The 144,179-nt window shown below is 42.7% G+C and overlaps 2 protein-coding genes and 1 non-coding gene across 8 annotated transcripts in view; 1 reads left to right on the top strand and 2 right to left on the bottom strand.

The window, feature by feature from the left end:
• The window catches only part of Metap1d (methionyl aminopeptidase type 1D, mitochondrial), a 78,527-nt gene extending 15,432 nt beyond the window's left edge, over positions 1–63,095 (bottom strand). Inside the window, exons 1-3 of one of the 5 annotated variants that reach the window (XM_028885735.2) lie at positions 62,854–63,095; positions 3,149–3,306; positions 408–557 (exon numbers count right to left, since the gene is read on the bottom strand). In XM_028885735.2, coding sequence (XP_028741568.1) covers positions 408–557; positions 3,149–3,306; positions 62,854–62,893 — 348 coding nt within the window. In that variant the 5' untranslated portion in view covers positions 62,894–63,095. Of the gene's footprint in view, positions 1–407; positions 558–3,148; positions 3,307–49,046; positions 49,165–62,677; positions 62,834–62,853 lie in introns of those variants that run through there. The other 4 variants (XM_028885737.2, XM_037204870.1, XM_028885736.2 and 1 more) reach the window with 4 other exon arrangements.
• A 3,393-nt stretch (positions 63,096–66,488) lies between these two features.
• On the top strand, positions 66,489–66,593 carry LOC114704494. Its single transcript, XR_003736277.1, has one exon. It is a non-coding gene; the product is annotated as a U6 spliceosomal RNA (small nuclear RNA).
• A 15,152-nt stretch (positions 66,594–81,745) lies between these two features.
• On the bottom strand, positions 81,746–139,739 carry Hat1 (histone acetyltransferase 1). Of its 2 annotated transcripts, none has more exons than XM_037204869.1 (11): positions 139,721–139,739; positions 136,510–136,614; positions 116,415–116,490; positions 112,484–112,604; positions 104,459–104,638; positions 104,077–104,198; positions 103,472–103,576; positions 103,051–103,157; positions 91,302–91,453; positions 87,346–87,462; positions 81,746–82,095 (listed from the first exon to the last, which is right to left on the bottom strand). In XM_037204869.1, the coding sequence occupies exons 2-11, from the start codon at positions 136,601–136,603 to the stop codon at positions 81,928–81,930; spliced, it is 1,242 nt and encodes a 413-aa protein (XP_037060764.1). In that variant the 5' UTR covers positions 136,604–136,614; positions 139,721–139,739; the 3' UTR covers positions 81,746–81,927. The 2 variants fall into 2 exon arrangements, with proteins under 2 accessions (XP_037060764.1, XP_028741566.1); XM_028885733.2 differs by lacking the exon at positions 139,721–139,739 and adding an exon at positions 138,963–139,217.
• Positions 139,740–144,179: the final 4,440 nt, after the last annotated feature.

The following is a 144,179-nucleotide window of genomic DNA, read 5'->3' as shown; positions in this document are numbered from 1 at the left end:
GTTACTGTGGTTCCTGTGTATTGGGCCTACCCTCTCTTTGCAGGGCACATTCAAGAAAAGAAGGGGCAGACTTCAAGGCAGGACCAACACTTTCAACACAGGGAGGGGAGGTGGGAAATATAAGCAGGGCACAGGCAGAGGGAAGGTGGCAAAGCCCAAGTCCTCTGCCACAGAGCACCTTGGATAGCTGAGTCGGCTGAGCATCTCTAGAACTCTGCCAGTTACAATCAAACAAAGAAGTTTACATTATTCCTTGAACGAACACATAAAATAGTAAAATCCCCTTTTCCCATCTTAAGGCTTTACTTTAAAAAACCTAATTGTTAATAGATGAGTGAAAGGAGAGTTAAGCAGGAAGGGGGAGGCAGCCCGTCTGCAGGGCGCGCTGAGGCTTGGTAAGACACCACCTTCAAGCTCTTCCCGGCCAGGAGGAGGACGTGCCGGGCCAGCTGACAGGCCTCACGGAGCCCTTGGATCTGATCTTCATTCTTAACTTCTATGCTCTCTCCCCAGTCCGGCACAATGCCTGTCGTCACATAGTCTGGCTTCTTTATGTGCTTCAGGAAAAAGGATTGAAAACGGAGATCAGAACCCAGCACGCGACAATGGCATCCTTTTTTTTCGGACACAGCCTCCTGCTTCATGGAGATCTGCCCTTCCTGCCGAAGCACCGACCTCCAAAGCCAGCACAACAGACCTCCAGGCTACCCCCGGTTCCTTCCCCTGCCCTTTTGAACTTAACATGGCCTGGTAACACGGCTCTGGATGGGCTGTCAACCTCACCAGGCTTTGACTCGGGTTCTGCTGAAGGAGACTTCTGGGCAAAACAAACGGCGGGTTTCTGTTCTTCACTCCACCCAAGCCCGTCAGCAGCACAGCCCATGCATGAAAAAGCACTATGTTTCCAATCTGCACAATGCTTGATTAAGAAACATTCTCATCTTCTTCAAGCAATGATAAAATGTATGCAAAGGACAGTTCTCAACACCCTCTCCCAATGAGTCCATGTAAAAGGGTGTCAAGTTCATGGGGCCCTGCCACACGCACATGCTTATACTAGGTGACCCGATCACTGAGCACTAGACAAAACAAAACAGCTGATTTCCTTGATGTCTTCTCCAAGGACAATAAAATTACCTAGAAGGCTTCCATCATTCATCAGGGAGAAACAAAGAGCCCGCTCCTAACCCAAAGTCAGACATCCAACCTGATGCCCCGTGTCTGGTTCTCCAGCAGTGAAACCCACTGGCGGTTTTCAGGAAGTAACATTATCTTACACACAGCTTCTGTCCACCCTGGGGTCTGCAGGGCCCTTCCTGAGCATTTAGAGCAATGGACTGCCGACCATAACACAGTGAGCCTACACAGAGGTTTGGGCCAGGAATCACACTCGAAGCTCGGAGGGCTGAGAGGCTGGGGCTCTTGTGATTGTGAAGAGCGCCGGGCCAGACCTTAGGATCTTCTCTTATTCCACTGTCCAGAAAGGCTTTTCTCTTTTCCCTCTTTGTTTGCTTTTGAGACAGGGTCTCTCATGGAACCTGGAGCTCATGGCTAGCCAACAGCTCCAGGGATCTACCTGTGTCCACATCCCCTCTCCTCAGCACTAGAATTACAAGCATACACCACCATGCCAGGGTTTTATGTGGTTGCTGGGCTCTGAGCTCACGTTCTTACACTTATGCGGCAAACACTAAACCATCTCTCCAGCCTGAGGGGCTTTTGCTATTCGGGTAACAGAATGGCCTGGCTCGTCACAGCTGAGCCCTGAAGAAACATCTCTTCTCCTATAGTCACCCCTCCAACTCCCACAGCTAACCAGGTCTCCCCTCAACAAGCCTATGTTCTTATTTCTGCTCTGTGATCTGTCTTGGTTATAACTATAGCTGAGGACAGCTGGGCTGTCTCTGAAACTGGCTAAAATGCATAATACAACACATTTTTTTTTATATCTAGGTGTGTGTGTGTGTGTGTGTGTGTGTGTGTGTGTGTGTGTGTGTGTGGTGTCTGTACATCTGTGTCTGTGCATGTATGGATACAAACATGCATTTATATGGCTACAAATACACATGTGTGCAGAGGCGTGGAGACCACAGGATGATACCTGATGTCTTCCTTAATTGTTCTCCGCCTTATTTTTTTGAGACAGGGTCTCTCACTGAATCTGGAGCTCACTGACCTGACTATACTGGCTGGCCCGTGAACCCCAGGGAGCTCCCTGTCGCTGCCTCTGTCGCTGCCTCGCCTCCCCAGCTCTGGGATTAGAGGCACTGCTACAGTCCTGGTTTGTTTTGTGTGGGTGCTGGGCCCCCTGTTTACAGAGCACGTGCTTTACTGACTGCCCCGTCTCCCCGGCACCTAGAGATTTCTTTTTGTTTTTACTGAAGAAAAAGAATGTCAGTTTAATGACTAATACCAAATGCTATCTCTCTCTACGATGGCCAGACCAAAGCCAAGATAGGGCTTCGGGCTCTTTTGTCTCTCAGGCCTTGTTATAAAAATGGACTACTCACCTTTGGGGGTATGCTCAAGGTGATTCACAATAAAGAAAAAGAGTGTAAAAGGAAGAAAGCAGGTGATTTTTGTGACAAGTCTATATTTCTCTTAGCTATTTTTCTTTTTTCTAAATGACCCCTTACACCTCCTTTGCATTTTCAAAGGCAGAGAGATTCTTTCCACAATACTGAAACCTTTGGTGGGGGGAAATCAAGAATGCTCTGGCTTTTATTAGTTAACTCTAAAAAATTATTCAAAAGACAGTAGTACTAGTAACACACAAAGTTTAAGGTCTTAACAACATCCAGTGTATTAATTTCCATGACTCTCTCTTGAATCGATCCAATTTTACAGTCATTTTCTCTTATAAAAAAAAGGAAGTCATGAACTATATACACGCAGTTTTAGTTCCAGTTTTTATAACATAAAAAATTTTCATGATTAAAAGTTGAAATTCCAAATAAGCTAAGCAGTGTTTGTCCATTCCTTTCTTTTTGTTTGAATATATATTCTCAAACAGCAGGATGTTAAAATAAAATGTTCTCCTATCACAATTTGAAATCACAAACCAAGTTTTAAATTCACGATTGATTGTGCTCATGAAGGCCACCTTTGCCCGCCAGAGAGAGAGTGTCAGCCTGGAGCAGTGCAGTACCTTGGGGACAGGATGTGCGGGAGAAACTGCGGCCGGCGAAACTATACTGTGCGAGATATCCCTTTGTCTCCAGAAAAAGAAATTTCTTCTTTGTTGACTGCCTGACCGCTTGTGTAAGTAGAGAGGACTGAGTGGAGAAGAGAAAATTCTCTGACAACCTGTGAGCAGAAATAGATGTATTTCAGGTTAAAAAGAAAGAAAGGAAAGACATTAACAGTGTTGCCCTAGGAGGCGTCGTACCTATTAAACCATTAGTCTTTTTCTTTATTGACTCAAAAAAGAAAGCCCCAGAAAGGGGGCAGTCGTATTCTGGTACAACAGTAGCACACCATATTGACTGACTAGCACTGTGTACGTAAATTTCTGATGATAGAAAGCTTTACTCTAATAGGAAATAAACATACATACGGAAAGAGCTGCCCTGCAGCAGGTGTGGAAAAGAATTTCTGCTTCAGTACCTTGTGTGACGATGTCCAGATAACCCTAGAATTCAGGGCGCCACTTTGGTGGCTCTATACTCTTTAAAACCATTTTCCCTTCAAAAGCCACAGACAAATTGCCAGCTGCACTTCTGGCCTCCATAGGATTACAACTGTGTGTTAAGTTCTTGTGCATGAAGACATTATACCAAAATTCATTGTGATGAATGCTCGTGTTGGACCAAATAGCAAAAATGTAGGTATAAAACAAACATAGGAATTTAGAGATATTCATTAAAATATTAAAAGCACATCTTTTGACTCAGCAATTTATCTCTTCAGACTTTATCCCATGGATAATATGCAATGATGGATGTATGGAGCCACACCCTTACTTAGGTATTATTTGGGTAGAAAACCACAAAACAGCCTGATTTCAAATGGGAATTATCAACAGAGGATGGGCTAAACATTTAATATGGTCTATCTACACAACAGGAAATTCTGAAGCCATTAAGAAGAATAAAGCTAACTATGGCAGTATACATCCATAATCCTAGCACTTAGGAAGCAGAGACAGGCAGGAGGCCCAGCTCAGGGTTGTCCTCAGATGCTCAGTGAGTTTGAGGTCATCTTGGGCTACACAGGACACTTTCTCAGAAGAGGAAAAGGAGGAAAGGAGCTGAGCGGTCTCTGTGCATTGGTAGGCAGAGACCATAAGGCACTGTTATGGAAAAGCACACACTGAGCACCGTACATAAGAAGAAGCCCGTTAGGTGGGAGTGGACATGGTCAAAACACATTGTGTACATGTAAGAAATTCATAAAGAATAAATTAAAAACCATGTGCAAAAAGAAACCCATTAATATAAAAGAAGCTTACGTGTTTATTTATATAAGCTTGCATATGCCTATACATTGCCAGAATTAATATTCATCAATAGTGGGAATTTCTAGAGTATGTGATTAGGGCAGGAAGTGAGAAGACTTTGATTCATTTTATTTTCTTCTATACTGTTAGCTTTTAAAAACCATCTACTTCTCAAAAAAAAAAAAATCCACTTCCATCACTATTACAATAAAAGTAATCGTTTAGAAAAATCCCCCACAGGTCACAACTATATGATGAGCTGGCAAACTCCAGCTAAGAGCCAAATCTGGCCTGCTGCCTGTCTCTATACAGCTTAACATCAAAAAATGGGTTTTTATATTTATAAGTGGTTGGGGAAAAAAATCAGAAGAAATAGTATCTTGTAGGGTGGAATTCAGACTTTGGCGTCCGTACCTACCCTGAGTTATTTACAACCGGTCATGACTGTTCCTGAGCTAAGGCAGAGGTGACGAGCTGTGACAGAGACATATTTACCTCTCAGCCCTTCACAGCTGCGGCTGCTTCACATGCTATTCACGCTGCGAGGCTCCCAGGCCACACAGGAAAAGAGATTCTCGGTGACCCCTCCTCCAGGGAATGAGAGGAGCTGGGCTTATAGGAGCTCTGTCACCCCCAAGCACTCCGTGCTGGAGAACTGCTGGCCCCAGAGTCACATCTCAGCCTCGGAAACTGATGAGGATTGATCCCCAAGGTCAGCGTTGCTCATGAATTGGGAAAAGGCATGAGATTCAACATCCAAAGTTTCATTCAGTTATGTTTTTCTATCAGCTAGAACTGTTAAATCAGACACACGGGAATTTTGGGTACTATGTTGACTACTGTATGACATATATAATATTGAGTAGAACATATTCATACATGTTATTTATGCTCATACTTTTCTCCCCTGCTGGGGACCGAAGCCAGAGCCTTGAACATGGCAGGTTACACCCTCACAGAGCTACATCCCCAGCCCCACTGGGCCCTAGTGTTATTGTAGACAATTCCAAACACCGGGCAAAAGACAGAAAACCTTTCCTTTTCTTTCTTTAACAGTTTGTTGTTTTTATTTTTGAAACAGGACTTCTGTCTGTTGACCAGGATGGTCCTGAACTCAATGTATTTTTCTGTCTCAGCCTTCTGAGAAGTTGAGAGTACATTCACAAGCACCACCTTCAGCTCTAAAAGGGCTTGACACAGACAGGTATATTTTTCCTAGTTTTTAAAGTATAATAGTTTTCTAATGAGTAGATGGGATAGGCAAACATAAAAACCTGAGTTTGACCTCCAAAACCAACATAAAAAGTCATGTGTAAGCCAGGCGGTGGCGGTGGCGGCGGGCGCATGCCTTTAATCCCAGCACTTGGGAGGCAGAGGCAGGCGGATCTTTGTGAGTTCGAGGCCAGCCTAGTCTACAAAGTGAGAGCCAGGATAGCCAGGGATACATGGAGAAATCCTGTTTCAGACTCCGCTCCCCCCACCCCCAGGCAAAAAAGTCACGTATAGAATTGAACACGTTATCCGTCACTGAGGAGACAAGTGGACTCCTGGGGCTCTCTGGACAGCTAGCCTGGCCATCTTGGTAAGCTTTAGGCCAGTAGGAGACCTTGTCTCACCAAGGGGTGAGGGACACAGTAAATGAGGAACAATAACAAAAGTTGTCCTCCAGCCTCCACACATAACCACACCCAGGTATTTCCCTAACGCAATACCTCCAGCTCTGGGGCTGCTAGGTGAGAGTTGTGGGATTTTGGGTTTTACAGTCCTGTGGGGTTTGAACCCAGGGCCTTGCACCTGCCAGTGTTCTACGACTGAGCCAAGTGCCCAGGTTCAGCCGTAAGATTGTCAACTGAAGCCGGGCGGTGGCGCACACCTTTTATCCCAGCACTCTGGAGGCAGAGGCAGGCAGAACCCTAAGTTAGAGGCTAGCCTGGTCTATGAAAGGAGTTTCAGGACAGCCAGGGCTACACAGAGAAATCCTGTCTGTCTTAGTCAGGGTTTCTATGTGAAGACACACATGACCACAGCAACTATTTTTTTTTTAATTTAGCTTTTTTATTGATTCTTTGGGAGTTTCACACCATGCACCCCAATTCCACTCACCTCCTAGTCCCCCATATCCTCCTCACCCCTGCAGTGCCACCCCCCACCAAAGGAAACGAAATACAGTATGCCAGAAAGCACACAAAAACAAGAACAAAACAAACAAACAAAAACCCAAAACAACAACAAAAAAATCTTCTTTCCTGCCTCTCCAACACCTCTGCCTTGGTGCTGGTGGCACTGGGAGCTGCGGTGTGTCACACAGTGGACCCTTTTGTCCTCCCAGCTTTACTAGCAAATGTTCACTGCAGTGAGTCACTGTCTGGTTCAAGGCCTCTGGTTTCTGGTACAGCATCACGGCTGGATCCTCACCGGAAGTCCTCTGGGATATCCTGTGGCCACCCCAGTCATGGAGATCCTGAGGGTACTATTCCCCAGGACCAGTCCCTTCACGAGCTCCAGCGGGTCCTAGATGGGTAGATGTTAGGGTGGGCCAACCCAAGGCCCGGCTGTGGGCCTGGGTGGTAACTGAGTCTGGTGGTCAGTACCGGCCACTGGGGCCACCCACCTCAGGTGAGGGCAGAGTCAGCTCCCCTGTGTCCAAGCCCTCCGGATAGGTTCACCCTCACCTGTGGTGAGGGACGGTTTCTTCGGAGTGCAGAGGCCAGCTCTCCTGCTGCAGTGTCAGCGAGAAGCAAGGCCAGCATTCCCAGGGCCTGCGAGGGGGCCATGGCAACTCGTATAAACGAAAACATTCAACTGGGATGGCTCGCTTACAGTTCAGAGGGGTTCAGTCCATTATCATCACGGTGGACCATGGCGGAGGGCAAGCAGACTCGTGCTGGAGCTGAGAGTCCTACATCTGGTGGGCAACAGGAAGTGGACTGAGTGTCACACTGAGGGAAGTTTGAACAAAAGAGACCTCAAAGCCCGCCCCCACAGGGACACACTTCCTCCAACAAAGCCACACCTACTTCAACAAGGCCACATCTAATAGTGCCACTCCCTCTGGGCGTCATTTTCTTTCAAACCACCACAGTATCTCAAAACAAAAACAAAACAAACAAACAAACAAACAACAACAACAAAGATTGTCAATTGACACCTGGGGGTAGAGTGTCCTAGGGAAAGCAGAGGTTTAGAACCCAGACGCCTGGAAATCTATTCCACTCTACTATTTGCTCTATGTACCTGAACATGTTTCTCCTCTAGAGTCTCAGGTGAGAATTAACCGGAATAAAGAATGTGAAAGTATGTTGTGTTTAGTAGATGCCTAGTAAACAACAGCCTCTTCAAGGACATTTGAAAATTAAAATGTGAAATGAAATTTAAGCTCCACTAAATGACTTTTAATACTGAACACTTTTTGTGTCAGTTACTGAACAAGGTACTTTACATATGCTAGCTCGTTTTTCCTCACAAGAGCCCCGCAAGTTCAGAGCTATACCATATTCATTTTTAGTATTTTTTAAAAAAATTTCTTTACAACTTTTATGTATATGGATGGTTTGCTTGAATCACATGGTGCAGTACCTGCTGACGTCAGAAGACGATTTTGGATCCCTAAAAACTGGAGTTACAGACGGTTGTGAGCTGCCATGTGGGTACTGGGAATTGAACCCAGGTCCTCTGGAAGAGCAGCCAGTGCTCTCAACTGCTGAGCCGTCTCTCCAGCTCCCCGTTACTATATGGGAAATGCAGTAAGAACCAAAGCTCTTTACCCAAAGTGCATTACCTCTCTCTGAAGCATTTCAGTAAAATTAGCTAATACATGGAAACATCCAGAAAATAGAGAGAGATCACAGAATTGCTGTTCACTAGTATTATTTTTCCCAGAATGTGTCAATGGGCTGACCAAACCCCTTTCTCTGACCACACACGCTTCAGTGGCCAGTTGGGCAGTCTGTCATATGGGATAGAAATTTTGGAGCCTCAGGTGGAACCAGGCTTTCACTCTAGCCCTCGTCACATCCTTAGGCAGGCTCACGCATAAGGGGCAGTGTTCCATCCTGAGGAAAGTGTATACTAGGATTACAACTAATAACATCAATACCGACAAGACTGTAGTGGTATTCCGACAGGTGTGGTGGCGCACACCTTTGATCCCAGCACTGGGGAGGCAGAGGCAGGCGGATCTCTGTGAGTTCGAGGCCTGTCGGGTCTATATATCAAGCTTCAGAACTACATAGAGAGACCCTGTCTCAAACACAAACAAATAAGTAAATAGTGTAGTGACTCACTTTTTGATAACACTCACTGCTAGATGTTCATTTCATCACATATTGCCTCTTACCAAGTGTTAGGTAGGCAGCAGCTGGTCATGCCACTGTTTAAAGACGAGGAAACACACTCCCCGCCCCCAAGGCCATGCCACTCTGATGCACCGAACCTTATCACAAAGGTTTATTTTTTACTTTTTTGTTTGTTTGTTTTACAAGTCAGGGTTTCCCTGTACAGCCCTGGCTATCCTGGATCTCACTCTGTAGACCAGGCTGCCCTTGAACTCACAGAGATCTGCCTGGCTCTGCCTCTCAAGTGCTGGGATTAAAGGTGTGTGCTGCTGCTGCTGCCGCTACCCTACTTTTTTTTTTTTTTTTTAATAAAGGTTTATTCTAACCAGGTGGTGGTGACACACTTTTTTTTTTTTACATTATTCTATTATCACTCTTTTTTTCATTTTTATTTATTTATTTTTCTATTATCAACTTGATACAGTATAAATTCTTATCCTAATAGTGAAATGTTTCATTGAGGCTTGCCCAGTAATTGAGTAAAACCAAAACTTAGTATAAGCCACAGTCATCCTAGGGTGCCCCCCCCCCGCCCCCATATATATAGCCTCCTGGTTCTGTAGTTTGCAGTCCATTATTTTTTGCTTTCTATCTAGTATCCACTTATGAGTGAGTACATACCATGTTTGTCTTTCTGGGTTTGAGTTACCTCACTCAGGATGATATTTTCTAGTTCCATCCATTTGCCTGCAAATTTCATGTTGTCATTGTTTTTCTCTGCTGTGTAGTACTCCATTGTGTATATGTACCACATTTTCTTAATCCATTCTTCAGTTGACAGGCATCTAGATTGTTTCCAGGTTCTAGCTATTAGGAATAGTGCTACTATGAACATAGTTGAACATGTATCTTTGGGAAACATACTCTCCCACTCTCATAGTCATCAATCAGCCTCCCTCCCCAGCTCTCCATTTCCAAGCCTAGGGCTGAGACCAACACATTGCCCTCTCTAACAGTGTTCAGGAGCTTTGTTAGTCCAAAACTGCAACGTTCACAGGGTTTGGACTTTGAAGAAAGTTCTGTTTGTTTGTTTGCTTGTTTGTTTAATCTTGAAAAACATGTCCTGTGTGCTCAACTAACATTGGGAGTCAAGACTTTTTTTCATGGAAATTCTTAGAGAAATTTCCCTCTAATTGGGAGGCATATGGTAATGGGAAATAGCATACCTTGAAGTAAGCCAGATCTGAGTTACTCAAACATTTGAAGTTGCCCCACATTCACAGCATTAAGGGGAATAAGTGTTCTCCTCCTGTCAGGTGAGGTGGTAGGTAAGACAACAGGTGTGGAAACTAACTCCAGAGAACAGCTGCTCCGTAAATGATCTCTCCCCACCCCCACCCCCCCCACCCCCGCTCCCCGCTCCCACCCTTTAACATGCTTATTTGTGGGACATCCAACTTTATTCTTCTGCTCAACACTGTGTTTCCTGTTTCTACTCCTATGTGCTACATCCGAGATCCAGGAAATCCAATGGTCCCAGCTTCCAAAGAACGTACGTAAGTCCCTGGGGGGAGGGCAAACGTCAACCAAATCAACAAAAAGGAAGGAGGGATGAAACCCGGCTGGGGAGACAGCGGTGGACGGTACCCGCCGGGGGACGCATGACCGTTGCCTAGTGAGTGCAGTCACAGTGAACTCTGCCCACAGAGTTTCCTGGTGCCAAGGCGCTGTTGAGCGCTTCCCAGGTGTCTCAGAGACCGGAGGGTTAGCACTGGCCTTCATTCAGCAACACTTAACTGTCCTGCTACAGCCAGACCTCCGGGGCTACAGAGTCAGATCAATTTTATCACACAGGATTATCCTCCGTGTGGCTGATTACGTGAAAGAGTGGCCATCTTTATCAGCGTTATCAAGTTCAAGTACGTAGGCATTACAGGGGAATCTTTTTTATGTACTTAAACTTGAATTATGAAACCATCAGGTCTCCGCTGGGATGCCTGGGAAAGGCTTGTAAGTTAGTCACTTTCTGGTTGAACAGTGTGGCTAATGTATCTGTCCCGCCAAATGACAGGCTCGCTGACAGAAAGATGCAGGCATGTTCCCCCACCCCACCCCGCCCCAGTCTACAGGCAAACACTAAACATTTGACAACAATGGCTCTAATCAAATCCACTTCACCTTTATATTTGAAGTCAAGTATTTTCTTTCAATTTAATAAAAGGTACCCTATACATGTTATCATAAAGTAACATGATATTCACCTACCATTATTTGTTTTTCCACTAACTATTTACTATTGACCAGAAAAAAAAAAATAGTGTTTTCACAGATGAAATGAACAGATGGGTTTAAGTCCTGGTACCTTGGAAGATATTGGTCTTCCGATCACCCTGTAAATGGTAGCCAGGGAGGGGGTCATTAGCTATGCTAATCATATCATAATTTTTAAATTTTTTTATTTTTTTTGGTGTGTGTTATAGATGCTCATCTGTGTGTGTGTGTGTGTGTGTGTGTGTGTGTGTGTGTGTGTGTGTGTGTGTAGGTCTGGGGAGGACTCTGGGGTCCTGTTCTACTCATCTCTGCCTTATTCCTTTGAAACAAGATCTCTTACTAAATCTGGACTAGACTGGCAATCCTCAGCAATCTCCCTCTTCCAGTTCTGGGGTTACAATGTAAGCAGTACCATGCCCAGCTTTTAAATACGGGGCTCAGATTTTGAAACCAGGTCCCCATGGTTGCCCAGCAAGCATTCTTACCCGAAGAGCCACCTCCCCAGCTCCATCATATTTTAATCAATTAGTAACAGTCAAAATCCCAAAAGCAGAAAGCCAGGCAGTGGTGGTGCACACCTTAAATCCAGGCTTTCGGGAGGCAGAGGTGGGCGGATCTCTGAGTTCCAGGACTACAGAGCAAGTTCCAGGACAGCCAGGGCTACACAGAGGAACCCTGTTAAAAAAAACCAACCAACCAACCAAACAAACAAATTCAAAATCAGAGAGGGCAAAATTAAAATCCCAGTGTTTAACATAATCAGGGTTCTAGAAACATACTCAACTGTAGTATCTGATATAAAAGAAGTCTGTTGAGTTTTCTATGTAGTTCTCTGTCTCATGATACCTATGACTACATCTGTCTCCCAATTTGCTACTAATGTGGTGCTCAGTGTCCACCCTCAGAGACAAGAACACTGCCTGGTCCTCTCTGCAGTGCGGTTCACCTGACACACAGCACATGCTCTTTTGGTACAACTGCTTGGGGAAGGAGATGCAGGAGTATGCTAATTACTGCAGGGCCAAGTGGACCTATGTGATGTTCAGGGTGCACCAGCAGAAACTATCAAAAACCTCAGAACAGGGAGCCCAGAGCAGCAAGGAGTCCCTTGTTAATTTGATCAGAGTATCGTTACTGCTGACCCCCAGCAGAAAAGCTACAAGGTTTCCACAGGCAGTAAATCCACACATCATTGTAAACAGAATATTTACTGTTCTCAAAGGCAATAATGCAAATTACTTTCAGTGTCACAGAATTCCTCTCAGAGTCTAGAGCTGAACTCTGAAGTTTACAGACACCTGCTTCTTTCCCTCCACGGAGTCAGTAGCACACTGTGTGGGCTCAATGTCTCCTGAAATCGTTCCCGCTCCTCTGTTTCCTGCTGCACTTGCTTCGTATTTTAAATTTATACATGGAATATAGTAAGTCCAGAGTATGGGTTTAAATATTTTCATATTTGGTAATAACATCAATTTCTAAACCCTGCTTTTTTATTTCCCTTCATAAATTAAGTCTGAAAGGTGGGGCTATGAACCCTGCTCGCTGGAGGGAGGGCTGTGTTTTCCATAACTAATGTCACTGCACACAGCCTGCCCCGTGTTTACTGGCCTTTTAACTCCGGGTCCATTTTAATTGTTATCTGCCCGTGCATTCTATACCACATAATGAAATGCTTCCATTTCACCCACCGTGCCCTGGGGTTTTATGTGTACCTTTACTAATGACCCTTTATTAAGTCAATTTTACCCTTGAAACTGTGAGTTTTCTTTTGGTCAACAAGTATTTTTAAGGGTGAGGTCTGAATGAACTTTCAAAGGGACCTATAAAGTGCTGATTATTTGAAACAGTTGTAAAACTGAACAAAGTCCCCCTGTGCTCTAGCGTGGCTACCAACACCTCTATCTTTCATTATATACTTTCACCCAGCGGCAGCGGCAGGCCACCAATCCTCACTTACACTACATTCAGAAGGACCAAACATCTGGGTAGAAAACAGCACAATAAAGTAGCCTGGTATGACTTTACATTAGCTAACAATGTCAACCAGAGATAATAGGGAATTGAAAAGACACCCTGTAAAATGTCTTACTGAATATATTTCTTCATAATGATCAGCAAATGCCAAAGTCTAGTAACAAAACTATTATTTATAGCATATTAACATCTAATTGATTTTACAAATGGAGGCAATTATTTTGGATGAAGGGAGGACTGTCTGCCAGATTTAAATGATTTATGATTACCAAGAGAGAAAACAACAATGTTTTACTAATTCATTTTCAACTGGGGCTCTTCTAGTCATTGATAATTTTAATTTTAACCAAATGATTTGCTTAAATAATACATTAACTCCAACTTTAAAAAAAAGGCGACTTATTTTGTGTCAGCAATCTGATAGGGTTTGGTTTTATTTTACTGTTCAAAAATGTTGCTTCCTCCAGTAGGCTTAGAAAAGACCATACCCTAGGAGCACAGTTTTGAAGCGCAGATTTAGAACCACAGAGAGACCACACTTTCATGAACTCCAACCAATTACTTGGGGCAGGAGCTGCGGCTCTCACAGAGCATGGTGTGCATGGAGCCCCAGAGCACAGCAAATGCATCTGTCTCCGATCTCTTGACCCAACACATTGACTGGCTGCTTAAAAGGTTTCATAACTCACACAAATGTTGCAAAAGAAAAATCAAACAGTCTGAGACACTCACCACGATGCTTTTGCAATCTAGGACTAGGATGTACATGTTTGAAAAAAGTGAGGAAAGTGGTGGGTTCCTTCCCATTTCAAGGCAACTCTAAAGCAGAGGAGAAGCTCATGTTTCACAAGAAATAACCTGTGCGTTTGTGGAAGGAAAAACACATCCACACACGGAGGGATTGCCCCGGGCTGAAGCAGAAACTGATTGGGCAAAGCTGAAGGACAAGGGCTCTTGAAACTAAACAAAAGCAAATTCATCCTGTTGACAGATGTTGCTTACATCAAAGCAATAACGAACTCCCCCGACTCCCAATTTTTAAAAACAATTAGTACCCTTCTACAATCCACACATTGAGGACAAAGTTAAGTTTTTTAATCAGCCATAATAAACATTATTAAATCTGTTCCCAGAGAATTTCAGTTCGGTTAGAGACTGTTCTTGTGTTTTTAGCTGTGGGCCTTGCCAAACAGTGGTTTATTCATTCCCATGGACATGTCTGGGAAGGCAAGCTGGGCATGCCATCAGCCCCTTCCTTTCAGGGGTTAACTGCTCTGGCTGCCAAATAAAATACAGAGCGAGCCATGTAATTATGGAGACAGTCAAAGGGCAGGCTCTATTTTGAAATCTATTTGCACAGACAAGGTCTTCCAATTGAACTTACAGGAAACAAGCTGGTAAAGAGCCCCCTTTCCCCAGATGCCGTCCACACTTTTGCTCCATTTCAGGAAGTCATGGATATGGACACCATCCACCACCGCTTCCTGGATTTCAAGCTAAGATGCCCTTGCAGAGGGAAGAGTGGATCTGTTTCACAAACCTAGAAGGATCATTGGGGGGTGGGGGGCCTAATTAGCAGCATTTGGAAACAGCCTCTGAATGGCAAAGCCACAGCGTTGGTTAACTGTTCCTGAAGAGGACACAGGCCCAGTTGGTATGCAGGTGTTGGGAAACAGCTCATTTTCTTCAGTGTCCAAAAGAAAGCACGTAGTTGAGGGTAACAGACTGCTACAAGTACTTGTCTGAAATAAAGATTCTGACTGACGTCCAACAGGGTTGTCCCTGCAGTTATTTATAGCTAAAACCATGACTACAGTCGTGAAGATCCCACAGAATGAAGAGAAAATGCACCAAATACTACGTGACAAAAATGTGGAAACTCACCTTTAAAAACGATTGTATTTCTGTGTGTTCTGCCTGCATGTCTGTCTGTGCACCATGTGCGCACCTCATACTCATGGAAGAAAGAAGAGGGCCTCGGATCCCCTGGAACTGGAGTTACAGACAGTTGTGAGCTGCCATGTGGGTGCTGGGAATTGAACTCCGGTCCTCTGGAAGAGCAGCCTTAATTGCTGAGCCATCTCTCCAGCCCCAGAAACTCACTTTTATAGTGAAATTAAGTGTTCATCCTGGTTGCTCACACTCTAAGTTGACCACTTCTGTGAAGAGGCGTGGTTTGAACACTAAAATAGGATTGGCTACTACAAATAATAAAGTAAGTGGCCGATGAAGTGAGACAGACCCTAGTCTGTGGATGTCGGAGCCATCACTCAAAGTCTGGGAGCAGACCAACTAGAGAGTCTGTCACACAGAGAGACCTTCTGAGGAAAGCAGTGGCAGCCTGGGGCCCCCTCGTTCAATAGTAAAGGTCAAGAATGGCTCCCGGGTCAAAGCAAAGCAGGACCCTCCCCAAGGCTCCCTCAGGAAGTTAGCTCTACGTGATATCCTGCCTCCTTTTTAAAAAATGTATTAACAGCAATAACACCACTGACAGACTCAGAAACTGTTTAGGAAAAGACTTCAATTTGCTTCTTTAGAAAAATCAAGTTTAAGAATGGCAAGATGGGGGCTGGAGAGATGGCTCAGCGGTTAAGAGCACTAGCTGCTCTTCCAGAGGTCCTGAGTTCAATTCCCAGCAACCACATGGCGGCTCACGACCACCTACAATGGGATCAGATGCCCTCCTCTTCTCTCTGAGGCTCTCTTCTCTCATGCAGGCACTACATCCCAGTAGAGCACTCATATACATGAATAAATAAATCTTAAAAAAAAAAAAAAAAAGAATGGCAAGATGTTGAGAGCACTGGCTGCTCTTCCTAAGAACCTGGGTTCGATTCCCAACACCCACATGGTGACTCACAACCATCTGTAGCTCCAGTCCCAGGCTATCTGACACCCTCTTCTGGCCTCTGTGGGCATCCAGTACTTACGTCGTGCACATACGAGCAAACAGAGCACTCTAAGCATAAAAGAAATCAATGTGGTAATGGGATTATTTACCAGTAGCTACCACCAGAACCTAAGGATCTATATAATTCAACAAGAAGCATTCTCCTCCTCTTGGGAAACAGACACCCCACCCCCACCCATATTACAAATACAGATCAATAAACACTCACATTTACTAATGGAGACCCATGTTGGTGGGCCTGTATGTGTGTGTGTGTGGGGGGCTCTTTTAGGCTAGCTCAACCACAGTTGAGGGAAGGATACCAAAGTTTTGGCAAGAATTAAAAGTCCATCATTTGGCAGATCAGGGGAAGTTACCTAGAAATGATTCACTTCTACAGGGAAATATGACTATTGCATGAAATGTCTTTCACTTAAGATAAAAAATATTTACTTCAAGTTAAACTCTAAGTCCATCTTATACAGATCAGAAAACACTGAGTCACAAGGAAACAGTACTCACTGAGCAAAGCCATTGTCTCTCAGCTGAAGTCTAGAGAAAAGGAGCTTTTTCGAAGTTCGACAATACATACACTCAGGCAACTTGTTGGACAAAGAAATACTGTGCCCTTCTAGGGAGAAATAAAGGAGCTGTTTATTAGAGCCTTGTTAAAATGTAATAATTCATTCCAGTTGAGCCCTGTGAAAAATGTCATCAAAATATCATTTTCTTTGCCAGATTTTCTGGATGCCGTAGTATCATTTAAATACAGATTAAAAAAAAAAAGAAAGAAAGAAAGAAAGAAAGAGCTCCGACCAGAGTAAAAGCACAGAGAAAGAGAAACCAAACCAAGTACCCTGTCAAAACAGCAGGAAGGAATTTCACCCAGGCCTGGGACCCAGGGAGCGCACACTGCTGAGCTAGCAAGAACATCTGGTAACTTTCAACTCTCCAAAGTCCAGAGGAACATTCTGGTTACCTCGCACACCTCAACTAAACAAGACAGAGATAGAACAACTTTACACTAAAACATACAAATAGGAACCAGAGAGGACAATTCCACAGAAATCACACATGGAATTCGATTTTAGAGAATGGCCATACAAAAGCATCATGAGTGTTTTGTTGTTGTTTTGTTTTGTTTTGTTTTTTAAATGAGATAATAAGAAAGTCCTTTAATTAAAAAAAAAGACTTCATAAATACAGCTGTCATGTAAAATACTATTTAAAGTGCTAGTCATTTTGGAACAAAATACCTAATGACGGAAGATGTGAGGACACAGTCTATGTTCAAAAGTACAGCTTTGATAAGACTATTTTAAATTGTATTATAACATTTGAAGAGAGCATCATTTTAGTTTTCATTTTATAACAATGTCAACTGCATTCCACCTTTAGACCCTTCCTTTCTTTCTTCTTTCCTTCCTTCCTTCTTGATAACTATGTAAAGATTTTGTTGCACAATCAAATAATTGTTCTAAAACAGCTTGGACCTTTGGTTAAAACTACAGTAACAATATCAACACACATACAAAAAAAAAAATGCCCCCAGTCTCCATCTTAATAATGTTTGATGATGTCTCCACTGTACAACACCAAATGAAAGAAAACATTGAAATGGAAATCTTTGACAGTCTTGGGAACTGTCTCTACAGCATCCCATGGCAGTAGGGATGGAGGGAAGGGATGTCGATAATCACAACCTAAAATGGAAAAGCCAAACCCTGAGGAAAACAATGGATCTTCAGCTTCCACAGCTGAGATTACACAGGCTCAAGACTACAGAAGCCAAGTTCACTCATCAAGGAGTTAGTTTCAACAGGAGAAATAAATAGAAACTATATAGAAGTATTTTTAGTAGAAGAAAAAATACTCAGTTTTTCTCCAGATGGCTTTGAATTTGGTATAGCTTTGTTGCCACACATGGTAGCTTGAATGTAATTGGCCCCCATAAGCTCAGAGAGAGTGGCATTATTGGGAGGTGTGGCTTCATTGAGGTAGGTGTGGCCTTGTTGGAGAAAGTGTGTCACTGTGGGGGTGGACTTTGAAGTTTCCTATGCTCAAGCCATGCCTAGTTCGTATCACTTCCTGTTGCCTGCCGATCAAGAGGTATTAACTCAAGCACCATGTCTGCCTGCACACTGCCATGTCCCACCATGATGATAATGGACTAAACCTCTGAAAATGTAAGCCACCCAATTAAATGTTTTCCTTTATAAAATTTGCTGTGGTCATGGTGTCTCTTCACAGCAACTGAAACCCTAACTAAGACACCACAGATAGTTTTTATCTTTAGTTCAACTGGGTAGATTCAGCTGACCATTTAAATAAAGAAGCACTTGACAGTTTTAGGCACTAATATAAAAAATTCAATTCCAAACTAGTGCTGCCGCTAATGCTGCTGCTGTTGCTGCTGCTCCTCCCCCTCCTCCCCCTCCTTCTCCTCCTCCTCCTTCTCCTCGTTCTAATTCTAATTCTTCTTCCTTCCCTCCCCAAGACAGGGTTTCTTTGTGTAGCCCTGGCTTTCCTGGAATCTGCTCTGTAAACCAGGCAGCCCTAAACTCACAGAGACCCACCTGCCTCTGCCTCCAGAGTGCTGAGATTAAAGGCGTGCACCACCACCGCCCGGCCCTTCTTCTTCTTTTAAAAGATGCTTAACAATGTTGTGTTGAATACTTTTTGAGGTTTAATTCTGCCAGAATGTCACAAAAGGAAAGCCAACTCCCAAATACCCAGTATAAAGTATGATTTGTGCCTCAAAAGAGGGAAATAATGTAGACATTAAGATATTTTATGGATGTGTCCTGGATGGTCTTCTAAAATAAGTGTCTTTCTAATTCTATAGGAGTTCTTTCTCTTTCTGTGGAAACACCTCACAAATTTTTGTGTCACCCTTGTGCAGTGGCCATACTAACCTGTTTGTTCCAGTTTCACTATGCTTGCAGCTGAAGTGAGCACTAGCTTTGGATTCTTGTTTAAAACTGACTCTTTTTCTCTGAGTACTCATTGGTTTACTTGGACAGGCTAAATTCCCTAACCCCTGAGTTTCCTCCTTTAATCGGAGTGAATCTTCCTCAGCAGGTTGCTATGGTAACTGTGATGACAGATAGAAAGAAGTGTAGGATAAACCCTCAATTTGAAAAATGCGTTTTGGGAAGAGCAAGTGATTCACAAAGGACTCTGAGCTCCTAGAGGGGCCCCAGAGCTGCTGCTTAAAGCAAGAGCCTAAAGCACCCAGCCTCTCCTGACGTCATCAAGGGGCCACCTTGGCCACCAAACCTGACTGCAGATGTACCAAGACCCCAAGGCAGCATGACTGGACTGAAGGAAGGCTTGAACTCACAAGGATGAGTTGTGCAGTCTACCGCTGATGTTTTTCTGGGGGATCCTTGCTAGCTTGGTAGTTCATGGCAGGGTCTATGGAAAATCTCTTCTTCCATGTACAGGTGGAAAAGATCCTCCCTCTTCTCAAGTTTCAGATCCTTCTAAACATAGTATACAGAACCACTCTTACGTTGTGCCCAGGGTGGGAGAAGAGAGTTTCTGCTATGGAAATCTCCCACCTGCGGGGAACAGTTCCCTGGAAAGGTCAGCATCGCAGTTTTAACACTTACTTCAGAATGCTATTTCAAATTTGTATTTGTTTAATTAAAATTTCTTTCTTCCTTATGCTGAGGATTGAACCTTGCGCTCCGCCCTGCACAGCACCCCAGTCTAGAACACTGCTCTTTTTAGCCCATTACTAAACTGTATCCAGTCAAGGTAGTGCTTAGCCATAAGCCTTTATGTTGCCCTTGGTAACCTAGTCTGTTAGAATTCAAATATTTTTGTATTGGTGTACAGTCTGCTTAACAAAAACACCTAGATGTCTCCAGCCCTATTGTTTAAAATGTACCAAGAAGTCTTCTTTGCATAAAAATTCCTGTTTATTAAACAGTGATACAGGAAGAACTTATTTACATTTCAAGGACTAGCAACATACATCATTTATGACAAAAAAGGCAAGCACTCCATAAGAAATGCTCAATCACTGTCAATCACGAACACTAAAATATACATAAACCAAAGCACGCTGTGTGAAACTGTATTAAGTTCAGCTAAACACAGAATTACCAACAGAACAAACAAAACAACAAATAATTATCAGTGACTCACAGACCTATTTACACAACACACAAAATAACTTGGAAAAGTGTAACCATGGAAACCTGATAGCCTAAATTTGGTGCCTTTAAATTTTGCATTTACTTAAAACAGTGTGCAAAGGATGCCCTTACAAAATGTAAATGTTTCAAGGGCTGTCAAAGCTGATCTTTGTTATCAGATCATTCATCTAAATAGTTTCCACAGTAAATTAGTTGTCTTTAAAATTATTCAAATACCAGTTTAATAAAACTATGATAAAAATGTCAACCAATTTTTTTTTCAAAAATTTCAGAAGCGTTATTTCCATAATCACTGATTAGCAACTGAAAACCCTCAACTATTTGCAATAAATCCCATAATAGTCAAGTAATATTAGAACACGCTTTGACAGCCTTTTCTTAAACTCACACTGTTGCATGTAACCACCCTTCACTTCTTCTTGTGAATGACTAGAGAAGGAACGCTATTAGTTTTGGTTAGTAATTGCCATTCGCTAACTATTACTGTTTGGATACCAGCGTTTGATGCTCTAATCATTCCCAATGTCTTATGTTGGTGTTTCCTGATCTAATGACTTAAAGCATTACTTCATAGTTCACTAGTTCCCACACTGAAGATGCCATGTGCAGGGCGATGTCATCATGTAGATAAGCAATGGTGTTGTTTGACAGGATTTAATGGGTCAACAGTACTATCCTAGTCACATTAATCATCCAGACAGCTAGAAGGGGGTGGGGTTAGAGAATCTATTCACACAAACGACACTCACTATTGGCGGGTTATCTGGGATGTGGTTAAGGAGAAGGAAGAGTTACAGACTTTGAACACATGTTTCATTATTTATTCAGAAACCCTAGCTCTATTTCCAGAACTCAAGTGAACACCCACAGGGACAGACTGCTGAGACACCGAATTGTAATTTAAAGAAATAGCATTTGATGAAATCTGTGTAAACCTTTTCCATTCAAGAAGAACAAATACATTTTAAGGGGCCAAGTTCCCAGTGAGACTGAGCCCTGAGGGTGAGGTGGGGCTCCCAGAGTCTAGAGAGGGGACCAGGTGGAGGCACACAGTCACAGAGCCCTCACCATGGATGAGAACCCCACCTTCACCGGCTGAGGGGTCCTAGGAAGTGAAGAAGAGAAGAGACAGGGCGGGGGTGGGGGGTGGGGTATGAAGGTATCCTAGGATCATCTGAGGTATGAATTTTCACTTAGCAAACCTATTCTCTTCTTTCCACCTCATGGCTGACCTTGGCATTGGCTGGTGAAGTGTGGTTTGGCCCACAAAGCTAGTGACCGTGCCAGAACACTCTCGAAGACTATCACACTACCACCCTGTTCCATAGGAAGGAGGTACTTTGTAACAGCAAGTATGTCCCACAGCCATTTCTCCCGACAAAGGCCTTTGGTAGGGGTTGTGACATCTCTAAAGAAAACAGTGTCTACTGACTATTTCATTCTTTGTGTTTGCTTTTCTTTCCTTTCTTTTTAGTTATTTATTTTATTTTATTTTCTGGGCATTGCTGCTGTGTCTGTGTGAGGGTGTTGGATCCCCTGGAATTGGAGTTACAGACAGTTGTGAGCTGTCATGTGGGTGCTGGGAATTGAACCCAGGTCCTCTGGAAGAGCAGACAGTGCTCTTAACTACTGAGACATCTCTCCAGTCTCTGTTTTCCTTTCCTACTTAATCCAAGTTGGGTTTAAATTTGCCATCCTCCTCTCACATTTTATATTTTATGTGCTTATAATTTTATTAAGCAGCTATTTTGAAAGTAGTGCATCTCGGGGCTGGAGAGATGGCTCAGTGGTTAAGAGCACTGGCTGCTCTTCCAGAGGACCCAGGTTCAATTCCCAGCACCCACATGGCAGTTCACAACTGTCGTAACCCCAGTTCCAGGGGATCCGGCACCTTCACACAGACATACATGCAGGCAAAACACCAATGCACTTAAAAAAGAAGGAGGAGAGGAAGACAATAGTGTATCTCTTTAATCCCAGCCCTCAAGAGGCAGAGTTCGAGGCCAGCCAAGGCTACACAGAGAACTTACTCTGTCTTGAAAAAAAAAAAGAAAAAAAAAGGAATGTATAGAAATGTCTTCTAATGTATACAAGACAACTGTCTAAGAAAAAATGTAGATCTTTGTGATCCTTTCTTCTGGGATTTCATATATGTCTACATAAGCATTTCCTTATATAGATGGATCCTACTGCACATTAGCCAATGATGAATATTATGGTAGGTACTTTTTTTTGACTTTGCATAATATGCCAGCACAACTGAACACATGACTCTTCTTTTAGTTTCATTTGTAGGATTTTTGAGTTAAGAAATGTGTAAAATTAGCTAGGTAGTGATGGTGCATGCCTTTATTGTACTTTATTATAGTACTTCGGGAGGCAGAGGCAGATGGCTCTCTGAATTCAAGGCCAGTCAGGTCTACAGAGTGAGTTCCAGGACTGCCAGGGGTTACACAGAGAAACCCTGTCTCAAAAAACAAAAAACAAAAAGAAAAACCTTGTTCCCCACAAAAGCAGCAATTTGCCTTCTCAGCGGTCCTGTTTTTCTGTACCCAGTCAATTGTTTGGTTTTGTTTTTTTGAGACAGGGTCTCTCTATGCAGTCCTAGCTGACCTGGAATTCAGTCTGTGGGCCAGGCTGGCCTTGAACTTAGACAGATCCTGCTGCCTCCAACTCCGTGCTGGCATGCGCCGCTGCTGTGGGATATCCGTACACTGTGTGAAGGTGTACTGCTGTGATTGGTGTAATAAAAAGCTGAACGACCAATAGCTAGGCAGGAGAGATAGGTGGGACTTCCGGTCAGAGAGAGGAAGTAAGAGGAGTAACCTGGGCATGTGAGCAAGATACAAGGAGACAGGGAGGAAGCAGGATGGGCAGTACGTGACAGAATGTAGATGAACAGAAATGGGCTAATGTAACATGAATCTTAAAAGGCCTTATTAATAAAAACAAACCTGGGGCCAGGTATTGGGGTGAATTCTGAAAGATCAGAGAAGCAGAACAAGCCACAGCCATCTCACCTCACCAATTCCTCAGCTGATCTCATTTCCTCAGACTGGAAGCCTCTGTGTCCTCATCCAAATGGATCTCAGCTGGACTGCTGCTCAAAAGCCTAAAAGCTTAACCAGCTCTAGTTCCTGGTCCTCACTCCTTAAATACCTTTCTGCTTCCTGCCATCTCTTTCTGGGATTAAGGGCCTGTGTCACCATGCCTGGATGTTTCCAGTGTGGCTTTGAACTCACAGAGATCCGGATGGATCTCTGCCTCCAGAAGGCTAGGATTAAAGGTGTATGTGCCACCATTTTCTGGCCTCTATGTCTATCTAGTGGCTGTTCTGTTCTCTGACCCCAGATCAGTTTATTAAGGTACACAGTGTATTGGGGGACACAATATCACCACAAGTTAATTTAAGTTATAGGAGCTAGTTAAAAACAAGCCTAGGCTAAGGCCAAGCTTTCATAATTAATAAGTCTCTCTGTGTTGTTATTTGTGAGCTGGAGACCCAAAGAAAAATCTGACTACACAACACCACTCTGAGTTTACCCTCACTCATACCATTACTACTATTTTATTTACTTAGAGTTTTTAGAGATAGGGTCTCATGTATCCCATGCTGGCCTCAAACTTGCTCTGTAGCTGAAGATGACCCTGAAGGGTTTTGTGTGTGTGTGTAAGATGTGTGTATGCGTATTCATATATACATTTATGAGTGTAAGTATGGGTGTGTTTGCCACAAATGCACTTGTGGAGGGCAGAGGACAACCTCGGTGCCATCGACAATGCTCCAAGGGAAGGGTGGTGTCCTGGCTAGCTTTATGTCAACTTGACACAACCTAGAGTCACCTGAGAGGAGGAAACCTCAAATAAGAATATGTCTCCATAAGGCTGGGCTGCAAACAAGCCTGCAGAGCATTTTCTTAATCAGGGATTGCTGGGGGAGGGCCCAGCCCACTGCGGTTATTTCCACTCCTGGGCTGCTGGTCCTGGGTTCTATAAGAAAGCAGGCTGAGCAAGCCATGGAGAACAAGCCAGCAAGCAGAACCACTCCATGGCCTTTGTACATCAGCTCCTACCTCCAGGCAGAGGTGGGCAGATCTCTCTGTTAGTTCAAGGCCATTCTGGTCTACACTCGGAGTTCCAGTCCAGCCAGGGCTACAAGAAGTAGCTAAGTTCTGTTACTATTGTGTTACTTGGCACCATCTGAAAAGAAACCATTCTAGAGTGAGGTAACAAGAAACAGCATCAATAAAGAAAGTATGGTCACTGACTATCAGAAGCAAGTACAAGATAGTTCACATTCACAGAAGTGTGATACAGGGCTGCCTTCCGGAGAGGATTCTCTTGGAAATGTTTTATATGTAAAATTCCCCCTCCCTGGCAAAGGCATGCACATGTGTAATCCCTGCCTGGAAGGTGGACAGAGAGGATGCCTGGGGAAAACTAGCCAAATTGGCAAGCTCAGGGTTCAGAAAGACTTTGCAGGAATGTGTGGACGCCAAAGGTTCCCACTAGTTGTCTTCCTTAATCAGTATCCATTTTATTTGCTGTGCCGACACACACTCAAATACACCAACAGCAGATACACCCTCCCCCCGTTATTTCTACAGTAAACTGGGTGTGGTGTTGCACATCTGTAATCCCAGAACTCAGAAAATGGAGGTGAAGAGGACCAGAGGTTCAAAATCAATCTCTTCTACATAGATGGTTTGAGGTTAATTTGACTCACATAACATGCACACACCACGGATAATAGCATGGAGGAGTTTGGTATCCCTTTTTCTCTTTTCTTACCTATATTTGAAATCTGCAGTAGTATGAAGTTTAAAAGACTTGCCCCAGCAGGCCTCCAGCCCAAATCTCTCTCCTAGAGACTTCTAGGAAGTGAAGGAAACGTGAGAGTTGTTTTCAACCTGGGATGTATTGTTTATATGTGGGGAAGTAAAGCATTTAAAATTGGCATTGGTCTGCGGAGGTTCCTGGGCTGCCAGAGCAGCCCCAGGACTGTTCTTGAGGGTGGAAAATTGCACAGCTGTCCACACCTTCCTGACCTGTGCTTCACAGCTGTACGCGCTTCCTGGGAACAATTCTGAGGCCCAGGTTTGTAGCTGTTCATGGCATTAGTTGAATTCCTTTTTCTTTTTCTTAAATGAAGGGTTTTACTGCATAGCCCAGGGTGACTTTGAACTCTATCCTCCTGCCCCTACCTCCGGAGTGCTGGGATTAGAGGCTCGAGGTATTCTGTCCAGCTCAAACTTCTCTAGTACAGTAGAGCCTAAAGAGAGGTCTAGACACGAGTTTCTGGATGTAGTGTGCTCTGAGGGGCTGGCTGGGACCGGAAAGCGTTTGGGTCCGGGCCACTGTGATGATACAGTCAGGAAGTCTCCATTCCAGCTAAGACTAGACAGGGCCAGAGAAGCCTCACAGAGTCACTGAAGCTCTATTTCCCCTTCTGTGCTATAAACCCTACTGGACAAGTGCAGAGGACTCAGCGGTTGAGAGCTCACACTGCTCTTCCAGAGGGGAGGAGCCAAGTTCAGTTCCTAGTACCCACTGGAGGCAGCCCACAACTGCCTATAACTCAAGTTCCAGAGGATCTCATGCCCTCTCCTGGCTTCTGCAGGCAAACAATCTCACACACACACACACACACACACACACACACACACACACACACACACACACACACAAATACAAAACAAAACAAAACAACCGTAAGTGCAAGCAGCTCTTGTGGCTGGGCTAGTCTCTCAGGAAACCTAGAAATCCTAGGAAGGAGAGTGCTGTGGGATGATGCTCTTGTACACCGGTTTAATAAAACACTGATTGGCCAGTAGCCAGGCAGGAAGTATAAGCGGGGTGAGCAGACTAGGAGAATTCTGGGACAAGGAAGGCTGAGTCAGGAGTTGCCAGCCAGACACAGAGGAAGCAAGATGACAAGGCAGAACTGAGAAAAGGTACCAAGCCAAGTGACTAAACATAAATAAGAATTATAGGTTAATTTAAGTGTAAGAGCTAGTCAGTAATAAGCCTGAGCTAATGGCCAAGCAGTTATAATTAATATAAGCTTCTGAGTCATTATTTTATAAGCAGACCATGGGACTGTGGGGACCTGGTGGGACCGGAGAAACTTTCAGACTACAGGAGAGTCAGAGTCAGAGATGATGTGGACCTGCAACTAACATCTTGTGATTAACACATCCAGCCTACTCTCAGCTCCACTGCCATGACTACAGGCTGATCACCCTCAAGACAAATCTGAAAGGCTGACAGTTGACTTTGGTGACTATCCTAGTTAGGTTTTCTATTGCTGTGAAGAGACATCATGAACATGGCAACTCATAATGAAAACATTTAACTGAGGTGGCGGCTTACAGTTTCGGCGGTTCAGTCCATTATCATCACAGCAGAAAGCATGGAGGCATGGAGGCAGACATGGTGCTGGAGAAGTAGCTGAGTCCTACATCTTGCAGGCAACAGGAAGTCAACTGAGACACTGGGTGGTATCCTGAGTATAGGATACCTCAAAACCCACCCCCACAGTGACACACTTCCTCCAACAAGGCCACACCTCCTAATAGTGCCACTCCCTATGAGATTATGGGGGCCAATTACATTCAAACTACCACAATGATGCTAACTTCAGTTCCCATAAACATTATGTAATCCTGGTCTTCTTGACTCTAGCCCAGCAGCCTAACTTACACAACTGGCAAATAGACACTGAGATCTCATGAACCCTGAATATCAGCAATGCATGATATTCTCTCTCTCACCCTGTAGCTTTGGAATGATTCTGGTGTTTTGTTTGTTTTTTTGTTTTGTTTTGTTTTGTTTTTTTTTTGTTTTTCGAGGCAGAATTTCTCTGTGTACCTTTGCGCCTTTCCTGGAACTCACTCTGTAGTCCAGGCTGGCCTCGAATTCACAGAGATCCACCTGTCTCTGCCTTCCAAGTGCTGGAATTAAAGACGTGCACCACCACCACACAGCAAAATTATTCTAGTTTTAGCTGGAAGTAGATCTCAGTGATCACCCCCTTTCCCACACAAATCTGAAGGTTGGCTTGTAGTTTATGTAGCTACATTAGCAGGCTTCAATGTTTTAAGAAGACTGATAAATAAAAGGATGAACAAGGTCAAGTCAACACTAAGATAAATATGTGGTCTTACCTGTGCTCGGGTGATTATCCACACATGAATAATGTGGCTACATTCTCAGGTTAGCCTGTTAATCCAGAAAACAGCTGAAATTCTACACCTTTGCAATGACACACAAAGGTAGGAGACACTTCATTCAGCAGCAAGCTCATGTTTTAGTAGGATTTTGATTTTGATTGGGGATACTGCTGCCTTTTCAAGCCGGTTTCTAAAGAGAAACACATTCCACTTTGTTGGCCAATGAGAGAACGGGAGCTCTGCAGTCTGCTGCTTCTACTTCCCTGCTCCACCTCTTCCTCCCAAGCTCATGTGGAGAAGGAGGGTGGCTGAACGTCCCCAGAAACTAGAGAGAAGACCAAGTCTTGCCCCTTCCTGTACTTCTGGAACAGACCTCAGAACCAGGATTCTAATGTTGCTTTATATTTTTTAAACAAGGTCTCACTCTGAAGACTTGACTGGGGTTGGGGATTTAGCTCAGCGGTAGAGCACTTGCCTAGCGAGTGCAAGGCCCTGGGTTCGACATCAGCTCCAGAAAAAATAAAAATAAAAAGGACTTGACTGGCCTATGTAGGAGAAAATGCAGGCATGAGCTGGCAGCTAGCCTTCCTGGCACACCGCACTTCCAAACATGAGCATGCCCGCAAGTCAGAACACTGAACTCTGCAGTGGCGTGAGTAGCCAGTAGCTGGCCTGCAGAGGAGCCTGCACTCTCCTCATCTTTTATGTGCTTCTTCTGCATAGAGACCCTGGTGTTATGAATGCTCAGCATCCAATCTGAGGCAATATGCTAACCAATCATAGTCCACAGGCTTCCACTATAGAGTAGCTGCTAACCAATCACGGTCCACAGGCTTCCACTATAGAGTAGCTGCTAACCAATCACGGTCCACAGGCTTCCACTATAGAGTAGCTGCTAACCAATCACGGTCCACAGACTTCCACTATAGAGTAGCTGCTAACCAATCACAATCCACAGGCTTCCACCATAGAGTAGCTGCTAACCAATCACGGTCCACAGACTTCCACTATAGAGTAGCTGCTAACCAATCACGGTCCACAGGCTTCCACTATAGAGTAGCTGCTAACCAATCACAATCCACAGGCTTCCACCATAGAGTAGCTGCTAACCAATCATGGTCCACAGGTCTCCACCATAGAGTAGCTGCTCACATGCAATGACGCAGACGCTGTTCCCTGAAACTGTCTCTGGAGTGGTTCATCTCCATGACTTTATGGGGGAGGGGGGGTGCCCCAGGAACAATGGCCTGGAACTCACTCTGTAGACAAGGCTGGTCTCAAACTCAGGTATTCCCCAGCCTCTGGCTCTCAAGTCCTGAGATTAAAGGGGTGCGCCAGCACACCCGGCCAAAGTTGCCTTTTGTCTTTTCCAGCTTCCGCAGAGGGAGCGAGAGGAAGCAAGTTCAGGCAGTCCTATTCACCTAACTCCTAGCACCACGAAGAACATGGCAAGCCCCGGTGCAGTCACCTCAGATGAAGCACGGTGTCTCTGATGACGGAGTCCCTGGCACGGCTGCAGCTATAGATGTTAAGTGTGGGTAACTGACCGGAGCAGGTGGGACTGGGCTGCCTTCACTTCTGGTTTATGCTACCTTCAGCAAGTCACTCGACTACTTCTTCCCCTACCTTCTTCCTCTCCAAAAAAAAAAAGGGGGGGGGTAGGGGGTCAGGCCTGTAACATGCTTGTAACCCAAGCATCAGGAGGCAGGGCAATGCAGAAGCCAAAGCCTGTACCTTACCTTTAAAAAAGTTACAGGATAAAATAAGCTTTTACTCACTCTGTGCTCACCTGCAGAGACCTGGCTAGCACAGGGCAGTCAATAAACTGAGTTAGCATACACTATAGGTTGAATACCACAACGAATAAAAACTCAGAACTATCCAGAAAGAGTTTGTGTCTCTGACTCACTCAGCCACCCACACATACACATTCATTCTAAGTGTAAGTAGCAGATAACAGTGGCCTATTCGTCTGTGTCATTTTCCTGATACTATTTTAAAAGACAGCATTAGAAGTCTAATAATGCCAAATATGGGTGAGGTTGTGCGGGCAACCAGAATGTAAAGAGGGGCTGCCCAGTGGCTCAGCAGGTACAGGCGCTGCCACGCCTGACAACCTGAGTGCCACACCCAGGTCTTTTTTTTTTTTTTTTTTTTTTTTTTTGGTTTTTTTCAAGACAGGGTTTCTCTGTGTAGCTTTGCGCCTTTCCTGGGACTCACTTGGTAGCCCAGGCTGGCCTCGAACTCACAGAGATCCGCCTGGCTCTGCCTCCGGAGTGCTGGGATTAAAGGCGTGTGCCGCCACCGCCCGGCCCATACCCAGGTCTTAACTGGCTCAGCAGTTAAGAGCACTTGCTTTCCTTGCGGAGGAGCTGAGTTCGGTTCCCAGCATCCACACGGTGGCTCACAGCCATCTACAATCATGCACATGGTGAACATACAAACATGCAGGCAAAACACTCATATACTTAAAAAAAAATATTAAATCTAAAACTTAAAAACATTCAAAGCGGCTTTAACGCCATGTCCATCAACAATAGGATGGATTATTATGGTAAATTCCTAAAATGAGAACCCTCAAAGGACCCAAATGAAGGAACTACAGTTATAGACAATGGAATGAACACATTATAAAAATAGAAAGCCACAGTTTGGTGTCTATAGGTGTATGAGATAATTATAAAGGAAAGCAATAAACAAATTACTATTCATCACAAGGACGCTCAGTGGGTAAAGGCACTTGCTGCCCAACTATGACAATCTGAGTTCAGTCCCCAAACCCAAAACATAAAGGGGGAGGAAAGAGCCAACTCCACAGAGTTGTCCTCTGACCTTCACCATGCACAAGACCACATACACACATTGTACCCCCCCACACACGCATGAGCACACAAGCACGTATGCATGCATGCACACACAATAATTAATAATTTAAAAAGTAAAGCCTGTAATCCATCACTAAAGAAACAGAAGCGGCCGGGCGGTGGTGGCGCACGCCTTTAATCCCAGCACTCGGGAGGCAGAGGCAGGCGGATCTCTGTGAGTTCGAGGCCAGCCTGGGCTACCAAGTGAGTCCCAGGAAAGGCGCAAAGCTACACAGAGAAACCCTGTCTCGAAAAACCAAAAAAAAAAAAAAAAAAAAAAAAAAAAAGAAACAGAAGCAGGAGGACCACTCCAAGTTCGAGGCCAGCCTCAGCTACATAGTGGGCTCCAGAACACCAGAGCTACACAGTGAGACTCTACATCAAAAAGAATTGAACATTTCTAATTCTGTAAAATTCAGGATATGAGCCGGGCGGTGGTGGCATATGCCTTTAATTCCAGCACTCGGGAGGCAGAGCCAGGCAGATCTCTGTGAGTTCGAGGCCAGCCTGGTCTCCAAAGCGAGTTCCAGGAAAGGCGCAAAGCTACACAGAGAAACCCTGTCTTGAAAAACCAAAAAAAAAAAAAAAAAAAAAAAAAAAAAGAAAAATTCAGGATATGGATGACAGAAGGTGTGGGGTTGAATGAGCTCCTGGCAATGGTCTAATTTTGGAAAAAACCAACAAATATACAGTTGCATTGGTAGTTATTTATAATAACTCATTAAACTGTACATTTGTTTTAAACATTTCTTTCTACATATCATCTTTTACAAAATGCTGGGAGGGAGGAAGAAAGGAAGAAGGTGAGGAAAAGGCTAGAACTCAAAACCAAAACCAACCAGGAAGGATTTTTTCCTTTTCTTTTTTAAGATTTAAAAAAAAAAATGTGTATGTGTGCTTATGATTATGTGTGTGTGCGGGTAAGAGCCGGTGGAGACCAGAGAAAGGCACTGGGTCCCTGGGGACTGGAGTTGTAGAGGGTCGTGAGCTGCCACGTGGGTGTTGGGAGCTGAGCTCGATCCTGTGTAAGAGCAGTGAGTACTCTTAATCTCTCAGCCACCTCTCTAGCCCACCAGAGAATATTTTAACAATCAAATTTCTGTATATAATGATGCAGGAAATTTAAAACGCTCATTAATATTAAATTCACACAATTTTCTTTCTCTCTTTCTTATTTTTTTTCTTTCTTTCTTTTTGTTTTTCAGGCAGGGTTTCTCTGTGTAGCCTTGGCTGTCCTGGAACTTTTTCTGTAGATCAGGCTGTCCTGCAATTCTAAGATCCACCTGCCTCTGCCTCCTGAGTGCTGGGATCAAAGGTGTGCAGCACCACCACCACCACCACCACCACCACCACCACCACCACCACCCAACTCAATTTTCAAGTCGAGGAAAATATCAGGGAAAAAGTCATCCATTCATAATTTTTTCGGCTCTCTCTCTCTCTTTCAAGACAGGAGTTTTGTTGTAAAGCCCAGGCTAGCCTCAAATTCTCAATCCTCCTGCTTCAGCCTGACATGTTGGCATTAACTACAGTATGCATATATGTGTATACAGTATACACCATGCCCAGCTCACAGTGACAGCATTAACAGTGCAGCCGTCTAGCATATACATATGTATATGTGTGTGTGTTTGTGTATGTGTGTGAATATATGTGTGTGTGTGTGTGTGTGTGTGTGTGTGTGTGTGAGAGAGAGAGAGAGAGAGAGAGAGAGAGAGAGAGAGAGAGAGAGAGAGAGAAAGTTTATTTGCAATTTAAGAATGGAGTTTTTGGAATTGCTCTACTGTTACAGAGCAGCTAATAAACAGCCATAATGACTAAGGACTATCCTTATCCCAGAGTCTTTCAATTTTATTCCACGGATACTGCAGACAATCCAGCTGCTTGTGACCACAGAAAAATGTTGCTACATTTTCTTAATGGGAAAACTAACTATCCTTTTGTGAATGTCTATAATCCTAGGGCTTGGAAGGCCAATGCAGAAAGATACTGTCCATTTGTTTCTTTTTTTAATAATAATTTATTTTTATTTTATGTGCAGTGGTGTTTTGCCTGCATGCATGTCTGTGTGAGGATGTTAGATCCCCTGGAACTGGGGTTACAGACAGTTGTGAGCTGCCCTGTGAATCCTGGGAATTGAACCCGGGTCATCTGGAAGAGCAGCCAGTGCTCTTAACTGCTGAGCCATCTCTCCAGCCCCATCCATTTGTTTCTGTAAAAATTCAACAACATTTTACAGTAAATAAGATCCAAATAAGGTCGGTTGCATTTGCTTCACTTGTTTCACGTGCTGTCTTAAACAAGTTCTTCCCTTTTTCCCCCTTCCAAGTAGTTTATTTGTTTAGGAAATGTATTTGTTTGTCCCTTATATTTCCTCCATTCTGGACTTCTCTGAAGCTCTAACTTCTGACAGTTTGGTTGTGAGCCTTAGCCTGTAACAGCTGAGCTCTCTCTCACCCTGTAGCTTTAACTTTTATTATCATGTAAAAACATTAATTACCCAGACTTAATAAATCGCTTGTCTTTTTTCGTTCTCTTATTCTCACACTTTCATTTTGGGGGTAGGATGGGGCTGGGCTATTAGCGGTAACAAGACAAGGCTGCAATTTCAAGTGGGGGGAGAACCCAACTCCAAATGGATTTGTCTTAAAGAATGAAACCTAAACCCAAAAGAAAACAGGTGAAATTAGCCATTGAAATTATGGCCCTGTGAATCAACCCTTGCCCCCTACATCTGGCAGCACTTAGCTCCCCCAGGGCACGCTCGGTGCCCTAGGGCACGGCTACACATGTCTGACCAGCCCGAGAACAACAAAGCGCACAGAGGCTCTACAGAGAGAGGCAGCAGGTAACCATCAGGCCTGCGAAAGGCCCAGGCTGTCTGACAAGACACACGCGGGAACCAACTGGTTGTTCCCATGGCTGACAGTCCTCAGCAGAGGGCGGCTTTATTGCGGCACTCACATTCTGCAGCATGCCTCTTCAAGTCACTGGGTAACTTCCTTGTTTTTATCGCGTCCACACATTCTCCCTTTTCTCTCGGATACTCAGTGAACAGCATCAGAGAGGAGCTACATAAAGCTCCCTTGTATTCTTGCCAAAAACCCATGCAGAAACTCAACTATGCTGCTGTCTGGACTGTACTCCCGGACTGTGGAAGAAGTAAGGGGACCAGATTATTCTGCAAACATTTTAGATTTATATTTTAAAAAGGGAAACAGCACACAGGAATGGCATCTTCTACTTATAATCATTTTACAACTTAAATGAACACAGTACTACAGTTTTAAATATGGCTCTTGCCTAAGTGAGCATTTCATAATTGTAACTGCCTGCCTTTCCCAGAGCCCAAAGCCTTCCTTGAGAAGCCCATGTGGGCAATGGCTCCTGTTCTCCACCGAGACCACAGTAAACACATCCAACTCACTCGCTGTAAAGCAACCTCTGCAGAATGGCGTGTTCATAACTCTTATCCTAAGGCTTTACGGGGTACTGCCTCACCAAGAGGGAACGCAGAGTTGGACATGGTAGGGCTCTAGCGGGCTGGAGAGGAGATAGCTTGGAGCTAGTGGATCTTTTCGACTATTTTAAATCATAATCAGACAACTGTTCACAAGCCTGTTTTATACACAGGACGCTGAGGGTGGCTACACATAGTCTTAGCCTTCCCTTTGGGTGGAATATTTATGAATTAAGAAGCTTTGAAAATGATGACTTGAGGCAAAGCTTACCTAAACTGTCATTCAGTCTCTACTCTTCAGCACTATTTCTTAAACTATACAATAGAAGCGTGTTTTTAATATCCGATGCACACACATACATACATGCACGCAGGTGAGTGTGTTTAAATGTAGAACTAAGACATTCTTTAACAAATGGATCACATATAGTTAAATATTTGGAAAAGCTAAACACATTTTCGTTTTGAAGTATAAAAGAAAATGAAATGAGAACTTGCTTAAGGAATAGAATTACTTCCTGTTAATTGATGTTGCTCTCTTGCATCTAAATTAAGATAAAAGGCAGAAAGGTAATTGCTGACTTCATTACTACTGCTCATGACTTTATCACAAAACCTGAAGCACAGCCAGGATTTGAATTAGATAGACACTTTCAGGCTGAGGAGACGGCGAGGTGGGTAAGGCGTTTGCTGCTCAAATGGGAGTGCCTGAATTCAGATTCCCAGGGCCCTGGCAAAAGCGAGGGGTGGTAGCCACACCTGTCCCCCAAGTGCTGGGAAGGGAGAGTGGAGACAAGCAGATCCTAGGGGCCACTGGCTAGCCAGGTTCAGAGAGAGACCCCTGCCTCAAAGATAACCTGGAAAGAATGGAAGGAGACATTTAACGTCAACTTCCGGCCTCCACACACCAGTGTGCACACCAGAGCACATGCACACACAAAGAGAAAAATACTTTCAATTAAAGAAACCCGAAGCTAGGGCTGATAGGCTAAGGATACAACTAGGGGGTTGGGGAAGATGGTCCTTCCTGTGACACAGTAGCAATACTGTGTCCACACATCCTTGGACCTTCTTATTTACATCTGTATTACTTCATTTCCACTCTGCAATTAAAAAAAAAAGCCAGGTGTGGTGGTGCATGCCTTGATCCCGGCACTCAGGAGGCAGAAGCAGGTGGATCTCTAGTTCAGCCTGGTCTACATAGTGAGTTCCAGGTCAGCCAAGGCTACATAGTGAGACCCTGTCTCAAAAAACAAAAACTAAAAATTAAGTAAGCGGGCTTGACTGTGCTGCAGTCAGTTTCTCCCAGACTCCCTTTTGCCTTGGTTTTATAAATAAGCAAGACTGAAAAGACACTGGAGTTTTATAGTTCAAGTTTTTGTAGGTATTCCCCCCCCCCACATGAACATATTTTAAAAGAAAAGAGGTGACTATTTATAATTCTTCGCGGTAGTCAACCGTGGGGTCTGGTGAGCAGACCTGGCCTGGTAAGGTCTGGACACACTCGGCTTGTCTTTCTGTTTTCAACTTTGTTGAAATTCAGACTATGTTGAATATAGACTACAAGTTGTCTGTAAAGTTGTTTAAGTAGTAAACATGATTAAAGTTGCATACTGATTATGATTAAATTAGAAAAATAAAATCTTTTTTTTTTTTCAGTGCTGGAGAGTTGAAGGCAGGGTCACAAGTTACTCCTTCTGTGTGTGTGTGTGTGTGTGTGTGTGTGTGTGTGTGTGTGTGTGTGAGAGAGAGAGAGAGAGAGAGAGAGAGAGAGAGAGAGAGAGAGAGAGAGAGATAGTGTTTCAAACATGGTTTCTCTGTAGCTCCGGCTGTCCCGAAACTCGCTCTGTAGACCAGGCTGGCCTTTGGAGATCCGTCTACCTGCGCTTCCTAAGTGATGTAATTAAAGGAGTTTGCCACCACCTCCTGGCCTTCAAAATATGTTTTTAATGCTCTTAAAATTTTGTTTTTGAGACAATGTCTTGGGCTGGAGAGATGGCTCAGCCACTGAAGGCTAGGCTCACAACCAAAAATTTAAGAGACAATGTCCCATTTTGTAGCCCATGCTTGCCTAGAACTCATTATGTAGTCCAAGCTGATCTCAAATGTTCACAATACTCCTCTTGCCTCCATTTCCCAAGTGCTGAGATTGTAGACATGAGCTACCACACCCAGCAATGTTTTTAGTTATGAACCGAATTCATATTTACAATGAGATTAAAAACAGGTAGTCCCTTTTCCATCCTAACTTCTAATGTTTACATATCTCCATCTGTCACACAGTTCACAGCAAAACAAACTTATTTTTCTCTCTAAATCTTCCTTTCAGAGATGCCCATGCTATTACTGATAAACCAAGGACCAGACTGCAGACCACAGACAGGACGGGGTCATCAAACACACACACACACACACACACACACACACACAACAGAGAGAGAGAGAGAGAGAGAAAAGGGGGTGTGAGCAAGCTTGAGCTTGCATATCTGTAGGGCGAAGTCTACTTGAGGATAATCAGGCTTTTCTGCTTAGAGCTCGAAGCATTTGCCCACAGCTTCTTGACCAGAGCTCCAGATTTTCACGACAAGCCCACAAAGGCTGCAAGTCTGGTCCCAGCTCTGCCCTGTCTGCAATGGCTCCATTCTGCAGTCTTTCTCTGCCCTCGGGCTGTGGGCCCCTTTCTGATCCTCAGACACACTAAGCCCCTCTGTCTCTGCATCCCCCCTTTCACCAGCTCCTCACATCCCTGGCTCATTCACATCTTTCAGGCCTCGGCTCAAATGTCACTCCGTCAGTGAGGACTTCTGGACCCTTCTCTAAAGTGGTCTTCCCGGTTATTCAGTTATTCGCACCCTCTTCCCGCGGTTCCCCTGGAAGCCTTTCACCCACTTTGTAGTTATGTTGATTGGCCCAAGTGCGTCTTCCTGGCGCCCCAGCAGAGCGCTGCACCCCGCCAGGCACTTGAATCACTTGCCCAACCTTGGGGGTGCTGCTGCTAGGGTCTGCCCCTCTCTCTCTTTAAGACTCTCTAGTCTCGTAAAATCCTTAACACTGGGTACCTGGATTTCCTTCTTTTAGAGTCTAACTTTTAAAATGTGTGCTTTACTTTCTTGTTAAATGAACTATCCTCATGCCCAGAGAAAACAAAGGTTTTTGTTTTGTTTTGTTTTTTTTTGTTTTGTTTGTTTGAGACAGGGTCTCACTATGTAGTTCCAAGCTGGTCTAGAACTCACTATGTAGACCAGTAGGGACTTAAACTCAGAAATCCACCTGCCTCTGCCTTTCAAGTGCTGGGATTAAAGGTGTGGGCTACCACACCTGACCCCTATGAATACTTCTTTTTTTCTTTTTTCTTTTTCTTTCTTTTTTTTTTTTTTTTCCTAGATAGGGTTTCTCTGTATAGCCCTGGCTGTCCTGGAACTCACTGTACGTAGACCAGGCTAACCTCAAACTCACAGAGATTCACCTGCCTTTGTCTCCCGAGTGCTGGGATTAAAGGTGTGTGCCACCACTGCCCAGCCTATGAACACATTTTAAAGATTTGTATCATAAAAATGAGGGGCTGGAGAGACAGCTCAGAGGTTAAGAGCTCTTGCTGCTCTTCCTGATGACCCATCTGTAACTCCAGTTTCAGGCAATCAGACACTTTCTTCTGACCTCCGAGGACACCAAACATGTACATACATATCTGTAGGCAAAATGCTCATACACATCAATCTTTTAAAAATATACATAATTATAAAAAATGAAACTATAGGGGGTGGGGAGATGGTTTAGTTGGTAAAATGTTTGTGATGCAACCATGAGGACCTGAATTCAGATCTCCATCACCCAATTTTTAAAAACCCAGTTATAACAGCACACACCTATAACCCCAGCACCGGAGAGGCAGAGATAAATGGCCCCTTAGAGCTCGCTGGTCCATCAACCTAGCTGAACTGAGGAACTTAGGTTTATAAGTGTTTGTGATATATAACTATAGATAGTATATGATATAATTATTATATTATAAACCTACAGAATATTATAGGTTTATAATAATAAAGTGGACTGTGATTGAGGAAGACTTCTGACATTGATTTCTGGACTTTACATGCATGTGCACACACATGTACAAGCATACACACACACACATGAGCATGTGCAGACACCATACACACCCACATGAGCATGTACAGATACTACACACAATACACACACAATACCATATATACACAAATTAAACTATGATATGAAATAAAAAAGCATTTCTACTTTCTGTAGCAAAATATATATATGGAGTCAGCTAAGACTCCAGAGAGACAACTGTAAGTGTTTTAAAAGCTTAACTTAGAAAAAAAAAACAAAAATCTGTGATGAGAGGGAGAAGTTCATGAACTACCTGGAAACAATAGTGTATCTATTCTTAAGGAAAGAATAGGCCTCAAACTCAGTACCAGAGTGCTTGCCTGGCACACACAAAAAACTGTGGGTCTATTTCCCAGGAGCCCACCACCACCACCAAAAAAAAAAAAATCTTGCTTAAAAACTTTTAGTTGGGCCTTGGTGGCGCATGCCTTTAATCCTAGCACTCAGGAGATAGAGGCAGGCAGATCTCTGAGTTCCAGGCCTGCCTGGTCTACAGAGAGAGTTCCAGGACAGCCAGGACTACACAATGAAACCCTGTCTCAAACAAACAAACAAACAAACAAACTTTTGTTGCACCCAGTGCTGCATGCCTATAATCTCAGAAGACTGCTGCAAGGCTGACGTCAGCCTAAGCAACACAGAGTGACAGGCTACAGAGTAATCCTGTCACAAAACAAGCAAGCAAAACTGGAAAAGAGAACAGAGTTCCTCAGTGCTCACTAAAGTAATAGTGATGGGAAGAGAGGAAGAGCGGAAGGCATGTCCGGATAGAGCTGCAGGACAGTAACATGGTGTATTCAGAACAAAAATCCCAGCTCCGACCTGACAGCATCCAGGGAAGCAGTGGACACAGGAGAAAGGAGGTGACGGAGTGGGAATCAAGTCGGGAAAATCGACACCCAAACATCCATACAACAAATGATCTGGTTTCTTCAATAAACAAATCACAGAGACTATAAAGAGGGGGAGAGAACCTGAAGACAGAGCCAATCAAATTCAATGTGTGCGTGTGTTTGCTCTTTGACTCCAGCAACTCTTCTATGAAAAACAGACAATCCAGGAAATCTAGACAGTGACATCATGGACACCAAGAATATTCTCAAAGTCTGTAAGGTTTAGCAATGGTATTTGAGTGAATAAATATTACATAATACACACACATATTATGTATGGTGCATGTGCTTGTATGTTCACACATATGTGGACTCACTTCTATGGGTGTGTGCATGCACATATGTGCACATAAAGACTCAAGGTTGATGTTGGATGTCTTCCTCAATTGCTCTCTACTTTATTTTTTTAAGATTTACTTTTACTTTTTATTTATAAGACTTACACATATTTATGTATGTGTATGTGCACATGCATGCAGGTGCCTGTAGAGGCCAGGAGAGGGCAGCAGATCCTCTGGAGCTGGAATTATAGGTGTATGTGAGCCACCTCATGTCAGTTCTGGGAGCTGAATTCTGGTTCTTTGCAAGTAACAGGTGCTCTTAACTTCTGAGCCATAGCTCCAGCCCCTACTTTACTGAGGCAGGGTCTCTCACTGAACCTGGAGCTTGCCAATTTCTACCAGACTAGCTAGTTGGCTTGGTGTGGGGATCCCAAATCTCTGCCTCCTGAGTCCAGAAATTACAGATGGCCACAATGTCCGTCTGGCTTTTTACAGGTATAATGAAACACCTAACACTGCACACACACAACATTTATGGAGAAGGGGTACAGGGAGTGGATATGTGTACAGACAGTGGAGAATACAATGGTTTGTGGAATTTCATGATACTATACTACCTAATGTATCTTTAGATTTTTCCATAGCAAAAAGCCAAAGGGGTGTGTGTGTCTGTCTGTCTGTCAAATTACTCTATTATCCCTTAAAGCACATCCATATCGGCCACTTCTAGTTCCAGCTACCTGGGAAGTTAGGACAAGAGGAGCAATGAGTTTGAAGCCAGCTTGGTCAACATAGAAAGGCCCTGTTGAAAACAAAATAAAAATCAAACCTCTGAATCTATGCCATGTCCCTTAATCCCACAGCCTCACAAGTATCACATTGGATATTCATAGAACACAGATTTGCAGGCCCTGCCCTAGACAAACAGATTCAGGAAGCTCTGTTTGGAACCTGAAAATTACTATTTTCATACATAAAACTTCTTAAACAATAGATCTTATATAAATTAAACTCTGGGAACCATGGGTGGGACATTTTGCATCAGGTTTGATTCCTCACCTTCCAAGTGAGAAAAATCAAAGATCAGGGATAAATTAACTGGTCAGAGTTCAGCACCAGAAAGAAGTGTGCACTCAGCCTCTCAGACCTTGACTTTTAGTACTGTTCACTCACCAGCTCAGGGGCACGGCCTCACTTATAAATACATGATCATTAGCTTTCAAAAGTCTGCTTCAAATTCCCCCAGAACCAAACTTACCCTTTGAATGCACCAAGATTAACACACACACACACACACACACACACACACACACACACACACACACACACAAGGTTTGTGGGTCCAATGTATCTGAAAATGAATGGTATCGGTGTAAGAGATAGCTTGGCATTCTGATAAAAGTGGAGGTGTTTATGGCCAAATCTCTGGGTCTGGCAGAAAACTGAGAGCCATTTTTCATTTGATAGGACCTTAGCACAGGAATACAGCAGGGAGTCACCTGCTCGCCACTGGTGAAGATCGGTATCAGGAGCCACCTCCCTTTGCCATGGTGAGGGTCTGGAGGACTTTTTTCTGACCACAGAGGTCACTGGCTGGGCTTCACGGCTTTGGTTTCTCATAGCTCCTCCTAACTGTAAAGGTGTCCCTGGCATCCTCAATTGGTGACGGGCTCAGCAGGTAACTAGAGACTGTGAGGCGGGTGCCTTTTCTGGCTGCATTCATATTCCTTCCCTTTTTGGTATCAACCCAAGTGTTCTTAATTTGAATTAAGGGTGATCACTGTGGAGATACACAGGTCCGTAGTGAGCACAGCCACGTGCTGTGGATGGAATGCGGGGCTTTCTGTACGCTAGGCAGGTGCTCTGCCACAACTTTAACCCCAGCATTTTAGTTCAGAAAATGTCAAACACACGCAGGTTGGGAGAATTTGACAGCGAACATTTATTTCCTGGGCTCTATTACATTTCACTAAACTTGACCTTTAGGGTATTTCTAAACATCCCACCCTCTACCCATCAACCCATCTCTTCAGTTGTTCTGTCCTTCAGCTCCTGACCCTCCTCCCTCCCAAGAGCTGGGGTTGCAGGTGTAGCCACACAAACACATCCATCTTTTCCTTTTCTTTCAAAATGCATTTTATAGTAACAGGAAAGATCAAGAGCAGCTTGGCATGCTTCTGCACTCATATCCTGAACTGTAAGCCTTCAGCATGCATTTACAGATCAGTACTGGGAGGTGGGAGGTATATTTGTCACAGCACATGCACGTACAAATCCCCAGTGCACCATGTGGTGAGTTCTGACAGATGTCCAAACTCCTACAAAGATACGAGCTACTCCCAACGTCGCAGGATGCGCTGTTGCATCCCAGCAGACCCCACCTCCCACAGTACCCACGGGAGTGGTGATGTGCCACATTAATGGGTGAGGACAGGGCCTAGAATGATGGTAACACTTCCCTAGTGAAATTGCTTAGACTTCAGGGAGGCTCATTCTTTTTCTCACGACCCGAAAACCAAACTCCAGGCCCTGGGCAGTTACTTTAATGCTTCCCCTACTTGACTGTGTACCAGATTTTCATTTCAAAACTTCTAAGTTAAACTGAAATGAAATTCAGAACTTCTGACTGGTTCCAAGCAAGCAGATATTTTTTCCATAACTCTTTATCAAGACGAAACCTACAAGAATAGCTAGTATAGAGGAAAATAATCATGAATACATTTAAAAGGGACTAAAAATAATTCACATAGGAAATGCAATTATGTTTAATTACATTGGCTGGTAATATTCACCCTGCAATCTTAGAAACAAGTGTTTGAAACATACTCTATGCAAGAAAAAGCCCCAGTGGATCACACAGCTAAAAAGCATACATTTGCTTAATCTCCAAATTTTCCTGATTCCAAATGTAACACAATCCAGGTTTCAAAAATTAATGACTATTATTTCTTAGGCATGCAAGCAAAGCCGGCAGATTATCGAGGCCATTCTCAGGCTATCTGAACACTACCAACCAACGCCGTCTCTTCTCCTATTTGTTTAACAGCCGCTGTCACTCTTTCCGTAAGCAGCAATCAGAAGATGTCAAACAAACTCTGCCTTTGCTGTGCGCACTGAGAGATGCCTCTGCTTGTTTTTATTAAAAACAAAACAAAACAAAAATGTTCCCTCCAGTCATTTCCAACCCTGGCGAAGTGGGGGCAACTGCTGGGATGCTCGGCAGCCTCTGGGCAAACAGAGATGCTGGGAGAAAACCACAGAGCAAATGGGAATGCCGGAACACATTTTTCTTTGGCTCCCTTGGGGATCCTGTGACTCGGAATCTTGGATTCCCTTAAAGGGAAAAGCGGGAGTGTGCATGGGGGCAGGGTGGGATCATGTTTATCAGTCACAACAGTTCATCTGGGCCGGGGTCCAGGTAGTCTGCATGTCTAAATTTGATGAAATATAGGCGCCACCAGGTAACAGTAGTGGTCACGGAGCTTGCCAGAAACCTGTAACTCAAAACTAAAAAATGAAATTAAAAGACTCCTTAGGCAGGCAATTTCTTTCTTCGGGATGCAATAATTGCAAACTACAAAGTGGAAAGAACAGACAATGCCTTGTGTGTTTTTAGGGTTTCTTCTTAATGTAACACAACATCTGGGCCAGAAAAATATACACAAATATTTTCCAACTTGCATTTCAATATGGAACTGGGATGTGTCAGCCGGCCTGACCTCCCTCCCTCCCTCCTTTCCCCCACCACATTCTGGACAGTTCGGCCCGTGGCGGAGGGGAGGCCGGGGAGGTCTTGGTTGTATCCGGAGGGCAGGTACATGGGGCAATGGTGAAGGAGCAACAGCCTGACCCTGTCCTGTCAATAAACCTTAACCCCTACCCCCGGGGCCCCAGCTGCCTCTTCCCTGTCTAGCTTCTTCTATAATTGCTCTAAAAATGACTCTTCATTTAAAAGTACCTTTGTGTAAATACCCCACAGGAACTGACAGTCATCAGAATTAGCACTCAGTTCAAGTTTTTAAGAAGTACAAGAAAAGTCTTTCATTATGGTGGGACTCTGAAAAAAAAAATGATTTCAACTGCTGTGCAAAACAATACTCATAGCTCTTTGGCTTTCTCTGCAGGTGACATCAATTTTGACTTTTAAGATTGTTTACAATGAAACATTAAATCTTTTGATTAAGTTATTTGAGAGTAAAGACGGAGAAGTGATTCCACCCCCCAACCCACCCCCGGAACCAAACTGCTTTTCTTCTAAGCACCCCACAGAAGTGAAGTCTCACGTCTCGTTCCATCCCATGAGGCGCCGCTAAAAATTCTAGTAAGGACTCATGTCCTTCTTCCCTACAGATGAAAGTGCAAACAAACAAAAAGTTCAGACAGAGAGCTGAGCTACGTTCTGGAGTAAAGATTTATGTCGCTCATGCTTGAGACAGACTCTCATGTAACCAGGCTACACTGAAGATTTTCAGTGTAGCTAAAGAGGACCGTGAACTTCTGATTCTCCTGCCTCCATCTCCCAAGTAGCCGTATTACAGGCATGCACCCCCACACCTGGTTTGTGTGGTGTTGCAGGGTTGCACCCAGAGTTCTGTGCCATGCTAGGCCAACACTCTACCAACCAGGCTACATCTCCCAGTCCCTGCTGCTGTTAATTTATAAAACTCTTATTTGGTATTATTTGTGCTTATGTGTGTGTGTGGTACATGTGTGTGAATGCGGGCAAGCGTGAACCATGGAGCGTGTGTGAGGTCAGGGGACAACTTCCAGGGGTCAGCTCTCTCCTTCCACCAAGGGTGGTGGGGATCGAACTCAGGTTGTCAGGCCTGTGGGGCATGCACTTTGACCCTCTGAGCCATCCTGCCGGCCCTGCTGTCTTTAAGTAACAGATCAATTCAGTCTTGCAGACAAGAACAAAATGTATTTTCATCGTTTGTGGCTTCATATGTGTGTGCATATAAATTTATATCAACATAATTTTTTGACTCCCTGGAAGCAATTCTCAGAGCCACTAAATTATTACTTTCCTACTGACAAAACAGGAGAGAGCCATTTGTTGTCAATTTTACAAAAGGCAACCAGACCTCAATTTTGTGAATCTCAAGTTCTCTCCTGATTGAGTATGGGCTAATTTCTGCCATTGGAAATGACTTCTTTAAACAGCTCAAATGAAATAATTCTCTCTGGTGATTTTTGTTGTTATTGCTGGGGTACTGGGGTCTGCGCATGCCGCAAGCACCCCAGCACTGCGGAGTCCCCAGTGCTCTTGACTCTTACATCTATTTTTTTTTTTTTTTTTTTAAGAAGAGGGTCTCCCTAAATTGCTCATCCTAGAATTGAACTCACGCTGTAGCCCAGGCAGGACTTGAACTTGTGCTTCTCCCACTTCAGCCAGGAACAGGGATTACAGTCCTCTACCACAAAGCCTGGTGTGCTGGCTAGGTCCATGTCAACTCGACACAAGCTAGAGACACCTCTGGGAAGAGAGAATCTTAACTGGGAAAATGTCCGTAAGTTTGGCCTGTAGGCAAGTCTGTGGTAGATTTTCTTGCTGGTGATTGATGTGGGTAGGCCCAGCCCATTGTGGTTCCACCCCTGAGCAGGTGCTATAAGCAAGCAGGCCGAGCCAGTCAGTGGTGGCGCACGCCTTTAATCCCAGTACTAGGGAAGCAGAGGCAGGTGGATCTCTGTGAGTTCAAGGCCAGCCTGGTCTGCAAAGTGAGTTCCAGGATAGCCAGGGCTACACAATAAAACCCTGTCTGGGGGCTGGAGGGGGGGGGTGGGGTGGGGTGAGGCGGAGAGAAAGCAGGCTGAGCAAGTCATGAGGAGCGAGCCAGTAAGCAGCACCCACCCCTGGTCCCTGTGTCAGTCCCTGCCCTGACTTCCTTGGATGATACACTGTAAGCTGTAAGATGAAAAAAACCCTTTCCTCCCCAGGTTGCTTTTGGTCATGGTGTTTCATCACAGCAACAGTAAAGTAACCAAGACACCTAGCTCTCTAGTAATGCATTACTAAATACTGACAAAACAAAAGCAAGCCTCCTTTGCTAGTCTATTTTCCCCATAGTACACTGTGGTTTGGAAGTGTCCCTCATATGCCCGTGTGTTAAAGGCACGGTCTTCAGCCTGCGGTGGTGAAGTAGCAGACCCTCTAAGAAGTGGGGGCCTTGTGGAAAGACGGTTGGTTACTGAGAGTGTGTGCTTAAATGGGATACTGGGGCCTTCGGTGGTTTGAATGAGAGTGGCCCTCATAGGCTATGGAATACTGAAGTGTTTAGGAGATATGGCCTTGTTGGAGGTGTGTCACTGGCAGTGAGCTCTGAGTTTCAAAAGCCCATGTCATTCCCGGTTAGTGCTCTCTCTCTTTCTCCCTCTCTCCCTCCCCTTCTCCCTTTCCTTCTCTCTGCCCAGTGGTTGCTGTCTCAACATGGAGGCTCTCAGCTACTGCTCTAGCACCGGCCTGTCTGCCGCCATGCTTGCCGCCATGATGGTCATGGACTAACCCTGAAGACCTCTTGTGCTTTCTCACTTAAAACCTGACCTTTGCCCCAGGGCCCTCAGTGTTTGTTCTCACCATTTTAGGACTTTAACATATTGTTTCTCTAACTTCAATAATCTTGTTCTTCACTACCATTAACCTTTAGGTCTTCTAAACAGTCACCTCCTCTGATCTTTTAAGACCTCAGTAGATGACCTATCTCTGGGGCCCGCATTGACTGTGAGTGCCTGGCAACAGCCCTTAACACATGTGCTACCACTGTCTGTCATCTTCCTACTCTGACCTTCCATTAGGTTGCCAGCTCCCTGGGGACAAGGAATGTGACTATTTTATCACTGCATATCATGTCTGAGAAATCAGGAATCTCTTACAAATAAAATGACCCGGTATGAAGTAGATTAAAGGAAAAAGACGAGTAAAGGTGGACTAAATGTGGTCCATGGATAACAGTTGTCAGGGACTAACTATCGTGCCCACGATTTAACAGGAAAAGGACTTGCCGTTGCCATCACCTTAGAAGTGTTGGACATCTGTCACTGGGTTCAGGAAAAAGACTGCAAATTAGATCAAGGTTACCGCACAAAAGGAATGATAAAAGCATAGTAAAATGAAAGACGGTAGACTATACCACGGAAGTTTTTCTGCCCAAGCTGTAGCAAAACTCATTTCAGAGGTCAAAAAAGACGGCGACTCAAACACGTATCCACCTTTACTGCTAACTGACGTATTTACTTACATAACTTCACGGTGCTAGTGTTTGAACCCGGGGACAAACCAGGCAAGTGATCTACCACGGAGCCACACCCTCGGCCCCGCATCTCCTGCAGATTACGGCAGGAGCCCACAAGATCAGAAGACAGGAGAGGACACAAGAGGTTGAAGAAAAGCTCGTGATGGGTGGGGACGGCTTGGAGAACCAAGGAAATGGAACGGAGTCTATGCAGTGCAGTGAGGTGGGAATGCTCAGGAACCAACTGTGTCACCAGAATTCCAGACAAGAGAAAGCCAAGTTAAAATGACAGGTGGACGGAAGTGTTTAAAGCACAGAAGTCCCCAGATCTCATAAGACATAAGGTGAGACCACTAGACCACTACCCCTTGACCATTTTGTTTGTTTGTTTGCTTTTTCAAGACAGGGTTTCTCTGTGTAGCCCTGCCTGTCCCGAAACTCACTCTGTAGACCAGGCTGGCCTCGAACTCAGAGAGATCCACCTCCCTCTGCCTCCCAAGCGCTGGGATTAAAGGTGTGCATCACTGCCCAAACCCTCTGACTATTCTGATCAAAGACTAGGAATGAGTCTCAGGAGGTGGGACAACTGGACACAGGGCACAGTGCTGAGGAGGAGGGGGTGGGTGACATGCGCTCTCCGGCCCCTCTTTGACAGTTTTCTAACTATACATTCCTAGAGATGGAATTAAATAACGGAGCTAAGGCTGGGTTTGCACCACAGGGACAATGTGTGTCTATCACATCTGAGGCTTAGTTCCTTCCCCAGCACTTCAAAAACAATACCTTTCATTGTTTTTAATTTTATGCATTTGGATATTTTGTCTGAATGAGTTTAAGCATGCAGAGCCCATGGTGGCCAATAAAAGGCATCAGATCACCTGGAACTGGAGTTAAAAACAATTATAAGGCACTGGGTGGGTGCTGGGAATCAAACATGGATCCTCTGGAAGAGCAGCCAGTGCTCTTAACCACTGAGCCATGTCTTCACCTCACAATACCCTAATTTTTAAGAGCAAGTGGCAAGCGCCTATAGTCATCAAGGTCAAGACTTCCCAACTTCGTGGCTGGGGCATGCCATATTCAAAATATTCAACATGGGACTGAGGATGCAGCTTGCTTGGGAGAGTGCTTGCCTGGCATACATGAGGCCCTGGGTTCAATTCTCCCATCACACAAAACAAAACAGTGAACCTAACCAGCAAACAGGAATCATTTAGGGCATGCTAAAATCATCTCAATGTAATGTGATACAATACGTTGTGTGAACCACTTCGTGGTTTGTCTGTATTTTTATTTCTAGCTGAGCTAAGGACTGACCCTGTGGCATCATATACACCAGATAAGCACTTTACCACTGAGCCACACTCTCATCCTTGCAAATGTATTTACTGTAAACACATTTACAAGTCAGAAAACCACACACCACAGCCATGTCTCCCTCCCGTGGTCAGCCTCTGAGGCTGAGTGGCCGCTTCCTCGTCCAGTTTTCCTTCTCACACATGTGGCCTCTTTCTGCTCCTCCTCAGATCAGAGGGGACCTGCCACGCATTAGCTCCTTCACCTCTTCGCCCACTCCTTCCCACTCTCACCCTGGGTCTCAGAACTGCCTCCTCACCCTCCAGTTCTAACATGTTAATTCTTTGTCTCTGACTAATGGGGCCCTTGCTGCCTGCCTGCCTGCCTCCCTGTGCTTTCCTCTCAGACTCCTGAGATGCGTCTCCTCTCCTTTCACATTCTCTAACTCCTGGCCTGGCTCCTAATTTGAACTGTTGCTTAGGAAATCTGGTAAGGTGGCCGGGGAGACAATTGGGGCAGATGCATAAATGCAGGCCATGGGGAGACCAGGTGGCCAACCCAGGCCTCTGTGGCAGGAGGGGGTGGGCCTGAACTAAAGGATGGGGCCAGCCAAGCCTCCGCCAGAAGCCCAGTCCTGCTGATCAACAGCCGGAGTGCCCACACAGGGCTGGCCTGGATTGGCTCTGAGAGTCGCCAGTTGGACATACTGACCTAGACAATAATTAGGTCACGTTCAAGGTCTGCTGCACAGAACAAGAAAGACAGTTTCAAAGAAGGCTACATCTCACCCTTACAGATTTTACTCCTAAATTTTCTGGATTTGCAGACACGGTAAGAATTGAAGGCAGATCCCACCAGGTACTGGACACTGTGACACACAGGACCTTCGGATGAATGTTCTTTTATGTGCTTTTGGAAATGACCCAGGTGCTTGGTGAACACAGGGGAATCTAGTAGGTATGCTTGATGAGAATCCACACTGGGAAGGAATTGAAGATCAAGGTCAGGAGTGATTAATATACACACAGGAAGTCATCAACATTGAGGCAATATGAATCTCATTAAATCTTCAATAGCTTCCTATTGCCTGAAGGAACGGAGTGGTATTCTAATGATTAAAGCAATAACATTAAAGTAGAAAACAGCATTAGAAAATTAATCTGGCCCTTACCAAAGAAGCTACCATCAAGCACTAACCACTTAGCCCTCCTCCTAGGGCTCTCCTTAGCTGTGACTCTTCCTTAACATGCCACTTCCCCTTCGTTCACTTTGTTAACCTAAACCTTCTCCCTAGTTGGAAGCCTTGGCCGAAGCTAACTGGTGATGGAGGCACTTGAGGCCCTCCTCCCCTCTCTTCTTCTGACCTAGTTAACAGATAATCCCCCACGGTGAGGCCATCCCACTGCGGTTCCTGGCTGTCTGCCCCCCACCCCCGCCCCGGTGTTCACTGGCCCACGAAGCTTTCTCCTGCTGTGGTCCTCACGCTTTTCTGACTGCAGTGCCCCTCACTGCCCTCTGTGATCCCTCCAACAGCTGCTCTGCACAGAGCGGGGAGCAGGGGAACCCACAGAGGATGGCGGAGTTGTTTCTTGAAGCGCTAGCTTCTCGGATGGGTCGGCACCGCACAGCCGGTCTGCACCGCGTCTGCCCAGGTGCCCTTTCGCCACTCACTTAGTTCTGTCGGATCTTACAGGAAAATCATAACCTTACCTGTGCTACAGACAGGCTGTGTGAGGCCCCAAAGGCGGAGATCACGGGCTGAACTGAGAAAAACTGAGTTTGTTACGTAGATTCTGCATGCGAGAGAGAACATTAGCCTAACGAACACTTCAATGACTGATCAACGTTCGTGTATGCAGGAGAAACTTTTTTTTTTTTTGAGACAGGGGTCTCTCTACATAGTCCTGGCTGTCCTGGAACCCACTATGTAGACCAGGCTGGCCTCGACTCCAAACTCACCCAGATTTACCAGCCTCTGACTTTGCCTCCCAAGTGCTGGGATTAGATCAACAAGACTATTCCCAGCTCTGTGGGAGAGATCTTTATAGACCACAGTCTCTATCACTAGCTTCCATGAGGACAGAAAGCAATTTTAGAAAAGACTACTGAAGCGCAGCATTTGAACTGAAATACTCCCTCCTAAGGGAGGAGAGAGGCCCAAGTCTCAGGAGGCTCTCAAAGCTGCTGATCCCAGACCCCCCCTCCCCCCAGAGGATACACAGTGAGCGATGGCTGGGGAAAGGGGACTCTTCCAGAGCTGCCCGTCCGTCCGCCAGGCAGGACGCTCCAGCTTTTGGGATTGACAGCATGATGGGCCACTGGGGATGCTTGAGTCACTGGGGCTCCCGAGGGTAACCCCAATAAGTCCACTCATTCACCAAGAATAGAAGTTTCTTCTTGTCTCTCCCGGGAGGGAAGAAGAGAAGTCACAGGACACAATGTGGGGGAAACCACTTTGGAAATACTTCCTCTTAGGCACTGGGATGGCTCAGTGGGTACAGGTGCCCACCAAGTCTGCTGGCCTGAATTCGGTCCCTGAGACCGACACGGAAGAAGGAAAGAAGAGACTTCTGCATTGTCCTCTGACCTCTTCATCTGCTCTGTGGTGCACATGCCCATACACATGCACACGCATGCATAAACAAATGTTCAGAACATTAAACATCAGAAAGGAATGCCCACCCTTCCTATCTAAATGGCGAGGAGCTTTTGTTTGTTGTTTGGGGACAGGGTCTCAGGTAGCACGTGTGGGCTGGCCTTGAGCTTGCTGTGTAACTGAGAATAACCTTGAACTTCTGATTCTCTTGCTACTGTCGTCCCAGTGCTGGGATCACATGTGGAGGCCACCTCACCAGTCTATGGTTTGTTGGGGATCAAACCTCGGGCTTTGTGCAGGTCAGGTAAACTACCAACTGAGCTACATCCCCAGCCCCTAAATGGTGAGGCCTTTATATATTTCTAAATGTATAGTGAACGGGATCTTACTATGCAGCATCGTCCAGCTGGCCTCAAGGTTTTGACCCTCCTGCCTCAGCTTCAAGTGCTGGGTTACCAGTGTATACCACCATACTTTATAATATCTTAATACCACTACCAGGAGTAGCTACCATGGGCTTACCCTATGCCATGACTTGTGCGAAGTGATGCTGTAGTAGCCAGTTTCCAAGATGGTCCCCAATGCCAGCCTTCTGGTCCAGCTCCTTACCCCAGTGTATAATGGGATGCGTACATATAACAGAAGCAATGGGAAGTCATTTCTGAGGTTTGGTGAACAGAGGTTGTGGTACGTTTTTGTGGCTACTCATCACTAGCTCCATGCTGTGATGACCATGGCTAGAGTCTCAGTTAGAAAAACGAAACAGTAGCTGAGTGTGGTGGACCTCATCTGTAGTCCCAGCACTTGGGAGCTGAGGCAGGAGACTCACGAGTTAACGAACAGCTGGGACAAAAAAATGGGGTCTGTAGACCAACAGCTTCAACTGCAACCTTCTGATCCTGACCAGAAGCACGCAGCCAACTACTGGCCTGTTGGTCCTTGGGTTATGGCTGGTGCTGTTTGTCAACTGCACCCTAGTTGTCTGAGAGTCATTTGTATTACAGTGATGATTAGCAGTATTTATTTGTTTATTTACCACCACCACCACAATGACCAGGTTTCTCTGTGTAGCCCTGGCTGTCCTGGAACTCACTTTGTAGATTAGCCTGGCCTAAGAGATCTGCCTGCCTCTGCCTCCCAAGTGTTGTGATTAAAGGTGTGCACCACCACTGCCCAGCAAAGATGTATTTATTGATGTATATGGTGTTTTGTCTGCACGTACATTTGCACACCATAGAGCTAGAGTTCTAGACAGTTGTGAGCTGCCATATAAGCGCTGGGAATTGAACTCGGGACCTCTAGAAGAGCAGCCTTAACCACTGAGTCGTTTATCTAGCCCTATTTTCCTTTTAAACACAGGGCCTCACGTAGCCCAGGCTGACCTCCAACTTGCCATGTAGCCAGGGAAGAATGGAGTGCTTGGACTTCAGGGTTAGCCACCACATGCAGCACCCAGTTTCCCTGATGCTTGAGATGGAGGCCAGAACTTCATGGCAGGTGAGCACTCTACTGAGCTGGGTCCACAGCTTGCCCAGGCAGTGATTTCTTTAAACACTTTTGGGATCCCAGGAAGGCAGGTGAGCCTTCACCACCATTTACAAATGAACTCACAGAGGTGAACTAATGCACCCCAATACATGACTAGCTGAAGTTTTGGGACTCAGACAGAAGGAGCTTGATTTGAGAACCCACATTTTTAACTATTGTTTATAGCCTGCCTCCTACTTCTTGTGTGCGAGTGTGTGTGTGTGTGTGTGTGTGTGTGTGTGTGTGTGTGTGTGTGTGTGTGTTTTAGTAGGGATCAAATCCATGACCTCATACATGTTAGGCAAGTGCTCTACCACTGAGCTACACATATCCATAGTCCTCATATTACTTTTATAATAAGAAATTATAGTGGAAAGTATTTTCTCCCCTAGAAAAGGAAACTCCCACTGTCCCTTCACTGTGTCAGGGTAGAGGCTCCCTCCCCAGTTCCTAGGACCCCCCTCTGCTCTTTCTTACTTCTTTCAAGTCTCCTCTTTCTAGGAGGCTTCCTGATCCCTGGGGTCTCTAGTGATCCCGCCTCCTTATCATTTTCTTTCTTTCTCTGCTTCTACACATGGCCATTCTCTGTTTCAGAAACAAAGCAAGGCTGGAGGGATGGCTCAGCAGTTAAGAGTGCTGGTTGTTCCAGAGGACCCAGGTTCATTTCAAAGCACCGAATGGCAGCTCACAACTGTCTGTAAATCCAGCCCCAGATGATCTGATGCCCTCTTTTGGCCTCCCTGGGCACTGAATACATGTGGTACACAGATATACAGGCAAGCAAAACACCCATACACATAACTAATTAATTAATGCGAGGGCTGGAAAGAGAGTTCAGTCAGCAAACTTGTGTTTGCTGCACAAGTGTGGGGACCTGAGTTCGGATTCCCAGCACCCACATCAAAAGCTGGGCATAGTGTTATGTTTGTAATGCTCGCCCTGGAGATGCAGAGATGGGCAGATTGCTAGAGTATACTAGCTACTCATTCTAGCCAAACTGCTGAGCTCCAAGTTCAGTGAGAGACCCTGTCTCAAAAACTAAAGTGAAGAGCAATTGAGGAAGACAGCCAACATCAACCTCTGACCTCCACAAGCATGTACACACAAGTGTATGTGGCCACACACGCAGATGCACACGCGTGAACACACACACACACACACACACACACACAGAGAGAGAGCCAGTGCTGGTGGTGCATACCTGTAATCTAGCTCTCAGGACACTGAGGCAAGAGATTCACAAGTTCAAGACCAGCCTGGGCTCAATAGTGAGAGCTTGTCTCAAAAACCAAAACAAAACTTATGTCCATAAAAATCATATACACAAATCATACAAACAAATGTCCTAAGCATCATTTTTCATCATTGCTAAAAAGCAGAAGCAACACAAATGTCCATCAGCAGGCGAAGGGATATACAAAACGTAATCTCTCTATATATTCTAATAAACATATACTACATACAGAAATGATGTATAATTCAGGAATATAAAGGAATAAAGTTCTGGCAAATGCCTGAAAACATCATGCTAAGTGTAAGAAGCCAATCACACAAGACTACATATTACATAATTCCATGTACATGAAATGTCCACAGACTAGGGATGTGCTCAGTTGGTCAAGTGCTTTCCTAGCATCCACAAAGCCCTGGATGGATCCCTAGCATCACATAAAGTGGGCATGGTGACTCACACTTGTAATCCCAGGCTTTGGGAGGTAGGCACAGGAAGATTAGAAATTCTACGTCATCTTTAGCTACATACTGAGTCTGGGGCCAGCCAGGGCCACATGAGAGCCTACAAAGCAGAAACAGAAGGCGAGCGGCTGTGAGGGCTGTGGGGGACAGGCAGGCCGAGGACAGACTGCTATGAAAAGATTCTTCCTGAGGTCATGAAAATATAACTGATCCTGGCGATGGCTGCACAATTTGGTGAGTATATTTAGAAGCACGGCATTATACTCTCTAAATATGTGGGATGGTGATGGTTGTCAATTATATCTTTAGAAAATTCTGTTTTTAACAAAAGGACGTCTCCCTCCATCTCTTGACACAAACAAACAAACAAGTGAAAAACATCGTTCTCTACAATGACTATCAATCCTGTTTCTTTTCTTTCTAAAAATTTGCACCACATCTCTGTCTACCTCTCAGTGGGCAAATTCATTCACTTTTACTAGCTACCCCAACTTCCTCCTGAGAATCTCTTCTGGCCTCGGCTCTCCACATCCGTCAGTCCCTCTCCCAGGCCTTTTCAGGAAGCCGCCGGCACCTGTTCTCACGGCTCCTTCCGCATCCATCCCCGTGACTATTCACCATGACTCTGATTCTGCACTGTTGTCTAGTGGACCGAAAAGACCTTCCCCCATACACTCAGAGTCCTTGAACAGTAGACTCAAATGGAGACACCCTCTCATTTCCCTGTCTCAGTGGTCACCGACGTCAAGCTGATGACACCTGAGTTGGACATCAGTTTCCCAGGACTGGATCCTGACCTGCCTTCATCTCCTATGAATCCCTTACACAAACCCTCTATCCTAAACACGTCCTGAGTGTTTCTGTGTCCTGGAGGTGTGTCTCCACCACCCTGCCTTAACGCCTTTGGAATGCCCTTCTCCCCACACTGCTGACTGTCTTAACCGTCCTTCAGGACCTCATTCAAGTCTCAATTCTGTGAAGTACCAACTCCGGCTCCCAATTCTCTGCCTTCCTTCCCCTGCTCCAGGAGCACCATCACGGGATGTACTGTCATACATGCTAGGAGGTTCGTTCCTCCAAACTCACAACTGCTTGGCAGAGTACAAAGTCACCCTCATGATGACACTCCAGGCCTTCCCTGCTACCCAGTTTTCTCCTGATGCCCCTGTTCTCTGGCTTTGCTGGGAATTCTCATCTTTGAACACTTTTTTTTTTTTTTCTTCTTCAAGACAGGGTCTAGCTATGTAGCTCTGGCTGTCCTGGAACTTATGTGTAGACCAGGCTGGCCTCAAACTCATAGATCCACCTGCCTCTGCCTTTCAGGGCTGGTGTAAAAGGCGTGCGCCACTATGCCTGGCTTGGATACTTTTTTTTCTTCTTCTTCTTCTTCTTTAAACTAACAGTTTCTTCTGCTTCCAGGTTATTCAATCTAATAATAAAAGACACAGCTTTAAACATAAATAGAGTTTTTGTTCTTACACAGCAGCTTGCCTTGGCTAACTCTGGAATTCCTCCTCCTCTTGCCAAACTCCTGCCTCTTCTCTCTTGTTCTTTCTATAATGCCCATGTGGAAAACTCCCGCTCAGTCCAGCTCTCTACCTCATCCCTGCCCATCGTTCCACAGACACTTAGCCTGGCTGGCCTTAAACTGACAGAGATCTGCCTGCCTCTGAAGTCCTGGGATTAATGGTGGGCAGCACCACACCCAGGCCTTCTACCTTGGGTACCTACACATACAAAATGATACACATTTGGAGAAAATCACACAGTATCAACAGGTAGGCCGCTAAGATCACTGTCATGTCAGTGAGTGTCAATTCTGTTGGGCAATCCTCCTCCTTATTGGTTGCCAGTTTCTTACACTATTTCCCAATTCCCCACCTCGTTTCATCTGTAATCTCTAAAACAATGAAAAGAAATAAATGTAAATCAATGAAGACAAGGGGCTTCCTCAGTTTTCCGTGTTATCTACTCCATCTATCATTTCTGAACTCCTCAGAGAACAGGAGTCTGGCTGTCTTCCCTCTGCCTCATAGGCATGCCTCGGCTCAGCTCCTCTCAGACTCACGTCCCACCCAGGCGGTCCTCAACCCCCACCCCAACTCTGCTGTTGGCCACTCCTAGCTCTTCCTCAACCAGCCCGGCAATTAATCCCGGCATGTTAATCCCGCAGCTCTTCCAGGGCTTTAGACAAGAAGCTCTCTTCTCTCCTCCCACCTGACAAAGTCTTCTTTGTCCTGGCAGCCACAGACCCCGGCTAGCCGGCCACAGACCCCTGCTAGCCGGCACAGCGACACTCCCTCTCCCGTCTCCACCACGGTCCACTGTGCCAGTTACTGCGGCTGCGCATCCGTCTCTCCGCTGCAGTAACTGGGTGACTTCCGAGTCCCTCAAGGACTGAGAACTTGGGAGGATAAGAACCACATATTTCAAGTTCAGGACACCGTTGCTGGCATCGCCACTACCTAGGCTCCTTTTGTGTTTCTACAACATTTAGAACAAACCTTTCTCCTCTTCTCATTAACTTGTGCATTAATACTTTGTGGCTAGAGAATATAGCTTATAATTTGTTGTTGTTTTTTACAACTATTAAGACTTCTATTGGCATGAGTTATCAAGTTTTATCCTATTTTATACGTATCTGGGATTTTTGGTTTGGGTTCTTGCTTTACACATATTTGTAAAAATAAAAATAAAGGTAATATTAAACCCAAAGCATCACATTTAATTTTTAAATCAAACTTACTAATTATACATTCTGAACTTTAACAGCCTTATTGTATCTACTTGTCAAGTTCTTAGTTCCCACTGTGACTGCGGTTTTTATCAGTTTTTCCTTTTGTTTCTAATAGTTCTTGCCTCGTGTATCTCAACACATTATTTGATTCATTATTAATAACTTTATTGTAGCATAATTAACTAGTCACTTTTCATTCACTCATTCAAAAAAAAACCTCACTGAATTTTACATGTCAGACATCATTCTAGGTGCTTGACGTACGTCAGAGAACAAAAGAAACACAAATCCTGGTAGCTCTTACATTCTGCTGGAGACGGGCACCAGGCGAGCAGCCTGACAAGGAACTACTGTGCTGCGCAGGCCCTGCTCCGGCATTGCAAGGATCTGGCTTTTACTTTGAGGGTTTTAAGCAGAAGAATGACATGATCTAATTTGCATTTTTATAAGATCAGTCAGTCTACTAATGTTCACAATAGAATACAGAGGGCAGGGATAGCGACAGAGAGACCAGGGCAACTGCATTAATCCAAGGAAGAAATGATGTTGGTTAAAATCAGGTGGTAATGGAGAGAGAGAGAAAATTTGTTTGGTTTCTGGGTGTAAATTTTTATTTATTTATCATTTGTTTGTTTTTGTTCTTACTGTTTATTAGATAGGGTTTCTCTGTGTAACAGCCCTGGCTGTCCTGGAACTCACTTTCTAAACCAGGCTGCCCTAAAACTCACAGAGATCCACCTGATTCTGCCTCCCTAGCACTGGCCTGGGTATATCTTAATGGCAGGTCCAACAACATTTCTATTTATTTATTTATTTATTTATTTATTTATTTATTTATTTATTTAGGTTTCTCGAGACAGGGTTTCTCTGTGTAGCTCTGGCTCTCCTGGAACTCACTCTGTAGACCAGGCTGGCCTTCGAACTCAGAGATCCACCTGTCTCTCGCTCCTGAGTGCTGGGATTAAAGGCGTGCACCACCACTGCCTAGCCCAACAAGATTTCTTAAATGTATTTCTTAACGGACTAAATGCTGAAGAATTAAAAGAGAGAGAGAGAGAGAGAGAGAGAGAGAGAGAGAGAGAGAGAGAAGAAAATGAGTGTGATCGAAGGTTGACAAGAAATCTGAAAATGTCACATCGGGGCTGGGGAGTCAGCTCAGCAGGTAAAGTGCTGGTTGTCACAGGAGGTTGTGAACTTGATCCTAGTATCCATGGAAAAAAGCTGAGCTCTACAGTAAGTGCCTGTGACCCCAGGGCAGTGATGGGGGGGAAGTAGGCAGAGACAGGAAGATTTCTGAAGACAGCTCCATGATCAGAGAGAGACTCTGCCTCAAAAAAAATAAGGTGGAACCAGGGGTGGCGGCTGACACCTTTAGTCTCGGCACTTGGTAAGCAGAAGCAAACATCTCAGTTCTAGGCTAGCCTGATCTATATAGAGAAGTCCAGGCTAACCAGGGCTACACAATGAGAACCTGTCTTAAAAAAAAAAAAAAAAAAAAAATAGCATGGAGCAGAGAGATTCTTAGTTAGAGGAGCTGGCTACCAAGTGACTCAGAACCAAAAACAAAAATTTGAAAAAAAAAAAAAAAAAAAAAAAAAAAAAAAAAACTGTTCACAGTAAAAGAAACAAACAAAACACAACAAAAAACACAGATGTACTAAATCACACATAAACACAAAATTTATAAAAAGTCACACTGTATACTTTATATAGGTGAATTGTATGGTATTCAAATTATATGCCAAATATGCTGCTTTTTTAAAAATTGCCATCAACTAGGCTGGGCATGGTGGCAGAGAGGTATAATCTCAGCATTCAGGAGGCCAGCCTGGGCTACAAAGCAAGACCTCGCTTGAGAAACAAAATAATACAAACTTATCAACAACTAAGGTGAGAATTGGGGGAGGGGCCGGCGGCGGCAGCAGCAGCGGCGGCGGAAGAGTACTTACTACAAATCCAGTTTCCAAGATGTAAACATGTTGACTTTTTAAAAAGAATTTGAAGCTGGGCAGTGGTGACTCACGCCTTTAATCCCAGCACTCAGGAGGCAAAGTCAGGCGGATCTCTGTGAGTTCGAGGCCAGCCTGGTCTACAGAGATCCAGGATAGGCACCAAAAGCTACACAGAGAAACCCTGTCTCAAAAAAAAACAAACATAAAGAAAGAAAAAAGAATGTGATACATATACATGAAAAAGTATATTTCTTATTTGACATGTTGACTTTGAGATGTCTATTAAGTGAAGATGTTCAGTAGGCAGGAGATGCAGCCCCTGACCGCTGTTGGTAAGCCCTGGGATCCTATAGCTGAACGGACATTGTGTAGAGCCATGGACTTAATGACATCTTTAAGGGGCGGCTGAGTCTAGACACGGTCTGCAAAGTAACTTCTTATATATCTGCTCAGGGTTAATACTGCTGCTTTGCTTTTCACAATGGATTCTTCTCTGTGAACCAATTTTACCTTCTAGCTCAGCTCTGGAAACCCGGTAAAGATGGGATGTCAGCTGTGACACAAAGGATTGTGGTCTGTGATGAAAGTGACTGGACTGGCTAGTTCTATGTCAACTGGTCACATGCTACCTCATCCCTGGGGGCGGGAGGCGCTCAGTTGAGAAAATTCCCCCATTAGATCAGGCTACAAGCAAAACCGTAGGGCATTTTCTTAATTAGTGATTGATGGGGGAAGGCCCAGGCCATTGTGGGTGGGGGCACCCCTGGGCTGGTGGTCCTGGGTTCTATAAGAAAGATGTAGGCTGAGCAAGCCATGGGGAGCAAGTACCCCTCCATGGCCTCTGTATCTGCTCCTGCCTCTAGGTTCCTGCCCTGTTTGAATCCCTGTCCTGACTTCTTTTAATGATGAACAAAGCTATGGTTGCATAGGCCAAATAAACCCTAGTGAATTCTCCATTTGTCTAGAACACACAAGATCCTGTCTAAAAACAAAACAAGCCTTCTTCTATTTATGGAAGCATAACTGCTCTAAGAATTCCTTGTTGTGTGATATTTTGATTTTGTTCTGACAAATAAAGCTTGCTTGGAGTCAGAAGGCGGAGTTAGCCACTAGCCGACCAAAACTAACCACAGAGGTTTTGGAAGACTGAGGACAGACAGGAGAGGAAGCAGTAAGGCGGGGCGGAAAGGGATCTGGCTCTGTTTTGGAGGAAGGGAACAGAACAGGTAGGAAGGAATGGTGACTTCTCTGTTTCTCTGATCCCAATATCTGACTCCTACATTTTTATTGATAAAGAATAATTAGAGTAACGGTTCAGTTCTTTCTGTATTAAGCAACCAGGCTAGCATGGGGACCAAATGGTTGGTGGCACTACATATTGAGGTAATGCAGAGGACAGTGAGCCTTAAGAGAAAACAAATTAATCACACACACCCCCAGATTTCTGCTCTGCAAAACCTTTCCAAACGTGGTATTGGGAAGTGAGGCCATGAACCATGTGACTGCTTGGCTAAGTCAGAGAATGAAGGGTTTGATTCAAAAGCAGCTGGAAAAGAGGCATGCCACTCCACAAGGTCATTAAGACTAAGCTGCTGCTGACTGAGAGCTGAACCAATTCCAGAGTTTGCAATGTTGGTAGAAGTAGGAAGCCCAGTTTAAGTCCAGAGCCAACATACTTCCCTGAGCAAACCTCACAAAGCCTCCCAAAACCCAACAGCATTCAACTGAGACCTCAGAAAGTCTATGACTTAGGAATTAAGAATCACCCGTTAACAGGGTAAAAGTGGATAAATTCCATCTACCTGGCTGCCTGTCTTTATAAATAAAGTTTTATTGGAACATAGCTGTGCTCACTTGCACCTGGCAGCATTGAGAAATTGCAACAGATAGTATTGTCACAAAAGCCTAAGATACTATCTGGCCTTTGCTGAATTCTACTCTGGAGTAAGACTCCTTGTATTTCCCCCTGGAATAACTGCAAACCCTCCAAAAAAAAAAATTTGTTCTAACAAAGAATAACATCAAGCCCAGCAAAACAAACTGCTGCCTAACACTCAACATAGCATAAAGACAATCAATATAATCTCTAAAAGATATCCATTGTGGCCAGGCGTGGTATAGCACACCTTTAATCCCAGCACTCCGGAGGTGGAGGCAGAGGCAGTTGGATCTGAGTTCAAGGCCAGTCTGATCTACATAGTGAATTCCAGGATAGTTAGGGCTGTTATACAGAGAAACCCTGTCTCAAAAAAAAACAAGAAGAAGAAGAAAAAAAGATATCCATTGTGTGACATATACAATTAAATATTACATGAGGGGGCTGGAGAGATGGCTCAGTAGTTAAGAGCACTGACTGCTCTTCCGGAGGACCCAGGTTCAATTCCCAGCACCCACATGGCAGCTCAGAACTGTCTGTAACTCCAGTTCCAGGGGATCTGATACTCATGGCAAAACACCAATGCATATAAAATAAAAATAAATAAATTAAAAAAATAAATACTACATGAGATATGAAGCAGGGAAATGTAACGAAGAAGAAGAAGAAGAAGAAGAAGAAGAAGAAGAAGAAGAAGAAGAAGAAGAAGAAGAAGAAGAAGAAGCAGCAGCAGCAGCAGCAGCTAATAAAACAGACTGTGAGGTAGCCCAGATTTCAAGTGTTTAAAATAGCTGTTATGGGCTGGAGAGATGACTCAGTAGTTAAGAGCATGTACTGCTCTTGCAGAGGATTTTGCCAGGTGGGATTCCCATAATCCATATCTTGGGCTCACAACTGCCTATAACTCCAGTTCCAACGGATCTGACTCCTCTGGCCTCCTCGGGTACCTGCACATATGTGGTACACATAAATTCATGCAGAACACACACATGCACATAAATAATAAATAAAAACTAAATCTTTTTTTTTTAAGTTGTTATGTTTACTGGGTGTGGTGGCACATGCTTGTAATCTCAACTCTTTGGAGAGGACAGGAGGACCAGAAATTCAAGGCCATCCCACATAAGACACTTGTTAGGACAGTTGTTATAAAAGTATGTTCAAGTCCTTAAACTTGAATGGAGTTAGTGAGTAAATGGCTGGGAAATCTGAACAGAGAAACAGAAGGGGAAATGCCCAGGACTGAGGTTCACACCTCTAATCTCAGCACACAGGAGGTAGAGGCAGGAGGATCAGGAGTTCAAGGACACTTTGGACTACAAGAGACTTTGTCTTAAAACAAATAGCTAAATGGCAATTCTAGAAATAAATACAATATATATGAGGATGAGTGAGATTCTCAGTCTTTTTTCCTCCTTTTGTGGTACTGGGGATGGAACCCCAAACCAGGGCCTCATGGGTGTTAACCAAGAGTTTGACCACTGAGCTACACTCCCAGCCCTTAGGCTCATTTTTTAGAGATACACAGTGAAAAGGATCTACAAATGAAGTGATATATACCTAGGGCATACCTTAAAATAATACAGTTTGAGGAAGGCAATGTGGCTGGGGGAAGAGGAGGAACGGGTCTCTAGGCGCATGGTATGTGTTTGAAATTTCTCATATTAAGAACATTCAAAGGCTAAAAAAGGATAATCTATTCTTCACAAGAACAAAGTTGTTGGGTTTTGTTTTGTTTTTGTTTTTTCTTTCTCTGTGTAGTTTTGGAGCCTGTCTTGGAACTCACTCTGTAGACCAGGCTGGCCTTGAACTTACAGAGATCTGCCTACCTCTGCCTCCCAAGTGCTGGGATTAAAGACATTCACTACCACCACCAGGCTAAGAATAAGTTGTTTTAAATGTAAAAGATCATTCAAGTGATGCTCTGTGTACACATAATGATGACTCATCTTTGCCAAAGTCTCTAAGATATGTTAGACACTACATCTTCACAAATTTTGAATGCTTTGGTGAATATAGGCATTTCATAAACACTGAGTATTTTATTTCACAAAACTGAATGTGTGTCATTCTCTGTATGTATTACAAACTTAGATGCACACATCCACCCCAATACATGGGTATCTAACTTCACAAATGGGGGTTGCTTTAAGCTACACTGGACCGGTGAGACTGTTCAATGGGCAAAAGTGTTACTACCAAGCCGGATGACCTGAGTTCAATCTCTGGGACCCAGGTGATGGAAAGAGAAGTCCCCAAAGTTCTCCAAAGGCCTTTATTGCACACCTTGGCACCTGCTTGAGCACACACTTACACAATAAATAGACAAACAAATACATGTAATTTTTAAAGCAAGGAAATTGTCCTACAACTTGCTTTTTCCCAACAATATGTTTTGAGGATACCATTCCATGTTAACTCAACTCTTTTTACATATCCTTAGGCATACACACACAACACACACACACAAAGATGTAGGTATCTGCTTTCACACAAGGTGACTGTGTTAAGTTAATCTGAGTTGGCATACAATAAGTGCTGGGTATTACTATGAAAATATTACCTCCTAAAACCGTTCCTATGTGCCTGGCACTTAAGTAGTCCCTCAAGTTGTTGGTGCTCCTTTTTCCTCGTCCTTGAACCAATTTCTGCGTTCTTTCCAGCAAAGAGTCAAAACCTATACTAATGCAACAATGATTCACGCGAACGCACCTGTATGGAATGACTCGGGCATCATTAGTTCTCTTGAGTTATCATGAGAGTAATCACATTTTACAAGTTCCTCAAAAAGACATGCCAATACAACAGCTCTAAACCGAGTGTCCAGGCGCATTTCACAGTCGTCGCCGGCATATATGTCTGTTAACACTAATCACACAAGTAAAATGGGGTCAGAAAACATTAGGCCATGACCCCCCCTCCCCCCAAAAAAAAAAACAAAAAACCTCAAGGACTAACCACTCAGCGACATGGTCCAGGAAAGGAGTGGACAAACGTGTGTCTGTGTTTCTGCAGCCTGCCAGTGTGTGTCGTGTGCGTGGGTCTGACTGAAAGGACGCGCGTGCGTACCACGTCCACGCGCGGACGTCTCTCTAGGCGCGCAGCCCTGGAGCGGTCGGATTCCGATCGCTTACCTCCACGGACGAGCAGGTGGACGCCGACGGGCGCCGCCATGTTGGCTCCGGTCACGTGGCCAGGAGAGGGCCTCGCAGCTCCGCCCACTGGAGAAGCCGCGCTACCCAAGCCCCGAGGCGCTGAGGCGGCCGGACGGGAGTGCGCGTGCGCGTGAGCCTGACTGCGCGGGGAACCCAGGTTAACTAGTGGCTCTGGTGCCTCGACCAGCAGCTCCACCTGCGGCCAGCTCGCTCTCGCGCCACGAGAGGCTGGCTCCCGCCGCAGCTCTTGCTCTGCGCCCTCGCACCCATCTAGGATGGAAGAAAACTGTCAGGTAAGTGTGGCCTCCAGTATTTATGGCATCAACATTTTGGTGCATGGAAACATGAAGCTGGGCTGGAAAAAGAACACAATTCAGTGTGCAACATGGCACTTTGCATCGTCTTCCACTCTCTCACAAATTATTTCACGGCAATTAGTTGGAAGGCAGAATTTGGTTCAAACTCATCAGCTGCCCCTTGCTATGTTTGAACCTAAATTACTCAGCGGAGACTCCAGAATAGAATAGCTAAGACACCTATGTGCTCCAGTGGGTATCCTCGGGGGATTTCTCTTTCCCCCCGATTACACTTCCTGCGTGGCAGTATTAACTGGTGGTGTTCCTTTAGACATTTAAAGGATGACCCTGTCAATATGCATAGCCCACAGCTGAACCCCATGGAAAGTCAAGTATGAGTTAAGCGAGGCAGCTGGTGTATCTTCGATGATACTGTTGCCCATTTTTATCACCTTCTTTCTGCCCTTGTTCTGATGTGGATTCCAGCCGGTCATGGACCATGCGTTACCCATCTTGGTAGCCTCCAGGGCTCAGCACAGAACATGATACTCCAAGATGTGTATGGTGAAGGAGCCCGAACTGTGGATGTAGCAGTTTCTGGACTTTGAATGCAGTCATGATCAATAAGATTCTTTGTGAATGTGCTGATGTCTTCTAATTGATTTTTAAGACTCCATATGCTGAACCGGCATGGTGGTGCACACCTTTAATCCCAGCACTCAGGAGGCAGAGTCCAGAGGATCTCTGTGAATTCAAGGGCAGTCTGGTCTACATAGTAAGTTCTAGGACATCCATAGCTACGTAATAGAGAGACCCTACATAATAGAGAGACCTGCGCCAAGACAAAACAAAACTACAAACAAACAAAACAAAAAGCCAGAAAAGAATTCACAGCCTCAATGAAAAGTTAGTTCAGAAATGAGTAAAGGGGAAGCACAGGTCCTTCCTCGCCTCAGCACACGACGGTCCTCATTCCAGACCTCTGCCTTGGCTTTAAGTGAAGTCACAGGCTCTAAAGTTTTACCCTTTCTACTCATCATAAACCTCAAGTCTGAGAACACTTGATCCAAGCTCCTTCTTTTTGTTTGAGAATGCACATAATATGATTTGATCAAATCCATTCCTGTCACCTCCCACGAGCCCCCACCCCCCTCTTACTCCGTCCTGTCTCTCCCACCGCTTTCCCTCCCAACTTCATGGGTTTTTGTTTTGTTTGTTTGTTTGTTTGTTTTTTAACCCATTGAGTTCACTTAATCCTGCCAGCATGCACATTAATGTAGGGCCGTCTACTGGAGCACAGGTATCCTATCCGGGCCAGAGACCCTGAGGAAAACTGTCCTCCCTCCCCCAGGAGCCGTCCATTGCCAACCCCCAGCTGGGGGTGGGACTCTGTGACCTCCTGATCCCTGTTGAGATCTTGGCTAGCTAGGCCTTGTGCACATAGTCATAGCCACTGTGAATTTTTGTGTGCGTTGTGCCTGTTGAGTCAAGAAAACACCGTTTCAGAGCAGTCACCCACTACCGGCTCTTAGAATCTGTCCGTAACTCCGCTCTAATGAGAGGATTCCCTGAGCCTTGGAGCAAGAGAGTCTAACATGAATGTCCCACTTAGGGATGAACACAGTCTGTTATTCTTGCATGTTAACCAGTTGTAAGTCTTTATATTAATCTTCATCTACTACAAAAAGAAACTCTCTCATGAAGGTTAAGAAATGCACTAATGTCTGGGTAGAAAGAGAAGAACTTAGAGCTGGGCATTGGTATCACACGCCTTTAATCCCAGCACTTGGGAGGCAGAGGCAGGCAGATCTCAGAGTTCGAGGCCAGCATGATCTATAGCATGAGTTCCAGGACAGCCAGGGCTACATAGAGAAAAAGAAAAAAAAAAAAAGATAAGACTTTAGGGTCCAGTTTAATACCATGTCTATTTAGCAGAGTAATAGTTTATTCTCTCCTAGAGTCTATGACCTACACAGTCATGGATCCCTGGCCTAGTTAACAGTACCATACATGTGTTTTGTCTTTGGAGTGGACCTTAAATCCAATTAGAAGGTGACTGGTTGCTCCCATAACATTCATGACATTATTCCACCAGTGGTCCATCTTGTCAGCCAAGCCAGTCATTATTGTAACTTACAGAGTGCACAGCTGAGTAAAACTGTTGACTATTTTCCTCCCCTAGCAGCATGCACCATGCCTTCCAGCACTATAAGGCAAATAGATTCCTGTAGCTTCCTTCAAGCTCCTTTATTTACAAACGCTGATCACTTCTAGGGAGAGGATTTCTGAATGTGGCATATCTGTCCTCTGTGTAACTGAAACCCCAGAGCATAGCAAAGGAGCCTGACAGTCGGGCACTGAGCTAGGAGATGTGCAGAAGAAACTTAGAATCCCTAGTGAAGCACCAGAAGGTATAAAGCCCAATTTCAAACACCTGAAACAGAAGGTGTATTCATGCAATGTAGCTTAGCCAGCCCTTGGAAAACAAATGCATGATCTGTGTAGAATCCTATGGAGGAAGTCCGAAATAAGTTCAGTATGGTGGGGTTAGAGGTATAGCTCATCCTGAACAGTGCTCATCTAGTCCTAGGTTTGATCCCCAGTACACCACATAAAAAAGCCATAGTGGTACATGCTTCAATCCCAACACTCAGGAGGTAGAGACAGGAAGGTCAGAAGTCCCTGATCAGGGAGTTGGGGTAGATATGATCAAGATACATTGTTTGAGTAGATGAATGGATGAAATTGTCAAAGAGTAACCTTTTAAGTTCAAGACCATTCTTAGGTACTGGACAAGTTCAAGGCCAGATACATGATATCTTGTCTCAAAAAACAAAACAAAACAAAAAAAAAAACATGTCAGGGGCGACGGGTATCTGCAGATGAAATATAAGGGAATTTGTCTGGTGAACTTGTTACTGGGCACCCAGTCTAGCAACATGATGAGCTCCAGGTTGGATAAGAGACCATGGAAAGTGACATAAAACAACATATGACAGTCTCTGGAATGTACACACACACACACACACACACACACACACACACACACACACACACACATATGCATGTGTACACCACACACACAAAAGCACTCAGCACTCAGAAGGCAGAGGCAGGTGGATCTCCGAGTTTAAGGTCATGTGATCTAGTTATAAGCTAGTTATAAGCTATCCAGGGCTACATAGTGAGGCCCTGTCTAAAACAGAAGAAAACATGTTGACTTGTTAGTGATTACTGATCTAAAAAATAAATCAGAAATTCCTCTATGCATGCTTTTGAAAAACTAAACGTTCCACCCTTTTCTTTTTCTTAGTATGCATGCTTCCTTTGGCTTCACATATACCAAGGTTAGAATGATACAAAGAAGATTAACATGGCCCCTGTGCAAATGATGTACAAAGTCATGAAGTGTTCTTATGATTATATTTTTAGTTTGAGGGAGGGGGGAGAAAATGCTCAAAATATATTGCATGAAGACAGTTTTAAATAAAAATGAAAAATCAGTTAAAATAATACATTAAAAAGATTTCTGCCACACAAGTTTTTCTAAAGTTGTATGTAATTTGTAATGTTAACTCTATTGGTTTCTGTAATACTGTTTTCAGTACATTAGGGATTGTGAGACATAAAGTAAATCTTTGAAGGACACAGTTTAGAGCTTTACATATTTTCTAGGATAACCCATATGAAGATATTTTTGTAAACCTAGACTGTAGGCTGGGCGGTGGTGGCACACGCCTTTGATCCTAGCACTTGGAAAGCAGAGGCAGGCGGATCTCAGTGAGTTCAAGGCCAGCACCTAGATTGTAAAAAGAGCCTGCATTCGTAATGTTTCTGTTGCTGTTGTGAAAACCTCACAACCAAGGCAATTTATAGAAGGAAGAGTTTGTTTGGTTTATAGTTCCAGGGAGATTAGAGTCCCTCGTGGTGGGGACATGTGGCAGCAAGCAAGCAGCATGGTATCTAGAGCAGGGGGCTAAGCACTCCCATCTTCAATGAGGAGGTAGTGGACTGAGTGAGCAGGAAGCAGGGCGAGGCTCTATAATCCTAAAGCCCTGCCTCTTCCTCCGGCAAGGCTGCATCACCTAACCCTCCCCAACAGCGCCACCAACAGAGAACCAAGTGTGCAAACACTCAAGCCTATGGGGCACATTTCTCATTCAGATCACCACAGGGGCAAAGGTATTTGTCCTGTGTGGATTTTTGTTAACTAGACTCAGAACTGTCTAGGAAAAGGAGTCTCCGTTGAGAAAATTACCTGTAGGCAAGTCTGTAGGGACATTTTCTTGATTAGTGATTGATGTAGGATGGCCCACCTCACAGTGGGTGATTGACACCCCTGAGCTGGTGGTCCTGGGTGCAGACTGAGCAAGCCATGAGGAGCAAGCCAGGAAGCAGCATTTCTCCATGACCCCTGCTTCAGTGCCTGCCTCCAGGTCTTTGCCCGAGTTCCTTCTCTGGCTTACCCTCATGATGGAGTACACCTGTAAGCTGAAACACACCCTTTCCAGCCCAGCTTGCTTTGGGTCCTGGTGCTTACCACAGCGATAGAAAACAAACAGGGACAAGACTCATAGACACGTTTGTCACATAGGGAAACATTGTAGCGCTAAGTGGCCAACTGCAGTGTGAACTAATGCTCATCCAAAGTTGGTTCCCTGATCCGCAGCTTCCTGGGCCTTGTTGCTGGCACTCAGCTGCCTTTACTCTCTCTCTCTCTGACCCTGCCTCTGAGTTTTGACCTCTGAATTTCCCCCGAAAACTTAGCTTTTTTTTTTTTTTTTAATTTGATTTCAGGTTAATTTCTTAACCTTTTACTCTGTGGCTTGAGAAGAACATTTCCAATCCTACCCTTTAATTTGTCCAATTTTAGGATGAAGAAATGCTTTATTTATTTATATGTTTTAAGCCAAACGAGCGTTTCTTTCCATGAACCAGGAGTGCCGCGTAAACATACTCTTTGTGCATTGCGGAGACCCGTCTTCGTACTGGCTGGACCCCTTGGTCAGCATTGGGCAATTATATGTCTGGGCAGGTGGTCTCTGGGGTGCTCTTTTAACAAACTTGTGGGCCGAATGCAACGTGTCCTCCACCAGCTATTTGAGATAATCATGTATATGTTACCGAATCGTCTAGAAGTACTTTTAGAGAAAATAGGAAAATGCTCCGCATTTCTTGAAGAAAACAATGCCATGTGTGAGGCAGTTGTGAAGTGGATTTCTCTTTGTTGTTTGTGCTCGTCCTGCAGGACCCAGACGGGTGCCAGGACACGAGGGGAAAGGAGTTGTGGTCACGCTGCTGCCCTCCTCACCTATCATGGTATTGTCTCAGTCCTAGAATTCCTAAGCAAATGAAGTCCCGTGAGCCCGTTCTCCGGGAGCAACCCCGTGGAATTCAGCGAGTTTCAGAATCCAGACATTTATACACAGGACACCAGCAGCTACCTTGCTGCATTCTCTCGAGGATTCTTTTTCCTTTTCTTTTCCTCTTTATTTTTATTTTTTTGTTTGTTTATCGAGTTTTTTGAGTGAAGGTTTCTCTGTATAGCCCAGGCTATCCTGGATCTCGCTCTGTAGACCAGGCTGACCTCAAACTCACAGAGATCGGCCTGCCTCTGCCTCCCGAGTGCTGGGATTACAGGCTTGCGCCACCACCGCCCGGCACGTATCAGCATTTTCTAACAATACTGCCTGCCTCGGTCAGAGTTGCCTGTGGAGCTGTAGTAACACACAAGAGACAAGGCTCTGCTAAGCCTCCCCACCTCTTGAGGCTGTTTAGATTTAAGCAGAGCTGTGTGCCTTTGCTGGAGCTGTAGCTGTAGCTCAGGTGGTGGAATGCTTGCCTAGCATGCAAGAATCCCTGGGTTCATAAAGCCAGCCATTTTGGTTCAGGTCTATAATCCCAACATGACAGAAGGGTCGGAAATTCAAGGCTACATAGCAAGTTCAAGACCAGCCTGGGCTTATTGTGGCTTCTTTTATTGTTTTATTAATATTTTTATTTATTAAAGTAAATAAATAAATAAATATTAAAGTAAATAAAATAAAGCTTGGGAGTCAAATATTAGAGAATAAACCTAATAGATCCACAGAGTGATGAAGAAATGATCATCTGACCACTTCTTCACCTTCCCAGAGCAAAAAGACCACGCATCTTTCAAGCCCCTCCTTATTCCTCTCTGTGTCCCTCTATCTTCCTCTGAGTCCTCCAGAAAACTCTATGGTCTGCTCCATTGGAGGTCTCTGATTGACAACACAAATCTTCAACAACATTTCCCCTTTTTTGTCTTAAAGGAAAGGTTTTAATTTTAACATAGTAAAACTATATACAATAAGAACAATTTAGCTGGGCGGTGGCGGCGCACGCCTTTAATCCCAGCACTTGGGAAGCAGAGCCAGGCGGATCTCTGTGAGTTTGAGGCAGCCTGGGCTACAGAGTGAATTCCAGGAAAGGTACAAAGCTACACAGAGAAACCCTGTCTCAAAAACCAAAAAAAAAAAAAGAAAGAAAAAAAGAACAATTATCAGGTATTGTCTAAATAAAAAGAAAAGCTATTGACTTTATAACAAAATGAAACTATATGCAATAAGAACAGTTATCAAGTAAGAATTACAGGTACAATGTCCAGTACAGTTGTGTTAGGCAAATTTAGAGAAAATACTCCATTATCTATCCTCTCTTGGTGAGTCCAAAGTTTGTACTACTTAAATCTTTATCACCTTGTAAGTTTTGAAATAAATTACTTAGTTCACGAGTTGTTAATCCAATTGTGGGCCTCAGCCAGTTATTATCTCCTGGCAATTTTTGAAAATAATTAAGAGTTCATAATTGATCTCTCTTGATTTGTACTTTCTGTGTTTGAATTTTTTGTAAACCTATCTTATATCCTAGGTAATTAATAGAATCTCCTCTGTGTATTTTTTTCAGGAGCAATTGGTAATCCCTAACAAGGCATTTTTTTTTTTTTACTTCTTCAAACACTTTTTTAAGGTATCTGTATCTGAATCAGCTAGTAAGATGTCATCTATTTAATAGTAAATATAGATTGAAGAAACTATGAATTATTTTAATGACTGTTGTACAAAATATTGACACAAGGTAAGACTGTTTAACATCCCTTGTGGAAGAATTTTCCACTGATACTTTTTAATAGGTTAAGAACTATTATAAGTAGGTACTGTGAAGGCAAATTTTTTTTCTATCTTGTTCTTGTAAAAGTATAGTAAAAAAAAAAAAGCAGTCTTTTAAATCAATCATTATAATAGACCATCCTTTAGGCAATAGAGAAGGCAAGGGAATTCCAGACTGTAGAGGGCCCATTGGCTGAATCACCTTATTTATGAATCTGTTAATATTCTCCATTTTCCAAATTTCTTTTTAAAGACAAATACAGGAGAATTCCAAGGACTGGTTGGTTCTTCAATATGTTGAGATTTAACTGCTCCTGAACCAGCTCCTAATGCCTGTAATTTTCCTGATGTCAAAGGCCATTGTTCCACCCACCCAGGTTTCTCAGTTACCCATTTTAAAGGCAGGGCTGTTGGCCCTTTGAAAGACTAACAGCAGTTTTGCTGGGCTTATGTACAACCTGAACAGATTGGTGACTATTCTTGATAATACCTTCTAATATTTCTCTCAGAAGCATACTTTAGTTTGTGGTTTCTTTCTGAGATTGGAGGAATATTAGTCTGGGTTCTCCATTGTTGTAACAAATCACGTCCCCATAAATTCATTGCTATGTTAGCCACATATGGTTTTATTTTTCCTGTCCTTCTGGCCCTATACACTTGACCCACCTTGTACTTTGTTTTACCTGATGTAAAGTTCCAATCCCCAGACACTGAATATTTACCTCCTGAAGAGGCCAATCTGGATGTCAAGATTTTGGTGAAATTACTGTTATATTCATGCCTATATCAAGCTTAAACCTTTAATCACAATGACATTTATTTGTATTTTTAGCTTTGATCTTAAGTCATTTATAGAAGTTTGCCAAAATACTTTTTTGTGGTCTCTCCTGAAATTTTTGTTTTATTTAATGAAGCTGTTATGTCATTCAGAGCAGTATGGCTTTTAACAATAGGCATTGAGTCTTTGAATTGCTCTGTGAAGGGGTTTCCCAATACTGACAGGGAAAGATTGAACAAAATTTGATAGGGGGCCTTCGAGAGGCCCCCTAAGGCATTTTCTGATGGCAAAAGTCTACCTTATGTTATTATTTGTTTTTGCTCTTTTGAGGGGCCTGCCACCCAGCTCCCAAATAAAAACCATATGTAGAGGCTTAAGTCTTATTTATAAATATCTGGCCTTAGCTTGGCTTGTTTCTTGCCAGCTTTTCGTATGTTTAACTTATCTCATTTACCTTTTGCTTGTGGGCTTTTCCCATTCTCTTACTTCTGTAAATCTTACTGTTAGTCTGTGGCTTGCTGTGTAGCTGGCTGGCTGGCCCCTGGAGTCCTCCTCCTTCTCTGGCTACTTCTTCTTTTTCCCAGATTTCTCCTTTATACTCTCTGCCTGCCAGCCCTGCCTATCCTTTCTCTTGCCTCACTACTGGCCATTCTGTTCTTTATTAGACCATCAGGTGTTTTAGACAGGCAAAGTAATACAGCTTCACAGAGTTAAACAAATGCAACATAAACAAAAGTAACACACCTTAAAATAATATTCTACCTTACCTGTGCCTTGTTGATCTGCAGTCATTAGTCCAATGATGGCCTTTGCCACAATTTCTGTATATTCCAGAAGGCAGGGCCCTTCTGTTTGGATTATCTCTAGAAAAAAACATTGTTTTTTAGGAATTCCTTGTCTACAATCCCTTTTAGGATGACCTGGTTTACCACAATTAAAACATCTGACCTTTTGATTTTCTTTAAAATTTTTAGGAATCACTTCTCCAATCCAAGTATCATCATAATGTGAGATCCAATGTCAGCTGTGTTTAGGTCCATTTATCTATGGGTGCTGAGCTTATCTTTAAAGGCTTAATCACCCTCTTTTGCATTCTGAATTAGCATTTTCAGAAGCCAAGTATTTAATTAATATTTAGCTACTGGGTCTGATATCATTCTTTTTATAGCTGAAGTCAATCTTTGTAAAAGATCAGTGAAGGCTTCTTTTGGGCCTTGTATAATTTTTCTAAATGACTCAGTCCACTTTCTTGATTCTTCAACCCTGTCTCAAGTATTCAAAGCTGCTGTACAGTGTACGGCCAAGGTGTGACCATCAAATGTAGACTGCAGTTTCACTACCTCTAGCCCTATTTCAGTGTTCTATGACCCTGGCTTCCTCTCTCCACCATGTTTTCCATTGTACCTGAGGACCAGCTTCCAATATTGCTGTTACTAAATTTTTCCAGTTTTGTGAAATAAATCTGTTCCAAGTTGGCCATGAATTTAACAAAACTGTTTCACAAAAGGTGAATGCCTACTATATGAACCTACTGCTTCCTTAAATCTCTTCAAATCTAACATTTCTGTAGGATCCCAGTTAACGTCTGCATAACCTTGGGGGTGCCTATCATCTGATGGTCATTCCTGTATGGTAGCTGGATAAATTAAGGCTGGTTTTCTAATAACCTTAGGCCACTCCTCTTCAGTTTCATAATGCAGTAGTATGCTAGGTTCTGCTCTAAACTCCTGTCTCTGTGTGAATATTTTTCTTAGTTTTATTAGTAGGTCTTTCCAAGTATTTTATATTATCAGTCAATTTTTCATATTTGGCACCAATATCAAACCACTTTTTAAAGGATAAAACATGAATTACCAAACTGATAATAATTATAATCAACATTATGTTAATCTCAGCTAAGTTGATTAATCCCTTCATTTAATTTTATCATTTTCAAACAATGCATTATGGAGCCATACAGAGACCTAATTCCCTGCATCACAATATTCACCATTCTTAACATGGGAAAGGTATATATGGAGTTTTTGTTTGTTTGGTTGGTTGATTTTTGGAGACAGGGTTTCTCTGTGTAGTTTTGATGTCTGTCCTGGATCTCACTCTGTAGACCAGGCTGGCCTCGAACTCACAGAGATTCTCCTGCTTCTGCCTTCCGAGTCCTGGGATATAAGGTATGTGCCATCATCACCTGGGCCGTTTGTTTGTTTTTAATCTAATTTTCCCTTCAAGAATTCCCAGGTGTCTCACCAGATCTGCTGACACTAACAGTGAAGGCAAAGCTGTGGTGGTAGTGGTCCATTGTGGGGTGTGGCCGTGGTCCACTGTGGGGGTGTGGCTGTGGTCCACTGTGGGGGTGTGGCCGTGGTCCACTGTGGGGGTGTGGCCGTGGTCCTGTGGGGGTGTGGCCGTGTCCACTGTGGGGGTGTGGGTGGTCCACTGTGGCCGTGGGGGGTGTGGGTGTCCTGTGGGGTGTGGCCGTGGTCCACTGTGGGGGTGTGGCGTGGTCCACTGTGGGGTGTGGCGTGGTCCACTGTGGCTGTGGTCCACTGTGGGGTGTGGGTGGTGTGGGTCGTGGTCCACTGTGGGGTGTGGCCGTGGTACACTGTGGGGGTGTGGCTGTGGTCCACTGTGGGGTGTGGCGTGGTCACTGGTGGGGTGTGGCACTGTGGTCTGGTTACTGTGGGGTGTGGCACTGTGGGTGTGTGTGGCCACTGAGGCAGCCGGACTTTGTGCCATCAGGACCGGCCTGGGAGGGTGTTCCAGGAAGCCCGCCCAGCTGCTTGTGCCAGGCTGCGCTGTGAGTGGGAGGGAGGGGCCTGAGAGGTGGATACAATGGGCAAGAGAAGCCTTGGCAGCTAGGACACAGAAGGACATAGGTCGCCCGAATGACAGCGGGTGACTCGGTTGCTGCAGAGCCTGCAGGCAACAGCAACTCCGCATCTGGGGGCCAGGGTGCAGTCTTTGCCGGGGAATCATAGCAGAAAAAGCCCCTGATGGCACAAGCTGGTGACCCGCGGCAGTGGGGAACCACCAAGTGATCTCACCAGGCGATCGACACCAGCTATTGAAGCTTCTTATATTGTTTTATTTAAAAAAAAAAAAATAAAGCTTGGGAGTCAAATATTAGGGAATAAACCTAATAGATCCCTGGAGCGATGGAGAAACGATCACCTGACTCTCTTCTCCACTTTCCCAGATTGAAAAGACCGTGCATCTTTTAAGCCCCTTCTTATTCCTGTCTGTGTCCCTTTCTCTTCCTCTGAGTGGGCCAGAACTATGGTTCGTTGGCAGTCTTAGAACAACACTACAAACAAATCTCCTGAAACAGGGGCTATCTGTTAAACACGGGCTAACATCCCATCTCAAACAAACAGGCAAAAAACTACGCGTTTCTCCAGTGAGCTCTAAATAAAAGTGTGAACAATTAGAATCTGCTATATTCCCCAACTGATGACTCCTGGGAAAGTAGCACTTGCTTATGTATTTTTGGAGAAAGAAAATTTCCATTTGTAGCAGGGGGAGAATTTCCAGGAAAATATAGTTATTGATCACTAAACACACAAGTGCCCACTCTAGGCTCCAAAGAGGTATGATGTTTTTCTTTTTACCATCATTGGAAAGCTGAGACTCACGTGGTCACTAGACGGTCCATCACAAAACACTCAGCCATAAGCTCCATTGAGCAATGTCAAATGTAAGGATGTTACAAATTGTAGGCATCCCTGGGAGACAAGAGCTGAGAATAATTGGGAAGTTAAAAGGCATGGGTTGCAGAACATCCCACCTGCTGGAGCTCCTTTACCACCTGCGAAGATGCAGGGGAGAAGACAGGGAGAGGGTGCGGATGCCTCCTTTAGTGGCCCCAAGCCATACTCGAAAAAGAATAGAGTGGATGTGTTCTCTTGATCACCTTGCTGGACGTTTGGAAAAAGTCGGGGTTTTTTTCTTCTCCGTTCACATGTATAATATCTGCTCTTAAAAACACTACAAAATTACAGGAAGGAATCGTAATAGTAATAATAATAAAAACCTCCCAATGTGTTTCCCAGGCAGTGATAGTTAATGAGTTGTTGTTTATCCTCAAGACCTTTTTCTACTCGTATTGCACTTGTATTTTTCCATCATGGCATATTCTCTTGTTTGTTGTTAAATATTTAGTGTGCTTGATTTGAAACATATGGTCCCCTAGGACAGTGTAAGGCAGTTCATTTGGCCATTAATATCAGAGGTTAAATATTGGTGTGGGATTTCTTTCTTTCTTTCTTTCTTTTTTTTTTTGGTTTTTCGAGACAGTTTCTTTGTGTAGCCTTGGCTGTCCTGGAACTAGCTCTGTAGACCAGGCTGGCCTCAAACTCATAGAGATCACCTGCCTCTGCCTCCCAAGTGCTGGGATTAAATGTGTGCACCAGGGTGGTGATGGCACATACCTTTAGTCCCAGCACTGGGGAGGCAGAGGCAGGTGGATCTCTGTGAGTTCAAGGCCAGCCTGGGCTACAGAGTGAGTTCCAGGAAAGGCGCCAAAGCTACGCAGAGAAATCCTGTCTCGAAAAACAAAAACAAAAACAAAAACAAACAAACAAAAACAAAAAAAGTGTGCACCACCATCACCTGTCTGTGTGATTGTCAAAATTTCCTTCTTAAAAGCATGAAACACTGTAATCCTTGATCAGTTAATCAAAAAACTTTAGTAAGCAGCACTTGGTCTGCTGAGGCAGGAGGATTAGCAGTTCAAGGCCAGCCTTGGCTATACAACAGACCTTGTCTCAGAAAAGGAAAGGGCCTGGGAAATGCAACGTGGAATATACAAATTAATGATTTGATAATAGAAAACTACCCCCCACACACACACCTACACACACACACACACACACACACACACACAGGTGCAAAACTAAGCTGTATGGTGCACTTGAGACCTACACCCACTCCCTCCACCCCCCACTCATCCCCACCCCCACCGCCGCTTCAAGACCTGCTCCCTCCCTTGGCCAATTCTATATTCAAGACTAAGACTGGGGATGCAAAGCAGAAGGCATATGCTGCAAGCAGCTCCGGGCCCCCAGCAGCTCCAGCCTCGGGAGTCCGCTGCCTGGAGTGCATTCTCTACATCTGATGCACAAGCACTCGCACTTGCTTTCGCTTGATAAAGAATAAAGAAAGGCAAGCGGTGGCAGCTGCCGCCAGAGCAGACTGAAAACAAGCCTTGCTGGGCAGCCCAGCAGCCTTCACAAAGGCCGATTCAGAGGCTCGCGCAGACAAACGGAGCAGCTGAAGACTTCAGCACGGTCACCTGCCCAAATGTTAATTGCACATTTAAAGGGCTGTCTAGGTGACCTGAGGATTTAACAGAGCACATTTCCAACTGGCTTTTCATTAAGATGGACAGGAGAATGCAGATGAAGAACTGGAGATAGGGGTCGGGTGGTGGTGGCAAACAGTTTTAATCCCAGCAAAGGCAGGCAGATTTCTTGAGTTCGAGGCCAGCCTGGTCTACAGAGCTAGTTCCAGGAAAGCCAAAGGTACATAAAGAAACTCTGTGTCAAAAATACAAAACAGAAGAACTGGAGATCGCTGCAAAGCTCACAGACTGCAGCGCTGGCCCCACTTAATTCCAAGGAGACCACAAGGGCCAGGGAGAAGGCTGGAGGAAAGGCAGCCCTTCCTTTTCCAATCTGTGTACGTTGTAATATAGCAGGAAGGTGTTTTTCCTTTTAAAAGTATTAATACTTGTGTGTTTGTTTGTTCGTTTGTTTTTCTAGACAGGGTTTCTCTGCATAACCTTGGCTGTTCTAGAACTTGCTCTCAAGTCCAGGCTGTCATATGTGTATGCTGTTAAATCTAGGTTCCACATACGAGAACGAATGTGTGTTTTTCTTTCTTTCCACTCTTAACCTTTCTTGTTCCTTTATTTCCCCTAACTTGATGATCTTCAGTTCTAGCCATTTTTTTTTTTCAAATGAACCAATTTCACTTTTCTTTATGGTCGAATAAAACTCCATTGTGTGTATCTACGCGTCATTATTCATTCATCTAAAAAAAGGGGCATCCAGGCTGGTTCTGTAGTTTGGTTATAGTAAATGGTGTATTAGTAAACAAAACTGGAAATTGAAAAATAGTTTATCTGTGTCTAAGGCACTCCTTGTAGTTTTTGTTTTGTTTTGTTTTTTTCTGAGGCAGAGTTCTTCTGGGTAGCCCTGGCTGTCCTGGAACTTGCTCTGTAGACCAGGCTGGCTGGTTTCCGATCTGCCAGCCTCTGCCTCCTCCCGAGTGCTGGGATTAAAGGTGTGCAACACCCATCGGCTCCTTATAGTTCTCTACAGCAACTCGTCCACAAGTGAATCCACGTCATTTCTATTGCTTTCTGTTTCCCCAGGGTTCATGAAAAGCCATCCAATTATGTTAACTTTCAGAGCTTTAGCTGCACTGCTGGTGTCCGCTGTTCACGGCGCCAGAGTGTCTAGGATGGAAATACTTTTTTTTCTTTTAATTTTTTAATGACATTTTTGTTTATTTTTCACTGTTTATGTGTATGGGTGTTTTGCTTACATCTGTGCACCACACACATGCCTGGTGCCTGAGGAGGCCAGAGGAGGGCATCAGATCCCCTGGAACTAGAGTTACAGATGGTTGTGAGCCACCCTGTGATTGTTGGGAACTGAACACGGGTCCTCTGGAAGAGCAGCCAGTGATCTTAACCACTGAGCTGTCTGACCAACACTTGGTGTGTGTGTGTGTGTGTGTGTGTGTGTGTGTGTGTGTGTGTGTGTGTGTGTGTGTGTGTTGGTCAGACAGGCAACTTGTAGGAGTCAGTTTTCTCCTTTCATTGTGTGGGGTCTCTGGTATTGAGCTCCGGCTCTCGTGCTTCATGCCAAGCAGCGTTATCCACTGGGCCACCTCACCCACCCACAGTTTTTTAGTAGGAAAATTTCCCATTAAAATGTTTGCCAATAAAGTACATGATAGATTGATTCCTTTGAGAATCAAGGAAATTATCATTATTAGTGTTGTTTTGTGTTATTTTTTGTTTGTTTGTTGTGGAGAAACAGGGTCTCACTATGTATCCCTGACTTGTCTGGAACTCACTGTGTAGACGAACTCAGAGATGTTCTCTGCTCTGCCTCCCCAATGCTAGGACTGAAAGAAGGCATTTGCCATCACACCAGGCTGTTGTTTTCTTCACCTAGTGAACTCTGCTTTTTTTGTGAAGTCTGGGGAAATACTAATTGTTATACACCCTCATGTAAAGGCTCTGCTTACTTACTTTAGATAAGCCTTAGAATTTTTCTGTGCCTTTTAATTTTTTTCTTTGACAGTCATATAGAAACCAGCTACTGAAGAATATAATAATGTGTGGTGTTATATACCTTTAATAAGCACTCCGGAAGCAGAGGGAGGCTGAGCTCTGTGAGTTCCAGGGAAGTTTGATCTACATAATGAGTTCAAAGACAGCCGGGGGTACCCAGTGAAGCCTGCCTCAAAAACAAAGAAATATGATTAATATCAAAGTAGCATGTATACAGTATGTATTTTTAAATGGACCTATCATCTTACAAGGCTTATGATGAAACACAATGGTTTCCCGTCCTATGCTTTCCCAGTCTAACTCTCCTCAACCACTTCAAACCATTGCTTTTCAGCTGCTGCTCAAAACCATGCAGCTATCTATAGTTGATGGCGTTTGCCCTTCGGCTCTCCGGTACTCTTCCCCTGGAGTTCTGATTTCCTATTCCGGTTTGGACTGGTTTCATTCTCAGACAGGCTATCCACTTGCCACCTGGGGACTTCTTTTTATTGGAATCAGATTCATTTTGCTTTCTTTCCTTTTATTTTTTAGTTTATAATTTTTAATTAAGACACATAACTGGTTATATTTGATTTAGCTAGCTAATCTTCTTGAATTAGGCTTTTTGTAGCATGATAACCAGAGAGCAACAACCTGTTGGAAAGGACTTTTTGTTGTTGTTGCTCATGGGAATTGAAGGTTAAGCCTATGGTGTCCTGGTCTCATGTCCTTGAACAGAACATCATGCTGGTATGAGTGGCTTTGAAGCCTATTCTTCTGGTTGTAGAAAGCAATCAAAGAGGCCAGAAAGGGCCAGAGGATAGAATGTACAAGGACATGACCCCAGTGGTCTAGTTTTTCTAGCTGGTCCCAACTTCCTGAAGTTGTCTTCACTTCTAAAAATAATGTCACCAGTTTATGACCAAGCATCTGGTGCATGAATCTGTGGATCTTTCATATTCAAACCATGGATCAAAAACCATCTTAAAAATGTGACAGCTTTTTATTCTTTCAACTTCAGTTCTAAAGCTGCTTTTGGCACTGGATATTGAAGCTAGGGAGACAGTCTGCCTCTGAGCTACGTCTCCTGCCTGCTCCGCTCTTGAGCTTCTCATCCTTCATGCTCTTTGGTTTTGTCTTCATGCTGCTCCCATGAATCTCTGAATAGCATCATCACAAAGGAAGTTTTCTAGTCTCAGATTTCTAAGAACCATCTTTTTTTTTTTTGGCTCACAGACTTGACTGGTCATTTAGTTGTAGCTTAACTTTGAAGGTTTTTGTCCTACTGTCTTTTTGACACGCAGGGTAGTTGATAGAGCTAGCATAGCAAGCTTTCTCGTCACTTCCTTGGACTGCCAGCCCACAAGTAACACGGCAACATATTATTATGAAAGCTTGGCCTTAGCTTAGGCTTTTTCCCAATGAACTCTTAGAACTCAAATTAACCTGCTTCTATTAATCTACGTCCTGCCACATGGCTTTTACCTTTTCTCAGTACATGTCCGACTTGCTCCGAGTCTGCTGGTGAATTTAAATCCCCATCTAGATTCCTCCTCTTCCTCCCTCTCCCTGGAAATCTCACCTGTCCTCTCCTGCCTAGCTATTGGTCATTCATCTCTTTATTAAACCAGTCAGAGTGACACATCTTCCCAGTGTACAAAAAGATTACTCCACAACATGCTAGTGTTAAATTCCGTTAAGTTCCATTAGAGCCCACGTTATTTGTATTTTTTTCCCCTGAAAATTTAGGATATTCCATATTATACTCCATGCCATCTGTAATATAGCATAAGTCAATTTTTAAAAAAATGTTTTGATTTTTTAATGTGTGGTTTGCCTGCATGCATGTCTGTGAACTACATGCCTACCTGGTGCCCACGGAGGTCAGAAGAGGGTATCAGATCCCCTGGAACTGGAATGACAGTTATGAGCTGCCATACGGGTACTGGGTATTAGACTGGGGTCTGTTAAGCTCTATGTGTTGATCACTGCTGAACCATCTCTCCAGGCCCCTTACAGCTGTTTTTTGATGTTAACATTTGTTTACTGATGTACATTCTAAACATCAGACTTTCCCTTATCATAGTTCTGTATAAAGCAGTTTATTTTACTCTACTTCATTAGAAATGACTATTAAATAATAATTTGTCATTACTTTAACTTCTTGATGTATTTCAGTACTATGGTAATCTTATAGAAAATACTTGACAAATACACATTCGTATTACACATGGTGTAAGTTTTTTACTTTGTGATAAGCATTTGCCACATAGCCCAGGCAGGCTTTAAGTCATGACCTTTCTAGCTCTGCCTCCTGAGTGCTAGAAGACAGGCCTGTACCACATCCTGGGTTCAAATTGTATTTTTATAATATCTGTCATGTTTATATTACTTATATTTTGTGCTAATACCTATCTTCAGTTAATATTTGATGCTAAACATTGAGGTTTTAGGGTACACCTAGTTTCTGGTTTCCCTTACCCGAAATAAGCAGTTAAGACAGGAAGGAGATTTTCTAAGTATAGCCACCTAATTTCCAATGTAGAAAACTCCTATGGGGAAGCAGCAGAAGTGGAAAGAGAACCAACCAAAGCACACACAAAGATGCTATAAAGAAACCCATCACCTTGTAAGCTGACATTAAAAACTAATGCCAGACAGGAAAATCAAGACTACTAAGAAGATCCAAAGAAGTGGGTTTTAAAGATAGGGAATAGTTAAAACTTAAAAAATGTAAGGTGCTTTTGGCTTTCGATATTCATTTGTGGGTGTGTGCACAGAGGCCAAAGGAAGGGGGCAGGGGGCCTCTGGGATGCTCTTTGAGGCAGGGTTTATGCTTTATTGGCTAGGCTGGAAGCCAGCAACCTCCAGCAACTCTCCTGATTCTACTCTCCCAGAGCTGGGTCTTCAGGAGTGTGCTGGACCAACAGTTTCTTACCTGGGTGCTGACATCCAAATTCAGTCACGGCTGCACAGGGAGCGCTCTTAATCTTTGAGATCTCTCTCCAGCTGATTTTTAGGTTTTGTTTGAGACAAGGTCTCACATGGGAACCTAGGCTGTCCTGCTTCTGCCTTGAGTGCCGGATTACAGGTGTACACTACCGAACACAACTAAAAATGTAAGGTTTTAGTAAAACTGAAAAGATTTATCTTAAATTCTTAAGCACAGTATACCTTAATATACCACCCCAATCACCTATCATACTCTTTAAGAGAGCAGTGGGCCAGGAAGTGGTGGCACACACCTTTAATCCCAGCACTCAGGAGGCAGAGGCAGACGGATCTCTGTGAGTTCGAGGCCAGCCTGGTCCTACAGAGTGAGATCCAGGACAGGCACCAAAACTACACAGAGAAACCCTGTCTTAAAAAAAAAAGAAGAGAACAGTGGTATTTCACAAGCCATCTTTTATTAATGCAATATATGTTCATAAACTCTAGACAGTATTTTAAAATATACAATCTCTCAGAAGGCATATTCCACTAAGGAGAACAATAGATAACTTTAGGGTCATCAGAGGTTTCACAGCACAATGCACAGCAGTCTGCAGGTGTCCTGGGGAGCGGGAGCGGTCACTCTTGAGCGAGCCGCTCAATGACCCGCCGGTAGTCCTCCACCAGCTCCTGGAAGCGCTCCTCCAGCTGCTCGTGCTGCACACTTATCTCTATCTGGTTCATCTGGTTGGTCAGCTCTTCTGGTCTCAAGCATTTCCTCATCTTGGCGAGATCTCTCTGCTTTTTCTAAGAAGCAACAATTATTGTTCTTAGACAAAGAAAGCATTTGCTTACACAGCTACAATTCTAAGCCGTAAGTGTTAAGTAGCAGGGCTAGCCATGGCTCAGCAGTTCAAAGCACTGAGTATGCTTAGAGAGGGCCTGGGTTCAATTTCCAGCACCCACATGGCAGCCCACAACCACCTGTAACTCCAGTTCTAGGGGATCCAACATCCTCTTCTGAAACTCTGCAGGCTTGTGCATAAACCTAGGCATACACGCATAAAATAAATAAATCAAAAAATAATAGTGGCAATGTGCCCAATTCTGTCCTATGCAGCTTCTTCATTAAGGAAACACGGGAACTGCAAACCTTCTAAAGAGTTAACAAGACCTAGTACTTGTGTCAAATGGTGGTAAATACATACATGTGGCTAGTAACCAGCCCTGAGCTAGGGGTGATGGTGCACACTTACAATCTCAGCACTTAGGTAGTCAGGAATTTAACGCTATCCTGGGCTACAAGACCTGATCTCAAAAACTAATCAGAAACAAAAACTATAAACAATAACAAGTTGCCAGGGCTGCGCATATAATTCAGCATTTGAGTGCCTGCTTACTCAGTGGAGATACTCAAACCTTTTTTTTTTTCCCCCAGAGCTGAGGACTGAACCCAGGGCCTTCTACCACTGAGCTAAATCACCAACCCCTCAAACATTTCTTAAATAAGTAAAATAAATTAATTGAAGATAACTGACATGACGTACAGCTATTATTTTACTGTAAAATGATTATTTATTTCTAAAAATTCAATAATGAAAGTATAAAATAATATATCATGATCAAGTAGAATTTATTCCAGGAGCATAGACTGGTCTGAAAAAATCTATTAATATAATGAATGTAATTCTACCTCATTAAAGAATAATCTTGCTCTGTAGCCAAGGTTAGCCTTGAACTTGCAATTCTCCTGCATCAGCAACCCAAGTGCCAGAATTACAGGCATGTGCCACATGCCTGCCAATAATCCTTTTTTAAAATTAAAAATCACACACATATCCAGTTTTTTTTGTTGTTCTTTAATTTAATGTGTGAGTGTGGTACCCATGGAGATCAGAAGAGGGCGTTGGATCCCCTGGAGCTGGAGTTACAGACTCCATAGTTATAAGCAGCCATGTGGGTGCTGGAAATCCAAGCAGGGTCCTCTAGAAAACAGCCAGTGCTCTCAGCCAGAGATCCACCTCCAGCCACAATGTCTATACTGCATGTGGAGCACAGTCCCTCACTCCACCTTCCAGTTAGTCCATCTGTCTTAGATGGTTTTACTTTATTTTCATGTTCTATATACACATTTGTAAAACCACTGGCTGTAAGAGTTTTGTGAGTCTTGCACATACTAGGCAAGTGTTTTACTGCTAAGCTGCAGCCTCAGCAACAATTATACTAGTTTCCAGTTCCAAAGTGACAGTTTCCTGTCACTGTGCTCATTTCTAGGCTTTCTTACTAAGTATATATTTATAGACATACTAAGTTTAACTGTTCTACTTATACAACAGGTTAACTAGCATTTACTATTGAGTCTACTAGCTCATGGCACACTTTATTAAGCCTTCCTTATTTTATAAAAACTGACCTTACTATGCTGAGGCGGCGTGTGCAGTAAGTAACTGCTAACAGTTTGAAGTAAGACACCTGCTGTGTCACTCCCTGGACGCTGCAGCTCCTGACCCTGGTCAACCCATAGTAGTTGAAGTTCAGCCTGATCCAGCAATGGCTGAAGGGCCAGCCTCAGTGGCAACTCCAGTTCCCACCACAGCTGGAGCTCCTGACCTTGGTCTACCCACATTAGCGAAGTCCAGACTGACCCATCAGTGGCCGAAGAGCCAGCCACTGTGGAAGCTCCAGTTCCCACCACAGCTGCAGCCCAAGGACCAGATGATGCTCAATACATATATCCATCTTCTGATCAGTTCTGGCAATGGATAGGTGAGGATCTGGACGCATGGGAGGACTCATAGTCTCAGTTACATACATATAGTAAGGAATAGGTGTGGTGGATCATGTCCTCAATTTAAGGATTTGTTAGAATGATGCAGGCTAATCTATATTGTTTTAGGCCAGTGTGATTCATATACTCAAAAATTTATTTTTGAAAGAATATTAAGAGTCTTTCAACAATTTAAAAGATTAAGTATTGTCCTGTTACATCTCAGTTAAATAAAAGTAGAAAATATTTTCTACAAAAAAAAAAAAAAAAAAAAAAAAAAAAAGACACCTGTGTCAGGCTAATCTCGGCAGTGCAGCTCAGGCTGGGCACCACCAGGACTAAGTTAGTAACTACTGCAGTAGTTCATGCCTGAGATGGGGCAAAGCCAACTGAGACAGAGATCCGAGGTCCCCGTCACAAGTGGAGGGACAGGGCAGACCAGGAAGGCAGCACCGGAGAGTGGGGGAAGAAGGACGGGTACTGCCAGCACGCCTCCTCACTCCCCGTTCATGGGCATCGCAGGTTTTGGACAGAGTGGTCTAGATGATCACATCAGTTGTTTCACTACAGCAGGTACTAAAGAGGCGGTGCTCATGTAGCATGTATGAAGTCCTGGGTAGGGTAAACTCCTAAATTCCAGCACCCAGGGTATGGAGACAGGAGGATCACAAGGCCAAGGTCATGCGCAGTTACACAATTACTTCAAGGCCAGCCTGGGCTTAAAAATAAATAAATAAATAAACAAACAAACTGACTTCCTACAGAGATCCAAAATTAGATCTATAAATGTATAATCCCAGCAACTCTGAGAGAAGTTCTTAGATGGAGGGAGAGTAATGCCAGAGCTAAACAACTTGGTCAAGTTCTGGGACAGTGAGCCAAGAAGCCAGGATCCAATCACTAACAGCCTCTGCAATTCTGAGTTCTGAGTCTGTTTAGTCTTTCAAAAGGAATAAAAACAACTCAAACCACAATGAGCCCATTCTACAACTAATAAATGTCTCTTAAAGCGAAACTATTTGTAATTGTGGAATACCAGGCAAATGTGCTCATTATTTTAAAACAAATCTGTACTAATACATTATAAGACAATGCAATAAAGTCCTTGATGCTTGAGTTAAACTGCATTTTAATATTTTTAAATGTACTAAAATTATTAAAAACGGCATTTTAATATTCCTCGGGAGGCAGTGGCAGGCGGACCTCTGAGTTCCACGACAGCCAGGGCTATACAGAGAAACGCTGCCTTAAAAACAAAACAACAAAAACCCTACATTTTCTACTTTGTATGTGTGTAAATGTGTCATAAATTAAGGTTTGGAGACAAAATCTCAGCCCAGGCTAACCTCAAATTTGCTATGTAGCTGAAAAATACCTTGAGCTTCTGATCCTCCTGTGTCTGAGTGCTTAGATTACAAGTGTGCGCCACTGCTCACAATTTATGCGGTTCTGGTGTCAAACCTCGGGATGCATGCTAGAGATGCATGCACTCTATCAACTTAGCTACACCTCCAAAGACTCTCTTGGCCCAAACCCTGCTTCCACTAAGTGCCGAAATCACAGGTATGTGCCACCACACCCAGCTTACAAATCTTGTTTTGTTTTTCGAGACAGTTTTTCTGTGTAGCTTTGCTCTTTTCCTGGAACTCACTTTGTAGACCAGGCTGGCATCAAACTCAGAGATCCGCCTGCCTCTAACTCTCGAGTGCCAGGATTAAAAGCGTGCGCCACCACCGCCCAGCTTAAAGATTGTTTTTTGTTTTTTTTGTTTTTTAAAGATGTATTTATTTATTATGTGTACAGTGTTCTGCCTGCATGTATGCCTGCAGGCCAGAAGAGGGCACCAGATCTCATTACAGATGGTTGTGAGCCCCAATGTGGTCACTGGGAATTGAACTCAGGACCTCTGGAAGAGCAGCCAGTGCTCTTAACTGCTGGGCTATCTCTTCAGCCCCTTTGTTTTGTTTTTTATTATTTTTATTTTTTTGTGGTGTTTTGAGACAGGGTTTCTCTGTGTAGCTTTGCACCTTTCCTGGAACTCACTGGGTAGCCCAGGCTGGCCTCGAACTCACAGAGATCCGCCTGCCTCTGCCTCCCGAGTGCTGGGATTAAAGGCGTGCGCCACCACCGCCCGCCACCACCGCCCGGCTTTGTTTTGTTTTTTTTTAAGGTGTGTGTTTATGTGAGTATTTGTATGTGAGGATGCCCAAGGATAACATAGGATACTTCTTAGAAATACTGTCCTAGAGCTCACTGATTAAGCTAGGATGGCTGGCCAGCAAACCCCAGGGATCCTTTTGTCTCCAGGTCCCCAAGATTTCCTATTATTAAGCAGTGAGTACCACCCTAGCATTTTTCATGGGTTCTGGAATTAATCTCAGGTTCTCCTGCTTATAAGGATTTACTGATGGAGCCTATCCCACACATATCAAGGTTTAAAGAATGTATAAAAAGAACTTCTAAAGAGATTGTTAAGAAAAGCATGCAAAAATATCTGGCAAACTGAACAAGAAATGTGAAAGGACAGGTAAGACAATCTATGAAGGATGAGTCTGGGCATTCAGGTTGTTAAAAGATGTACACACACCACCACTACCACCACCACCACCACCAACTCTCTGTCAGCTTTTAAGTGGTTAAAAAAAACATTTATAGCTCATGTTGGAAAAATAAAAATGACAATTCTGTAACTAATGGAACAATACTTTCTTCTTCAATCTAACAAAATGATTTGGACTTTCCCATATTTGTCACTGTCTAGCTCTTCTTTCTTTAACAGTGACAAGAATCTAACGGTTAATGGGATAGAGGGATGGCTCAGTTGTTAAGAGCACTGGATACTATAGAGGACCGAAGTTCAGTTCCCAGCACCCGAGTGGGCAGCTTACCATCTCCTGTTAACTGCAGTTCCAGGGATCCAACACCCTTTTCCAGTCTCTGTGGGCACCCCTCCAACACATACATATACATAATAAAAATAAATAAAAATAGGGCTGGAGAGATGGTTAAGGGCACTTGTTGCTCTTCCAAAGGACCCAGATTCAGTTCTCCACAGCTGCATGGCAGCTCACACCTGTCCCTAACTCCAGTTCTGGGGATGCCCTAATCCTGTCTTTGCTGGCCCCAGGTAATCAATCATGCAGTGCACACACATACATGCAGCAACTCACATACACATATTCAATCTCAATCTCAATATTTCTCTCTGTCTCTCTCTCTCTCTCTCTCTCTCTCTCTCTCTCTCTCTCTCTCTCTCTCTCTCTCATGCTTCCAAGTCTTGAAAGTCCTACCTTATAAGGGCTAATTAGTCTTCTTTTAATGTCCAGTCTGTAGCTTCTGTACTGTTCAGCATCACTCAGGTCAGTTCCCAGCAGTCGAAGAATCTCATAAACCCGTCTAGCATGTTGCTAAACAAATGAAACAAGAAAAATATGGACATTTTCCTATTAAAAAGCAAGTTTTTCTAAAAGAACACGGAATACAGTTAATAACTGTAGTGTCCAAAGAATTACGATGATTGGTAGAGGAAAAATAAGATAGTCTCTGCACTCAAGAAACTAGTAGCTTTGTAGGTAACAAATGAATAAGGTATTCTAGGACATGATGGTAGCACAGCCTGGGAATGTGGGAAATGGTTGAAGACAATTCTTGTGAGAATGAAAAATAAAATCCGAGTACTCTGACTCATAGTCTCTCTCCCTCTTCCGCTGTGCGTGCGTGCGTGCGTGCGTGCGTGCGTGCGTGCGTGCGTGCGTGTGTGTGTGTGTGTGTGTGTGTGTGTAGCTGGGGATCTAACCCAAGGCCTCACATACCCTAGACAAGTGCTCTCCAATGAGCTAATATCCCCAGCCTCTGAGCTGAATCTGAAAGCGAGGAAAGCATTATCCTAGAAATGGGAGGGCACTGCCTGTAAATTTACGCACATGCATATATATACACTTAGAACAGAGCAGCTTGTTACTGCTGGAGGGGGAAAAAAAGCAACAGGAAGAAGACACCAGGGAAAGGGACTGACATACAGGGTCAAAAAGCAGACTCCAACCTAGTCACTACCAAGTTTTTCAAAAGCAACAAAAGTGATGTGCACAAATTTCTATTTTAAGTAAATAATTAACCTGAACACAAATGGTGCAAAAATAAGGGTAGAGAGATCAGTTAAACCACTAAGGGCTGTGACTTATTGGTGGAACACTACCCAGCATGCATGAGGTCCTAGAAGAGGAGATAGAGGGGTGGATCCAGAGACAGAGGGTAGGGAGAAGAAGGGGGTGGGGGAGAAGCTAAGCTATGAGACCAGGGATCAATTCCCAGAACCTACATGGAGACTAAAATTCACCTATAACTCTAGTTCCAGGGAATCTTATGGCCTCTTCTGAACTCTGCAGGCTCCTACACACATGTGATATACATGTGAGCAGGTATATACATACACACAGAAAAATAAACACAATAAAGACATGAGCTAAAATAGCATAAGACTACTGAGGAGACAATGACTCTAGAGATGTATAAGGAGCACTTGGGGGAAACTATGAAATGACTGGATTTTTATAGAGCAGAGAACAAAGAGGCAGGTGAACATCTAACTCAGGTCTAAAGGTTGATGATTTCAACAGTGCAACACATATGTAACATATCTAGTTGTGCCCAGGGACACTTAAAAAGACAGAATGAAGGAAGGGTTGAGGGTAAAGCTAAGTGGTAATGCACCTACCTAGCATTTGGGTTCAATCCCCAGATGGCAGAGGAAAATGAGAGAGGGGAGGGGAAGGGAAAGGGGAAGGAAAGGTTGTGGGAAGTCTGTGGGAGAACTATTTCAACTTCCTAGAAGAGTTGTGAGTTGAGTCTAAAAAATTGAGTACTATCTGGCCAGGAAAACAGAGGAAGTGTTCCCTATAAAAGGAATAATATTTATACAGGGACACAGAAGTAAGATTTGGCATTCATGAAAAATTGTAAGAAATTCAGCAAAGCCAAGAGCATGCACAAAGTTGGAAGGAAGCTGAAATTAGCAAGGTGCAGATCCAGACACAATGAGCTCAGCATGCCCTACTTAGCGCTTTCCTTTTTTTGTTAAAAACCATCATTTGTTTAAAAAATGTGTTCATATACACTTTAGAAGCTGAGCTATTAATTACTCAATAAATATAGGTTTGATATAGTAAATAGATATAAATTATTTCTAAATATATATTCTCTATTTTAAATAGGAAGTCATTAAAGAGCAGAAGACAGGGAGTTTCAGTTCACATTGTATTGTTGAAAGTAATCAGCAGGTCTTTGGCTCTAATTCTGAGAGCTCAAGGAGAAAAATCTAGATTTGACAGTTTGGATGAACTCTCCCAAGTAGAATAAGAAAAAAATGAGTATAAAGAAGCCTGAAGAAGAGTTACATTTAAGAAGCATTTGAAAGAGTAGAGACTAGTGGAAGTGTTGCAATTAGGGTTAAAATGGTGCACGGAAGGAAATGCAGGAACGTGATACTCTCAAAGCCAGAGTGGCCAACACATCAAACGGGTTGTTCTTACCAGGAACACTGATACCCATGCATTTCATGGTCCAACCCCTACCCATTCCTCAGAATTTTCACTAAAGGCTAGTCTGTCAAGACAGTTAGAAAAAGAAGTGTAAGAGCTGAATGCATCAAGAAGGAAACATCACTGGGCAGTGGTGGCGCACGCCTTTAATCCCAGCACTTGGAAGGCAGAGTCATGTGAATCTCTTGTGAGTTCTATTGAGTACTATCTGGCCAGGAAAACAGAGGAAGTGAGGTTTAACAAAAAAGCCAGCCTGGTCTATAGAGTGAGCTCCAGAACAGCCAGGGCTACACAGAGAAACCCTGTCTTGAAACACACACCCAAAGGACATTTCATTAGCTTTATTAGTTACAACATGAATTTTCACACTAAAATGCATTTGAATGTGGGAAAAAAAGCACTGCTTTTCCCATGAAGTGCCCTCTCACTCATGAATATGTACTAACATATATAACTTCCTTGACATCCCACGTTTCTCCTATGCCTGTTTTACTACTTTAAATTTTAAGCCAATATACAGAGCATAAAAAATGAGGGCTGGCAAGATGGCTCAGTGGGTAAAGATATGGGCAGTTAAACCTGATTACCTGAGTTTAATCCCTGGAGCCCACGTGATAGAAGGAGAAAACCAACTCTAGGGAGTTGTCCTCTGACCTTCACACTTGGACGAAGGAACGCATGTGGCCCCCAGACCCAAATGTGTAAAAAAACAAACAAACTTGAAAGTATAGAAAATGAAAATTACACATTTTCTTAGCACCCTTCTACCAGTACGTATCTAGGGATAGAACCACTTCCCAGCTTGGTTTTAGGGCTGGAGAGATATCTCAGAAGCTAAGAGCACTAGCTGTTCTTCTAGAAGACCTGGGATCCTACATGCTGGCTCACAACTGTCAGTTCCTGGGGATCAGATACTTTCCAATCTCCTTGGTACCAGGCACACACATAGCACAGACATACATGTAGGCAAAACATCCATACACATAAAATCAATCTTCCCCCGAATGCTTAATTTTAAAAAGATTTACTGCATTTTCATATGGGGGTGATGGTGGTGGCACAACACTTGTACCAAGGAGCATGTCAGAGGCCAGAGGACAACTTTCTGGAGTTGGATCTCCTTATAGCATGTGGGTCCTGGGGACTGAATTCAGGGCACTAGGCTGGGCAGCAGACTCCTCACCCACCAAGCCATTCCGCCAGCACAGTTGATCTTTCTACTCATCTTTGATGTGCTGATTATATTTAGCACAACATAAAATGTATTCTCTCATTCTGTCAACAGGAAAGTGAGTACTTAGTACAGGGTAGCGTGTATTCTCTCGTCATCTGTCAATAAGGAAAGTGAGGTACAAAACCATCAACTAAACTGTTCTTGATGACAGAGCCAAGTTCCAGGGCAGTGTTACTTCAGAACCTACACTCTAACCACTCTTGCTTCCCACACATTTTAAGGTCCTTACACTAGTTTAGTTAAGTACTTAAAAAATGTAGGTGTTTCTCTCCTATGAAATAAAAATTAAAGAGATACAGCCAGGCGGTGGTGGTGCACAGCTTTAATCCCAGCACTCAGGAGGCAGAGGCAGGCGGATCTCCGTGAGTTCGAGGCTAGCCTGGTCTCCAAAGCGAGTTCCAGGAAAGGCGCAAAGCTACACAGAGAAACCCTGTCTCAAAAAACTAAAAAAAAAAAAAAAAAATTCAAGAGATACCTTATTTATTTTGAACTTCTGCTGTGCTTGTATCGCCATATCTTCATTGAACCCTTGCATTAATCTTTCCCGGGAGAAACAGGGCAAATCTTGACAAAGCTTTACAAGCACAAAGTCTCTTAGTTTCACATAGCTTTTGGATGGATCTTCCGCTAAAAGAAAAGGAAGAAAAAAAAAAATAGCATTGCCTTTACCCAACACAATTCCACCATCATTTGTAATCTCAATAATATGGTAACAAGGTAACATTCTGAAAAGAAAATTATATACCCAAAAGTAAAACATTAAAGATCATTCCCGATAACTATTGTACCAAATAAAATGGTAGGTATGCTTTTACAAAGACATTTATACTATTTATGAAATGACAGCTGCTCATTCTGCACATCAGTTGTTTGACTGGAATGTGACCACATGCATCTTCATTTTAACTGCAGTCAAAGTAGCCATATATGAAATATTCAGGTGTGGACAACAATTTCAAATGCATTTATTCACTTTTTGGTAGCTAAGAATTCCAAGGTCAACTATCACTTTCTTTCAAGACTTTATTTATTGCTTGAGAATTTCACACAGCATATGATCAAGCTCCACTTTTATTCTCCCCTCCAGTTCCTCCCATATTCCCCAAATGTAGCAACTTCTTTAATCCAACAGCGTGTATGGTCCTCCCATATCAACTCTTAGTGACTATAGTAAGGACATGACTTTAGTCCTTCCTTCATCACTTCTGAACATTACACATCTTCTTTTATGTTCTCCTATGGTACAACTCCATTAGATTGGCAGTCCAGTCAACACTGGAGCAAGATGGCTAGACTACTACTTAACAGAGTTGTGTGGAAGTTGTCCCACTTCGTGTTTCCATTTCCTTATGAGTTGACAAGTTAAAAGAATGAACACCAAGATGGACCAACACTCGATGGTCAAGGTACTTTCTGCACATGCCTGGCAATCTGAGTTCAATTTCCAGAATCCATTTAAAGGTGGAGACAACCAACCCCACAAAGTTATCCTCTGACCTGAACACGTGTCCATGCTCACACAGACAACTACAAATGATAAAAAAATTATGTGTATGAGTGTTTGCCTCCATACATGTTTGTGTACCATGTGCATGTACCCAAAGAGGCCAGAAGAAGGCATGAGATCCCCTGGAACCAGAGTTGTGAGCCACCTTGTGGGTGCTGGGAATCGAACCTGGGTCTTCCAGAAGAGTAGTCAACACTCTTTACTGCTGAGTCATCTCCCCAGCCCCACATAAGACTTCCCCATGTCAATATTACTTCAAAGCTACACTAATTTATAGTATAGCACAAGCATAGGAACAGGTAGACATCCTGATAAAGTGGAGAATCCAAAGTAAACCTATATATTATGGTCATTTTCTGACCAAGTTACCAAGACAACTCAATACAGGAAGTCTTTTCATCAAATGGGGGTTGGAAAGTGGGATCTCCACAAGCAAAGGAGTGAAGCTGGAGTCTCATTTCCTCATACCAAATATCTACACGGAACAGGTAAAATATAAAACTCTTGGAAGTGGGCAGTGGTGGCACCCAGTTTAATCCCAGAATTCAGGAGGTAGAGACAGGCAGATTTCTTGAGTTCAGGGCCAGCCTGGTCTACAGAGCAAGTTCCAGGACAGCTAGGGCTACACAGAGAAACCGTCTTGGGGGGGGGGGGGAGGACAGAAAAATAAAACTCTTAGAAACAATAATGTGCATACACCTTCACGACTTTTGCTTAGGCAATGATTTCTTAAGACACAATAACAAAAGTGAAAATAAACAGGTAAGCTACATTTTAGCACAACTTAACACTTTGTGTTTCAAACAATATTATTAAGAAAACAGACAAGATCTTCAAAACATATAGGATAAGGACCAAGTGTTCAGACTAAGTTTTTCACTATTAAGTAAAAGACAACAGGATACAAATAGTCATTTCTCAAGAAGATACATAAATAGACAATGAGCACACAAGGACACATCATTAGCAACAGAGGAATGCAAATCACAACAATAAAATCCATTTCTTCCACAAGAATGACCAGAATAAGACAATATCAAATCTGATGTGCAGAAACTGAAACCCTCATACACTACTGATGGTACATACTCTAAAACTCTGCAGTCACTCTGGAATACAAGCCAGTGAGTCTTAGAGGTGTGACACAGTTACTGGGTTTTTACAAGTTCCATCCTTAGAGATGTGAAACGTAGCCCATATAAAGACATGTACGCTTGCCAGGCATAGTGGCACACTATGTGGGGCCAGAGGCAAGCGGACCTCTGTGAGTTCAAAGTCAGCCTGGTGTACATAGTGAGTTCTAGCCATTCAGAACTACACAATGAGACTGTTTCAAATGACAACAAAAAAACTTGGGACTCAAATGTTCCTATTATTTCCATGAGCCAAACACTAGAAACAACCCAGTGCCCCCTCAGTGAAAGACTAAAAAGTAAATGCTATCTAACTATTGCTTTAAAGCAGTAACTGAAATCCCATCAACACACCAGTCTGATGACTAGAATGAAGAAACCATGGTGTTCCACTGTTGGAGGTCCTCCTACTCTTCTGGAGTTTTCTCCTTCCTCCAATAGTCTAGTACTTCTTCAGTCCCCCTTTTGAGAACGTTATTTTCAGGAGATTATACTGACTTTGTACCTGTACCATATTTCAGATTAATGTGAATTCTGGAATGAACTGCTGTCTTCTTTCTCTTTGCCTCTGTGTTATTACTGTTTTACCTTTGTAACTGTCCTGTTTTCTTTTTCCTTTTCTTGTTTGCTCTGCTTGTTGAGGCAGGGTCTCTACATGGCCCAAACTGTCCTCAAACTTAACAAGCCTTCTGCCTCAACCTCCTGAGTGCTGGGATCATAGGCATGCATCACAGAGCCTGGTTAGTGCTCTTAATCTCTTCATATGAATCTGTAGTGCTATGTTCTTTTGGTCTAAAGAATTTCTCTAGTGTTTCTTATAAACCATGTCTGCTAGCAACAGACTTCCTTGGTCTTTATTTTGCTTTCCTTTTGAAGGCTGATTTTGCTGACTATAGAAACCTTACACAAGTGGTACTCACCCCATTTGTACATACTTCTGCTACTATAATTTTTAGATCAACTGTGAATGAAGTATGACGAGAGACAAGAAGCAAGCATGTTCTTGAACCCTAGAACTGGGAGCTAAGCAATCTCTTTATAAGCCCAATGCCTAAAGTTATGTAACAGACACAGAAAATGGACCACCATAGTCACCCACAAAAGAGAAAGTCCAAATTCAATCATGGGCATCTATATTACTTATTCATAATGGTGAAAGACAAAGTGTTTTCCTGGTTAGATTGAGAGCAAGGCATAAGTACTATCTACCCCCATTTCTAGTCAGCCATTTTTTTTTTGTAACCACCCTCGCTGTTCTGGAACTTGATCTGTTGACTATGAGGGTCTTGAACTCAGAGATCCACCTGCCTCTGAGTCCTGGGATTAAAGGTGTGCGCCACCACTACCTGGCTCTAGTCAGCATTTCCTTGGAAAATTCTTAGCTCTGTAGTAAGGCAAAATAAGCAAATAATACAGCTATAGAGAATTACTTTATATGTGGTTGACATAATCTTGTATATAAGAAATACTAATCTAAAACTTACTACTAATGAGTAAGTTAAGTGCAGAAAGGATGTAGGCTATAAGACCAATGCACAGCTCCAACTATAAGCCTCCAGTAGCCCAACACTTGGGAGGTGGAGAAAGGATGGTCATGAATTCAAAGTCATCACTAGCTACATCCCGAGTTTGGCCTGGATTATGTGAGAATCTGTCTCAAAAACAAATAACCTAATTATTATTTATATACACTAGTCAACAAAAATGACACCAAAACATTATCTATTTGCAATACACTAAAAAGAATAAACTATCTGTAATATATCTAACAAAAGCAGTACAAGACTACACACTGGGAACTACCATACTGTTGAGAAATACCTGGTGTGGGGCACTGGTGACTGAACCCAGGGCTTTGAGAATGATACATACTCTATTATTTATACTACACCCACAACCTGCACAAAAGAAATGTTGAAAATTCTAAATAAATGAAGACATTTCATGTTAACAGTGGAAGACTCAATATTAATATGGCCACTCTCTTCAAATTGATTATTCAATGCAAACTTTATTAAAACTCAAGAACCTTTATTTATGTTTTCCAGAATTTGATCAACTGACTATGGCTTTTATGGATCCATACAGGACCATAGATAAACAAAACAATTCTGAGAAAGAACAAAGTTGGAGGGCTTTTCCTTCTTATTTCTAAGCTCAATGTAAAAGATCAAGGTGCTGGTGCCGCTAGCACCTGACACCTCACGGCAAACAAAGGGAGAGTACAAAAGCTCCACGGAGACCAATGCACAACTCCAGGTTGATCAACAGGCCATACAAGGAGTAAAGATGGCTGACCTGGGGCTGCAGGAGACCTGCCCCTCTCCAGAAGAACTCTAGCTCCAACAAGAGTAAGAATATGGACAACTGCCAGCCAAAGCACCAAGGTGTGAAAGATTCATCAACACTGGCAACTACATGCCACAACCAGGAAAGCCACTCATCTGACCAAACAGGCTAAAGAACTCTGACGTGGGCCCCGGGACCACTGCAGCATTCCTTCATGCTGGCAGGGAAGTCAGCTGGGGAAGGGAGAAGCTGGTGGGAGTGGGCAGAGAAGAAGTATGCAGACTATTTCACACATACAACAAACTTGAAGATTCTATTTTTGTTGTAGAATTATGACCTTTTGAGTTTATAATGATGCCTAGGTGAGGAGAAAAGTTTCTGTGAGGTATGCTGCACAGTAAAGTGACCGTGCTAGGGAAAAGCTCCCACCTGTGTTGAGTGGGTACTCAACTCAGACTCAGTCTTTCCATCTCTGGCTTCCTCGTCCTATCCCTGCTAACCAGGCCACAGCCAGTGCTCATTTTTAACCCTACCCTGCAAACACATCAATAAACTTGTTTATTCTGCAGCACCCAGGCGAAAAACATGTTCACAAATTCAACTTTATACTGTACAGAGTAAACTTTATATTACCATCAAAAAGAGATATAAAGCTATAACAATCTAATCTAATCGAGATGATATGGTACTAGCATTAGGACACAGATCATTACAGTATTTAATAAGCTATCATACTTTATGGTCAACCAATTTTCAGCAAAGGCACCACAGCAATTCAACAGGGAAAACTACTTCTCAACACACAGTACTAAAACAACTAAATAGCCACCTGTAAAAAGATGAACTTAACCAGAGTGTGTAGCATACATCAGCCATCCCAGCACTTGGGAAGCAGAGCAGGAGATATATTTCAAGTCTGAGGCTATGTTGTACATAATGTCTAGGCCAGCCAGGGCTTTACAGGGAGATTCTAATTTCAAAAAGAAAAGGAAAACAAAACAACAAAAAAAGACAAATATTTACCTTTGCCTTCAGTTGGGAGAGCACTGTTATACTATACAAAAACATTAACCCCAAACATATCTAAGACTTCAGTGGAGACTAGGTAGGGAGGAGATAAGAGACTTGAGAAATCTTTACAGAGGCTGGCAATGTTCTAACACAGGACTATGTTGATGGCTGCAGACTTGCTAGCCATCTTTGAGCTGTATACTTTATGCCTATGAATTTATGGAAATTATACCTCAATAAAGTTGTTTTAATTAAAAACCATCTCAAATGTAATATTATGTGTGGAGAGGATTAGTGCATTATACATCCTAGGCAAAAGCTTTATATTGAGCTATAGCCCCAGTTCTTAAAACCTTTTTTAAAAGTTTAATATACATGGGTGTTTTGTCTACATGTGTGTCTGTGCATGCTGCCATATGGGTGTTGGGAATTAAACCCGGGTCATCTAGAAAAGAAGCCAGTGCTCTTAACCACTGAGTGATCTCTCAAGTTCTTCTGAAACACTTAAAAACAACAACAAAAAACAAAAACAAAAAACCAAAACTGGTATGGTAATGAAAGCCTATAATCCCAGTACAAAAAGCAGAGGTGGGAAGATCCTAAGTTTGAGGCCTGCCTGGGCTATATAGTCAGTTCCAGGCCACCTAGGACAGAGGTAGATCCTGATTTTAAAAAATTAAGACATTCTCCACTAAACAAGTTTATCCAGTGTCAGTTTTCCCACATCTGTCTAAACTAATTAAAACAAAAACAGCAAAATCCTAAATTGCATTCTGAATATTGTTTTAATTGAGAATAAGAAAACTCAACCTACATTTTTATTTAAAAATTTCATGGGGGGGGGGGGCCGGCGGCGGCGGCGGCGGCGGAGCACGCCTTTAATCCCAGCACTCGGGAGGCAGAGCCAGGCGGATCTCTGTGAGTTCAAGGCCAGCCTGGGCTATCAAGTGAGTTCCAGGAAAGGCGCAAAGCTACACAGAGAAACCCTGTCTCGAAAAACAAAAAAACAAAAAAATTTCACACAAATAAAAAAATTTATGCCAAAAATTTCCAATTACTTTTAAACAACTACAAACTGATCATGTTTTATTTGCAGCATAACAGGGGTCATACCACCATTCAACCTTTAAGCTCTTTAACTACAAGGATCAGCTTGAAAATGTTCCTAAAAATGATGATATCCAATAATTTGTGACGTCCTTCCATCCCCTTGGTTTTAATTATACAAAGAAGCAATACAGTGAGCTGGAGATGTAACTCAATTGGTTGAGTGCTTTTCTATAATATACAAGGTCCTGGTTCAATCTCCAGCACGGCTTTACAAACCCAGTGTGGTAGTACATGCCTGTAATCCCACCACATGGGAGGAGGAGGCAAGGGTATCAAGAATCCAAGGTTGTCCTGGGCTACATTACAAGTTCAAGACCTTGTCTCAAAAACAGAGGTATGGGGCTTGGAGAATATCTTGGTGAGAAAGAACTTGCTGCATAAAAATCTGAGTTCAGATCACATCACTCATTTAAAAACCCAGGTGTTGGGGTTGGGGATTTAGCTCAGTGGCAGAGCACTTGCCTAAAGGCCCTGGGCTCAGTCCTCAGCTCCAGGAAAAAACAAAACAAAACAAAACAAAACAAACAAACAAAAAAAAAAAACCCAACCAACCAACCAAACAAACAAACAAAAAAAACCCAAAACCAGGTGTTGGCCATATGCTCTGGTAACTCCAGTGCTTTGGAATGGAAAGTAAAGGCAGGAGCATCACTGGCTTTAACTGCCCATTTAGGGCTTGCTAACTGCCTAGTTAGCTTCAGAGGTTCAGTAAGAGACTGTCCTAAGGGAGTACGGTAGAGAACGATGAAACAAGACATTCAACATCCTCCTCTAGCCTCTGAATGCATATGCAAACACACATGCACCTAGCATACATACATGTGTATACACCATCCATACATAGACAACACCACATAAAAGTAATATATTTGAAGATAAAATTCGCTTGAATATAAATCTATATTCAAGTGAAATATGGAGTCTAAAAGCTAGGGTTTGTTCCACATTAAATACATCAGCTTGCTGGCAATGGTGGCACACACCTTTAATCCCAGCATTTGGGAGGCAGAGACAGGTGGATCTCTATGAGTTCGAGGCCAGCTTGGTCTACAGAGCGAGTTCCAGAACAGCCAGGGCTGTTACACAGAGAAACTCTGTCTCACAAAACCAAAAAAAAAAAAAAAAAAAAAATCAGCTTGTAGTGTTCTACCATGTTCAAAAGCCTCTCTGTATTAATATGGTATATTATTAAAAATATTTTAAAGAAAATGAGATAACATCACCCAAGTATTTAAAAGTCCACATTAACCTTTAAAAAATTTGTATAACATATCTCAGAACAAGGGGCTTTAAAGAACAAATGTATTATTTGTTAATGTACTATTGGTAGATTAAATAATGCTTTTTTATATAATTTTCTCTCTCTCTCTGAGAGTCTCTCTCTCTCTCTCTCTCTCTCTCTCTCTCTCTCTCTCTCTCTCTCTCGTCAGAATCAATTTCTACTGTCCAATGAAACAAATTATTGATTCTACTTATATTCTGAGAAGTTTTCAACTTTATCCATCTAAAAATTGACAGCCTCAAAATGAAGATAGTATATATAATAAGAACTGTCTGCCAATAAAACTGAAGCTAAAAAAAATAAAGTAGATAGAAACTGCATCCCAAACATGTATCCACTGAGAATAGAACCTAAGCTACCAATGATTAAATATTAATTATAATTATTTCTGCCAATATATCAAGGAAGCAAAGGCCACCTCAATACTAACCAAAGCCCACACTAGAGTCATTAAGTTAAAAACATAAAATAACGGAGAGACAGACAACTAAATGACTAGAGTACAAAATTTGGTAGGTTTTTTTTTTAATGCTTTTTAAGGACTCCGTATGAAAGCTAAGAGAAATATATTGAGAGCAGCTAACCAAGCATTTTTAGCATTTTGTAATGCCAAGAAACGTGAATACTGAAAAAAAAGGTCGATACTTAGTTGTCAAATTCAGACGTCCTTTTAGCATGTTTAGCCTTTCTCTTTAAAGACTTCAGTTTCTAATGAATCATAGCAATGAATAAAGGGTACTATTATTAATGACTCTTCACTGAGATTTAAGAAAGAAAATTCTTTATCTGCTAATTGGTGCTAAGTATCAAGGACTTTATTGGCTAGAATAGACAGAAAAAAGTAGTTAAGAGGCTTCAGAGAAACAACCCCCGCTGGCACATTACCCACTAGAGTAGACAAAGACTACTTCTGTGAACTCCAGATTAAAATCACCAGAAATGTCCCCTCCTGTAGCACCAAGGCCAAGCTGTCAGTGAACAGAAGCTGGTAACTCTGGCTCAACTCTAAGCAGTGACAGAGCGGGCTATACTGTCTGGATAATATTACAGGTCACGAAAAGTAGTTAAGGTATCGTCATTTATAACTTCTGATATAAAGTAAGCTGATTAATTAACTCCTTTTACCAGCAGTGAGTCAGAAGGAAAGATAATTCCATTTTAAAATGTGGAGCTGGGTTATAGCTCAGTGGTAAAATGTTTCCTAGCATGTACAAGGAACTGGGTTTGATTCTTACCACAGCAGAAATAAAACAAAAAACCCCATCATGCTTTCCCTCTAGTTTATTAGTTTAAACCATTTAAAGAATATCCTGCATTAACGTAAAGCAGAATTCTCCAGATCACAGTTGGGGAGAAAGGCAAGTATTTGTTAACAAGACTATTCACTATTCTAGCAGCTCTATATTTCCTTCTTGAGCAGGTGAAATCAGCATACTATATGAAAAAAAAATATGCCCATTAGTTTATTTTATAAACTTTTCAGTTTCATAGTCAACAATTTTTGTTGTTGTTTCTTTAAACAATTTGATAGTTTTGAAAAATCATTTTAAAATAAGTTAGCATTTTAGTACATGTTAAAAGAATTTTAGAAACAAACTTAAGTATCTAAGCCAGTTGTGATGGTATAGGTCTTTACGTAGCAGCTGAGGCTGAGGTAGGTGGTTCTCGAGCTCAAGGCTTGCCTAGTTTACATGATGGAGGCCAATCTGGGTAACATTGCAATCAGTTCTAATAATCCAAAATATATATTCTTACTTATTTACTTATTTTGAGGCATTGAGGATCAAATCCCCCAGAACTCATACTCCTGAGTGAGCATTTTACCACTGAGTTCTACTACATCCCAGTTTCATGTTCAAGCCTTTATAAAATGAACATTAGTATCTAACTTGGATGTGACTATCTTGTGTAGGGTTGAGCAACTCTAACTGAAATGGGTGGGACCAAAAGTATTTCAGATTTTTTTTTTTTAAGATTTATTTATTATGAACACGGTGTCCTGTCTACATGACAGAAGAGGGCACCAGATCTCATTACAAATGGTTGTGAGCCACCATGTGGGTGCTGGGAACTGAACTCAGGACCTCTGGAAGAGCAGCCAGTACTCTTAACCTCTGAGCCATCTCTCTAGCCCATGTTTCAGATTTTTGAGGATTTTATAATGGTTGGAGTATTTTTATAGTTTACCAGTGGGAATCCTTAATTTGAAAATTCTAAAGTATTTTAGAAATTTGAAATTTTGAGTATCATGTTGGCACTCAAAAAAAATCTTAAATTTTGAAATTAAAAACAAAAGGTGCTGTGGGATGGTCTGTATGTCAAATTGCTCTGATTGGTCAATAAATAAAACACTGATTGACCAGTGGCCAGGCAGGACGTAGGTGGCCAGGCAGGAAGTAGGTGGGACAAGAAGAGAGGAGAATTCTGGGAAGCGGAAGGCTGAGGCAGAGAGAAACTGCCAGCTACCACTATGACAAGCCTCATGTGAAGACACCGGTAAGCCACAAGCCACGTGGCAAGGTATAGATTTATGGAAATAGATTAATTTAAGCTATAAGAACAGTTAGCAAGAAGCCTGCCACGGCCATACAGTTTGTGAGCAATATAAGTCTCTGTGTTTACTTGGTCAGGTCTGAGCGGCTGTGGGACTGGCGGGTGACAAAGATTTGTCCTGACTGTGGGCAAGGCAGGAAAACTCTAGCTACAAAAAGGCTTGGGGGGCGGGGCTAAAGAAATGGCTCAGTGGCTAAGGGACCTTGCTGCTCTTCCAAACAATCAGAGTTCAGCCCCATTACTCTTGCCAAGCGGCTCACAGCTACCTCTAACTCCAGCTCCAGGGCATTGAATGGACTTCAGATTTTCAGATTGAGGATGCTCAACCCTATACACTCGCTACACATGAAGGAAACAAAAATGACTCCCAGGTTTTTTGTTTGTTTGTTTATTTTTTGTTTTAATTTTTGTTTTATTTTAAGACAGTCTTGGGGACTGGAGAGATGGCGCAGAGGTTAAGAACATTGGCTGTTCTTCCAGAGGTCCTGAGTTCAATTCCCAGCAACCACATAGTGGTTCAAACCATCTATAATGCACCCTCTTCTGGTGCACAGGCATATATGCAGGCAGAACACTGTATATATAATAAGTAAATCTTTAAAAAAAAAAAAAAAAAAAAAAAAGACAGTATCTCCCTGTGTAGTCCAGGTTGACCTCAAACTCTCAACTCTCCTGCCTTAGCCTGAGTGCTGGGACTATAGGTCTACGTGCCACAACACCTGGCTGTGACTTTCAGGTTAATCAGCAACTTTACAGACAACAAACCTGAACATTACTCGGGGTAAGAAAATGACATCTGTTGGGCAGCGGTGGCACACACCTTTGATCCCAGCACTCAGATGGCAGAGGGAGGCAGACAGAGCTCTGTGAGTTCAAGGCCAGCCTGGTCTACATACAGAGTGAGTTCCAGGACTCCACAGTGAAACCCTGTCGGGGGGGTTGGGGGGGATGGGGATCAACCCCCACAAAAAAGGTGTCTTCTATTAAGGAACTACTACTCCCCACCACCTGTGGGGAGTAGTAGTTTAAAATTAATGCACAGGTATCTTCTAAATGATGGAAATGTTTGCCCAATAAGCTGAACAAATAAGTTATAGCACACCTGCAATGCACTTATGTCTGACCAGAATTTCCCCAAATAATATATATTCAGTTCATTATTTGTAATTTGTTCACTTCAGTTAGGTATGCAGTCCAATTTCCATAAAAGTTTATGATCTAAAATGTAATCTAAAGCAGTCTCCCCTAAAGACGCCAAGGGAATGCTAACATTAAGACAGAAATAAAACTACGAAGATGTTTGAGAAAGGCTCTTTTAGTAACATAAAATTTTACATACCTGTGATATCAAGAACTGAAGGAGATGCAATGTAGTATCTATGAACTGTTTCAAGAAGTTGAGCACCATGGCCCTGACCTTGAAATGGAGTCAGTATCAGCATCTGACTATAGTAAAGAAATTATTCTAAATTAAAACATCACATCATGGCCAGTTAAAAAATCAAATTATGATATTATGAATGTTGGTGCTTTACAAAAATCAAACTTCAAGAAACCAAAAAATTACTAACACACTCTGGTTTACACTGCCAGACAGTTTCAAAGAAAACAATAAAATAAATCAGTACATAGCCAATGAATGGTGAAATTTTTTTTTTTTTTTTTTAAAAAAACAAATCAACACTACTATAACAAGTATTGGAAACTTCAGCAGTTCCTTCTGAAATAAAAGACAAGGCACGTGTTATACTGCCAATTACCTTACACGTGGCCGGGTTTTGTCTGGGTACACATAGTAATTATAGACTGTCATGTAGCCTACGGTCGCAAAGAGCGTAGCTCCATCCTTATTATACTTCTCAAATCTGCAGATAAAACAGAAAGCCAAGCAGGTCAATTACAGTCGCGCTCCCATGCAGTGTCCATTTTCTTTTCCATTCTCTGACTGAATTTTCAGTGTCAGCAAGCTACCCCGTGAGGGCCCAATGGGTACACCTGCTATGTTCTGAATGTACAATTCACTTAATTGGTGTGCAGCAACTTGGATAAATCAGACCTCTTTCCATCACTTCAGTGCACTTGCCTATTATAAAGATGAATAGGTGGCAAGTAAAAGAAAACACAGGCAAAGCTCATTTTACTGTTTAAGCCTACATTCAGGGCCCTAACAGACAACAGCATTTAATTCACTTCTATTCTCAAGTCCCCCAAAGCATAATGAAGGCAAACTCAAGCCTCATAAACAATGGTTTTTCTTTCCTGGGAAAAATATCATTATACTGTCCCCAATAATTGGGCTGCCACAATTAAAATGCTGGCTTTGTGGAGGTAATAAGGTCCACTGTTGCTTTAGAACTGTACTTACACTAGAAAGTAGTGCCATCTTTCATCATCCACGTCAATAAAGCTAGCAGTTTCAATAAACCACATCAAAAAGGTCTGAAGCCTTTCATGATATTCTCGAAAGCCTCTACATGTCATGTCAGCCTAGGGAAAAAGCCGGAAAAAGTCAGGTGAAACTCATCACTGAGGTAAGTGAAAGTCTGCAGAGCACAAAACTATCCTGTGGGAAACATTTACAAGTCTCAGATTAAATATGTATACAAACATACAGTCAAAACAGAGCTGGTTTTAGTGCCAATAAAAAGCGTTTTTTTGTGTTTTTTTTTTTTTTTTTTCCTGATGCTAGAATTACTGAATGTACAACCCCACATAGGTCCCAGGCAAAGGGAAATACTTCTTTTTACCTTGTAGATCTGAAAAGTAAAGTTTTCTCCTCCTGTTGGACAAGTAACTGAGTATGTATGGAGGAGGGTTCCAAATGGCTTGAAATCAGCTTCCTTTTCCAGCAAAGAAAGAAAATCATTTGTGTTTGTGCAAAACCCAGGTGGGATGATTTGTCTGATTTTCCCTTCAACATCATCTGCCTGAGGAACAGAGGACAAAGAACAAAGTAACAAATTTAGTTTTTAGCTGAAAATGTTTAATTTCTTTTAATTGGACAAAACTGGTTTAGGTGTGGTAATTAATCCCAGCACTCAAGAAGCAGAGGCAGGTGGATCTCTGTGAGTTTGAGACCAGCCTGGTCTACATAACAAGTTCTAGACCAGTCAGGGAGAGACTCCATGTTTCAAAACAAAACAAAAAAAAAATTTTTTTAAGTTTTTTATTTTTATTTTATATGCATTAGTGTTTTGCCAGCATATGTGTCTGTGTGAAGGTGTCGAAACTCCTGGAGCTGGAGTTACAGACTGGTAAACTGCCATGTGGATGCTGGGAAAAGGAAGGTCCTCTGGAAGAACAGCCAGCCCCAAAACAAAAATTTTTAATGGACGAGTTTTAATGGACAAAACTATCACAAAACTTCACAATTAACTAAAGAAGTAAACAACGCAGTGAAACAAAAAAGGGTAAGTTTTAACTAAATAAATATTTGAGATGACCATTAACATAAAAACGAATCAGAGGCAGGTAGCCTAGTATCAGGTGCAAGAGTAATGGTAGTGCTAGCATCACACAGAAAGTGATTATCACCTACCACCCTTCAGGACAATCTTAACAAGCCAAAACAAAAGGCTGATTATTATTATACACATGTCAAAAAAACCATATTATCCAAGACATGAAAAGATCACCAGCAGTAAGTGGTAAGGCTAGATAGTCTGACCAAGTGAATAGCAAAGTAAGACAGATAAGACCCTCCTATGCTAAACTAAGATGATAATTTTTAAAGTATCTCCACTTAGGAAATAAAAAAAAAAATCATATGAATGGTTATATTATCCACTCATCTCCACAATGTGACAACTTTCATAGACTTGGATTTGTGATCGTATAAAAGAGAAAAGACTGGACAACAAAATTAAACTCAGAGATTAAAATTACCCTTGTTAAACAACCTCAATGAATGAAACTATCAGCTGAGCAGACTTCATAATCCTTTTCAAAACCCCAAAGACCACTTGATTGAATACATTTACTACTTCTCTTTAACCATGAATATTTGATGAAGTCTTACAATAAAGTATTACTGCTTCTCACCAGGCAATAAAACTTAATGAATTGGTCTCAACTTAACAAAACCTTATCCTTCAATACAGTCCCTAAAAGCCTGACATTACATTCAACAAAATGAGCTTGCATTCTATTCAAACTTTTTCCTGAACAATGAGGCCAGGTTTTTACTTAATGGAGTTTGCCGTGAGTTCAGCTGTAATGTTTGTATTGTATCTATTTCCACAAGGACTGACACAAGAACACTTTGTGTTAACTTACTAAGCAGCTCTTTCATACCGTTTACATGCATGATGGGTATTAGTTCTAAACCAAGACCCTTGCTACTTAGCATTCAAAACAGGGAAATTAAGATGCTTAGGACAAAATACACTACAAAAGGCTAATACAACATGCTACTAATTCCTGTCCTTTCAACCATCTTTTAACTAAGTAGGAGCAATGCACCTGCAGATGAATAGTACTTTATTATCACTGAGTTACATTTTAGGATAGAGATACAAGGATGGATGGAGCTTATCACAAATAAATGTTATTTTCAATGCATTGGTACCAACATTTATATATGATTTATTTGTGGTCATAAAAATAAGCTATTACTTAAAATATGTCTTTTCAGCATTCTGGCTGACCGTTTATTTGTAATGTGTACATCAGTACTTGCAAGTCATCCTCAATTGCAAATAAACTAAATTTGATAAATCCACTTTATTTTAAAAATATACTATTTGATATTTTCCCTAAAACTATGAATGTGAAAAGCACCCAATTTTCAATAATTGCATGAAAAAATATTTAAAAAGAGGAATAATTATAATAGATTTATTATAGTAATTTTTTTTAAGTGATGGGTAAAATAGCACAGTATAATTGTATTTCTGGTTTTTAAATGTCAGGGAAAAATATAATTAAAAAAAAGCACTACAGGTCAATCTCAACATTGTGATTTTAACCTTTAACTTTCCTCATGTCATATCTCCTAAGCAAGGCAGGAACTACAGAAGCATGAGTCACTTTACCCATCTTGCATTTAGAAAGATCAAAGATCTCTGTAACTATGTTTCAAGTCACAATTCTGTTGAAAGGCAACTACCCTCAAATCTTAAACAAGTTGAAAGAATATATAATTTTCAGTATGCAAAGATATTTACTCAATAAACGCCTTCATATAAAATCTTATGTCTTTGCAGCATATGTGCATCAGATGCCCTGGAAATAGTTAGTTACTGGTGGTTGCTGCTATGTGGGTGCTGGGTATGGAACTTGGGTCCTCTACGAGAGCAGCCAGCACTCTTCAGCACTGAGCCCCTTGAAATATCTTAAAGGACATACTTTCTCCCATGGCCATTTAGAATTCCAATGTTCTATGCTTTGTTACCTAAGAAAATGTTCCTATGGAACAATTTTTGTTTTTCTTCGTCGCTGCACAAAGCAATATGCCTGAGAAAAACTAGTAATATGTTACAAATACAAATTTAATTTGCTTTCAATGTATATGTATTTGGAAGTACAATAACCTTTCTAGCACCTAATCTTAAGCAGCACTGTTTGTCTAAGTTTGTCCCTGGTGAGTTATTTTTGAGGTTGCAATTAAAGGCATGTTAAGTAAGTGGAACATGCAATTCTTTACTTGGCTTAAGTGTCACAAGATTTAGCATTACTCTAAATCTAAGAATGAATATCTAAAATATGCTAGAAAGAGTAAAAGAAGTTGTTTCTTCTTGATTCTCTCCCCCCCCCCCCCACCTCTCGGTTTCAAGACAAGGTTTCTGTGTAGCCCTGGCTGTCCTGGAACTCACTCTGTAGACCAGTCTGGCCTCAAACTCAGAGATCCACCTGCCGCTGCCTCCTGAGTGCTAGGATTAAAGGCGTGCGCCACTACCGCCCAGATTTGCTCATTCTCATATTGTGCTATTTCAGCTTTAAAGGTGGAGATTTAAAGTATTATTAGTACTGAAATGTGAGCTTTTTCACTAGTTTATTTATGCTCACTTAGGTTTTCTGATACTGTATTAGTGTTTTACTATTCAAACTAAGCAAGATGAAGTTGTCAATATGTAATTTTACAACTTTTATGATATTGTATTTTAATAAGATTATGGGTACATTAGACTAGGTAGCTCAGTTGGTAAAGTGCTTACCTTGCAAGCACATGGACTTGAGTTCAATCCCTAACACTCATATAAAATTCAGGCTCAATATCATGCACTTGAAATCATAATGTTGTAGAGGCAGACATATAGATCCTTGGGGCTTGTCGGCCAAGCCTACTTGGTAAATTCCAAGGCAGTTAAGACTCTGCCTCAAAATTAAAAGAAAACAACAACAAAGGTTGATAGAGCCTGAGGAAAACACTTGAGGTTGTTATCCTCTGGCCTCACATATACACATCTACATCTGCATGCACACAAGGATGCACATACACACACATAAACATACAAGAATGTATTTCTCTATAAAGTACAAATGATTTTCATATAGCTGGGCTTAGTAGTACAGGTCTATAACCCCAGTTACTCAGATGACAGGTAAGAGAATCTCACCATCAAGGCCAGCCCAGGCTATATAATGAGTTCAAGGTGAGCCTGGGCCACTTAATAGGAACCTGTCTCAAAAATAAAAACAAAAAAAAAAAAACAAAAAAAACATCTGGGGATACAGCTCAGTGGCAAAGTGCTTGCCTGGTATATGTATGACCCTAGACTCCATCCTTAGTTCTTTCTTACAAGAGGTTAAAGATTCCAAGAAAAAAATTAAATATGCTTTCATTTGTCAAATTCAAGCTTTATTAGTGTACGAAAATAACTGAAAATTCACAGATAACACAACCTACCCATACAGCTCATGTTCTCTGTCAAATCTCCCAGAAATGCAACTAGAAAAACAAACAGTTTATATATTCCTTCATTTAACATAAAGTTACCCCAAGAGAAGACAGAGGAATTAAAAAAGCAAAGGACAAGCAAAGATGAACAAATCAATGTCTGAATAATCAAGTTGGTTATAAGATAATGGCTAGTAAAGAGGCTTCTCAGGCATCTTACCTGTGCTACAGAATTTTAGGTACATTGTAGAACTCATTTGGGGGGAAAATAGATGATAAAAGATTGATTGATGGGGCAGTGAGATGGCTCTGCAGGTAAGGGTGCCAGCCACTAAGCCTGGTGATCTGAGTTTAATTCCCAGGACTCACATGGTGAAAGGAAAGAACTCGCACAAATTTTTCTCTGGCCTCCACATGTGGACTGTGGCACATGTGTACCCCACACATACATATACATAGGCGTGCAGATGCACAAAAAAAGTTAATGTAATAGCAAAACTGCAATAAGCAAATGAACCTTTGCTATCTTCTATTCGTGCCTTAAGAACATACGCTTGCTTTTTTTGAGACAGAGTCTCAACACGTAATTCTGGAACTATGTAGACCGGACTGGCCTCAGAGTGGCAGTGTCACTATTTCTTAGGCAATGTTTTTTGTTTTTGATTTGTTTGGTTTGGTTTGGTTTTTCAAGACAGGGTTTCTCTGTGTAACAGCCCTAACCGTCCTGAAACTCTCTCTGTAGACCAGGCTGGCCTCAAACTGAGATCCGCCTGCCTCTGCCTCCCTGGTGATGGGATTAAAGGCGTGCACCACCATCGATAGGCAGCAATGGCTCCCGCCCCCACTTATTTCTCTCTCTCAGCCATCAATCATATCTACTCCAACCACAAACATAATAATACCCTCAATCTGACAACTACTACTGTAAAGTTCTGGTTTCTGGCCTCCTTTCTTTCACTTTACCCACTGTAGCAGGTCCTCTATGTGCCAGGTTTTTGGTTCGTTTTGAGACAAGGTCTCAAAACAGACCAGGCTGTCCCAATGTACTTGCCATGTAACTCAATCTGCTTTATTTTTTTTTTTTTAAGATTTATTTATTTATTATGTATACAGAAGAGGGCGCAGATCTCATTACAGATGATTGTGAGCCACCATGTGGGTGCTGGGAATTGAACTCAGGACCTCTGGAACAGCAGTCAGTGCTCTTAATCTATGAGCCATCTCTCCAGCCCCTCAATCTGGTTTTTAACTCAGATCTTTCTATAGGCCTCCGACTTCCAGGATGCTGGAAATACAAGCGTGCACACATGCCAGCCTACCTTTTTAATGTGAATTATGTTGTATAATGCACCACCTTTTTAAAACTTATAAAGGCTACTAACTATTCTTGCCTCTTAGCAATACCTTATCCTGGCACAGAAAAATCCCAAGGCTCTGCACAATCTAGATTTGCCACTCTCTTCAACCATTCCAGCAAAATATTTCTAACATCCTCTGAGTTTATGATTTGTTTATGGTAAATTCTGAGAGCAGAGAATGTTTTATTTACTATATTCCTGGCATCAAGAGCACAAGAGGCTAGTCTGGAGAGATGAGCTCAGATGTTAAAAGCAGAATACCTAAGTTTGGTTCCCAGCACCCACACTGGGTGGTTCACAACTGCCTGTAACTCCAGCTCCAAGAGATCCAAAGCCCTCTTCTGGCCTCTTTGGGTACCCACATTCACATGGCATACTCACATACAGACATACTACATAATACACATAATTAATGGGGAGGAAAAAGGACACAAGAAGTCATAGGGAATGAGCATTACTGCTGCAAACGGAAACAGAAGAAGCCAGTCCACTATGGCCATATCAACTACCGTTCTTTAAAACAAAAAGGGGTAGGGGACCTTTCCTTAACACTAAACAAATGATTTTGATCATGAAGCAAATAAGTAACCCTACAAAAACACTATACAAGATCTTATACTTAATTCTTATACTTAACATAGTACTTCTAAATGGAAACCCTGGTTTTCAGAAATGGAACAATTAGAAGTTAGTGCAAATAGATAGCTATTTTCACTACACACAGTATTTGAAAGATTTATCAATAACCAAGTCAATATTTCCTTTGGAAGAAATCAATTTAGCACTATTAGCTGCAAAATTAAATCACACACACACACACACACACACACACACACACACACACTCACACACACGCCTCAAATGACACTAAATTTTGTACTGCACAAAGGAAAACATCAGCTGTATTTGAAATCAGAATACTCAGTACAAAATATTTGGATTCTGGAGAAATTTAACCGTATCTAATAAGAAAAATCTCATTACTGAAAACCTCTATTTTAATCATTTATTCAATGCTGGTTCAGATGGAATTTAGTTGCAAACATTCACTTATCACAACTACAGCATTATTCACAGTCATCTATCAGTAAAATTAAAAGAAAATTTCACAACATATAAACTACTAGATAAAACAAATACTATGTACAATTACATTATTATTTATCTGTCAAGCTTGGTAATTTTAAACGACTGAGAAGTACAAGAAAACAAAGAAAAGAACAAGTAGTACTCAAAATATTTCTAACACTAATATTGAATATATAAGACCTTTCCTTTTTAAAAATAATTATTTTATTATTGTTCTGTGTGTGGGTGTTTTGTCTGCATGTATGTATGTAAACTGTGTGTGTCTGGTGCTCAAAGACCAGAAAAGGGTGTCAGATCTCCTGAAACTATAGAGTAACAGACCATTCAGAGCTGCCTTGAGGGTCTGGGAATGCAACCCCCGTCTTCTGAACTAGCAGCCAGTGCTCTTAACCTCTAAGATACATGTCCACGCCCGGGGGCGCACGCCTTATCCAGCACTCACAGAGCATCTTGTGACATTACCATGAGTTCCAGAAACCAAAGCTGACAGAAAATGTTCGAAAAAAAAAAAAAAAAAAAAAAAAAAAAAAAAAAAAAAGATACATGTCCAGCCTGTGACTATTTCTTGATAAATTTTTGAGGTGAAAGATACATCAGTTACACTGACCATTACACATTGTACACATGTATTGAAATACTATGCTGTACCCCATAAATATATAAAAACTATTATGTACCAATCAAAAACTTATTAAAAATTAAGATTATTTCAGGCTTCTTTCTTTTTTTTTTTTTTTTCTTTTGGTTTTTCGAGACAGGGTTTCTCTGTGTAGCCTTGACTGTCCTGGAACTCACCCTGTAGACCAGGCTGGTCTTGAACTCAGAGATCTACCTGCCTCTGCCTCCCAAGTGCTGGGATTAAAGGCGTACATCACCACCGCCCAGCTCAGGCTTCTTTCATGCTGTATAGACATTATATATCACTTCATTAAAAATACCAATATACTATTTTTATATAGATTGTTAAAGAGAAGCCCCTCACAATGACATTTAACTGACAGTTAAGAGCATAAAACATGGGAGAAAGAGAAAAACATAATACAATCAACAGGATAAAAGTCAGAAGTTAAGCCAGGTGGTGGTAGCGCATGCCTTTGATCCCAGCATTCAGCAGGCAGAGGCAGGTAGATCACTGTGAGTTCGAGGCCAGCCTGGTCTACAGAGTGAGTTCCAGGCCAGTCAAGACTATACAAAAAACAAATACATAAATAAGAACCCAAAGTTCAGTAAGTTAAAAGCCTTCAGAAAGCTGTTAACTTGCATGTCCACAATCAAAACAAAAGCTGGTAAATAGAGCTCTGCTCACCAAAGTGAAGGTTTTCATAGAGAAGGTTCACCCAAGAGATGGGCAGACTGACAAACATCTCCTATACCCGAAAGACTGATCTGAAGAGACGACATTGCGATTTCTCCTCTTCAGAACCTTAACACTTAAGACCTCTCTTACACTCGTGGAAAAGTTAATATATATGTATTTCTGTTCTTACCTCCACGCAGTCAAAGTTCTCATCAACTTTAGATGCATATTCAACACGGAACATTGTTGACAGGCTACCAGCAATATAGTACAGCAGGATCTTCAGACCCTTGTAACCAAAAGCAGTTTCACTGAGATGAAAAGCAAAAACAAAAACCAGTCAAAATGAATTTTTGCCAAGTCATCAAAAAGTATTACCTATACACATATAAACAAATTTAAAATCTTAAAATTGCATGTGAAGTTAAACTATATTTACTTGTTTAAAAATTAAAGGAAATGAGCATTCACAATGATACTGTACTCACCTTCATGTAAAGAAAGAGAATCGAGATGCCTGACTCAGGAAAGCAACCAGGTTCAATGAGCATGTTAAATAACTCGCACATTGTGAATACTAACTGTTAGACATTACTACCACTGTTACTATGCCTGCTGCTGCTGCTACTATTAACTAGAAGCCATTTTAGACAAGGTAACTAGCATTAAACTAAGACCTAGCTAGGCAAACAGGTAGCCTTGGGCAGGTCCTTTCAGCTTACCACTTGCTGTATCACTAGCATCCACAGCTGTTCAAAGGAGTGATCACACCCAAGCCTTCTGTGAATCCCACTTCTGATCACTACTATCATAAAGCACCGGTATTCCCTTTTCAAGGGTCTTAGCAGAGGGAGACTGCATTCTAAACTATCTGATCAGGAGAATCTATAGACAGAAATTAGGTCACTTTCTGTCTGGGACTGAGGAGGCTCAAAGTAGGAGGGGCTTTTTGGTGAGAGTAATAAAAACATTTAAATTGGTTATATGGATGCAATTCATCTCAGTAAACCTGGCTTTTATTTATATTTTTTAAATGAATTCTTTTATTTTTTTTGGTTGATTTATTTTTTTATTATGTGTGTGCCTGTGAGTAGGAGGATGCCTGTGAGTACAGTATCCAAGAGGCCAGAAGACACTGGATGCCCTGAAGCTGGGGTTAGAAGCAATTCCGAGCTGCCCAACATGGGTGTTGGGAGTTTAACTAAGATTGGGTCCTTTGAAACAGCAGTAAAAGCACTCTCAACTGCTGAGCCATCACATCAGACCCTAAAAACAAATTCTAAAAGGAAGAGAGTACTTGTAAGAAGAGTCCAGATTTCTGTCGGGGCTACCGAGTATGTTCATTCTAGCGATTCTCCAAGTAGAAGACAGGAGTAGCAGTAACCCAGCATGAGGACTGTGCTATGCTTGGGTCATAAGTACAGGATCATCACCAGCACATGACCGCTACCTGTCCAACTTAGAATAATGCTATATAAGCACACCATTTGCAGTGATACTACACAAATCAAACAGACGAATGTGAAAGTCATTAAGAACCAATATCTAGCCGGGCGGTGGTGGCGCACGCCTTTAATCCCAGCACTCGGGAGGCAGAGCCAAGCGGATCTCTGTGAGTTCGAGGCCAGCCTGGGCTACCGAGTAAGTTCCAGGAAAAGGCGCAAAGCTACACAGAGAAACCCTGTCTCGAAAAACCAAAAAAAAAAAAAAAAAAAAAAAAGAACCAATATCTAGACACTAGATTTCAGCCACTGGGATATAACTGAAGAGTTTGTTTGTTAGCCAGGAATCAGTCTACCACTGGACTATATACTCTCAGCCCTAGAAGAGATTTTTTTTTTTAATAGTAAAAAGGTAAGAATGAAATAAATATCCCTCTTTAAAAAAATCCAAAGGGGAATTTTTTTTTTTTTTTTTTTTTTTGAGACAGGGTTTCTCTGTGTAGTTTTGGTGCCTGTCCTGGATCTCACTCTGTAGACCAGGCTGGCCTCAAACTCACAGAGATCAGCCTGGCTCTGCCTCCCAAGTGCTGGATTAAAAGCGTGTGCCACTGCTGCCCAGCAGGAAAATATTTTTATAATAAAACAAAACCTGTTAAAAATAAGAAACACTGATATTTTAGAGTCTATTGATAATTAAAAATTCATAAAATGCCTAATCTGATACATATTAAACATACGTATAAAATTTGTTCCATGGAGAGACATTTTTCAATTTAAAAATACATTTAAAGAATTAAAGGCCTGGTGATGGCAACACACGCCTTTAATCCCAGCACTGGAGAGGCAGACAGGTGATCTCTTGAGTTCAAGGCTAGCCTGGTCTACATAGCTAGTTCCAGGATAGCCAGGACTACACAGAGAAACCCTGTCTTAAAAGACAAAACAATGAAAAGAATTGAATAAAATGAATGCATCAAATAAATGTCAATGATATATAGAAGAAAATGTCATGAACAAAAATATTTTAAACCGGGCAGTGGTGGCTATCATTCTTTTAGGAGATGCATACTATATTTAGGCTAAGTCTCAGAATTCAGGATCAAGAGGCTGGAGAGATGGCTCCATTGTTAAGAGCACACACTGCTCTTCCAGAGGACCCAAGTTTGGTTCCCAGCACCTACTTCAGGTGACTCATGAATGCCTGTAACCCCAGCTCCAGGGATCAGATGCCCTCTTCTGTCCTCCATGAACAATGCATTCATGTGCACATACCTACACATGTACACATAATCAAAAATAATATATATATATATGTATGTATGTATGTATATGTAATTTTTAAAAATTTTGAGACAAGGTCTATGTAGCCCTGGATATTCTGGTACTCACTATGTAGACTAGGCTGACCTTGAACTCACAAAAATCTTCCTACTTCTGTCACCTGAGTCCTAGGATTAAAAGGCATGCGCTGCCACACCTGGCCCTAAAATATTTTTAAAAATTCAGGATCAAACCTGCAACCTACCTTCAAACAATTCAACAATAATACAGTGATATGTACTAAAAGAAAATTAATGAGGCAACTTTGGCTAAGAATTAAAGTCTAGCTGGCATGGTGGTACATGCCATTATAACCAGCACTTGAGAGACAGGTAAAGGTAGCTGGACAATGAGTTCAAGGCCAGCCTCTACTACAGAGTGAGTTTGAAGACAACATGAACTACATGAGACTCTACCTCAAAACAAAACAAAAACTAGTGAAGAGCTGAATCCAAATGAAGAGAATAGTGTCCATTAAATTATTGCAACTTTTTAAATAAGGAAGAAAGAAAATAATGACTGACTATATTAACAATGTATATAAGGCTGAGGGAATCAAAGAATGTGCTGAATATCCCAGGACATATCTTTAAAGTTGTTTTAGGGTCTGGGAAGATGGCTTAATGGGAAAGAGCACTTGCTGCCTAATCTTAACAAGCTATGCTGAAATCGCAGCCCCCACATAAAAGCCTGCAGCTCCAGGGCTGTGGGAGTGGAGAAAGGAGAAGAGCTGGCGCTCGCTGCCAATGGCCTAGCTCCAGGTTTCATTAGAGACCCCGTCTCAACGGAATGAGGGAGAGATTGACAGAGTAGCACACCAACATCTCCCTCTGCTTTCTGTGTACTCCTAGGTACATGAGTGTGCATATGTGCGCGTGCACGCACGCGCACGCACACACACACACACACACACACACACACAATTTCTTGAATTGCTTATTTAATTATTGAGTAATATCTGGAACTTTGCAAATTTTCAGAGTTATGCTATACTGGAAGTAGTATGACAAGAGGTAGGTAAAACTAAAAAATAGTAATGGTTAATATGAACTCTGGATTGTCTGAATCTGAACTCCAGCCATTTTTATGTCCTTAGGCAACTGTTCAATTCCATCAATACACAAAGTAGCAAATATAACAGTTAATACTGAGTTGAGAATGAAAACATATATGTTTGTAGTAGTAAACAGTAGGTATTACAGCCATAGTGCTCAATGAATAAACTATCATTCTAATAGACATTTTAGGATAAACTACATGAAAAAAAAGAGTAAAAAAATAAATCTGACTTACAAATCCTAAAAGAAAAGTTTCTTGCTTTTTGCCACATTAATTTGGTAAATATTTCATGTTACTTACTCATCTCCAAAGAGCTGATGGGTATATTCAGGAAAGAAAGTTCTAATGTCGTTCTCAAGATCTTCAGGAAAACGAACTGTTCAAAAGAATAAAACATATAGACATTAAAGGTGACAAACATTTCTATTTCCAGAACTCCACTATAGCTAGGATACTACCATTATTTTTCTTACTTCCAACGTTTCTTCTCTTACGTGATTACACTAGACTCTCATGAGACTGGTCAACCCTGAAAGATAAATGATACTAAAGCTTCAGCATCAAAACCCTATTTATTCTAAAATTGAGCAACAGCACAATAAAGGCATGGGATTTAGTTTTTATTTTTCTATATTTTATATACAATGAAAACGTAAGAGGAAAACAAACCCCAAAAGGATACTCTGAGATAAAACTACAGCACCTAGGAAATGAAAACACCACCGTACAAAACATCTAACAAGGACAACCTGAGTTGATGATGTCCCTAATATGCCATCACTAGAGACAGAGACAGAGAGAGCGCTATCACTGTGTGCATGCAGTAGTCAGAGGAAAACTAGGCAGCTGTTCTCTCCTTCCACTTTATTTGACGTGTGAGGACTGAACTCAGATCATCAGGCTTATCCAGCTTAAGCCATCTCATCAGCCCCCATCATTTTTGACTGCAAAATGATATTTAATTTTTTATGTTGTTTTCCCCCTCTTAAAAATAATTGTGCTTGGGGGCTGGAGAGATGTCTCATCATTTAAGAACACTTGATGCCCTTCTAGAGAACTTGGGCTCAGTTCCTAGCACTAAGAGAGCAGATTACAATTGTCTGTTAACTCCAGCTACTGGGGATCCTATGCCTTCCTCAGGAACCAGGCACACATGTGGTACATATACATACATGCAGGCAAAACAATCATACAAATAAAACAAAACTAAATCTTTTTTAAAAATTAAAAATACTGCTGCATGAGCCTCGGGAAACAGGTCAGTGCCCAGTATGACCAAGAGATTCTTGGTCATACACTACAGAACATATATAATCCCTACACTGCAAAACAAGCAAGCAAATAAAAAAATTTTGGAATGACACTCGTATCTTACTGTACTTTTATGAATATGTAAGGGGAAATATTTGGTATTAGACAAGTAACAGCACTGATGTTTCTTTTTTTTTTTTTTTTTTTTTTGAGACAGGGTTTCTCTCTGTGTAGCCTTGACTATCCTAGAACTCAATCTCTACCAGGCTGTTCTAGAACTCACTCTGTGGACCAGGTTGACCTCAATTGACCTCAAACTCAGAGATCCGCCTGCCTCTGACTATGAAGTACTGGAATTAAAGGCATGCACCACCACTGCCTGGTAATGCTATTTCTAATAAACACTGCTTAGATGCCTGGGGCACCAGCATCTACATTAAACTCCTATTTCCTAAAATCTTGAGAATACCCTCAACTTCTATCTGTTGCTTTTATTTGTATCTGTTACGGATACTGAATTATTGGATGCTTTCCTGATGCAATTTATATTAAGAAGAAAACTAAGGACTCAGAAGTCCTAAAGCTAGGCTGATGACATGGCTCAGTCAGTAGACACCTGCTGCCAACCCCGACAGCCTAAGTTCAGTCCTAGGAACCCATGGTAGAAGGAGAAAGCCAACTCCCAAAAAGGTACCCTCTGACTGCCATAAGCAGTGTCCTACACTTCCATAAAGAATTGAAATAAGAATGCAATTTTTTAAAGGCCATAAGCATGAACAATAAAAAGATAACATATAGACAAAAAAAATTTCCAGTCTTCGTGGTCAATTAAGTCATTCACCGCATATAAACTATCACCCTGAAGATCGCCACTTTACAAAAGAGGTAACAACCTTCACTCTGGTAGCCGCCTTTTCAAGGGGTTAAACTTAACATCACTCACTGTGGGAAAGACCACCAGCATTGATGACTCATGAAGCCTTATCTTTTCCTAAACTTACTCAATTTAAAAAAAAAAAAGAAGAAAAAAATTTTTTTCTTTTCTTTTCTTTTTTTGGTTTGTTTGAGACAGGGTTTCTCTGCGTAGCCCTAGCTGTTCTGGAACTCACTCTGTAGAACAGGCTGGCCTTGAATTAAGAGAGATTGGCCTGCTTCTGTCCCCCAAATACTGGGGGGGTTAAAGGCATGCGCCACCACTGCCCGGTTTCAATTTTTTAAATTTACAGAAAATACAAGACAGAGAAATAAGTTTCAAGAAAGCACAAGTAAGACAAATTCAGAATGTAGATTTGTCTAGTAATTCTATACACTGACTTTATTCTCCCAAATAAACTAATGTCCTGGAGAATCTGCACATAGGAGAGATTGACGGTGCTAAGTAAAAGGCAAGGAAGAAACAAATTACAACCCAACACAAAGCATGGGACTCAGAGTGCAGCTCAGGGCTGGAGTGTTGTCTCGTGAGAGCAAGGTCATAATTCAATCCTCAGCACCACACAAAGAAAAATAAATGCAAATAAAGTACCCTTGACTAGATCCTGCCTTAATAAACTTTTTTGATGTTTTGGTTGTGAGCCCAGTTTTTAACAGCTAAGCCATCTCTCCAGCCCAATTTTTTTTATTAGTAAAGAAACTTGAGGATAGCCAGAGAAACCAAGCAATAGCATATCAGCTCTGATAATGGCATTATGATTATGTGTACATAAGAAGACAAGTTCGTAAGAAGAGACATACAATAACAAGTATGTTCAAAAAGCTAGTTTCAAATAATTCTCCAAAAATACACACTAAAGCAAATACAGCCTTTAATGTTTAAGTCTGAAAAGGGCTGTGGATGGAGCTTAGTAAGAAGTTTCAAGTTGGTCCATAAAAGCCCAACAATGCCTGTCTCAGGAGTTCCAGGAGTGGTCCTGACCAAATCCATCTGGGATATCGGTATTTAATATTTTAATAAAGCTTGCTTCAAATTTGGCTCAAAAAAACAAAAACAAAATAAACAAAAACAAAACCAAGTTTAAGGTTAAGTGTGACATGAATGCACACACATGTGCAAACTCCAGGATAACAGAAACATTAATATTTTTAAGTTTTTAAATGCGGTTATGTAGTGTGACAAGCAAGCAAACCCAAATGAGCTGTCCATGCCACTATGGACTCAAATTATAAAAAAGGAAAAATATAAGTGGATGCATGATAAAATACCCAAATTATACTACAAAAGGAGTTATTTAGTGATGAACTATGGGTAACTTTTATTTTTACCCTTTGTTTTTCCCTTTCTAAAATTTCAACAGAACATATTACTCCAACAGACAGAAAGTTAGTAAGATGTTGAAAAAGCCTGGTATGGCACAGGGGAGACTGAGGCAGAAGTAGTGCAAGTTCATGGACAGGCTGGACCACATAGTGAATTCTAGGTCAGCCTAGGCTATACTGTGAGATCTGTCTCAAAGCAAAACAAAACAAACAAACAAAAAAAACCTAATACCTTCCCCTAAAAAAAAAACGAAATAATTAAAACTTTTCCATCCATGAAAACTTGTATCTCTCATTATTTTAATGGTACCTGATTGCAACAAGACCATAGGGCTTGCAACCAATCTTCCCTTTGAATATGTTCCACTTTTTCTAAACATGTAGCTTTTATACGTCTTAGTATACAGAATAATTTCTGTAATTTTTAGAGAAATTGCAGAAAAGAGATAGTTTATCCTGTTTTATTAGCCATAGGAAAATTAAGCTGGGAAGTGTGGCACATCTCCTTATAATTCTAACACTTAGGAGATGGGGGCAGGAAGATTATAAGTTCAAGGCTAGATTTGGCTATATATTGAATTCCAGAGCAGTCTACATGTGCCCCCATCTCAAAAGACCAAAATTAAGGAATCATCAAAATGTGAATTTAATCAACTTTTAAAATGTAATGACTATGGTGGTCTGAATAAGAATGGCCACATGGGATCATATATTTGAATACTTGGTTCCCTAGTCGGTAGGAGTATTTTAGGAAGGGTTAGGAGGTATGGCCTTGTTGGAGGTATATAACTGGGGGTGGACTTTGAGGTTGCAGAAGCCTATACCAGACAGTTTCCCTCTGCCTCCACCTTTTAGATAAGGTATAAGCTAAGCTCAGCTACTGCTCTAATGCCATGCCTGCCTGCCTGCTACCAAGCTTCTCACCAAGATGATCATGGACTAACTCTCTGAAACTGTAAACAAGCCTCCAATTAAATATGTTCTTTTATAAGTTGCCTGGGTTGATAGTTTCCTGCTGAAAGACTACATTTTCTAGCTTCCCTTGTGGACTACAGAAGTCACTTCTGCCCCTATAAGGGGCCACATCACATTTTCTTCTTTAGGCATCTTGGTCATGCATACACGCTGAGTGACAAAGTGCCCCCCACAGTGGATAAACAGGGTCCCAGCCTAAGGTCAAACCAAACCCCTTTGTCTCTTCTCAGCTGCCTTTTAATAATCTAACATATGGTGCCAGAGACCTGGGATTGTAAATCTGTGACTACTAGCGGCTCAGGTCCACTCACGGACAAGCCTCCTTGGCTCTCTCATTCACTTCCAGGCTGGGAGCAGGCCAGGCAGGACCACCCTTTTCTCTCCCACAGCCCTTTCTTTTCACTGTGTCTCTGCCCTTTATCTCATCATGACAGTCTGGCCTAGGTGGCAGGCCACACTGCATTCGGCCAGAACACGTATAATCTAGCAAAATGCTGGGACAAGGTAATCATGGCCCTGACTCAGAGGTACCCTACTTAGGTTCTGGGCTCACTGGAGCTTTCTTAAGGTCCACTTGGTCAAAGGCACTAGAGACTTCCTACCAGCTGGAAGAAAGTTTAGCCGAGAATTCTGAATTCTCCACTGGCCTACTACTCAATCAGCCAAAAAGCTGACAACCTTCCACACTGGCCCTGCAGCTCCTTAACCCTGGAGTTGTCTAGGTTGGAGACACTCCCTTACTTCCCAGGTGCATTTGGTCATTTCCAGACTTAAAGGATGCTATGAACAACTGGGCACTGAACCCTGTCTGTTTGTCCCTTGGTCCTGAGTGCAGCCATGGGTTCTAAATTTTCTGTACCAAAAAAAACTTCTTTGGGCTGTTTGAGGGTAAACTTAAAGGAGCTCCAATTAGAATTAAAACCTTTCAATGCAAATCTGGCTTCAATATACACTGGACAAGAGGCCACTGCTGGCCCCAACTTGGAACTTTCAATTACCTAAACTTATCAGTCATCTAAACTACTGATTTAGATGACTCCATAAAACAGAATGGTTGGTCTGAGACCCCTCCCCCATATAAGTCACAGTTCACTTTCATTTTTCTCAAGGCTCTGGTTTACAACCACACCCAGAGCCAAAATGCCTGCTGCTGTATATGCTAGGCCCCCAAACTTGCATCTTAATAAAACTCCTTGGCCTTATGCTTTTGGCCTACTTGTGTGTCTGCCTCTCCAAGCCTGGAAGATTCTGCTTGTACTTTTAATAGCTAAAAGGTAAAGCATTTCCAGTTGTGTGCTCCCATCTACAGACAAAAACAAACTGGTTACAGATACTCAGATCACTGGGTTCAGCCTACAGTGATTCAAATGTCTTTTTTGGGGTGTGTGTGTGAATACTCTCAAAAAACTGTTTCATGCTGTTCTATCTGACTGAGAGGGCTGGCTCTGGAGCTGGATTTGGGCCCATCCGACCCAGATCCAAGAATGTCTGCTTTTTGGGTTTTTTTGTTTTGTTTGTTTGGTTTTTTTTTTTTTTGGGGGGGGGGTTTGGAGACAGGGTTTCTCTGTGTAGCTTTGCGCCTTTCCTGGATCTCGCTCTGTAGACCAGGCTGGCCTCGAACTCACAAAGATCCGCCTGTCTCTGCCTCCTGAGTGCTGGGATTAAAGGCATGCGCCACCACCGCCCGGCCCAAGAATGTCTGTTTAAAATTTTCCTCCCAAGTCTCTGCCCTGGGTCCAGCAGACCACCTGACTGACAGGGAACAGGAGAGCAAACTAGAGCAGCCCAGGGACAGACACTTTGTGCTTGAGAATTAAGAAGTAAACTACTTCCCACAGAGGTCACAAATGGCGAGGTGTTTAACTCTCTGAGTTCTTCCCTCACTTTCTTTGGTTTTGTTCATTATCTTTAGAGCTTTTGTTGGTGTAACTTTTAGTATCTTAGAATTTGTAAGTTCACTGAGTGTAATTTTAAGAGAATGTATAGATAATCTTAATTTGCTATAGCATACCATGTATGTAACTTGGATTCAATACTTGTTTAGGAAGAACAAGCCTGCTGGCCTCACCTTGGAGTACCACGTGGCTGATGACCTAGGTCCACCTTGAGTAACAACCATGTCATTTGTTGCCGTCTTGATATCCATGTGACTCAGCCACCCCGTTCTCTAAGGTTTAAAAAAGGGCATGCCATGTGACTTCCCCACCATCTTGGTTAAGGTGACCACGTGGTATAAATCAACTAAGGCAGGACCCATACAACACCTAGACCCACTGCGCCCTGTGCTTATCATTGTATCTCCCTTTTATTAGACTAAGGAGGCAACACCAGGCTTCCAAGATGGTTTATTCTGAAGCTGAGTCATATTTTAAAAACTGGCATTTAGTACAAGCACTTATAAAAGGATCAGGAAAATGAGGTTCCCAGCTTGGAGCAAGAGACCAATTTATTTCCCATCATATAGTCTTCTGTTTCCTCCCATCATACAGTATTCTGCACATGCTGTCAAAATTAAGGCTGAAACAAGTAAGTCAAAACAAGTTTAAAAGTTTATTCAATGTGAAATAATATTCAAGATCAGGTATAATTTTTAAAATTGATTATAAAAGATTGAATGCTTGAGTAAAATGAATTCAATTTACAACACACTTGTGTTAAGTTTCAAATCCTGGACAAATGGCTAAGGTGCCCATTTAACCTAGCAAAGCGGACCTGCAGGCTCCAGGTTCTCCTGTGTCCCTCAGTCCCTATGTGTAACAGGCTATGGCTGCCCTCTACCCCCAAACTCTCCAGCCCAGAGGCTGGGCTGCCCTTCCCCCAGAGGCCCTTCTCTTTATAATCCAGACATTTTGGTTGCCCACCCCTCTTGTCCCTTTGGCCTCCTGGCTGCTGCACCTGGTCCCCTCTCTCCCTTCTCCCTACAGGGCCCACTTCAGTCTGGTCAGGTTCACTCTGGACTCTGCCTCTGGCTATGCTCCCTTTTATCTATAGTAAACTTTCTCCTCCACCATACCTAGGAGCAGTCATGTCCTTTTTTTCCTTTTTATTTCTTTTCATTCAACTAGGCTCAAGTAGTTCCCTTGGATAGAGGACCAGGACCTTTGGATGGAGCAGCATCCCACCAAAGTTAAGTTGCAGGTTAGCTTCCCTACAGGACAAGGATGCATGGGAAATAAGACCTGCCAGAAGTCTGCTGCTTCTACCTCTGGCTGAATAGGTCTGGCCAGCTCCAGCTGCATAGGCCTGACCACTCTATAGGCCAAACAGACATCCTTCTTATGTAAAGATGAATTACTCCTTGTGTCTCACATGACAGGGGATGGATTCTCTTGCCTAATAGAGGATCTCAGAGTCTACACCCATATTCTAAATATCTGAGAGAGGCAAAAAGCAACTATTCTGCCTTCAATATCTTCTGAACTGACCTATGGGAATGCTGTGAACAGGAGAGTCTTGTATATAAAGCTACCACCAATTGCTGTGGGACCTGCATACTGGTTCAATTGGTCATGCCCTTTACCTTTGCACTCAATTCCTCCTCTTAGCAAAAGCTAATTCCAGGGTCTATACCCTAAACACTCATGTTCCTTCATTAAAGGAGGATGCCAGATACTGTCACCCAACTTACAGCTTTGGAAAGTTACTCAGAATATGCAGTGTCTTTTACAGTTGGTTTTGTATCGGTAAAGTCAACAAATGATTCTATTGATATCCTAAGCCTTCATGTTCTTCAGGAGACGACTTAGATGAAGGAGATTCTCTCCAACCTGGGCTCACCTGTGGTGAGCAGACTATAATCTACTCTCTACCCAGATAGAGCCCCAGGGCCAATGCCTATACTCTCACCTTAAAGCCTACAAGAAGTACACTGGCTTTAATAGTGATGTTGGTAGATGTTTTCTAAGAAATTCCAAAAGCCAATATTTGTTAAAGCTCATTTAATTTGGTTATCTTGTTTTATAAATTATGCCTCTAAGCAATCAATCTATTATTAAATAGAACAATGTTAGCCAGGTGGCGGTGGTGCATGCCTTTAATGCCAGCACTCAAGAGGCAGAGCCAAGCAGATCTCTGTGAGTTCAAGGCCAGCCTGGGCTACAGAGAGAGATCCAGTACAGGCACCAAAACTACACAGAGAAAACGACAAAAATGAATGAATGAATAGAATAGAATAGAATAGAATAGAATAGAATAGAATAGAATAGAATAGAATAGAATAGAATAGAATAATGTTAAGAAATATGCTTACTGCTGTCAGTATGTAGTAACCTAAAGATCTGTCCATTGGCAGAAAGAGTAAAGAGTAGGCTTAGCCTTCTTTGTTAGTTCAATCTGTGATGTACATTATTTACTGCAAATTTGACATGAAGCCGTGCAGCGGTGGCACACACCTTTAATCCCAGCACTCTGGAGACAGAATCCAGAGAATCTCTGAATTTGAGGTCAGCCTGGTCTACAAAGTGAGTTCCAGGACAGCCAGGGCCATACAGAAAAACCCCATCTCAGGAAAACAAAACAAAACAATCAAATCTGACATGACTCCTTTCACCTTTCATGTGCTGGTTGAGTGCACATAGTAAAAATGTCAAGATCTTTAAAAGGTTCTTTGATTGGGTTAATTTTAGAAAACTTTGTAAAGTGAATCATTTATTCTTACTAAAGGAGACACTGTTACTAGAAGTATACTTTCTATTTTTGGTTGTGAGCCTAGCCTTTTACAGCTGAGCCATCTCTCCAGCCCGGAAGTATACTTTCTAAATTGAAAATTAAAAATTATTTCTTTTTGGGAAATACAACTTTGTCTTATTATTTATCTCCTATTCCAGGAGACAATATTACATTGTCTCCTGGAACATAACAATTTGATGTTAACAAAAATATGTATTGTCATGTTTTCAAATAGTAGATATGGTCATTTAAGGTAATAATCCCAATTTAAAAAAATTTTACTTTATCAAATTTTACCTAACCTATAATGTAATATTGGTTTTTTGAGACAGTGTTTCTCTGTGTAGCTTTGGAGCTTTTCCTGGAACTCACTCTGTAGCCCAAGCTGGCCTCGAACTCACAGAGATCCACCTGTCTCTGCCTCCCCAGTGCTGGGATTAAAGGCATGCACCACCACCGCCTGGCTTACTGGTACTGTTAATATTTAAAACAAATATACAAAGTAAATCAGATGTAAAACAAGGAATACCAGTAAGATACTTTCTGTTCAGATTCATTCCTTGGATGCTGCTAGGTTTCACTGACTTTTATAAAGCTTCCAGGTTCTTGTTACTTAGACACGAGTCTGGTATAAACAAACAGCTAACTAGTTACCTTACCACCTACAGAACTTTGGTGCATGGTCCAGCCAGTTCTACTATTGCATTTACCTCACACTAATCTTGATGTAAAAGTTTTCTCATGTACTTTATGTCTCCACAAAGCTGTACAGTTATTACCTCCTGACTTATGTTCTGAATCTTTGCCAACTGTTAACTTTTATCATGGCCCCTTGGATGGAACCTCTTTTGAAGCATTTTTTTTTTTAAAGATTTGCTTATTTATCATATATACAGTGTTCTGCCTGCATGTATGCCTGCAGGCCAGAAGAGGGCATCAGATCTCATTACAGATGGTTGTGAGCTACCATGTGGTTGCTGGGAATTGAACTCTGGTCCTTTGGAAGAGTAGCCAGTGCTCTTAACCTCTGAGCCATCTCTCCAGCCCACTTTTGAAGCACTCTTAACTGCTGCTCCCATCACTCTTCTGTCAGCTTTGAAGCAGTTACTGAAATGCTTCCAAACTCTTAAAAGCAATTTGGGTGACCTCTAAAAGGGGACTAATGGGCAATGGGCCATCCAACTGATCCCTTTTCTTGCCACTCTGGACATTGTTTTCAGGACTTAGAACGAAAACAGCTGGACTGAAGCCTCGTTTGCATCAATTAACCTTTTGGTCTCACCATCTCAGATCAGCTTAACATCTTTCAGGACCAGCTCAACTCCTTGACTGCTGTAGTATTCCACAATTAAAAAGGACCAGATCTGACTACTGGGATGGGATTTGTGCTCTCCTCTATGAACATGCTGCTTCCAGGCCAACACATCCTAACTGCTTTGAAACAGGGCCTCCAGACAGGGACCAGACTTCAACCACAAGCCTCCTCCTATGTATGGGCTCTGGTTCCCTCCTCCTCTAGCTCCTCCCCTTGATCACTCCTTTCCGCATTATTATCCTCATACTTACGGTTTTGTCCTGTCTGAATGTTTTGCTTACTGAACTTTACCCTCTACCCAAACAAAATGCTACATGCAAGTTCTCCCAATAGCTTGCATCCCACAACAGTCCGTGTGTTTCCAATACATCCACAAAAAGATCTTTTAGATGCTGTGGAGAAACTTTGGCTAAAATGGACCTTCATCCCTTTCACCCCAAGCCAAATACAACTCTTTACATTAGTCCTCTATCTTCTTCTCCTGCCCCCTTCCTTTGATGCGCTGTAGCTCCCTGCTACTTCTGCTAGCTCATTCTGGTGCAACAGTCCTGGCAATGGGACCAGTCACTGTCACCCTGAGTCAACTCTATGCCCACTTTCTCCCACCTCTGTTCCTCCTCATTCCTCAACCTTCCCGGCAAATTTTAGTTCTACTCTGTGATCAAATTATCTACTTGCAACCTTCTCATAATTATTTTCCAAATCTCTTCAGGAACACAGGTTGGCATCACCTGATCCAATTCAGCCAATTAAAATAAGACTCTCCCGATACATGACAAGAGTACCCCCTCTTCAATGGACTCAGATCTATTCCCCTCACTGACAAGGACGCTCCTCAGCAACAAACAGCTATAACACCCCTGCTCTACATTTTGACTATCCTCTCAGAATTAGGAATGATAGTCTCCTGCCAAAAGATTACATTTCCCAGCTTCTCTTGCAGACTATATAAGTAATTTCCACCCCTATAACAGGCCACATCCCAGCTTCCTCTGTTGACATTTTGGCCATCCATACACATGGGTAACAGTGTTTCCACAGCTGCCTTTTAATGATCTAACATTGGTAATGGTGTCTCTTCACAGCAACAGAAAAGACACCAGGACAAAAGTTGGTACCAGGGACTGGGCTATTTCGGTGACAGGCCTGGCCATGTTGCCTGTTGGAAGAAGGACCGTGGGACTCTGAACTAGGAGAGCAGTTGAAGGCTTTAGCAGGGCTAATGGCCCGTCCTAGTGAAGGCACTGGAGACAGCAGTGCCGAGAGCGATGTGGACCATGCCGGCCCTGCTCAATAGTCTTCAGGGGTCAACATTAGCAACTTGGTGAGAGTCCATATTGACAAAGAAATGGAGCTTCATTTTGCCTTTTCTTGAGAATCTGTCAGAGGCTAAATTGAAGTTTTTGGATTAATGGCAATGGCAGAGATTTCAAGACAGCCTAGTACTGGCTATGCCACATGGCTATTAGTGGTGATTATACAGATCTACAATGAAAAAAAGAAAATAGGGCAAAAAAAATGTAGTTTGAGGAGAAAGAGAGTAACAGGAAATTTTAATGTTGGAGTCAAATCCTGTGCTCAGAGAATTTTTGTTTGTTTGTTTGGTTTTTCGAGATAGGGTTTCTCTGTGTAGCTTTGGAGCCTGTCCTGGAACTCACTCTGTAGCCCAGGCTGGCCTCAAACTCACAAAGATACGCCTCCCTCGTGCTGGGATTAAAAGCAAGTGCTACCACCGCCGCCGCCGCCGCCGCCGGGCAAGACGAGAAATTTAAAGAAAGATTTAAGGAAATAAAGGGAGTGGTGCCCTGTGGTAGTCTGAATACAACTGGCTTCCATACTCTCATAGGGGTGGCACTGTTAGGAAGCATGGCTTTGTTGGAGTGGGTGTGACCTTGTTGGAGGAAGTGTGTCACTGTAGGGGTGGGCTTTGAGGCTTCCTATGCTTAGGATACTTGTCCAGTGTCTCAGTGAACTTCCTGTTGCCTACAAGCCAAGATGTAGCCAGCACCATGTATGCCCTGCACACAGCCATGGTCCCCTAGAGTAAACTCCTGAAACTGTAAGCAAACCACCCCAATTAAATGCTTTCTTTATAAGAGTTGTTAGAGTCATTGTGTCTCTTTATGGACAGAAACCCTAAGACATGCCCCAAGGGAAAGACTCCACCCAGCTAAGCTTCCAAAATGTTGTTATTCAACAAAGGAAAGCACTAAGTCAAAGCTTATACAAATGTAGTTCAGGGAGGGGGCAGGTTCCAGACAGGCAGCAGAACAGCCCCAGTGAAGCGTTCTGGCTTCCTCAACAAAAATAAAGGAGCTGTGCAAAGGCTTCCTTCAAGGTTAAAGAATCCTGGGGTTGGGGATTTAGCTCAGTGGTAGGATTCGATCCTCAGCTCCAAAAAAAAAAAAAAAAGAATCCTACTGAGGCCCAGAAAGGTCATTGTGTGAAAGTTACAAAAGTGAAGCTTGGATTGTGTTAAAAACCCCCAAGATGTGGGAGACACAGCCATGGGATATTTGCTAAGGAGGTTTGCATACAAGATGTGGAACCAGCCTCCAAAAAGGAATTTGTTGCAGTTAACAAAGCTGAAAAAATGGGAGATCTGAAGAGCCCTTTGTCATCAAACATTGTTAGGATTTGGAGTTTGCCCTGCTGGGTTTCAGTTTTTCTTTGGTCCAGTATTTCCTCACTATACCTACCCACCCCTCCCTTTGGTAAAGGATATTCTGGGCCACTGTATGTTGAAAATATGTAATTTACTTTATGTATTTTGATTTTACAGGGGGCTACAGTTAAGACATTGCCTTTAGTCTAAAAAGAGACTTTGAACTTTGGGACTTATTAGTGTTGATACTGTAAAGGACTATGGGGACTTCCAAAGTTAGACTGTAACACATTTTACATTATGATATGGCTACAAGCCTGTGAGGGCCAGGGAGTGGAATTTGGTGCTTTGAACCATAGTCCCCATGGACTCATATATTTGAATGTTTGGTTCCCAGTTCAGGGACTATTTACAAAGGAATCAGTGACCTTGCTGGAGTAGGTAAATCACTGGAGGTAGGCTCTGGGGTTTCAAAACTTGTCTCTCTCTGACACTTGCTTGTGGATCAGATGTAAGCTCTCAGCTACTGCTCCAGCATCATGCTTACCTGCCTGCTAGCATGCTCCCCAACATGACGATCATGGACTAACACCATGAAACTGTAAGCAAGCCCCCAATTAAATGTTTCCTCTTATAAATTCCCTTGGTCATGGTGTCTCTTCACAGCCATGAGTAGTAACTAAGACACTACCTAGGGCAGACTAATAACTGACAAAGAGAGTCCTTTCCCCTCTTATATGCTCAAAGATATCGAATCTTGAAGTACCTCCTTTTCTCCCCAGTAATTTTTCCTATCTGATATTCTTGACATCAACATATGAACACAGTGTTAGCCCTCCCTCCCCCTTTTAAAATCTTATCCCACTAGAGACATGGCCCAGTGGTTAAAAGTACTTATTGCTCTTGAGCAGTTTGGCTCCAGCACCCACATCAGGCTGCTTACAACTGCTTGTAAATCCAGCTCCAGAGAATCCCACACCCTCCTCTGGCCTCCACATGCTCAGACATAGATGCATAGAAACCCATGAATAAAAATAAGTCTTTTAAAATTATCTTAAAGCTGAGCAGTAGTGGCACACACCTTTAATCCCAGCAGAGGCAGTTGGCTCTCTGTGAGTTCAAGTTCAGACTGATCTACAGAGTGAATTCCAAGACAGCCAAGGCTACAAAGAAAAAGCCTGTCTCAAAAACAAAACCAAAAAAAAAAAAAAAAAAATTATCTTCTGATAAGATTAGTATCTGATAAAGTAGAAGTCAATATAAAGCAAGATGAGGAGCTAAAGAGAGGACAACAAAGATGATATGTCCTTATTACCAGAGATAGAGGAGAAATACTTTATAACAAAGTTATAAATTCATGGATAGGGATGTAGTTCAATTGGTAGAATGCCTAGCATGCACGAAGCCCTGGGTTTGATTCCACAGAATCTTGACTTGGCATCACACACCTATAATCCCACCACTGAAGAGGTGGAAAAAAGTCAGTAATTCAAGATCATCTTGACTACATCTAAGTCTGAGGCCAGACTAGGCCAAATAAAACCCATTTCAAAAACAAAATAAATTTAAAAAGCCAATTTTACTGTCATAAACAAGACACAAGTGTCAATTTAAGGATTATAAGAATAGTGGTTCTCAACCTTCCTAATGCTGCAACCCTTTAACACAGTTACAATACAATTAATACTGAAAAATTATTTTTTAAAAATCCTTTTTTTAAAATTTATTTAATTTTATTTTATGTGCATTGATGTGAGGGTGTCAGATCCCTAGAACTAGAATTACAGTTGTGAGCTGCCATGTGGGTGCTGGGAACTGAACCTGGGTCCTCTGGAAAAACAGCCAGCCAGCTCTTAACCACTGAGCCATCTCTCTAGCACCATAAAATTATTTTTGTTGCTACTTTTTTTTTTTTTTTTTTTTTTTTTGGTTTTTTCGAGACAGGGTTTCTCTGTGTAGCTTTGCGCCTTTCCTGTAACTCGCTTTGGAGACCAGGTTGGCCTCGAACTCACAGAGATCCGCCTGGCTCTGCCTCCCGAGTGCTGGGATTAAAGGCATGTGCCACCACCACCTGGCTTATTGCTACTTTATAACTGTAATTTTGCTACTGTGATGAACCATAGTGTAAATACCTAGTATGCAGGGTATCTGATATTCAACCCCCATGAAAGGGTCGTTCAATCCCCAAAGGAGCTGTGACCTACAGGTTGAGAACCACTGGACTAGAGGATGTGTAGCTCAGCAATAAGAATACAAATTATCAAGAGATTAACATGAGGCTGAAGAGATGGCTCAGCAGCTAAGAGTATTTGTTGCTCTTGCAGAGGGCCTAGGTTAGGTTCCCAGCTCACAACAATCTATTTCAGGAGATCTGACCGTCTCTTCTGATCTCCAAGGGCACCAGGCACACATGTAATGCACACTAGGGCTCTTTGGAGAAATGTTAATTCAGGGACTACGAAGACCTGAATTTGGATTTAAGAGCCCTCAAAACAAGTCAAGTGTGGTCTCACATGCACCTGTAACCTCAGTGTTGTAGACGATGGAGACAGGAAGATAACTGGGCTTGCCAGCTGCCAGCCTAGCAGGGAAAAAAAATGAAAGCTCCATGCATAGGGAGATCCTGCCTCAAAGGAATAAGTTGGAGAGCAATAAGGGTAGAACATTCAATAAACATCCTGCATGTGCATCCAGACACACATGTACATAGGCTACAAACACATACAGACTTCTGATCACACCCACTACACATATGAAAACAGCAAAAACATTTAAAAAATCAAAATCAACATTGACAAGGATATGGAAAAATTGGAACTTTGTTCATTATTTGTAGTATGTAAAAATGGTACAGTATGGCATGGCAGTTCTTTTAAAAATCACAAATATAGCTGGGCTACTATAGTGGCACACACCTTTAATCCCAGCACTCTGAGTTCGAGGCCACCCTGATCTACTAAGTGAGTTCCAGGACCAAGAAGCCCTGTCTCAAAAAGGGGGGGGGACAACCCCCCCAAAAAAAAGGAATAGCAACTAGCAATTACTAAGTATTTTCTACATGTCAAGAGTATTTGCATTGAACTTCGTAACTAAAATTGAATGCTATTAACTACATGCTGTGGATATCGTTCTATATAAATAAAACACTGATGGCCAGTGACCAGGCAGGAAGTAGGTGGCCAGGCAGGAAGTAGGTGGGACAAGGAGAGAGGAGAATTCTGGGAAGCGGAAGGCTGAGGGGGGAGACACTGCAGCCACCGCCAGGACAAGCAGCATGTGAAGACTCTGGTAAGCCACCAGCCATGTGGCAAAGTATAGATTTATAGAAATGGGTTAATATAAGATAAAAGAACAGTTAGCAAGAAGCCTGCCACGGCCATACAGTTTATAAAAAAATATAAGCATCTGAGTGATTATTTTATACGTGGATTGTGGGACTGCAGGGTTTGGGGAACCTGGAGAGAAGCCCTCCAGCAACAAATGGTGCCCAACGGCTCAAGTTTCCACCTTAAACCTGAGAATATTTAATAACCAATTCTAAACAGAGCCAAAACCAGGTTCCTGCTTCTTGTCTCATACCGGCAGCTAGACGCCACAAAACGCAGGTTTGAACACTGGCGGTTCCTGGCGTGCGCGTTTGACCGGCAGTATGGCGGGAATGAGGCGTCTGTCAGCGGCACATTAAGCTGTGTGGTAGATTTAGTCTTTACTAGTATTAAAAAAAAAAAAAAAAAAAAAAAAAAGAGGTTTCTGGGCTACACGCTGCTTTGTTAAAAGCGTAGACCCACTATTTCTGAGAATTAATGGCTCCCAGAGCTGGCGGAAAATGTACCACCGCCATGTTGGGAAGCTGAAGTGGACAGAGCCAGCAGCCACAGCGCCGTTTCAGGCTTAAAGAAAAAATATATACCGTTATATAAACAAATAGTATCTAAAAATAAAGTGTTTTAAAAAAAACAGCAAAGGTAATAAGCCACGTAAAGATGGCTATCACACATAAAATCTGGATTATGTTGTCTTTGATATTCATAACTAAAGAAAAACATTTGATTATAAAAGCTGTTCAGTTATGCCAAAATGTATATTTTAAAGGTACCTTGACTTCAAAATTTGGATATAAGGATATGTTACTTTGGAAAAGAGGTTCTGCTTTTGTTTCCACAGAAAGCCAGAGGCTGTGGATTTGTTCCAGATTAAGACAGGTTTCACCAGTCAAGACCCCCTGAAAGGTCTCCGATGACACCATGGCCCAGATGATCCAACATCCAGAGCGGTTTCAAGGCAACTGGTTCACACAATACAGCCTCACGGACTACCCCATAGACCTAAAATTTTCTTTGCGTCCCCATAAGATACAGCGCTCCCCTCCAGCAGGAAGTAGTAAGAGATGCTACGCCCAAATTCCCAAATATACCAAGCTGGCTTTAGAGGTGGAATTGGCTCACTCCCCCTCTAAACCCAGACATATTGCTTTAAAAAAAAAAAAAATGGTTAAGAGATTCTTGTGTCCCAAATCAGAAGAGCCCTCTGGTGTGGGACAGAGAAAAAACAATATTTTTATTTAAAACAGGTTGATTAAAAATGTGATCTTTTTCTAAAAAAGAAAAGGGGATATGATATAGATATATAGGAGGATATGGAGATGATAAAAGAGTAGATTAATGAACCTACTTTTAAAGAACTTGTTTAAAATGTTTTACATTGGTATAGATTTTAGTTTATGTTTAAAATATTTTATATTGGTATAAATTTTAGTTTATTGATACAAACTTGAAGTTAATTTTGTTATACTGTATGTATGTATATATATATATATTCTTGTTTGAGGTATTATGTTTATGTAACTCATTTAAAATTGTAATGGATAATTAAAAAATAGATTAATAATTAGTCATCTATGATAATCATATCTGTAGTCATGTTAGTTAAGTCTTCTAGGTATACATAGATATATTTCAGATAGATAGGTAATCTTCAAACACTTCATAGACCTAGAGAATATGGCATTTAAATAACTTAGAATTCTGTTGACGTGAGACACAATTGCTCCTGGCTGCACCAATTGATCCCGAGAGAATGTTGGGCTTCTAAGACATTTCCATTTGGAAGTTTGTCTTTTTGGCACAAAATGGCCTACTGGGCAAAGAACTGCCCTTGCCTTGATGGCTGACAGTACAAATGCAATGCTGTCCTTTCTGGACAAGCAGGACACAAGGAAAGCAACCACTGTACTCTGCCAAGACAGGGTAAGATGGTCTTTCAGAAATCCTGCTTCTGAAAATGGTCTGTCAGATACTCTAGGCCTATAGCCAATTTGAATGCACCAACAATGCTGAGAAACATTAAGTGACTGTCCAGGCTGCCAGCTGTCTTGGTCTACTTTTGCAAGATTCCCGAAAGTTGCTTGCATCCATCTACCATTTCTCAGGTACCATTATGTTCCTTCTCAGGTCTTTGATGTGGTTGAAGACTAGATAGTTGTAATTTCCTCAATTATGATAAAAGATAAGTTAGATATAAAACCTTAAACTCACAAATATAAGATAGATAGGACATCATCTTTAATATTGTAACTGCAATTCTTGCTTGATAGTTGTTTTGTTATATGTAATTTTACCATGTTAAAGTTAAAACCTTCCTTTTTAAAAAAAAGAAGAAAAGGGGAAGTGCTGTGGATATCGTTCTATAAAAATAAAACACTGATGGCCAGTGACCAGGCAGGAAGTAGGTGGCCAGGCAGGAGGTAGGTGGGACAAGGAGAGAGGAGAATTCTGGGAAGCGGAAGGCTGAGGGGGGAGACACTGCAGCCACCGCCAGGACAAGCAGCATGTGAAGACTCTGGTAAGCCACCAGCCACGTGGCAAGGTATAGATTTATAGAAATGGGTTAATTTAAGATATAAGAACAGTTAGCAAGAAGCCTGCCACGGCCATACAGTTTATAAGTGATATAAGCGTCTGAGTGATTATTTTATACGTGGATTGTGGGACTGCGGGGCTTGGTGGAGCTTGGAGAGAAGCTCTCCAGCAACAACTACATTTTAGAGAGGAAGAAACTAAGGTATGGAAAGCAATGTAATCAGGATTCCCAAATGTTTATTTCTTCTACTTAAGCACACGATTTTACTAAACTTAATTTTGCCACCAACTAATTTTGAAACATTTCTACTGTGCACAAAAATAAATTCCATGCCTACCCTGTTCTTACATTTTGCCTGGGGTAATGATTCTCTACTGTCAATCTTTTTGTTTGGTTGTTTGGTTGGTTTTTTAAGACAGGGTTTCTCTGTGTAGCTTTGTGCCTTTCCTGGAACTCATTTTGGAGACCAGGCTGTCCTCGAACTCAGAGATCCACCTGCCTCTACCTCCTGAGTGCTGGGATTAAAGGCGTGTGCCGCCACCACCCGGCTTCTACTGTCAGTCTTTATGGATGTCTTTTCTGAACGTTTCATACAAATGGAACCATACATTATGGTGACTTTTCCTGGCTTCTTTTACTTAGCATGTTCTGAAGTTTCTCCACATTGTGGCAGGTATAGGGACTCCATTCCTTTTTACTGTCAGATAGTATTCCATTGAACAGAGCATACTTTATCTGTTTACCAACTGGTGTTTTATCTGAGTTGTTTATACCACTTGGCTATTGTGAATAATACACCTACTGAGCACTCATGTGTTTTTAGATGAACAACATCTTCACTTCTCTTGAACAGACACCTAATAGAACTGTTGGCTCATATATGTAATTTATGCTTATTTGTTTTTTAAAACCAAGCTAAAGTTATTATCTTATTTTAGATACTTACCACTAATATATGAACTTTTTCCACATCCTCACCAACACCTGCTATTGGCTATCTTTTTTTTTTTTTTTTTTTTCTTTAAATTGTGCTCTATTTGCATGAATGCCTACAGGCCAGAAAAGGGCATCAGATCTCACTACAGATGGTTGTGAGCCACCGTGTGGTTGCTGGGAATTGAACTCAGGACCTCAGGAAGAACAGCCAGTGCTCTTAACCTCTGAGCCATCTCTCCAGCCCCAGCTATCATTTTCAAAAGCAAGAAAGTAAATATTATTAAGAAGCTGAGATTACATGTACCTGTACGTTTTTGTCACAGGATCTTTCCCATGTGTTAAACTGCCATCTTCCATCTACCCATTGCATGGCCTAACTCAAGACTGCATACAACCTCAACGTTCACACATGCAGGAAATACCAGTTGCGTAATTATTCTTAACATAAAATTTTATTTCAAATTTTAAAAGGCTATCTTATATACACATTCAGTTGCATACATAAAATCATTCTGAAATTACATACGTACCTAATTTCAGTTCAATCGCTGTGTTGGTATTACATTTGTACTCAGCCAATTTCTTCTCCACTGCACTCTTATATTCTACCAGAAATTTCTCCATTGCACCAAATCCTAGAAGAGGTTTTGAAAGGTTGGTTGAAAGTGATTTAAAAACCTACAAGCAGGATTTTTATTTGAAGTGGTCTAAGGATAAGATGGAAAACATGGTACAATAGTACATATCACTCTCCACAAACCCTTCAGTAAGTATACTGCAAATGAATGCCTCATAAAACAGAATGAAAACAAAACCACTTTTGAGCCAGGCCTATAATTCCATCATGTAGGAGGCTAAGACAGACCTGAGCTAGAGGCCAGTGTACCCTGCATAATGATCACCTATTTCAAGAAATCTCTATGTTACAGAAATTACCTATAAGTATGTAGTACATCAGACCCATTTCTCCTTCAATAACTCAAGCTAAGAAAGTCTTAATTGACGGGCACCAAAGGAGGAAGTGGTGGGGCTCAAATTTGAATTTTGATGTAATTCTCATTGTACAGTAACTCTTTTATGATACGAGGGTACTTCAATACCCTACTTAACAGATTCATCTGGTAGAACAATCCTGTCTTAAACACCTGCAAACCTGAAACTACATACTTTGTTAATCCAGCCTATCTATAAAAGTGGAGTGTTTAACATGTAGTGATACAATGTGAAGGCACTAGGGGAAAATGCCACAAGAAGCTATTCATCACTTCAAAAGATAGGTAACTGTAAAAAAGAAAATGCATCAAAACACTTCAACGACAATTTAAACTTGTTTGTTTGTTTTTTTGAGACAGCGTTTCTCTGTGTAGCCCTGGCTGTCCTGGAACTCATTCTGTAGACCAGGCTGGCCTGGAACTCACAGAAATCCTCCTGTCTCTGCCACCCAAGCGCTGGGATTAAAGGTGTGCATCATTGCCCAAACCCTCTGACTATTCTGATCAAAGACTAGGAATGAGTCTCAGGAGGTGGGACAACTGGACACAGGGCACAGTGCTGAGGAGGAGGGGGTGGGTGACATGCGCTCTCCGGCCCCTCTTTGACAGTTTTCTAACTATACATTCCTAGAGATGGAATTAAATAACGGAGCTAAGGCTGGGTTTGCACCACAGGGACAATGTGTGTCTATCACATCTGAGGCTTAGTTCCTTCCCCAGCACTTCAAAAACAATACCTTTCATTGTTTTTAATTTTATGCATTTGGATATTTTGTCTGAATGAGTTTATGTACCACATGCATGCAGAGCCCATGGTGGCCAGTAAAAGGTATCAGATCACCTGGAACTGGAGTTAAAAACAATTGTAAGCCACTGGGTGGGTGCTGGGAATCAAACATGGATCCTCTGGAAGAGCAGCCAGTGCTCTTAACCACTGAGCCATGTCTTCACCTCATAATACCTTAATTTTCAAAAGTAAGTGGCAAGCGCCTATAGTCATCAAGGTCAAGACTTCCCAACTTCGTGGCTGGGGCACCCCATATTTAAAATATTCAACACGGGACTGAGGATGCAGCTTGCTTGGGAGAGTGCTTGCCTGGCATACATGAGGCCCTGGGTTCAATTCTCCCATCACACAAAACAAAACAGTGAACCTAACCAGCAAACAGGAATCATTTGGGGCATCCTAAAATCATCTCAATGTAATGTGATACAATACGTTGTGTGAACCACTTCGTGGTTTGTCTGTATTTTTATTTCTAGCTGAGCTAAGGATTGACCCTGTGGCATCATATACACCAGATAGGCACTTTACCACTGAGCCGCACTCTCATCCTTGTAAATATATATCATAAACACTGAAGACCAGAAGACTCAAATGAATGAACCAGAACAAGAGACCACTACTACATACAGTACAGAAGTCCCACTCGAAGAGAGAAGTTAGGCTGTGCAAAAACGTCTTTCTCAAAGGACGTCTAGAAAACGATCTCAGGAATCCTGAAGGGTCCCAGAGCTAGAGTGTGCCCTGCACCGGGTCAGAGAAGGACTGCGCTCGCACACAAGTTGTCTGGGGAAGATGGGCAGGACCCTGGGAGGATGCGGGGGTGGGGGGGAGGGCGGGAACCCGACCCCGTGGACCACATCAGGACCGCCGTGGGCAGAGTGAGACGGAGAAAGCAGGCCCCGAGGCATACCGCGCTGCACCAGGCGAAATCGCGCGCTCCTCCCGGGGTTCGCCGACCCCCCGCCCCCGGCAGCGCCCGGTGGCCCACGGGAGGCGCGGAGCGCAAACACTGGGGGGCGGCGGCGCCGAGCGCGGCCCACCGGGAGCCAGCCTCAGACGCTCGCTGCCTCGCGGCACGGAGGGGCCCTTCTGGAACTTCGGCTAGAGCTCGAAAGTTCCAGGCAGCCCCTGTCACAGCCGCCCCGACGTTCTCCTCCAGAACCACCCGCCTCCTCCCCTTGCTAAACTTTTCCCGGGAACTTACCCGCCATTTCCGAGCGGTGAGCGCCCGCGGCTGAGGAAGGACAAATCAACCCGCGCGCTCCCGGGCCGGAAGTGACCGCACCGGCTGACGCATTTTCCCCCGCCCCGTCTCGGGGCGGCCCGAGCCAATGAGAGGCGGAAGCCCGCGGCCGCGCGGCGGCGGAAGTGCCTCCGGGGGCGGGGCTAGGGCCGTGAGAAGGCGCGAGCGGTTGCCTAGCCACCGCGAGGGCGGGCGTCGGCGCCGCTGCTCTGGGGCGCCCGAGGGCTGCGGCTCGCCGCTGGCGGCGGGAGACTTTCTTGGGAGTTGACGTTAATGCTCAGACAGCTCAGGGAGATTTTTCCCTCGCCCTCCTAGAGGTTGAAAACCCTTCCCTTGGACCGAGCTCATGTGTTTATGTGGAGGTTTCATTCCGCCCAAGTTTTAAACTTTGTACTTGTTTCTGCTTTCGCCATAACCCAGTTTAAATCGTTTTCTCTGTGTATTTTATTCGTATTTTGGAGCTGGGTATCCAACTCAGAGTCATGCTTATGCTGGGCAAAACACTTTGTCCCTTATGATTTCAATATGATAAACAGTGTCCTATTGAAGAACTCAGGGGTGGTGGTGGCGCACGTCTTTAATCCAGCACTCGGGAGGCAGAGGCAGGCGGATTTCTGTAAGTTGGAGGCCAGCCTGATCTACAGGGCGAGATCCAGAACAGCCAGGCTACACAGAGAAACTCTGTCTCAAAAAAAAAAAAAAAAAAAAAGATTTATTACCTTGGCTTATACGGTACAGTTGGAGAGGTTATCTCACTGCAAAGGCCAAGAACCTGGTAGTTGTTCAGTCCACAGAGACAGGAGCTGCAGCAGTCCCAATCTGCTCCTGAAGACCTGAGGGATTCCAGGAGAGCGGCTGGTTCTCTGCCTATGGAAGAAGCTGATTCTAACATAAACTGAGGAATCAGCAGCAGCACCAACAGGATAGATGAACTTCCCAGCAAGAGGCAAAACAGCAAAGCTTTCCCACTTCCTTTTATCTGGGCCACTACCAAGAGGTGCTGCCCACGGTTAGGGTGACAGAAGCACCATGGTGAGCTTCTCCAGGCCCCAGCCTCTACTAGTCCTGACCTGAGTTTCAGTTAAGTTTCAGTTTCTGTTTGGGTCTCAGTTCCTGTTTCGGTTTCTGATACGGCAGATGGGGGAGATACTGCACACCAGGCGTGAGTCAACGTTTACAGCCCCGGCTCGCATGACCAGTCATGCTTAGGATGACTTAATCCCCTCCTGGTTGTCTATAAAAGGAGCCTGCGAGCCTCTTTCCGCTGTGTGGGGCTTTGGGATCAAACTCAGGCTGTCAGGTTTGGCAGCAGGTACCTTCACCTGCTGAGCCATTTTAGGATCCTCTCTCCCCTTTCTGATCTATCATTAGTACCATTGACGTCATCTTCCTATCTGGACATTATGGCTGTAATCTTGTCTATATTTGAGAGTTTAAGAAAAAGGATATCAGTGTTCTCTCTCCTCCATAAATATATAATCCGTATATATGTATATATCCAAGTCTTTCCTCTCAGGTGATTTTAGGTTGTGCCAAGTTGACAGTTAAAACTAACCATCATACTTGGTAGGATAGTCTAGAATTAATATGTTCTGTAGATTTAGACAAGAAAATATAGCCGTAGTGATGGATTATGCCTAACTCTTTGCACTTGGGAGTATGCGGCAGGATTATCACTCATCAGTTTGAGGTCAGGATGGGCTACAGATTGAGGAAATTGTGCCAGAAGAGGAGGAGGATGAGGAAAGGGCAGAAGGGAGGAAGAGAATGAGGACCAAAGAGTAGCGGGGCAAAGTGACACATACCTGTAACCCTGCACTTAGAAGGTGGAGGAAGGAACTCAGGTCATTCTTGGCCACAGAAGCTTGAGGCCAGCTGTACTGTGTGAGGTCCTGTCTTTAAAAAAAAAAAAAAAGAGAGAGAGAATCCCAGCACTCGAGAGGCAGAGGCAGGTGGATCTCTGTGAGTTTGAGGCCAGCCTGGTCTACACAGTGAGTTCTAGGACAGCCAGGGCTGTTACACAGAGAAACCCTATCTTAAAAAAAAAAAAAAAAAGAAAAAAAAAAAAAAGAAAAAAAAAAAAGAGAGAGAGAGAGAGAGAGAAAGAAGAGAAAGAGAGAAAGAAAGAAAGAAAGAAAGAAAGAGGAAGAAAGAAAGAACCGGGGCAGTGGTGGCATATGCCTTTAACCCCAGCACTCAGGAGGCAGAGGTAAGTGGATCTCTTTGAGTTCCAGGATAGAGAGTTCCAGGACAGCCAGGGCTACACAGAGAAACCCTGTCTTGAAAAACCAAAAAAGAAAAGGAGGTGGACAAGGAAGGAAGCAAGAGAAAGAGAATCAGCCCAAGGAAGGGAAATTGCCAAGTTTTTTGTTGTTGTTGTTGTTGTTGGTTTTTTGTTTTGTTTTGTTTTTTGTTTTTGTTTTTCGAGACAGGGTTTCTCTGTGTAGCTTTGCGCCTTTCCTGGAACTCACTCGGTAGCCCAGGCTGGCTGACTCACAGAGATCGTGTCTGCTCGATGCTGGATAAAGGCGTGCCACACCCCCTGCGGAGATTGCCAAGTTTACCCTCAGTTTTCTACAGTCCCTGGAAGAACCCAATTCTCCAGATACTCAGCTATGTAGAGATGCACTTCCTGAATATAAAGATCAGAAAAGTGAGGACGCTAAGATCCTTTTTCTTAAACTCTCAATTATAGGTAAAGATTAGAGCCATAATGTCCAGATAGGAAGATGAAGTCAATGGTACTAATGATAGATCAGAAAGGGGAGACAGGACCCTAAAACGGCTCAGCAGGTGAAGACACTTGCTGCCAAGCCTGCCAGCCTGAGTTTGATCCCAAGGCCCCACATAGCAGAAAGAGGGAACCCACCCTGTAAGGTGTCCTCTGACCTCTTTATCACACACACACACACACACACACACACACACAGGGAAATAAATAATTTCATTTTAAAAATTAAAAAGGAAAAAAACAATCTTTAAAATATTTTTTCAAAATAACAAAATTTATCATTTTCCAGATCCTAGGACAAGGTAATATATTGGTAATTATTAATATTAATGTCATTAATTATCATTAGTATATTAACAATCATGTATATTTACCTTGTCCTAAAGAGAATTTTGGTATGTGATTGATAAAACTGCAGAATGCATTTCTACAAAAGGCCTGTGTCCTTCTGCTGTATGTGAGCAGGGCCACTGAGCCGTTCAGTGTTCAGTGACCTATGAGTCCGGCTCTACTACTATTTCCTGGTTGACCTTGTTTCCTTTATGGAGTTAATTATACCTTCCCAGATATCAAACTGAGTTCTTTGAAAATCAAATGGATATTTATAGACGAGCCTTGTAAACTCTGACATGCTGTGTAAATATGAACTGATAACATGATAGCATTGAGTCTAGCAAAACTCTGTAAAAGACATTTCTCTTTTTGTGTGTGTATGTATGGTGTTTGTGTGTATGTGTATTTGTGGAGGGGCATGCATGTGCTGTGGCTCACATGCAGAGATCAGAGAACAACTCTGGATATTATCTCTTGCTTTCCACCTTATTTTGAGTTGGAGACCATCACTTGATCTCTGTCATACCCCTCCCATACCTCGTGCATAATGTTAGCTCTCCATGCCTCCCATTTCACCATAGGAATCCTGAGATTATAGGCACATGCTACTGCACCCTACATGCTGGGGACATGAGCTCAGGTCCTTATTCGTGTGAGGAGGCCAGTACTTTCACACACTGAGATAGCTCCCCAGCCCAAAGATGCTTCTCTCTTCAGAGTAAAAGGTCATATTACACTGTAAGGAATTAACTAGCAACTATATATCCGCTACAGGCAGAGTATATATAGACAAATCAATTTTACCATCCTGTCTGAAATCTGTAGAAGGCATTTTTAAATATAGTATAGGAAATATGGTCAGAGGAGAGTGAGTGGAGGCTGGGATGATAGCCCAGTCAGCAAAGTGCTTGCTTTATAAGCATCAGGGTCTGAGTTCGATCCCTTAGAACCCCCACACACAAAACCCAAGCTATAATTTTGAAGCAGTGAATAATCTACCTTTTTACCCTATCATTTCTATAACACATATATAGTATAATAAAAACCCTCAAATTTGTATCAATATACAAAAATCCAAGCCAATGTAAAATATTTAAGACAAGTAGTTGCTTTTTTGGTTTAAAAGTAGATCCAATAATCTACCCTTTTATCTTATGTCTTATCCACCCTTTTTCTTTTCAAAACAAGATCCCTGAATGTAGCTAGAGTTTCCCTGCCTTGCCCACAGTCAGGACAAATCTTTGTCACCCACCAGTCCCATAGCCGCTCAGACCCAACCAAGTAAACACAGAGACTTATATTGCTTACAAACTGTATGGCCGTGGCAGGCTTCTTGCTAACTGTTCTTATAGCTTAAATTAATCCATTTCCATAAATCTATACCTTGCCACGTGGCTCGTGGGTTACTGACATCTACACACGCTGCTTGTCCTGGCGGAGGCTGGCAGTGACTTGACTCAGCCTTCCACTTCCCAGAATTATTCTCCTCCTTGTCCCGCGTATACTTCCTCCTGCCTGACTACTGGCCAATTAGTGTTTTATTTACTAACCAATCAGAGCAACACATTTGCCATACAGAACATCCCACAGCACCTGAATCTAATCTTCTTTGTTCAGCTTTTTTCCTGATCATTACCAATAACAACTTGTAACTAACCCTCCTAAATGATAACAAATATCCATAACCCACTGAATGACAAAAAAACCACCCACCCCACCTCTTGAGAATGTGGACATCCTGTTCTTAAAATTACTTCCTGCTGTCTGGGGGTGATGGCATCTTTAGGGGATCCTGAAAAAAAAATTGGGATAATTGTCGAGTCCTTGAAGAGCTTCCTCTATCATTTGTTGTCCAGTCTCTGTGTAATGGGAAAGTGCTGGGCTTGTCTCAAGTCCTGGCTAGAGTAGTCTGTGAGGCTGAATCATCTCAGCCAGCCACCCTGAAATTGTCCTGAGCAGTGTATAGTCCAAAGCTGATCTTTAGGTGGTGTTTGTCAGCTTAGTGGTGTTATAGTGCAAGGTGGAATCATGTCATTGTGGCGCCCCATCCTCCTTTTGGAGACTTCAGAGATTGAATTAGGCCAGATTATTCCTTTTCTTGGTAATTTTTTCTA

Source organism: Peromyscus leucopus, chromosome 4, assembly GCF_004664715.2.
Source record: "Peromyscus leucopus breed LL Stock chromosome 4, UCI_PerLeu_2.1, whole genome shotgun sequence".
Classification (NCBI taxonomy): Eukaryota; Metazoa; Chordata; class Mammalia; order Rodentia; family Cricetidae; genus Peromyscus; species Peromyscus leucopus.
Note: the sequence above shows the minus strand (reverse complement) of the source record. Positions and strands in the feature narration are given on the sequence as shown.

Coding starts and splice junctions, on each gene's coding strand:
- Hat1 (XM_028885733.2), bottom strand. Junction 91,454..103,050: donor TTCAGTTCTTGATATCACAG/GTATGTAAAATT, acceptor CTTTTCTTTTAG/CGGAAGATCCATCCAAAAGC. Junction 87,463..91,301: donor AGAAGTTCAAAATAAATAAG/GTATCTCTTGAA, acceptor TCATTTGTTTAG/CAACATGCTAGACGGGTTTA.